General features: G+C 46.9%; 3 protein-coding genes across 9 annotated transcripts in view; 1 reads left to right on the plus strand and 2 right to left on the minus strand.

Annotated features, from left to right (window-relative positions):
- Positions 1-34,181: 34,181 nt before the first annotated feature.
- Positions 34,182-77,573, minus strand: LOC146202100 (uncharacterized). 2 transcript variants are annotated; one of them, XM_084583964.1, is made up of 3 exons: positions 77,227-77,573; positions 56,828-56,941; positions 34,182-34,736 (listed from the first exon to the last, which is right to left on the minus strand). In XM_084583964.1, exons 1-3 carry the CDS (start codon positions 77,250-77,252, stop codon positions 34,562-34,564), a joined length of 315 nt encoding a protein of 104 aa, XP_084440090.1. In that variant the 5' UTR covers positions 77,253-77,573; the 3' UTR covers positions 34,182-34,561. The 2 variants fall into 2 exon arrangements, 1 of the variants encoding a protein (XP_084440090.1); XR_014701969.1 differs by lacking the exon at positions 77,227-77,573 and adding an exon at positions 66,943-67,190 and having other exon boundaries at positions 34,708-34,736.
- A 9,303-nt stretch (positions 77,574-86,876) lies between these two features.
- Positions 86,877-95,638, plus strand: LOC146202101 (uncharacterized). The gene is made up of 9 exons (XM_084600165.1): positions 86,877-86,915; positions 90,419-90,551; positions 90,637-90,705; positions 90,924-90,956; positions 91,384-91,455; positions 91,528-91,569; positions 91,657-91,722; positions 91,797-91,862; positions 95,628-95,638. The coding sequence occupies exons 1-9, from the start codon at positions 86,877-86,879 to the stop codon at positions 95,636-95,638; spliced, it is 531 nt and encodes a 176-aa protein (XP_084456291.1).
- Positions 95,639-114,695: 19,057 nt separating this feature from the next.
- stumps (DBB domain-containing protein stumps) overlaps positions 114,696-144,179 on the minus strand; it is a 152,925-nt gene continuing 123,441 nt past the window's right edge. For 5 of the 6 annotated variants that reach the window (XM_084587946.1, XM_084587940.1, XM_084587942.1 and 2 more), the window contains exons 6-15: positions 142,495-142,685; positions 140,431-140,533; positions 139,198-139,380; positions 138,596-138,676; positions 136,687-136,832; positions 132,433-132,597; positions 129,918-129,990; positions 126,024-126,226; positions 123,314-123,404; positions 114,696-117,705 (exon numbers count right to left, since the gene is read on the minus strand). In XM_084587946.1, coding sequence (XP_084444072.1) covers positions 117,410-117,705; positions 123,314-123,404; positions 126,024-126,226; positions 129,918-129,990; positions 132,433-132,597; positions 136,687-136,832; positions 138,596-138,676; positions 139,198-139,380; positions 140,431-140,533; positions 142,495-142,685 — 1,532 coding nt within the window. In that variant the 3' untranslated portion in view covers positions 114,696-117,409. The remainder of the gene's footprint in view (positions 117,706-123,313; positions 123,405-126,023; positions 126,227-129,917; positions 129,991-132,432; positions 132,598-136,686; positions 136,833-138,595; positions 138,677-139,197; positions 139,381-140,430; positions 140,534-142,494; positions 142,686-144,179) is intronic. The other variant, XM_084587941.1, reaches the window with a different exon arrangement.

A 144,179-nucleotide genomic window follows, 5' to 3' on the forward strand; every position in this document is an offset into this window, starting at 1 on the left:
TTCTCATCGCCACCACTCCGTGACGAGTTCGGACGGAGAGCTGCGCGCAGCAGCCGTGGCTGTGTTTTCGTTTAGGCGTCTGCGCGGTCGGCGCTTGATTATTTTTAGATTTATGAGTGGCATTTCACACATTATGGCAATGCCACATGCAAGTTTGCTATTGATGAGATGATAGCGGCATGTCATAATCACTGGGCTTTTCCAAGTAAGTCGTGAACTTCCGTTTACAACGAGAATCGAGGTAGTCGTGCGCTTCGCTGAGTAGGCACCCATTTAGTTGAGTTTCAACCACTATAATAATGTATTACATATTACAATCTTGATCTCGGGACAAGGTTTGGGGCCATTTATTCAGTGTGCACTTTTGGAAACTTACAATTCAGGAGGTAGCGTTCAACATTATTGTTCAGCCTGTTTCTCAGTTTTCACTGGACATAATATTCAAGTGGGTATCACCACCTAAACATACTAGCTGACACAAACTGTTGCAAAAGGCACAACACAAGACAGCCAGTTCAACGACACGCCCACAGGCTCAGGCAATTTTTTTCGTTTTATTATAAAGCAGCGTGATGCACGGAAGATACGCAAGCCTATTTTACAAACGAAGAACTTTCTTCGAAAGAGGTTTATGTGCAAGTGTGATTTTTTCCACTGTCAGATTGATGTTGCCTGTCCAGTTGGCCAGCAGTGGTCGCATTAGTTTGGTTAGAAATGTTCTGCAGAGGTTCTTAGTGTGACTGCGGTCTTCTTTCTCGCAAATCAACTCCAGACATTGCACAAAATAGGGAAGAAATGATGAAACCAACATGTTGCATAGCTTGCTGCTGCTTCTGACCTCAGGGCACTTCATTACCTTGCTAACAAAGGTGCATGGAGGTAGTTGTACAAGGCAGCTACCTCCATTTTTAGATACCGTAGGCATCCATCATCAAGAATTTTGATAAGTCCAGGGTTTGCAGGAATCACAAGACACCTAGCTGAAAACTAGTACAAATTGTTAATAAAAGGATAGGGACTAATAAAATAAAATTAATGGCACTGTAAAGTAAGCACTCGATGATATTTAATCTTTTTTTATATACAAATAATGAAAACAAGGGCAGGCACTGAAAACAGCCAAAATAAATAAAAATGTTTCATGCGATTTTGTAAAAATATCCATACCTTCTCTTCACATGGACATGCAAGGTAACCAACCAAGAATACAATCGGCGCTATCTCTATGTCAGCTGCTGGTTCACACCACACATGAATGAATCCAAGCTGACTCGAAAACTCTCGCAGCAGACGTGATAGCAGCGGGCAAGGTACGACTTTCATAATCTCGAATGCCAAGTTTTGTAGCTGCCTAATTGCCTCAGAGTTGATAGGTGCATTTGCAGACTTTGATGCTTGCAAGATGCCAACATGCACAAAGCATGGCAAAATGTGTATAATCTCAGTTGATATTTTTTTTTTTTTTCGCTAGTGGTACCTTCAGTATTTTCTCTGAAGTGAAAGCTGTAGCCCTTTCATCGACTCTGTCGTTCCCGCCATTGAATTGCCTTAGGCTCCTTAAAAGCGATACTACAGGATTGTTGTTAAGGGCCTGCTTTAGGACGTATCGGAAGCTGAAAATAAGAGGTTCGGTTAAATGCAATGCACAAGTAAGGCACACAGAAGACATTGTTGTAAGATACTTGATGTGATTAAGAAGGTACTTAATTAGCGCCACTGTTGATCTGGTTGTCATGATTATTGCGTCGTACATTTCCTTGGTTAGCCTTTGCTTCGACTCCTTGGACCTGAATGTCTTCGATATGGCAAAGTCCAACTCTAACCAAGAGAGTCGCTCGTCATCTGACAAATAGAATAGCTCCTCTTGGTGTCTCCATGGCTTTACTGATGCGGTGTTGTGCAAGGCATACCATTTTGATATCACTCGCATAAAAGTGATCGTGGTGAAGCTATCTTGAAACTCTCATGCTTCAGGATGGCACTGGGGGTTGTCCTGGAGGAAATGAAGTGTAGCTATAACAAGTGGGAAAAATATATCTGTAGCCCTGCGCACCTTAATTTTTTAAAGGTTGTTTGGCTCAACATGAGCCCGGCCCGCATGAGGAACTTGTAACATGGGTAGTTCGGGAACACGGACAGAATGGGTGAAGGAAGCAGGATCTTCAGTTTTGTGTTCTTCATGTAGTCATCTGTGAAGTGCAGTAAACATACCAGTGACTTGTCACTCGGCTCCCTACCGGCTTCCTTTTCTGGCCGAGCCCTCCCGAGATATGTTTTTCAGTCATGCTACTCGACGTTGTGAATCGCATGGGAACTCATGGTAACCTATCTTCAGATCTTTTCTTGCTTTCGTGGTGCACAGCAGCACACAGCAGTTGACTGGCATGGTACTGCATACGCTTAGGACGCAGTTAACATAGGCACCGAAGACACTAACACAGAACTAGCAGAACCGCACAGTTATATTGAGCAGTCAAAACAAAAACGCGCCATCAGAGCCAGCGCACTCCTTCCACGTCGTCTGCTCGTCCGTGCCGGCGGCGCCTCGTCATGGAGGGGTGGCGCCGCGGAGAACGACGGCCGAAACTGTAACTTCTCCCAATACGCGCTTCCCCAGCCATTGCGACGCAACGCGACAGGCCGCACGAAGTGCGCCTCCATTGAGCAGCCGTGCCAACATTCTCGGTGAATTCACTGCTGTACAGCTGAGCTACATGTATGATACTGCTGGGCTCTGCGACTCCTCAGCCTATTCCCAAGCACTGCTTTGAATCGTGAACACTGTTGCGTCTGACAACTGTCTTTGAGCTGCATTCGTCCACCATTTTTGCTCTTTCTCTTAGATGCTCCTCCTGAAGTATTGAAACTTCCATTACATAATTACTTGGCCTGAACAACATTAAATACATTGTCATTACAGAACTGCCAAAAACACGATGCTATGTCTAAATGGGCAACACATTCTCCTGCTGAATGAAAGCTGCTTTATTATTGTCAAAGCCTTTGGGAAAGCACAGATTGTGTCTTCCTCTGACACATTTCCATTAATAGAGCAGAATATTGAGCTAGTTGGTGTAACATCTTCCACAGCGGCTCGAATTTGGCCACCCACTGGTTCAGTCGGCGAGCTTCCGTCGCAGTGGTGGCAATAAGGACAGCCAAGCAGGTCGGAACTGGTACACCAGACTCCATCGCACACTTCAGTGGTACTGTTGAAAAGGAATTAGATTTTTTACGCTTACCGGCAGGATGTTAAAGATAAAGAAGTTAACTGCAGAGGTAAAGTGAAGGGAGAAGAAGGTGTGCGGGTTCAGATCAATATAGTTGTCAGTGCAGCGTCCTTGTGTCTGTGTGTGCTTCTGTTTTGTTCCCTGCTCTGCTGCCTTCTTCCAAGGCATTTCCATTCTCCAATATTACAGTGGTTACAGCGTATGTACAGCTAACAGAATTGCTGGACTTGCAAATTGGTGAAGATTCATAATAAAATACCGCGCACACCAAAAATGGACACACTCACGCAAGGGAATGAAACAGCAACACACAAGCACAGTTACTAACAACTGAAGTTTATGGGGCAGATGGAATTCATACAAAACAACAATAGTTACAAAAGAAAGGGTGAAGGTGCAGAGCTCCAGTCTCAGAGGAGACAGAAAAAAAAAACATTTTTCTAGAAATCACTTTCTCATTACCTACAGAGTGAAACTGAAGACTGGGTGATACATTCTTCCTTTTATCATTTACGTATATGAGAGTGCTGTTATACAAATGAATTTGTGACATTTTCTCGGAGTGCTCTTTCATCTTCCGGAAAGTCTTAGCTGAAGGCCCCTTCCAATCTAAACCACAGCATCAGTGCATGGATCAAAAACAGAACTGTGCTTAATATGCTGAAATAAGCTATGGCAAGGCAGCTTCTCTGTATGGCGTTTTCCAGATGTGTATACTTTTGTAAGGGCCGTACCTCCAACTTGGCGGTCAAAAAGAGAAGTTGCATAGTGCAAGGCTGTAGAATAATTTCGACCACCTGGGGATCTTTAATGTGCACTGACATTACGCAGCACACGGACACCTTTCTATTTCTTCATCGAAGAATGCAATACAATAAGCATTGAAACTAGCACTGTGTCCTGTATCAACAGAGCTATCGCTCGACATTCGCTTCAGCAGCGATGTCAATACACATTAAAGATACCCAGCTGTGCGAAATTATTCCATAGCCCTCCTCCTCGGCACCTTTTTCTCTTTCTTCTACTCACTCCCGCCTTCTTCCCTTCCCTTACGACACTGTTCAGATCTCTGTCCAGAAATGTAAGAGATACTGTGTCCTTTCCTATAAATCCTATAAATCAATCTGCAGTGTTGGGAATAAAGTAGCAATGCCCAGGAATTTAGTAGCGCTACTGCCCGCACACTGGCTGGCGCATCAAATCTGACGGCAACTTGCGCCACTCCTATTTGAGTTGGGACCACCCTGAAAAAGTCATCTGTATCAATGCTCCCAGACTAACCTCTCCACAGCAGCATACATGATGAGAAACACATATGGCTCTTTAGGGGTCAAATTGCAGAGCCAGAGGTCATGTGCAGAACTTCGCTGGAGGGAAGGTCATGGTAGGAGTAGAGTTATCACTTTAAAATGCAGCAGGAAACAGTTTTATTTTCATGTGCGCACAATTTTGGCCATGTGGTTCGTTCTGCTGGGGGCAGTGTGGTAAAACAAAGTGCAAACGGCCTGGACGTTAACTGCTTGCGACATTTGGTATCACTAAGCATGGATGCCTCATCCTGCGCACCAGAACTGTGGACACACGGTTCCTCAGCGCTGTTGATTCATCTTGTGTGCTCAGCATTCACACCAAATAAAGAATAAAACATTATGCTTTGCAAACGCCAGAATGGATTGCATACGTGCAAGCGCACGTTTCCTTGCTGCGACACGCCGGGCTTGGGTGCAATTAGAATGCTTATCACAGCGGGGGCCATTCACCATGTGCCTATGTCACTAGGCTTAACATGCTTGGCATCAAAGCTGCATCGCAAGTGCTTTGAATCCATCACAGTTAAGTATAAAATATCTCACCTTGTTACCAGCTTACCATCAAACATTATTAAATGTATTAAATTTCCTGAAAACAAATGATTTCCGTGAGGCCTTTGTCAGTGGTGCACGTGGAGAAGCAGCCCAGGCGGCCATCCCACACAGACGACCACAGGTTGCTGCAGACCGCTGCTTCAAACCATCTGCCAAGCCTTCACAAGCATTGGATTTCAAGAAGATCTTACCAGCTTGGGATCATGTGTCATTTGCCAGTACTAAAGTAACACAGTCATCAAGTAACTGCTAGCAACTTGTTTTACTCCAGGTGGTTAACTTGTACCAAAAGTCATATCATTCTTACTTTTAATGCGTTACATATTTCAAACATTCACTAAGGCTGCGCTAATGTGTCATAGCAATGCGTGTCGCTGCATAAAAGAGGGACACATAATTGCTGTTGTACCATAATTGTAGAATTTTAATGGAGAAATGTCAGTTGTGTAAGGGCTGTACCACATCAGAACTACGGGGAAAAGTGCGGCCCTTGCATGCGTATCCACGGTACTCACTGCTGCCATGCTGGATGCTGCGCAGATATTGCATGGTCTTAAATAGCTTACTTGCTGCCATTCAGAGGCTGTGTGGTAAGCCAGTTCTTCTGTTTAGCTATTTTATTTGCACGGTTAGCTGATACCGCATATGTAAAACCCAAAGGGTTTGCTTCTAAGCTGTTTAGCTTGGCTCTCCAGCCCACCTGCTAGTCTAGTGTCTAGGAGCATGAGGCCCATTCAAGGGATTATAGTGCTGCGGTGGCTCAGTGGTTAAGGCGGCCGGCTACTGAATCAAATTATCTGGGTTCAAACCTGACCGCGGCGACCATGTTTAGATTGAAATGAAACGCAAAGGCGTCCACTGTGCATTGTCAGTGTGGTCAAAATTATCTCTCAGCCCTTCATTACATCACTTCCTTCTCTTTTTTTACTCTCATCATCCTCCCTTTCCTTTTGGGCTCAGTTTAGGTGTCCACCCAAACGTGTGACAGATGCTTCGCCTTCCCTTTCTTATAAGCTAACTTGAAATTTTTACTGCAAGTCATACAAGCATAGATATTGCTATAGCTGAGGAAGACTAAGCGGGTAGTGGCGCAGTCATTGCCGCCACTTCACCTTGTTGAGAAGACGGTTGTTGAAGCCGTTGCGACAGCTTGGACTTGTCATTTGGTGCCAGTATGCTTGGGTACAGCCAAAGGTCTGTTCTTACTGCCATGCAAAATTTTTTACTGGAAGCGATAATCTGTCTTGCTAAATTTTCTTATATTACTTGGCTACAAAAGGCACGGTGTCAATCTCCTGTTTCCGCTATGATTTTTCCTTATTTCATTTGCTTCACCTTGTGGGTTTCATTCTCTATTCTCCTCCAATCATTTTCTTTTTGGACACAAATATATAGCTAATGACTATCTCTGCTCCCCAAGTCTTGGCCGATCCACCTGTATTTGTACACGCCACCCTTTATTCTGTCAACAAAAGAGCAGTCCAGACGAGCTCAAGGTCACGGCGACATTGATGAATCACGTTTGGAGACTTAGCATAGTAGAGCCTAGGCCCTGAAAATGGAACACGCTTTGACATTGACATTGTTCTCAATACTTTTTACAGGGATCACAAATTCGCCTTGGTGGTGCTGCTTAGAAACGTTGCGCTTAGAAACATTTGAAACTCAATAAACGCGCGGCAACATTCCGAAGAATTGGAGGTGCGCTTTATCTCATATTTCTAACTTAGGTGCTCTTGAAGCATCTAGTTAGCTCAGTGGCGTCGCGAGGGGGGTGCGAGGGGTGCGGTCCACATCGGGTGCTGCTCTCGGGGGGGTGCAGCTGAACAGTTACAGGGAGGAAGGGGTGGGGAGCGAAATGAGTTATTGTGTAAAGACGCGAAAAGGCGCGCATTGGTGCCGCTGAGACAATAGAGACTTTAGTTTACCGCTGTCGCTTACCGCGGCCGTCTACCGCTACCGCGCCCCGTTAGCACAGCACGCGCTGATTGGTCTCTGCGTGCGGTGTCCGCCGGAATTTGACAGGAACGTGACGCCATCTGTCGCCCTCGAGGTGATCTGAGCATGCGTACTGACGCTCGCGCGGTAGCCGTAAGCGGTAGCGCTAAACTAAATGTAATAATAATAATAATAATAATAATAATAATCTACTGACTGGTAAGCGTGATCTCGGAACGGTTTTTTTTTTTTTTTTTTTTTTTTTTGAGGAGCGCTTTAAAACACAGTTTATGCCAGAGATCACGCCTTTTTAATGTTGGGCCGGGCCAGCGCCTCCTCTATACTATAGAGGAGGCGCTGGCCGGGCCTGTGTACGTGCGTGTACCCTGGAAATACCAGCATTAACCCGATATCCATCGGAAACGTACCCATGCGCGGGAGCGTACGTGTTAGACGACACCCGTCGACGACCGGGCTGCCTCATCGCCTCTTTTTGTGTATATATAGTTCACTCTCCTTTCCCAAGCGAGGACCGCTGGCAGTATCTCTCTGCGAGTCTATCTTCTTGTTCATTTATCTCCTGTGCCTTTCTCGCTCCTCGGCCCAGTCACACATCCGCCTCACACTTTCAAAACGCCCAAAGGCACGGAATGCCTGTTGCTCAGTGACATGGAAAGTCTTCGTCTGGTCACTATAAAGGAAGTAAAAGGGAAGTTGAGATCCGGAAGGGGGGGCGTGCCACGCCGCGCCTCCGCACCGGGTGGTGTTGACCGGGTGCGGGTGACCCTAGCGACACCACTTAGCTTGCCCACGTCACATGCGGCTTCGACAGAGCACGCAGGTAACGGGAAACGGGAGCGCCCCAAAAGTTCTCGCTGCTCTCGCTAGTCTGTGTGTTACGATGCTGCAATCGGCTCGGCAATCATTGCCTTCCGCTGCCTGGGAGAACGTGGTTGTGCAGCTCGGACCATGAGTTTCAGCAGGCAGCGATCCAACTTGGTCGAGGATGTTTTTGAGGAACAACGCGCCCCGGCCAGTATCCGAGGTGGAGCGTCACTCTAAACATCCCTCGGGCCTTGAGCTTAGGAGTGGAGGAGCCGCGCACCATTTCTTTTGGAAAGTAAAGGTTTATTCTTCTTCCTCACGTTGCCAGCAGCCGGAAGAGCAACATTTGCATATTTTGCGCAAGTCAGTCACAGAGTCGTTGGTCGTGAGTTCACAGCATTTTCAGAGACGGCCTCCAGGTAAATACATGGTTCACATAGCTTTTTTATTTTATTTGAACGACATGGTGTGATAATCGTGGCTAGTCGTTGCAATTGCGTGCTGCCACGGTGCAACCGCAACACTTGCAAAATTGTTGCTAGTCGAGCTGCAACAAAAAGTGCTGTCATTTTTTTCTTCGTTTTGTAGTTTTGCATTGGTTCTTGTCTATTCTAGACAGTCTTCACGGTCGGCAAAATAAAGTGAAGAGACGGGATCGCCGAAAGGCGAGCGCATTTAAAAAAGTTGGGACTGGCGGAGAAGAAAAAAATATATATAAAGCGGGGAGGCAGACCGAGTTAACTCGCCGCAAGGTCGTCCTGCTCTTGGACAGTGAGAGTAGGAACATATACGCCCACGTCTGCTTCGTGAGCAGTATATGAGTAGGCAGGCTTGTTTTGAAGCATGCACTCCAGTGGTTCTCTGTAAAATGAACGAAGCAGGGCTTTACAGCGGGTACTATAGTTTCGTAGCCAGTGCTCGAGGGGAAGGAAAGCTGCACGGAAAAAGAATGCAAGGATTGAGCACATTGCGTTGAAAACAGCATGTTGCGCGCTATTTGTTCCGCAGCACAGCGCGCCAGGGCTGTAAACAAATCTCACCACGAAAATGTGCGGTCTTCGTCAAAAATATATACAGCCGAAAAGGATTTGCTTCTAAGCCTTGCAACGCGGCTCGTTGCGCATCTACAGCGTTTGCAATCTCTCAGGTGAAGAGATATGGTTTCACCCATCACGAGCTTGGGTACCCAAGCTCCCAAGGTGTACGTGCTTCCACGGCTCCGTTACAAGGTTCATAATCATTTTTCGCTAAGACTGCACCCAAGGACATTGCTTCTCGACAGCAGTGGGGGGCTACACGTAAGTGGTACTGTGTTCAGCTTGATGAATTGATCTCCAGAAAGACGACGGTTCAAAGCGAAACCATTGCGAACCATTTTAGGATTCTCGTTCGCGCCTTCGCAGCGGACGAATGTGCCTCCCCGCGCTTCTGCGAAAGGGCCTCTACACTAGGCGCGACATATGTAGCGGCTGTCGGCCACGTGCGCACGCCGGGCCGCATCGACTTCACCTCGCGTCGCATCATGACGAGGAAAAAGGGAAAAGCAGGCCGACCGGAGGAGACCACTGCAGCCATGTGCCATACAGATGCGAGAAGGAGACCAGCCAGAAAAAGTTCCCACAGTAGCAGCTGCTACACGTGGCCTCCTAACGATTCCCCAAGAAGAAGCCGCAAGCCATGGAGCAGCGCAGCACCCGCCCCCAGCGGGAACTACGGGACCGCGCTGGCGAAACTCAAAGCCGAAATCGCCCAGCGAATTTCAGAGACCAATAAGCTACCAAGATCATTCCTGGGGAGTGTTCCCCTTTAGGTTGCAATATGTAGTGTTTTTATTTCTTAATACCACCAAAACCAGGCGTGAACAGAGCCACGAGGTGATTGCATGACAGTGGTATGTCGAGGGGTCATCAGTGAGGGCCCCACTGCCCGGAACCCGGACGCAGCAGTGGGCAACGACGCAGCAGAGAGAGAGAGAGAGAGAGTAAACTTTAATTGTTTTAACGGAATAGCGTGGGTGGTTTCCTCAGTCCAGGATAACATTGGCCTGGGCTGTCTCCCGGGCCCTGTTGAGCAGACTGCGCTGCTCAGAGAGACCCGTGTGGGCCAGCTCTGCCTCCCACTCCGCTTGGCTGAGCGCTCGCGCTTTATATTTCTCTAATTGCTCTTTGCAGTTCCATATCATGTGAAGGATGTCCGAGACTTCACCGCATGCAGTGCATGTGTTATTTTTAAATTTTTCGGGCCAGATTTTGTGGTACTTTGCTAGGTTTGGGAATGTCCTAGCCTGTATGTTCCTTCAGGTTACTGCCTCCTGTCTGCTGAGGTTTTTGTGCGGTTCTGCGTATCGTTTTCTTTCTGATTTGAAGTATTGTATTAGTCCCCCGTTGTGAGAGGGGTTGAAGGCTCTGGGGCAGCTGACGCAGGTGCCCGGAAAGTATGCCCTCGGGCTATCCTGTCGGCAGCCTCGTTGCCGTCGATTCCCTCGTGTGCCGGTATCCACATGATTGTGTGCTTCATGTTGCCCGTCTTTTTTTCCTGCTCCATTATTCGGTGTGCCTGTTTGCATACGCGCCCCAGGAGGAAGGCACGACAGGCCTTTTGGGAATCGCTCAGTATTATGTGTTTTCTACCTTGGTTGCTGGCGTGTTTAACTGCAAGGGCGATTGCAACTTCCTCTGCATCTTCTATGTAGTTATTGGTCTTGATCGATGAGCTGGTCGCCTCTCTTCCGGCGTGGTCAGCTGTGGTGGCTACCACCGCTTTTCTCCCCAGATATGGACTGGCGTCTACATAGAGTATGTCGCTATTATTTCTGACGACGTTGTTTTGTATGTGGCGAAGCAGGAGCGCAGGAAGGACCACGTGGCGCCCACTACCTCGGGTACGCAGGAGGCTTCACGGCAGCGCGGAGCGTGGTCCTACAGAGGACTCCGCCACTTACAGGGAAAGGGGAAGCGAAGGCCGCTGCCTACTACTACGGAGTCGCACTTCAGTCACCCGTAAGAAAGGGACCAAGCCGGTCCCTAAACCTTGGGTTGCAATGAATGTTTTTGGTTAGTGCTACACTTATTTTGGCAAACGCGACCTGAAGAGTGAGGCTCGACATGTGCAGAAATTTTTTGAAGCTGTCTGCAAGGGCCACCAAGAAAAGCCACCCCCAACTTCCGCATCACCTGCACTATGCTGCTACATTTGCGCGCGACCAGGGCACGTCGCGATGCATTGTAAGGAGAGCCGGGCAAGCCCCGAGCAGGGAAACAGTGCGCACCCGGAAGCGAATAACGTGTTGGCCTGTATTCAAAATGGCTATCTAGAGCTTAAAGACGGGTAGCTCGTGCCAGTGGTGGATGTAGGCATCCGTGGTCCTCCCCATCGTGAAAGCCTCATCGCGGGGCAGAAGATAAAAGTTTTGAGAGACGGGTTGTAATATTGTTATTGTCAACCGAGGCCTTGTCGCCGCGTCCCAATCTGCTGGCGAACACCGAACCGTTTAGTTCGTGGACCGCTCCGTCGAAACACTGCCTGAGGCAAGGACTCAAGTGGACACAACCTACTACACGAGAGAGGTGCTTGCTGGATCCATAGAGGCTCCGCTGTACGATGTCATCCTCGCGAATGTCGACAGCGCCAGGCATCGTCCGAACCAGACCTTTCTTGGAGGGGAACCGCCCTGAGCACCGAAGGGACTGATATGAGGGCATCGGATCCAGTACGTGAGCAGCCAAGCGCCCCGGAAGAGCCTGCGGCTGTCGTGACCACGTGACAACAGTCCAGACAGCAGTAGTCGGAGATGTTCCGTAAGTTACGCATACCAACCGCTATCTTGGAAGTTACACGGACGCAGGTGGGTCGAGACCAACAAGAGGACAACACTGTTTTTAGGTGGCTCTCAAAGGGGTTCTTACACATTTCTGCTAAAGGTGGACATGCTCTATCGCCAGTACATGCTAGAGACGGGCCCATGTACTTTACAGCTGATGGTACTTTTTCCGCTTCGAGACAAAGTTCTCCGCCTCGCGCGCTGCGGACTGATAGCAGTTCGCTTAGGACGCAAAAAGACAACTGACCGCATTCTAGCGGATTTCTTCTGACCAAGCTATAGTGAACTAGAATATAGACCAGGCGTACGCTCCAAGAAAAAAAAACAAAAATAAAACACGCAAGCACGCGCACGCACGCACGCACGCACATACACACGCGCACGCACGCACGCACGCACGCACGCACGCACGCACACACACACACACACACACACACACACACACACACACACACACACACACACACACACACACACACACACACACACACACACACACACACACACACACACACAAATTGCCGTTCCACGCGACCACTTTGCTCACTCTGGAGCGTTCACAGCCGGAATGCTCCTTTGTTGCACCACCCCATTCCGCCTTCAGTATTCCAGGCGTCGTTTACTGATCTCCACTACACTTCGCTCCGTCTCGCCGAAACCCAGGGCAGCAAGGAGGGCTGAGGCCTCCGAGATTGGTGTTATTCCGGGGCACTCTAGGACCACATGTCTTATCGTTTCCTAGCTCCGCCACTCCACAGGTGCCGCAAGTGGAGCCCAGGCTGCTTGCGAATTTCGCGCGCCATATGCGCGTGCGGAGCACTCCGCCAGCAAGCCGCTATCGCACGAATTGTCAAAATAGTGCTCACGGCCGATGGCTGTCTTCGCCGCTCGGTAGAGAGTCAAGGTGGGCTTCGCCCATCGCTCCACTTATCCACTCTCGCGTCTCCGTCTTCTGCACCTGGTCCCGGATTTTCGCGCTCGTTGCGTTGCTGGGCCTGGCAGTCGCCGACGCCATAGAGGGTGCCACCCCGAAACGGCGCCGTAAGTTAGGCGTCCGTCTGGTCCATCGCGTCGATATTCTATAGTATATGAGGTGCACCAACGTTTGGTGCGCCAGATTCGTGTCAGGCAACCGGAGGAGCCTAGCCTCATAACTCAACTTCGCTATAGCCTCACGAGCTGCAAACGAGGACCAGCCGAGATCCCCCTGTACACCCTCCACCGGTGTGCTCCTATGGACCCCCAGAGCCATTCGCCCTGCGTCCCTCTGCCGTCTTTCCAAGAACTCCCTTGTGTCGGCAGATAAACACAGTGCGGCGTTGGCGTACGCGAGCCCCGGCACAGCCACCATCTTCCATAGCGCACGTGCCACCTCATACTTGTACGCCCACAGCGCCTGTCGGCCCAAGATCCCACTATCTCGCGCCGCTTTGGCTTTGAGGACCCTTTCCTGTGCTGTCATGTAGTCAGGGCCACTACATAGGCACACTCCCAAGTATTTAGAGCTGAAGCGATGATCACCGCGCCTCCCGGAGAGTCCACGTCTGCGCCTGGTCGTGTTCTTCCGCACCCCATACCAGCACAGAGCACTTCGCAGGATTAAACTTCAGCTGAAGCCTCGACATCCCCGTGCCGCAGATGTCTAGCAAGCTCTGCAGTTCAGCGGGTGAGTCTGCCATGACTGCAAAATCATCAGCTACACCAGCGCAGGTATACGCTGGACAACTCGCAGGCCAGCCTCCTGATGTTCCATGCCGAAACCCAGTCCCGACACTTCCAACAGGCGCGTCACGTTTGCCACGTAAATCATAAGCAGGAGCGCTGAAAGGGGGCAACCCTGTCGGAGACCTCGCGGAACTCCTATCGCTGTCATACTCCCACCGTCCCATTCGACACGTGTCACTACTTCTGTGTACAGCTGTCGTAACAAGTCCATGTCCTGATCGGCCAGCCCATACTCCTGCAGCAGTTCCCATAGCACCTCGCGATTTACGCGGTCGTATGCTTTCGAGATGTCCAGGCAAGCCATATACAACGGGCTCCGCGTCTGCAGGGCTATCTCAATGCATTGAGTGAGGACAAATAAATTGTCCTAGATGCGTCTGCCGACTCGTAAACCCGTCGGCAGTTCCCCGAGAATCTTCTTCCTTTCTGCCCAGCTCTAGAGTCGGGTCCTGACAATTTGAATCGCCATCCGGTAAAGGACGGGCGTGACAGCATTGGGCCTGTAGTTGGTCAGGTCCCGTTTGTCACCACTCCCTTTGTAGAGTGGGCTGACTCTGCTCAACTTCCAATTTGCGGGATACGGGCTTCCGTCATCACCTCGGATAACATATCCCCCAGACGTCCATGTGCTCTCGGCCAGAGCGCCTTGATTAGACTCATGGGAATGTCATCGCAGCCCGCCGCCGTCCGAGCGTCCATTCTGCCAGCCGCTCGTTTCAGCTCTCCGTCTGACGGCGCTTGACGCAGATTGGCTCCAGCGTCGATGTCGTCCGTGGCAGAGGTCTCCGCCGTTTGCCACACGGCCTGCCCACCAAGAGCACTCCCAGAGCTCCCGTCATCGACCTCTATGAGCGCTTTCCATCGCGTCTCCAGCAGCTGCAGGCAGGCTGGACCCCACACTGCACCTGTATCTTGAGATGCGCGGATCTGTCTCGGGGGGGGGGGGGGCGTTCTTCTTCCCTTCTGTATGTAGCGCCAGAAACGTCGAGGGGCCTGCCAGCCCGCTCTTTGTAGGACCTCCATAAAATGTTGATCGAGGTTCCTGATCCTTATCTAGACCAGGGCAGCCGCTTCTCTTTTGCAGGCCAGGTACTGCTCCCAGGCTACCGTCACTGCTCCTAGATCACGGCTCTGGCAGAAATGGCGATGCCTCTGGTTGGCCGCCCGTCTCTGTTGGATGGCCGCTGCTACCTCCGCCATCCACCAGGCGTTCGCTCTGTGTCGGCCAACTTTCCGTGCGGGACGCTTATTGAGGATCTCCTGCATAGTTGCCACCATTCGCTCGTAGGTGTCAATCTCGTCCACCCGTTGCTCCAGAAACATTGCCATCCTTTGCAGTTCGTCCTCCGTAGGGTGCCGGGCTTCCTGTCCTTCCTGCCGTCAGCTGTGCGACTTTACCCGGCCAAACACCAGGCGTATCCGGTTGTAGCCACTGGTCAGGTTCCCACTCTCGTCTTCGTCGATGGTCATGCTGTCCAACGCCTTGTACGTCCATCTGACATGAGGCAGTAGTCCATGCAGGAGGCTCTGTCCCGGGCAGCCCATGTAACCATCCCCCGGCATTTTTCCGTGAGGTTGACGATAATCAAACTTTCTTTCCTCGCCCATCCAGAAAAAGTTTGCTATTAGCGTCCGTGCGACCATCAAGCTCCTCTATGTGCGCATTATATGCAACAGTTGCCAGCAGACAGCCCCATGGAGATCGGTCAAGAAAGTGCCCCTAGAGAAGGTGCTTCTCATTTACACGCCGTTTCGAAAGGTGGCCATCGATATTGTTGGACCCCTCAAGCCCACCACCCGGAATGGGAACCGATACATTCTGACGCTGGTAGACTACGTGACCCGATCCCAAGAGGTCGTCGCCCTGCCCAGTATCGAGACAGAGCGTTTGACCGAGGTCCTTTTGCAAATATTCGTCTGAATTGGAGTACCGGAAGAGACGCTAAGTGACCGAGGTGCGAATTTCACCTCGGAACTCATGCCTGAAGTGGGCCGTCTGCTGTCCCTTCGCCTGCAGTCCAGCTCTCCTTACCACCCGATGACCAACAGCCTCACTAAAAGGCTCAGCGGGGTGCTAAAAAAGATGCTCCGCCGCATGTGCACCGAACAGCCGAGAGACTGAGACCGTTTCATCGAGCCACTATTGTTTGCTTACAGGGAGGTTTCCCAGGCAAGCACGGGGCTCTCCCCGTTCGAGCTTTCGTACGGACGGAACATACGAGGCCCCTTAACCATACTGAAGAAGTTATGGACGGTAGATAAAGTGGAACAGGATACCAAGACGGTTTACCTGCAGTATGTGATTGATCTGCGGGAGAGGTTGAAAACAACTTGTCAAATGGCACATGAGGCTCAGAAGAAGCTGGCGAGCGGAGCGATACAAGAGCCATTATGACCACCACGGGACCAAACCTAGGACACTACAGGTGGGAGACTGGGTGCTTCTATGGCTGCCCACCTAGCACAATAAGCTGACCCTGAAATGGAAGGGCCTCTATGTGGCCAAGGAAAAGAAGGGCGAAGTCAACTTTGTGGTAGACGAGAGAAGCCCCAAAACATTCCATGTCAATATGCTAAAAAATTATTTCAGTCGGCTCTTGGAAACGGACTCGCACGTGCCGATGGTTGCGGTGCTTGCATCCAGTCCCGAGCAAGGGGTGTTGGCATGGCCTATTGGGGAACAAGCGGACTACCGGGACGTCGCAGGGTCCGATAAATTAACTCCCCAGCAGGCACAGGAGCTGCGGACCCTTATTTTCCGACATAAGAAGACGTTTTCCGATCGGCCCAGGTACACCACTTGGGCCGTATGCAGTTTGAACACCACCACAAACAAGCCCATTCAGGTCAAGCAGTACCCGCTTCCCTTCGCAGTGCGTCAGTAAGTAGAGAAGGAGGTTTCCTCGATGCTTCGGATGGGAGCGATCGAAAAGTCGCTCTTGCCGTACAACGCCCCAACCGTCTTGATAAAGAAGACTGACGGTTCGAGCAGCTTCTGTGAAAATTTTAGAAGACTAAACGCGGTACTGGTCGCCGACGCCGAACCGATCCCCCGCGCCGACTGCCCCCTTGCTGCAGTGGGAGGGAGATAGTTCTCTAAAATGAATCTCGCAAAGAGCTATTGGCAAGTCCCTCTGGATGACCGAAAAGACGGCGTATTCAGGAACATACATTTCGGCATTAAGACTGCACCAGCGGTTTTTGCTAAGTTAATGAGGAAGCTCTTGGACGGGATAGACAGACAACGTCTATCATTACTACGACGACCTTCTCGTGGCGACCGAATCGTGGGAGGACAATATGAAGGCGCTGGAAAAGGTTCTCACAAGAATCCGAAAGGCCGGGATGACAGTGAACGAAGTTATGCCTGCCCTGTTTCTTTTCTCACTTTTGCTCCAGCGAGGACCCCTGCGCGGTGGCACCGAGTACGACCCCCTGTCGGGAACGGGGCTCTCGTCGGGTTCTCTCTCCATTTTTGTGTTTTGATTTGAGCGCCTTAGTTTTGTGATGACGACTGGGCCTGGCCTTGAGGGAGGGAAACTCGGTCCCGGCCGCCCCGCGTCTCGAGCGCGGTCCGCGGCGACTGTCGGTCACAATGGGTTTGGAGAAATTGGTGCGTATGGACGGGTGTGAGGTCGTCCAGGGTGTGCGAGGGCGAGCCAGGGTCGGCCAGCGAGCTTAGGCGGGAGTCTGTCGCGGTGAGTGCGGTGACGGCGGCCCCGAAGACGCATGGCCCCATACCGCCTGAGTCCGCATCACTTCGGCCCCGCTGCGAGCATCCGCAGCCTGACGCTCCCTGCGACCGGGCCTTGCCAGACCACCGCAGCTAAGCCACCGTTTCCCGCCACTCTCTCGAACTCTCTTTTTATCTCTATCTCTCATCTAGCTTTCTGGTGTTGTAGTCCTCCCCGCATGTAAAGTTGTAGTGTCATCTCTGTTGTTTCCAGCTTCATGTTAGTTACCTGCATCATTTTTCTGTTCGATACTTATATCACGCTTTTGTTATCTTGCTGTTGTGCATATAACTTTTATTTGTTTTTTTTTATAGTGTGCATATGTAAGTGAATTTCATTGCCCCGATATTGAGTACGTTCATGCCTCCAGCCAACGATCAGGCGTGGCCCCCTATCGCCGCCCGAAGCTGTGATTTCGCACGCGGGAAGGGAAGAGGAGGGGGGCGAGGGGGGGGGGGGGGTAGTCGCTCTACCCCTTCCAACGTATGGAGAGTACAACGGTGGGCAGGTTGGCCCGAATAATCATAAATTCGGCGCCGGCCAACCGACCAGCCACCTACAAATATCCTGACACACAATGCGTGGCATACAGAAATCGCGGCATTTCTGACGGCGGAAAATGGAAAATGCCCTACACTCCGATGCCAAGAACATGTGAAAACGAAAGGAATGTGCACATCATAAAGGATCAAGGGATATGCATGTTACGAAAATCGACTAATATGTCACAATACTGTCAGCAAGAGATTTTGAAGCGAGTTTCCCACTATACGCAGCCGTGAAGACATAGGGAAGAACCGGCAAATGCTTTGAATCAGCCAGAATTCACAGCGTGAATGTTTTATTGCATTTCTCATTTTTTTTTAGACCATTCTGAACTTATATAGCAAAAAGATTGACGCCGCAGGTAAGCGAAAGAAAAGAACTGTGTTCATTTCTGTTTCATGGAGAGACTGGGGAGACTGGAGCTATGCAGGGATATCTCAAGAGAATAGGGACTTTCATGGAGCGCGGATAGAAGGATGGGGACATTTTCGATATGGCAGTCGCCGGGTCGCCGGGTGGCCGCTACAAGCGGCGCCATTGCTGACTTGCTGCGACGTCGAAGTTGGGGTGAGTTGCGGTCTGTTGGCTTGGTTCGCCGGGTCAGACAATTGCATTGTGCGATGTCAGTTCTGTCTCCTAATATTCAAGGAGATGTTTATTAAATGTTAGCGATTATCTGTGATTAAAGACGGAGCTTTCCTGTTATATCGAATTGGGCTTCAGTAGGCATGAAATAACTCAACATGGCGTCATCTTGAGTATAGCTGCTAATATTACTTGTTTTGAGGATGGGTTGGAACTCTGCACTTGCGATTGATTCGCACACTGGCAGATTTCTGCCAGAAGTATGGGGCCTTCAACGCTGTCGCGCTAAACATCTCGGTAATAATTCATACCTTGCAGAAGAAAGCTGAGTTTTCAAAACGCGGAGGCGAGTTGTCGATCATTCACAGCGCGGGCTTTTCTTGTATAGAGCCAGATATTTCTGCCAACCGTGCACGGACTGTTCATGAGCGCGCTTTGCGTGTTGGCTCATGTAAAGCCGAAGTAGGCATACATTGTTCGATTTGGCTCATGAATGCATTAAAATATTTCTCATGCCTATTTTACAGCGCTTGGAACCCAGAAGGGGGAGTTGGACAGCACCACTCTCCTCAAAGAAGTTTGTAAACAGGCTGGCGCCTTCTATGGGGGCAGCTATTAGGCGTAAAAGCGGTCGATCTGCCGTCGTGGCGCGAAGTAGCATTGACATGGCTATAGCCTATGATTTCTGGAAAGCTACACCAGTTTATTAATTAAGTCTGCTATTGTGCTTTTCCTGGAGCATTGGAAATAGGTGAACTTGGAGTAATGAGGTCACTTCTGCTTTGTGTATTATTCAGTCTGCACTTCGCGGTCACATGACTAGCGGGGGTTTGTCTGACCATGTTTACTGCCTTGGGAATTGCGCTTGTGTTTTTATGGGGTCCCTGTTATATGTGCGCACGTGCGTGCATTCGTGCAATAATTTTTGTTCGCTCTTCTTTTATGGCCTATTGTGGCATTCGGGGCATGTTTGCGGTGGTTCGGTACGATTTGGCGCCATACAGGTGCTAACTAGAAAAAAAAAAATAATGAAAGGGCGTAGATGTCTTTCGTACTGCTGATTATACCCCTCCCGAAATCCTTTTTCTGGTCTACTAATAACGCTTTCAATGACATGCTATGGTGTTCATTGCTGATTTGGTTTCATAGAAGTTAGCCGAGTTGATTCATTTTGATATTATGGTCTACATATTTAGCACAATACGAAATATTGTCGTTTCACTCAATCGCTCAGACAATCGTTCAGTGAATTCGCTTTCATTAGAACTAGTGTTTATTATTAAAGCTGGAAAAACTGCCGATGTGATATAATTTTTGGCATACACACATGAGACACAGACGCGCCCGCTAAGTTATCTTAAAAAGCGCTATAGGACACACTCTACGGAAATTACGGATAAGTAGAGAGTAATTTTTAGCATCGGTGTGTGTGGCAATGTGTTGGTGAATTCGCGCGCATGTTTCTCGTCGAGTGCTGTCAGAGGCCGGACACGTTGATTCGGCTAGAAATGCGTCGTTTGTTTCAGAAGACACCACCTCATCGCAACTTGGCCGGTCAAAAGGAGTTCGTACAAGGCGTAAGGAGCGTGCAGCCGTTGGGTTTGCTGGCAGGTGCAATCAGCTGTGAGCGGTGATCTCTCAAAGCGGGATGCGTTCCTGGAAACATACACTCACAAAAAAAGCGTAATTGCAGCGTCTTGCTCATACTGCACGGCTCCATGAAAAGTGTGTTGTGCTGCAGTGTTGTGCATCGGTCGCGTCAATTTGGTGGCTCCTAAAAAGAGCGTGAAGTAAATGGTGACGTGGCATTGCGCTGCTGCTGAAAAGAATGTGACGTGCTGCAGTGTGGTGAGTCAGGTCGTCGCACTGTTGTGTGACTCTTCAGAAAAGCGTGACCACGTGGACCGCAGTGGGGTGAATAAATTGCACAATTACGTGGCTGCTGCAAAATACGAGAGGCGCGCTTCAGTGTGTAGAATAAGTCGTCTCGCAGAAGTGCTGAGAAATTAGGTCATGTGAAGTGAACCGGTATGGTGATTTGTGAAAAACTGTGTGAAGTGTATAGTGATCATGCTCAGCTTCAGCGACGATCTGACGTGCGTGCACTGCAACGTTATTCGGCGTGTTTTTCAGTGAAAAGAGCATGGTGCCGCGTGAATTTGAAGATTTTTTTTTTTTACGTGCGTGCGTTCATCGATGTGAAAAAGTACTTGCTTATAGTGCCGCTTTTTGAAGAGCTTCACAAGAGTGAGTCGATGTCGTGAAGGCTTTGCATAAGTCGTCAAAAAATGTGCCTGTGTTGGTGCGGTGCATCAGCGTTATCACGTGACGAATGCAGTCGATTCCAGCATGTGACGGAAAACGCTTCTCACTGGGGAGGCGATGCCGTGTTTGTGAGTAGCTTTTGGTTCAGTGGTTATGGAAGTGGCCACGTCAGATTTTCAAGCGTTTCGACCTTCTGTCGCTGGAAGTCGAGCAGCTTTCATCACTGGTCCACTCTGCCGTTGTCAGCCTGATTCGGACGTCTATAGCTTGTGAAATCCACGTATGTGTGCGCGCGATTTGTGTGCATGTGAATCGCTTCATCGTTCATCACAGTCAGGGGAAGCATATCGAGCTGAGTCTGGCGAACGTTTCCAGAGAGGCTCCCTTCACTTCCTTTTGTCCAAATTGCCATTTGAAGGTTTCAATCCCAACGGAAACAACGCGTGGTAAAGTGCCGCAAGCGAAATCCTCGATGTGTCTGTGAAGGGGACAGGGGTGTGAGTGCAGGGAGGTGAGTGCTCAGTGCGGACGAAGGTGACAATAAAATTGTGGCCTGTATGGCGATAGCGTTCAGTGCGTGTAATGTGCGCCGTTTCGTTGTGACATCTGTGAATATTTGCACCAGAAGAAGAGTGGTTTGTGCAGAAAAGCGTGTTCCGTGAATTGAATCTTCAAGAAATCCACCCTGCAAAATTCAAAATGTAATGTTGCGTTTTGCAACCCACGGGAAGGTTGACAGTCGTGTCGACTATATCAAGTGCTTACCTGAAAGGTGAGTGGCGTCCCCAGGATAACGCCTGTGCTCGTGGGTGTTTGTGATAAATGTTAGCGGCATATGTGCTGCGAAAGCAACGTAAAAGTGGCGAAAGGTGCATTGAAAAGTGCGCTTTTGGCGTTTCCGTGAATGGAATTGCATTGCAGAGCCCAGTGGCAAATGTGCTGATTTTGCAGCCTTGCTTGGCGTAACTGATGTTTTGAACCAGTAGCAGCAATGGTGCGCAGATGCAGTGGCGACACGTTATAATACGTCATCACCATCGTCCGGCATACTTCAATGCATTGCATACGTGCAATTTCAGGTAGGTGAAGTTTGGTGTGTTAGTGCAAGTGTGCTATTCGGGTGGTGGTAAGTGCATTTCCTTTGTGGAAGCGCTTGTCACAGTACAGTGGTGTGTTCTGGTGGCTTCCAAGCGGTGCTGCTGCGACTTGTGTGATTACACTGATGACGTAGTTTGACCCGAAGTCGTAGGTCTGACGAAGCGACGGTGCCGACTTGCTAGAGCGTAAGACGGAGATTGCTGACAATATGGAACTTCTTTGGCGTGTTGCAAGCGGGAAAGACGTCGCAAGTACTGCCAAACGTTTTCCTCGGCAACAAATACCAAGGTAAGCAGTCAGGTAGGTGTAGGTGTGCGGGGGATCGGTTTCAAGCAGTGACAATAAAATGATTTCACAATTCAGTGTGGTACACTGTGTCGTTCTAACTTCGTTCCATGGATCAAAACAAAAGTTTGCCGTAAATCAAACGGTAAGTATCGGTAAGTGTTTGGAGTACAGTTTGAAATACGTAGACCCAGTGGAGAATCAGTATAATAAATTCCTTACAGCACGAGACATTGCATCAGGTGAAAACATTGCTTGTACAGTCGTGAGCAAAAGTGTTATACAACACAGCCGATAGCGGAGCTCGGGAAAACTGCATTGAAGCAATATATCTAGCAACAGCTGTAAAAGATCCAGACAATCGTGGCGGTGCCCCATATTATAGACATGCTTGTATCGTCGCTAAATCGCGTTTCGATGCAGTTTTTCTGAGCTGGGCTGCCAGCTGCTTGTAGACCATTTTTTTTGCTCACGACTACAGTCATGAGCTAAAGTGGTGTACAACACCCAGCCGGTGGCGGAGCTCGAGAAAACTGCATGTCAACAACTAGCAACAATCATTAAGATCGAAGCAATAGTGGCAGTGCCCCATTTTATCCACATGCATATGTCACTCTTCCTTACCCTGTCGCTCATATCAATGCAATTTTGCCGAGCTCTGTCGCAGGCTGAGTGTTATGTACCACTTTTGCTCAAGAACTGGTGGGCTAGTTGGTCTAACATATCTAGAGAAGCAGCGCAACGGCACAAGGTCAGAGGAAGAAAGGGACAAACACAGCACTGATGTTTGTAAATGTAATACTTAGGGAGCATGGAAACAACGTTAAGAACGCGGCCCGCCACATAGGTATTCACTGTCAGGATTGTTCATGTTTTGCAGTTTTCAAAAACAGCCAAGTAGTTACCAAGCACAAGGATAAACTTGCACGAGAGATTATCGAAGCATCTGAAATCATGAAGCTGGGTGATAATTGTATCAGCACTCCTTCCATAGCTATCTCGTTGAAAGAGCATAGCTCTTTGATATCGTATAATCGTTATACACGCGAAGCGGTTGCATGCGCACAGTGACTGGGTTGATTCTTTCCGCTCCTCTCTGTTTCTTTCTTTTTTTCTATTGTACTTCAGCGCTGCGTTTGTCCCTTTCTTCCTCTGGCCTTGTGCCGTTGCGCTGCTTCACTAGACACTTTAGCTCGACCATCATGGCTACGAAGGTTCAATTAAGGCATTTGTCATGCGCCCAGGAAGGGGTGCTGATACGGACGTGAAATTTGGTGGGGCCTGGTGATGTGGAACCTCCTCAGATAAAATGCAGTGCAGACGGATTGGTGGGAATGTTGCTCCATACAAGTACGTTTATTTATTTATTTTTTTTTTTTTTGAGGTTGTACTTTGTGAACTAGTGGCACATATTGAAATGAATTTTGGTGAAGGTTAGTTTCTTGTAACTGGGAACTTTGGTTTATAGGAAAGGAAAGGCGCAGTACTTGTCGCACTTTCTCCATGGACGCCTGAACCGTGCCGTAAGGCAAGGGAGGAGAGGTGCCGTAGTGGAGTTCTGCGGAGCAATTTCAATCACCTGGGGATATTCAGCATGCACTGACAGCACACAGCCTTCTCTTGTAGAAATTCGCTTCGTCCATGACCGTATATACAGCACTACGTGATGTGTGGAATTTATGAAACACGTGCGGTAGCTGAAACACAACGCTATAGGGGAGAAAACCTGGGCCAGGGGGCGCTGCGCCGCTCTGTGCGTCAGCGCCCTCCATGGAGACCCCGCCAAAATCTACGCGCAGCCCGGCCGCGTCGTCTGCTAGCCGCCGCATAGAAAAGCATGTTGCCGTCCGCTCCGCGCTGCTTTCTAGCACGTGTTTGCGCGCGCGCGCTCGGTTGTTTCTCTCCTCCTCCGGCCGCATTGTGGCCACCGTCGCGCTCTAACAATGAGGGGGGAAGAAGAAAGAAAGAAAAGAACTAGAAGGAAAGTAATGACGGCGCACTTTTTTCGCGAAGCTTGTGTGGAAACGGTAACGGGATGGTTGTGGGCCCTTCTTTTTTTTCTTTTTTTTTTTTTTTGGGGGGGGATATCTCGTACCGTTCGTGTGTCGTACTTCTCTAACTGGCGGTGCTGAAGCAGCCATCGTGGAACCGGGTCGGCCTCAAGAAACAGATATTCGTCATTAATGCGATCACTTTACGTCAATCATCCTATCCTCATACGCGATCCTGCTTCGGGAGCTCAAAACTGCGCGTTCGCTATAGGAGATAACTGAACTAGGAATTGCGCAGCGTAACAGTGGAATTAAGAAGACAAAGATTTCCGTGGAGAGATGTCCCCGTCTGCATGGAAAGTCGTCAGACATTTCCTCGCTGTTCGTCTCGTGGAGAGGAAACTGCCGCAAAAATGGCATGCCTCGGCTTCTGGGGAATGACCCAGGTCGTTAAGAAACCCCTCATCGTTAACGGTAGCTAGGTCATTGATTTCGGGTGGCAGCGCCGCAGCAGTGAACTTCCCCTGGCCGGTGTCGGCAGGAACCAAAGGGTAAGGCGGCATGCTTTGTGCCTTTGTAGGGAACGCATCCTAAACGCGCCGAAAACAGGCCCCACGGCGCCGGCAGCACTGCCTAAAACGTTTGTCCCCAAAGAGCTGAATAGGCCCCTTTCAAGTGACCAGTCACAAAGGGAAAGGAAGGAGCACTCGAAGGCTGGACCCTTCATTCTGTGAACATGGACAGAGGCATCAAGAGGTGCCGCCTCAAGTCCTTCAAGATACCTGTCGTTTGCCTCCCGCCTTCAAACAGCGAATTCGCGTTCATTTTTTTTTATGTATGCCTGAGCCTGCCAACAAGCGCTCTTTGAAAACAATGTCCGGTGATCAATTAATCATAATTTCTTGCTTTCAAAAGCACCGATAAAAAACATGCCTCCAGCCAGCCTCTATGTCAGCCGGGGCACAGAAAAAAAGCAAAATTAAGAAACCCCAATGGCAAAGAGCGCCGGCTTTGCGCGCGAGAACGCGCCACCAACCCCCCTCGTCCTCACTCTCCTTCTCCCGCTCCGCGTGCACGCGCGGCTGAACGTAGCACGCGCTCCCGAGCGAGCGGGCTGCGCAGACTCCGCAGACAGCCACGCGCAGCGCGGGCGCGGATGCGCGTAGGTTTTGTAGTTCCTCTCCGCTCCGCTGGAAACCGAGCGCTGGCGTCGCGGAGCAAACTCCAGCTTTGGTTCCCTATTGCTGTACACCTATTTTGAATGCAACGCTTGACTAACGCCTCTCAGAACTGCTTACAAACCTTAGTTGTAAAGCGCACTCACTAACTCAGCACAGCGCAGCATGATAAGAAAAAAATAAAAAGACAAAAGGTACGTCGACACGCTTTCCACCCCCCCCCCCCACACACTTCCCCTTGAAAAAAAAAAAAAGATGCGTATCCAGTAAGCTCTCAAGTAATTCTGCGCACAGTTCAAGGGCTTTTGCAGTGCACGCTGAGAACTACGAAAATTTCTTTAAATAGCGACGCCGCCGAACCAGAGCAAGTGCATTCGATTTGGATTAAACATTGTTGAGAGTGCTTGCATATATTACAAAAAGTGACGCTTCACTACATAGTTATACACTATTATGCATAACTGATTGCATCCAGAACAGGAGCACTCCAAGTGTGACGACGGATATTTCTCAATCAAGTAAACATTGGTTTGAAAAATTGTCGCTAGGAAGTAATTTGGCGCCCCGATAGCAATTGGATTTTCCCGAATGCTACGACAGCGCCGCGCTCAGTAACAACCTTGTGAACACCAGAGGATTGGTTTGAGGTTCGAGATGCATATATATGTGAACCTTTGCAGGAAAAGCGTGCAGCAGTTACAGACAACAGCAATATTTTGTAAAGGGAGCACCAACATTAAACCACTGCATTCGATCTGACACATCATTTTGTTAGGGTGCTTGCATTTGCTACAAAAAGTGACGTCTAGCTCACTTTCAGTCGCTGTTAGACGCAAATGACCGCACCCAGTGCAAGAGCACTCCGGTGTGAAATGGCTGTGCAAAACTTCTCGATTGGACACTTTACACTACAGTAGTAAAATAGCAAGGTAAGTAAATATTTTAAAAAGCAGTGAAACAATTTTTATCCACTGTGATGTCTGCCACCAGGCTTAAAGGCGTCTGAAATGGCAAAGTTAGTAGCACAGCGCACTTGGAGAATAATGCTGTTTAAAAAAAAAAAATTCGTGCAGAAAAGCAGCTTACAAGCACACATAGTCAGGAAATTTGGCACCGTTGTTTGCGTTTTTGCTAGTTTTCTGTGCTAGCCTAGTGCATTTTTGTTTTCCATACCCTAATAGAAGTGCTTGCAATTGCTACAAGGAAGGAAACTTAATCTGTATTTTGGACCCATTTAGGCATAACTGACCACACTCAGTGCGTGTGTAAAACTAGTGTTGTACCGGTGTAGCAAAAAGTGCATCAACCAAATATGAATGATTTTTTGTTCGAACAGTGCTCACCACAGTGGTTCTCACTGCCATCCTGCTTCTGTGCAAGTTGTCTACGCTAAAACGTACGCGCGATGCGTACCCTAGCGGCACGTGATGGAAACACGTGGAAAGCGGCCGTCGCCGCTGCTAGCTGCCTCGTATTTTCGTGAAGTTAGCATGAACCAACACGCGAGAGCCGATCAATTCTTCCCGAAGAGCTGAGTAAGCGGTGGTGGCACTGTAGCGGAAGATAGTTCTCGCTCCAGTTCTGTTCTGTTTGTCATCATATACTTGCACAAAACTTGCGTTCGTTAGCTGTCCTAGGCCCGTATTTCGAGTTTGCGTCGTTGTCGAACGTGTCGCTATCTCACGTGACCTCGGGTCATCTGATTGGTGAAAACGCCTAAACGTGATGTTGCCACCTCTTCCGGTTCCGTAGTGGCAACACCCGGTTCCGGCGTTTAGACCAATCAAATGACTCGAGGTCACGTGAGATAGCGACACTTCGATAACGACGCAAACTCGGAATACGGGCCCTCCATTCGTCTTTCACTAGGTATGTTCGATTTTCAGTCCCGGGCAGTCCCGGACTACTTGCTGACACATATTCGGCGTTCGATTTTCCCCGGGCAGCCCAGCCATTTTGAGTAAGACTCCGAGCGCATTCCGAGTAGTACTTTTCTTCGTCCTGCAGACGTTATCGTCCGCTAAATAATAACACAATTTCCGTAGCTGGTCTCTAAACAGCTGTAAAACGTTTGAATCTTGCATCTACGCTTTGTTGTCTTGATTTTTACCGCGCACGGAAGCTTCGAGAGCCCCGAGCAAGGATCGTTTGTTCGTACTGTTCAGAAGTTCACCTGTTTCGTGAACTTTTGAGCGCGGGCTTGAAAGCGTCGCAAGCGAACCGCCGTGTGTTGGAGCAGCTAGCGCTTGTTGTAAATACTTTGCAAATGCTTTCATGTACTTTCTAGCGCAGTGAGATGGACCCTTGGAGGAACTTCGCGAGCAGCAACTCAAACCCTGCATAACTTGTTTCTGTAAAACGCTTCACATTCAGGCATGTCACTCTCCGTCTGTGAAAAATACCACTTGGTTTCGCACCTCTGTTATCTATAACTTTAATATTACACTTACGCCAAAAAGATGAACGAACGCGCTCGCCAGCGCGAAAGAACTGAGTCGTGGGGGCTGATGGTTGGAATCGTCTGCTAAATGCAAACGATTGAGGGAGTGGAGGTGGCAGAGGAAGCTTGTAAGGTCATATAACCACATGCTACTTCCTATCAGAGTAGAAGCCGAGACCTGTCAGCAAGTAGTCCGGGATTGGAAAATTGAGGCACTGTACTTTTTATTTGCATCAGCCAGCAGTATACGATAGCATAGGAGCGATGCGCTCTGAGAGTCGTCTGCTTTGCCGTCGTCCTGTTCGTTTTCATGTGGCTATCGCGTGGCGGCGCACATCCTCGCATAAAGGACGGATTGCCGCAAACTGGTCTCAATGATGGCGCACATTCATTATACTTGCCTTTGGCGAAGGCCATAGTCTCATTGACAAAAGAAAGCGCACTCTTCATGTGTTTTGATCGCACTTGCATCAGTTCAATAGCTCTTGCTCTTCAATAACAATTCAAAATCCATGTTCACTCTGAGCTATTTCACGGCAAGAGCTTTCGTGACAAGATCCGCCAATGGCAGGTACTCTCAAATGGGAATGAATCGATTTTGACTCCTGCTTGAGTCAGTACATCTTTCGGGGAATATTATGGTTGTTCGCCGTTATACACGTCGCGCCTGAGATGTGTGCTGCTGAGGAGGTGGCCTGCTGCCAGCACGATGGATAGGCCTGAAATCGGCAAATACGCATGCAACATCTCTTACACTGTTTCAGAATGCAAGCTTACGCGTCATATATGCGCCGCTTGCGTGCCTCCTACCCATTTTCAAATCCGTGTGCCATACGCCGTCATTACGCCTCGGGATCCGCAAATCGGTCATCAATAAGTGCGGCAAGATAGTTTATGTATTCATTTGGGTAGGCATGAAGTATATTTTTCATCCCTACTTAGTGCATGGTGAGTCCCTCTTATAAAGTGGCCAGACATGAGATTTAAGCTGGACGCGACTACCGGCCATTGTATTGTACAGACTCAGGACTACCCTCAGCCTGGAGTAATCAGAATTCAAATGTCCAGGATCTCTGAAGCTTCGTTTCTTTTTAAGGTTCAAGAGGCATTAGGTAAGTTTGCCTAAAATGTTCACATCAAGACATTCCGGCGCTTGCACAAAGCGTCGTATCAGTTCCAGCTGAAGAAATCAACGACGAAGACTTTGTGGTCGTGGGGGCACTACAGTTCGAAGAGAGGTATGCATTTGGTGGATCCGGCACATTTCTCCACCGAGGTACCTTCGGCGAATTCCATCAATGTCTTCAAAGTCCGAAATACCCCACAAAAATATTTCTCGTGTACTTTTGTTATCCCGGGTGTGTTGGCGGACGTACAGGGCCGTCCAAAATATATGAGAACACGGTTCAGCGCGACCGCGTAGGGTGCCTCGATGCCTCCGCGCACGGGCGCACATCGAAACAAAGTGGCGCACAGGGGCCTGGAGGCGGTGCTTCGTGTCGTCTGCTGAGCGCTGAAACGCACCTTACTTGCGTAGTTAGTGTTTTAATCGCTGACGCGGCATAACAAATAACCGACAAGAAAACAGGGGCCCATGTACTTATAAAATTGGTATCGTGTGTACTGGACAAAAAAAAAAAATGTGTACTGGATTGAGCTTTCACAAATCACTCGAGAATCACTCACTAGGACAGATCACCTGCTTAGCTTGACACTCATTTACAGTATTGTCCGTCATTTGATAACCTTCCATAGGACTGAACAACATGAGGCAGTGAGCGAACTGCGACAACACCATATCGGCGCGTTTGGCCGCTGCACACAGTTGGGTGCGATTCTCAGTAAAGAAAGCACGGTGCTTCGCGCTAAAGCAGACGACACGAAGCACCGCCTCCAGGCCCCTGTGCGCCTGCGCCATTTTTCTTTATGCGCGGCCGCGCCCAACGTTACTAGAACAATTCTAGTAACGTTGGCCGCGCCGGATGCACTCACAGTACAGTTACGCGGAGCGCGGCCATGCTGAGCCGTGTTCGCACCACGGTGGTTCGCACATATTTTGGACGGCCCTGTACTATCCTGTACACACATTTCTTTGGCCGCCATCGTTTGTATACCTGATACGATCGCGGAGTACGACTCGCGCGGTAGCGTGTTTTTTAGAACCTAACTACCTGTTCTTGTCATTACTCTGATTCTTGCTAAACGTCCTCAACTCAGTCAATTACGTACCTGTTGTGCTCTTGTGAATACCGCCTACGACAGCAATTGCATCTTTAACCTTGTTTTGGCCCTGCCCGGAAAACAGTTCGGCTGGCCCATACTCGTGACTCAGTATCATGCCATTTGCAGCATGGAAAGTGCAAAACTACTTCTGGCTCTTACCCTACAAACTGCAAGCACGTGTGCTTTGCTGCCCTGTGTGGAAGCCCGTTTAGTGAGCTTGGAGGGTGATCTGGAGCAGTCAGAATAGCGCGCACTACATAACTGTGCTCCTAGGCTCGTTTCGCTCACACCAATTGTGGGATTCGGGCTTGCTGCGGCTGCCCTTTGCGCGGCCGCCGCCCGCTTCCCAGTTGTTCTCCTAGTTCCCTTTCTTCCGCCTGAGGCGGCGGAGAGAGGCTCGGACGACTTGTCATTGTCGTTCGGGCCACAGCTCCGCCCTGGTGTCCCAGTGGCTGTTCCCATTGGCGCCTTTTGGCGGGAACATGGCACCGCTTCGACGGCCGCGCTCGCGCGACCGTCCGAGCGGAGCTCAGAGAGAGACCCCTCCGAGACATCGCAAGGTGCGTACGCTACTGTTCCTGTCTGCTGGCCTTTGTCCGCGCAGACCAGTGTGTACTCGAGTTCGTCTGCTCCGGGTCGTACCTGAGAGCGAAGCTCGAGCCTGTCGATCGTGATCCAACGATCCGCGACAGGCGTACGACAGGCAGGTGTAATCGACTGTGATCGGTGATCTCTCACAACTGGAGGCGTTGCGTTAGTTGGACACATCCACTCACGAAAAAATGTCATTACAGTAAGTTGCTTGTGCTGCATGGCTTCATGAAAAATGCAGTGTGCCGCATTGTTGCGAATCAGTCGCGTCGGTATGCGTGGCTCCTGAAGAGCGTGGGGTGCCGTAGTATGATAAATGGAGGCGTGGCATTGCGCTGCTTGTGAAAATAATACGATGTGCTGCGGTGTGTGAGTCACGTCGTCGATTGCACTGTGTGGCTCACAAGAAAAGCGTGAGCTCGGGCTGCAGTGTGGAGAATCCATTGCTCAGCATTACGTGGCTGCTGGAAAATGCGAGAGGTGCTTCTCAGTTTTTTGAATAAGTCATCTCGCAGAGGTGCTGAGAAAATGAGCCAGGTGAGGTGAAGTGTGAACCGGTGGGGTAATTTATGACTCGTGTGAAGTGTCAAAATGTATGGTAATCGTATTTAGCTTTAGCGGCAATCCGATGTGCGAGTACTTGTCTTGAGACGTTACATGTCTTTCTGCGAAATATCATATAAGGGTTGTTTTTCTTTTACGTGCTTGCATCGACGTGAAAAAGCGCTTGTTCAGTGCGGCTTTTTGAAGAGCATCACAGGAAGTACATCGATGTCGTGAAAGTTTTGCATACGTCCTCAATATATGTGCGTGTTTTAGTGCGACGAATCAGTGTTGCCACGGCAGTCAACTCCATGCAGCATGGGACGGGGAAACGCTTCTGACTGGGGAGGCAATGTCGTGTTTGTGAATTTCTCGCGTGCAGTTGTTAAGGAAGTGAGCCACTTTAAATTTTAAAGCTTTTATCGTTTGGAGTATCATCACTCGAAGAAAAGCAGCTTTTAGTACATGTCCACATGCTTCTCTTAGTCTGTTTCGCAAGTTAAGCCTGTGAAGATTCGCGTGTTTGTGCACATGATATTTGTGCACGTGCATCGCTTCATCGTTCATCATCACTGTCAGGAGCATCGGGCCGAGTTTGGTGAACATCTTCAGAAAGGCTTCCTTCTCTGCTTTTTGTGCACATTCCATACGAAGGTTTGAAGCAAAACGGCAAAATCCGCAAGCAAAATATCCGATGTGTCCTCGAGGGGGGCAAGCGTGTGTGTTCCGAGTGCGACCTGTGAGACTGGCTTGCGCCCTTTTCGGCGTGCTGTATTCTGCTTCGCATCGCGTTTAAAATTGCTGCTTTTTTTTTCTTTTATGTGGATGGGGCTCCGCAACGTGTTCAAGCGAGCGGAGGTGATGCTATTCGCCCGCTCCGTTAATTACGATATCTTTTGTCTGCAAGAAACTAACTTGCTTGCTGACGTGTTGACATTGAAAACGCGCTTCGGTGCAGCTGCGTACTTTTCGTATGCCAGCTCGCGGTCAAGCGGTCGTTGGTGGGGGTCATTTTGAATCGTGTTCTTTTGCGCGACCACCACGTCTATACGATGCACTTGGACACGTTGGTGGCATACGACTGCATGTTCAGTTCTATTAATTTGAGAATTCTCTGTATCTACGCGTCCGCCCGTTTTAATCAGGTTAATGACTCTTTTAAAGGGTTCGAGAGTTGTTCTTTTTTTTTTGCGGGAGGGGGGGGGGGTGACAATATTGCGATGTTTGGCGGTTTTAGTTGCGTGCTGGATACGATTGCAGATTCAGGGCCCAGGAGGAGATAGGCAAGGAATTGAACGCATGAGAGCGGCGCCGCCTGGTTGGGCCGTTTACGCTGTAACTGGCGCTTTCGAGCTACTCCATGGGCGAGTCCTTGCGTGGACAGTCGCGTAGATATGGCGTATGTTCCACCTATGGGCTTGTGGGTAGGGTTTGGGCTGCTGATGTACTGTCACTTCCTCCGGTGTCGACGTACATAACGACTACCGTCCGTTTGCTTTGTCGTTCGTTATCCCCGTTTGGCTAGTGTCTTCTCGAAGATTATGGTGTCCACATGCTCGTATTTTGCATTACGCCGAAACGAGGGATGGGCATGACCGTACTTTGCGGATATTGATGGTTGGAGGGTGCCGGAGGATTGGGACAAACTGAAAGAAGAGTGGCGTCATCATCGCGCAGCCTCTGGCCGTGCCCTACGACCTAGGGTATCGGACAAGGGGCGCATACTGACTGCCAAACTTCGTATCGCGCAGTTCACCCCGTCCCAGTCGGCTCTGATATGTGCCTAAACGGAAGAGCTCTGAGAACGACTCCATAGCATCTCTTGCGTGCTAACGGTGATCGCGTGGCTTTGTCATGGCAGTCTGGCAGCCCATCCTGAGGTGCTTCTATTTGCACGTCGGGCTTTGGTGCGCCCTTCTGGATTCCCTGCTTTTCATACCTCCGCTATACTCGCGTGGGAAAAACTGCACTTTCTTTAGACAGGCTCGAACTACTGCGCGGACATGATCACCTGTATCTTATGCTTCCGTTTCAATGCACCATTTCTTAGCTGACTCCGAGTGTTGTGACAGCCTCATGGCTCTACCCTCCTCTAGAGAAATTAAGGATGTGTTGTATTCCATCAAAAGGGGTTCAGCACCTGGGTCAGATGGGTTCCTGACGGAACCTTACATTCAGTTCTGACACGCGGTAGCTATACCATTCTAATACAGATAATTAAGTTCTGTTTCACTCAGCAAGTATTTCCAGATTCCTGCAGAACTGCTCGCATTGTTCTCATACCTAATAATGAGGCCTCTTCGTCCCGTCCTGAGGATTGGCGACCGATTACTTTGTTAGACTCTGAGTACAAGGTACTGGCCAAAATAATTGTCTCGGAAAGCGGCTCCCTTCTCTTATTATTTTGCTACAATATAGTCTGTCTTCGGTACGCGCGATATCCGTCGCCCCTTTCAAAGGTTACTCATGTCGGTCGACCAAGAGAAGGCCTTCGATTTTCTAGAATATGTGTACATTTATGCTATCCTTGACGCTGTCAGCTTCCCGCCTTCATTTGCTCCTCTAATTAAAGAGATTTAAAAGGACACTTGAAGCCCATTGTTTCTTGATGGCCGTGAAAGTCAGCCGTATATTGCGATAGCGTTAAGGGCCCCGTATCGCAGGAAAGTCGGTGTCGGCGCTGTGGTTGCGGTTGTAACGCGAAAATGAGAAGAAAGTAAAAAAAAAATAAAAGTTCTACGCAAACCCGCGGAGTCGAGACGGTTCCTTCGCAGTGCGAGGCGAGCACGCAACCACTCCGCCACAGAACCTTTTTTTTTCTTTATTACCGTCTTGGCAGCACAAGCAAACACAAAATACATGTACATGGTAATAAAAGCAACAATCACTTTCTGGCTACTGCATGATGATAGAATGAATTAAATGATTTTAATTTGTCGAGGACTGGCAGCCACTCAGGTTGAGGATCTTGCTGCCCGATGATATGATCGGAGGACCGGGACCTATAGGGACTTCACCGCAAGGCGTTGAGGAAGGCAGAAGACGGCTGGAGTTGTTAGGAGAAGAGCAAACTGAAGGTTTATTTTACACATTTACACAACATAAACGTGCAAGCACGTGAAAGGAGCGAGGTAGCTCTTAATCAACTGAGGGCACCGGCGAGTCACACTGAAGCAGCCCTCGTAGGCTGCTTAAATCACCTTTCAGTCCCAGTGTGGAACCTTCAGCTTCCCAAACGTCCAATGGGCGCTGAGCCGCTTCTTTTGGCTCCACCCATGCTTCTTTGGCTCCGCCCAATTGTTCCACCAGCACCTCACGCACAAACGCGCACACATACACACACCTCCTCTCACTTGTGCAGGGAATACGGTATACCACTGCACAACAGCCAGGCTGTCCCCGTTGTTCTCTCTGAAGCGGCGATGTCCCACCTGGTTTCAGCCATCTTTGCAATGGCGCCGGTCAGGCGATGGTGCACACATCCTCAGCAGCACAATGCCTGGTCCTAATGGCCATCGAGAGGCACGTGCAGCAGCATCTTTGAGTCAACAGTAGCTGGGTCACAACACGACGGCGTGCCGCGGCTCCTGGTTCGCCCCGGGCCGTGGTCCATTGTTCAGAGGAGGGGTGCTGAAGATCAAGAGACGCCCGTTCCGGTTACCGACAAAAGCACTTGACTTCAATTAGCCTGTCGGGAAGATAAGGATCCATGCTCCTTTGTACTGACGTGTCCCGTCAGCACGCCTCGGCCCGCTGTCGCAAGGAAAAACCACATCTGGCCTTCCAGCGGCGTTCTCCATATGCGCGGACCTTCCGCGACGATTTGGGGCCCCGGGCATAACACCGAACACTTCCTGTGTGCAGATGATGCTTTCAATGAAATACTGATAAGCAGGATGCACAATAATGCGTTCATGTCTTACATTCATTGAAGGGCGCCAAACACTGTGCATGCAGAGCAACATTCACAGGTCGCAAGACACTTCACCTGGTTCTGCGCATGGTAGGAAATGTATTCGAAAAGGTGCCAAAGGTAACTCTTTTTTCAGGGTACGTTTCAAGACATCCCAAAGAAAAACAGCATCGTAACAGTCTATATAGATATGTTCAATTGTTTCCACTTTTTTACATACAATACAATCGACTGACCATAGTACAAAAAGACATTTGCTCTGCAACCACGGTTTCACCGGATGTGTGTCAGTGTGTAATTGAAAAAAGAACGAACGCACTAAGGGCTTCACAAGCATTCTTTTGTTTCTTTTCAGCACGTCGCGTTCTGGACCCAAAAGTTATCGACTGCGATAAACGGGCACTGGCAAAAACATGTCCAGCAGACCTTTGTACAACTTTTTCTTTGCGACAACAGCGAGATACTCATCCGAAAATCTCGACCTGAGGATGCGGACAGCTGAACAACCTTCTTGCAAAAAAAAAAAAAAAAAAAAAAAAACACTTAACCTATCCGGCCGGCAGACAAAGACGACACTACATAATCAGGCAATGATGTCGACAATTGTACTTGAACAACAGTTAGAAGAAAACCATTTTGTTGCCACAAGAAAAAGAATCTGGTCGCTATATGTCTCAGAAATAAATGCGACAATCCTAGACTCCCATTCCGCACTTTGTGGAACAGATTACATCGGCTAGAGAGCTCCCATGTTGACGCCCAATTATAAACGTTGCGAACACTCTATGCAACTTTTACATGCAAATCCTGGGTAAAGATAACACTTGAAGAACATAAAATATCTTCGCTATTAAAACATATTACAAACAGTCGCTCTTGCAAACATGGAAAAGTCATGACCTCCCCACTTGTTTGTTTTAGCCTTAATGCGCTCTGCTTCATCGGACCAATATTTTTTGCTCTCTTTGTAGTGGGCTAGTGGCACGCCAAGGTACTTTCGTGGCGTGTCAATCCACTTCATTCTGCAAAACAGTTCCGGCGTGGCATGCCAGATTCCATGCCAAAATCCAGAATACTTTGGCCAGCTTATTGCACAGCCGCTCACATCACAAACATTTACGGCCTCTTTCACCACTTCTTGCGCGCTTTCCTGGTCACTACAGAACACTGCTCTATCGTCTGCATATGCCAACACACGTACTTATTTATCATAAAAAGTTAACACTCTAATGTTTTGCCTTGTGAGCGGTCTTAACCAATCGGCCCCAGGTACAGTGCGAAAAGAAGTGGAGAAAGAGGACAACCTTGTCTCACCGACGACAAGACTGGAATACTATTACTCTGGTGTTTATTTATAATGAACCTGTATGTACAGCCACACCATTTTCACTCCGTCAGTGATGACACGTCCTACATTTACATACTCTAAAAGCACGAATAAGATTTCATGTGCAACTCTGTGCAGGTCTAGTTGCATTATGGCGACACGACCCTGCGATGCCCCCCCCCCCCCCCCCCCTATCGCAACACTCAAGAACACTTCTAGCTACGTGTACGCAAGCAAAAATCGTTTTTTATTTTATACCACAGGTCTGATGTGGACCAACAAGGCTTTTAATTACACTCTGTAGTCGTCCACCTAACATTTTCATATAGATTTTGTAATCCACATTAGCTAAACTTATTGGGCGGTAAGATTCCACTGACTCCGCCACAGGGCCACATTGTTTCTCCCCGAATAAGATGGACCTAATGTATGCATTGCCTTATGACTGTCAGCTAATGTTTACGTGCGTCACCAGAAAGAAACTAATTACGGAAGTAATAGTTAAGCAAGTACCAAAGAACATCACAACAGATGGCACGAGCCGCCGCCTGATTCAAAGCCTTATACATCCATCTTCGAAGCATTGGGGTTTAAACGTTATCGCGTTGAACTCAAAGGCGAAGCTTAAGCGTCCTCCAATTTGTTTTTGTTACCCATGATGTTCGTCAAGGTTGCCCGCTGGCTCTCATTTTGCTTGTACTGACATTTGAGCATTTTTGCTTGGCTGTACATGGCCACCCTCTATTAGAGGTCTGCCATTGCCAGGCAACTGCACAGTGCGTATCATAGCATGCGCTGGTGACGTCACGCTGTACCATGTAAATGAACGGAGCCTTCTCAAGGTCTTCTCTATTTTCAGATTTGTATGCTTATTTGCCGGGGGCTACTTTTAATTAGTCTAAAATCAACTACTTTGTCATGGAGTCCCTGCAAACGCGCATATCCTCAGTGATGCCCTTGTAGTGGTGCCATCGGATGCGCATTTTAAGTATCATCTTTGACTGTTTCGGTGTCTGGGAGAGAATGTGGACTTCGGTTGCTGAGGGCATCAAGACTAGCGCCCGGTTGGCCCAGTATTTTGATTCACATTTGCGTGAGCGACGTTATCTTGTCCACCCAGTGATGCTGGGTACCTTCTTGTACCTGTAGATGCCACATTCCCAAACCTCCGCTTCGTGTTATGAGAAGTGCGCAGTCCGCGGAGCTGTGCTGGTATAACTACGCGAGCGCGGGGTATTTGCATTTCCTAACCTCTCTCGCCGCATCGTTGTAAGCATTGACGAGTTCCATGCGCATCTTGCAGGCGGGCATGCCTGCTGCTTGAACCGTGGTAAGGTATTTTTGGGCTCCTTGGCACGGGAATTGGATGCTGTGATCCTTAACACTGGACTCAAAGGGAACAACCATCACCATTCTACAAATATACAGTTGCCTTCACAGGCATGCTAAGTCCATGTTCCCTGACGTCAATATTGTTGAAGACCGTTTGGTTGATATTATGGACGAGCTAGTGTTGCCTACTGTACCGGCAAATCGGCATCACCAATGCGTCTTATCCCATTGGCCCGCGTAGCATCGGTCCCGCTACCGGACCACCTACGAGACTTAGGCTACTCGGTTGGGCTTTGCTGCCCACACGCGACCGCCTGGAACGATGAGGCGTATTTCCCCGTTGTGCACGCCAGAACTGCCCTCTTACGCAGCCTAATTGCCAAGCAACCGTCACCTGAGTGGTGGCACGTGAGTGGTGGCACGTGTATTCTGGCGCGCGGTTCTCGAGATTCCGCGAACAGGGTCTTGCATCAATTGTTTCGCATGGTCGCTTTCCCAATGGCCTTTTCGTACGCCTGTTAACAGTGCCAGGATTGTTCAGTTTATGGCGAAGTCATTACGCACCTGTATCTGGTGGGTTTCGGCGCCGTGCCATGTGGCCAATACTTGTTTGCTTGCGTCGTGAACTTATAAGTTACTTGTCAGAAGAACTCTTCTCCGAGGAGGAACGGAGTTTCTAGAACAATGGTCTTGCCTTTTTATTTATGAGGTTAATTACCGTGTCAGCTAAGTGTTTAGACCAATTGATGACGCGTCTCTTTGAGGCCGTCCGTTCGTGCAATAACTACGTCATAATCTTGTTATGCCATTCCCAGTGCTCATGTACTTCTTTCCTTCTTTCGCTTCACGTGTGAATTTCCCATTACCCAGTGTGAATTTCTTGCGAATGTCGAGTGTGAATGTTTGTGTTGTGTAACCGATCAGTTGCACGTATGTAAATAAACTTTTCAAAACGTGCATGTAGACATATCCTCCATTTATAATTTCACTCGCTCGGGCGACTGATTAAAATCGGCTGTACACTCCGGTTTCCCGAGAGTGCAAATGGGGTTTTCCATGCCCCTAGAGTGCTCCATCGCACATAGGGGTGCAAACTACAGTGTGACTTATGAGTGACTTCAACATTTACGACCTTGTCATGCATGCATATATTCTGGATTGTATTTACCCCTTTATGTCAATAAAAAGTGCATCGAGCCCACCAGACAGCGGTGATTTTCATAAATGTACAAGAAAGCCCGACCATTCGAGCGCTCATAGACGGCGTGTAGACGACTGTACAAGAAAGGTGTGCAAACCTTGCAACCTCATGACGTCAATTAATAGTCTAGAGACTGTCGCTACAATGCAGCTTCAGTAGCATGACGTTTTGCAAGCCCGGAGCAAAACGTTAAGTCGACACGTTTTGCACCGCCCCCCAAAAATGCGCATCCAGTAAGCTCCGAAGTATTTCTGCATGCACTCAGAAGGATTGTGTGACGCACGCTGATAACTGCCAAGAAGGTTTCTCAAAATATCGCGGCTCAGCGAACCAGAGCAAGAACGTCTGATTTGGATTAAACATATGTGCGAGTGTTTGCCATAGGTCGGCGCACTCACTCATGATTGCACTCATATTTCTCTCAAACATTAGTCGTAGTAGCCCTGTTTACATGGACCCGACAGCGGGGGTCGAGCTGAGGAGTTGAGTGGACTCGACCATACCGGGTTTACATGAGAGTGGCGATTACGGCAGCGCCTCCGGTTTTCCCCCGATTTTTCCCCGTGCATCTCTATACACCTTTTCAAAATTGGCCAAAGGGGGCTGTCATATTGGAGATTGGGCTGTGCTCATATAACACAGGAAAAAGCTGCGGATTCTCCCCCCATGCCTGCTTCACAGCCGTGAAAAGGTCTATAGCAGCGTTTGAATGGACCAGCCAGGAGCGGGCTGAGTTGAGTTGTCGAGTCGAAAACCTGTTACAGAGTTCATGTAAATGCTGTCGGGTTGGGTCGAGAAGTCGGGGGGTCGAGTCGAGTTATTCCGGCGCAGGAGATGGGTTGACTGTATTCGACCCCGCAGCAGGAAGCATGTAAACATTGTCGGGTTGAGTCGGGGTACAGTGGGAGAGGAGAACAAAATATGGAAAACGCTAGAGATGCACTAGTGAAAATGGAATCGGGTGCCGTGTGCCAGTTATTCGCCGCGACGTGATGTACCGCAGTAATCGCCGCTGTCCAGAGCCGCTTCTGCGGTCGTCGGGTCGGGTTTATGTAAATCTGGTAGGGTCGAGTCCACTCAACTCAGCTCCCCAACTCGTACCTCCACTGTCAGGTCCATATAAACAGGGCTTATTGTCTTTTCCGTACACTGGCGACTCGGGAAGGTTGCGCGACTCGATTCATCATGGAGGGGAGACCCGAAACATTCCTCAGCAATAATTCGGATCTACCCTCCCCCCCCCCCCTGTGACAAATTGGTCGCGCGAAGTCTCGCCGTGCCCCGACTCAACTTGACTGCGTTTACATGCTTCCTGCAACGGGGTCGAGCCGAGTCAGCCCACCCACTGCGCCGGAGTTGACTCGACTCTAACCCTCGACTTATCGATCCAACCCGACAGTGTTTACATGAACCCTGTAACCGATTTTCGATCCAATAACTCAATCATCCGTCTTCTGTCGGGTTCATATAAACTCCACTTAAATGAACTCCGTAACCGGGTTTCGACACGATAAGTCAATTTAACCCGCTCCTGTCGGCTCCATGTAAACGCCGCTATATGGAGCTTTAGAAGGAGGGACATTATCGGTTAGGGGGAAATGGCAATTGCAGGGCGAAAATGCGCTCGCGGAATGCTGCGAAGAATCGGCGAGGGGTGCGTAAATTACTCTAAGCATGGCACTCGCGCCCCGCTATTACCCTATTCCGAAAACCGATGGGATCCCCCTATTCTAAATCTCTCCAGTGAGTGTGAGGAGTAGTTGTGAGTGGACATGAGCATGAGCCCGAGTGACTGGCTGTGAGTGCAAGCGAAAATGAGTGGATGTGAGTAGCTCTGCTTATATGAGCCCCGTTTATATAGACCCGATAGCAGGGGTCCAGTTGAGTTGAGTGGACTAGACCCTACTGAGTTTACATGACCCCGACCCGACGAGCACAGAACTGCCTCTGGATGACACCTAGCGTCGAGGCGAAGAACTAGCAGACGGCATCCGATTCCGGTTTTTCCCCCGCACACCTCCAGCGTTTTAAGTAGTGTTCTCTCCCAGTGTGCCTCGACTCAACTCGACAGCATTTACATGCTTCTTGAAGCGGGGTCGAGTCCAGTCAACCCACCCCCTGCGCCGGAGTTGACTCGACACCTCGACTTTTCGACCCAACCCTACAACAGTTACTTAGCCCTGTAACCGGTTTTCGACCCGATAACTCACTCAACCCGCTCCTGTCGGGTCCGTGTAAACGCCTCTATGGACCCTACAGCGGGGGCCGAGTTGAGTGGACTCGACCCTACCGGGTTAACATGAACCCGACTCGCTAGCATTTAACGAGCTGCGATTGCGGTGGCGCCTCGCGTTGTGGCGAACTAGCAGATGGCACCCGATTCCTTTTCATTTTCGTACACTGGGGTGACTCGCGGAGATCGCGAGACTTGATTCGTTACGGAGAGGGGGCCCGAACAATTTCCCCAGTAATTGATCGGGTCTCCCCCTCCGTGACTAATCGGTCGCGCGACGTCCCACCGTGTCCGCTCAACTCGACTGCGTTTACATGCGTTCTGCAGCGGGGTCGAGCCGAATCAACCAATCGCCTGCGCCGGAGTTGATTCGACTCGACCCCTTGACTTCTCGACCCGACCCGATAGCGTTTACGAGTTTTACCCTTGCCCTGTTTACATGGACCCGACAGCAGAGGGCCAAGTTGGGGAGTTGAGTGGATTCTACCATACCGGGTTTACATGAACCTGACCCGACGAGCGCAGAACAGGCTCTGGACGAGTGGCGATTACGGCGGCACCTCGCGTCGAAGCGAAGAACTAGCAGGCAGCACCCGATTCCAGTTTCCCCCGAGCATCTCTAGTGTTTTTTGTACTGTTCTTTCCCACTGTGCCCCGAATCCACCCGACAACGCTTACATGCTTCCTGCAGCGTGGTCGAGTCCAGTCAACCCATCCCCTGCACGGGAGTTGACTGGACGCGACCCGTCGTCTTCTCCAGCCGACCCGACGGGGTTTACATGAACCCGGTAACCGGTTTTCGACCCGATAACTCAACTCAACCCGCTCCTGTCGGGTCCATGTAAACGCCGCTCCTGTAACTGGTTTTCGTCCCGATAATTCCACTAGCCCACTCCTGTCTGGTCCATGTAAACGCCGCTAGTGTGAATGAGCCGTTCCTTATTTTGCCGACACTTGGTGCTTGCATATATTGCAAAAAGTAACGCTTCAGGACATAGTTATACGCTATTTTGCACAACTGATCGCAGCCAGAACAAGAGCACTCCAAGCTTTACAATGGTGCACAAAACGTTTTTAATGGCTTGAAAATGTGTTACTATACGTAACTGGGGGCTCCAATAGCGACCATATTTTCCCGAATTCTATGACAGCGCCGTGCGCAGGAACAACCTTGTCAATACGCGTTTGTAGGATTGTTTAAAAGAGACGCGGTATATGTGAACCCTTGAAAAAAGCGAGTATCAAGTGCAGCCTAAGAACAACAATATTTTGTAAAGGGGGCACCAGCATTTATCCACCTAGCTCATTCGATTGGGTGTGGCAATTCATCAAAGTGCCTGCATTCGCTACAAAAAACGACGGTTAGCATCAGTTTCAGGCGCTATAGGCGCAAATGGCCGCAACAAGTGCAAAAGCACTCCAGGTGTAAAAGTGATGGTGAAAAGGTCTCGATTGGACATGTTACATTGTAGTCACGTTGCAGTAGTAGTCGTAGTATTAGTAGTAGGTTAGTAATTAAATATTTTAAATATGAAGGATATGATTTTTGCCAACCGTGCCATCTGCCACCAAGATCGGAAGCACCTCAACTGACTGAAAAATAGTGTAGCGCCGCGCACTTGGACAAAATTTTCTTTCAGAAAAGTCCATGCAGAAAATCAAATGAAGAAGTATAACAAGTCAGGAAATTTGGTGCTGTTGTTTGTGACTGAAATAATTTTCTGTAAGTGGCAGCCTCTAGTGCGTTCTATCTGCTGTACTCTCTATCGAAGTGCTTGCAACTGCTACAAGAAGTGAAGCTTCACTTGTATTTTAGCTACTTTAGACATAATTGACTACATTCAATGCGTGTGCAATACTAGTGTAGTACCGGTGTCGAAAAAGTGCGTAACAAAATGTGGCTGATTTTTCGTTCGAATACATGACACCCCAATCCTGCTTCTGCGCGTGCGCAATGCGTAGCCTAGCAGCACGTCATAGAACCAAAATGCTCGAAGCTGCTCAGTGGCGCTTTCTTTGGAGACGCGTGTATGGATACTAGGTGACAATAGCATGGCGCCACTTGAGTTAATAAATATTTTTTTTTACGTGCGTGAATCTATGTAAAATATTACTTGTTCATTGCGGATTTTATATGAGCGCCACAGGAAGCGAATCGATGTCGCGAAGGATTTGCATAACTTGACAAAATATGTGCCTGCGGTAGATCAGCGTTGCTACTTGACGAAGGCAGTCGAATCCAGCATGTGAAGGGGAAACGCTGACGAGAAAAACGGCCGCCAAACAGACGGGGGGGGGGGGGGGGGGTTGTTTTGAACGGGTGTTTGTGATGAATGTGAGCGGCAGAGGCATTGAGAACTGAGCGTTTGGTGTTTATGGCGGGGCATTGCAGATCCCAGGGGGAAGCTTGATGGAGTGCGTGTCGATATTGCAGCCTTGGTTGGGATAACTGCTATGTAGAACCAAGTATCAGCAATGGTGTGCAGAGGCAGTGGCGACACGTTGTATCACCATCGACCAGAAGAACTGCGGCAGTCCGGCATACTTCAGTGCATTTTATCCGTGCAACTGCAGGCAGGTGAAGGATGCTGTGTTGGTTGCAGCCAGAAATGTGAAGAGTGAACGCCGGGCGGAATTTAGTGATTTCCTCGCTGAAAGTGCAAATTATGATGCTGTATTTTTTTCAGGCTTCTTTGCGGTGTTGCTGCGACTGGTGTCATTACACTAGTAAAATCGTTTCAAGCGGAAGTCGTGACTGAGGAAGCCATGGTACCAAGTGACATTATTGCGAGTGTATAAATCGGACATCGCTGACAATAAGAATTTTTTGGCGTGTGCTTGTGACCTGCAAAGACGTGGCGAATAGTGTCAAAAAGTTCTCGTCGACAAATATTCAGGCAAACAGTGACGTAAGTAACTAGCGAGAGATGTGTGTGTGTTAGAAGTACGGTCGATATACACCTGAAATACCTAGTCCCAGTGGAGGATTAAAAAGAAGCCCTTCAGCGATTTTGCAGGGGTTAGGGCGCTCGTCTGCTGTGCCCAGGAATGAAAGATTGGATCCCGGCCGCAGCGGCCGCTTTTCGATGGCGCCGAAAAGCGAGGCGTCTGTTTGCTGTGCGATGTCAGTGCGCTTTAAAGAACCCCAGTTCGAATTTTCCGGAGCCCTCTGCTACGATGCCTCTCACAGCCTGAGTCGCTTTGGGACATTATACACCGTATACTAAACCAGACCATTAGTGAACAATCCGAAGTTTCTTACAGCATGTTGGCAGCAGGGGAGATAATTGCCTGTAAATCATGCCTACGAAGACTACAGGAGTGTATTTCTCCCATGAGAAGTGCTTAAGTTGCAGGCGTCATATTTAATGTAGCCTGGTCATATGTAACTTATTCAGATTAATTGCGGTGCAGACGGTTTCAGAAGTTTGCTAGGTGGAAATCTTGCTCCATACAAACGCGTTATTTTCCATTCGTACGTTGTGACACGCGTAACGGCACATAGAAGAAAACATTTCGGCTAAGGTGTGTATTATTGCAATTTGGTAAATAGGCTTATAGGAAAGGAAAGGTGCTGTATCTTTCACAGTTTCTCTATCGACACCTGTACCATGCCATAAAGAAAGGAAGGAAGGTGAGAGTGAAAGTAGAAATAGAGTTTCTGTTGTGGAGGGCTACGGAGTTAATTTCGATCCAGGGAACTTCATCATACTCTGACATCGCACAGCACACAGACGCCTTTTGTAGAACCTCGCTTGGTCTATGCCCGTATTATAACGCTAATATGTGAACTCATACTGAGTAGCGGTATGAAATGAAAAGCCTACTTTTTATTGTGGGGATGGTCTTCCCGGAGCAACGCGAAACATGCAGTCGGTGCTGCTGTTTTGCAAACTAAAGAACAGACATGGTAGTAATAGAATTACCGTAATAAAATTGCTATAATTTAATTTGTTTTCCGTAATTTGTTATGTAACGAATTACTTTTTCGGTTTGGTAATTTAATAATGTACTGAATTACTTTTTGGCAGTGATTTCGCGGCAAAGATAATTAATTCCTTGCAAAATTACTTTTACCAAAGTGCACCACTACTCCTTCAATACACAACAAAGAAGAGTGCCTCGAAATCAGGAACGACTTGCGGCAAGCCGGACGTAATGGATCGGCAAAAGTAGGCAGAATTAAGCAAAAAAAGTGCGCCCGAGACCTTCTGTGTAGCAGGGTCACCTAGTGCGGCTATACCGTGGCAACCATTTTCCAAGCAGCAGCACACAACACGTCAAGGGAATGCAGAAGGGACAGATGGTGCAAGAAGGCTGGAGTTGAAAACTAGTTGGGAGCATGGCGCATTGGCACTCTCTGTTGCGTCGGCTAGGGCACAGTGGCGCCTGGTTACACTCGTCACAACGGGGAAAGGGAGGTAGAGGGTGGGAGGAGACAGGCGGAAGGGCCCATGGCGTGATCAACGGGCCGTTTCGTGTGTATTACTGCGCGCAAGGTGCCGAGGTCGATTCTTGGGACTACGGAAGCAATATATAACCTAGCTTCTTCCGGACCTTCAAAGGGCGAATCCAGCAAGACGCTGGATTTAGAACAACTTGTTCCGGAGAACAAGTTGTTGATTTGTTTACTAGCTTTATTATAGTGTTTGCATGGTTGAAACTAGAAAATAAAAAAGTAATTGAATTACTCCGTCGAAGTAATTGTGATGTAATTTCATTACTTTTTGTGAGGAGTAATGAGTAATATAATCAGTTTCTGCGATTTTCGGCCAAGTAATTAGTAATGTAGTTTAATTCCTTTCTTAAAAGTAATTTTTCCATGTATGTTAGAGACCCCCTTTGGGGTCCCTGCGAGAGGGTGGGGACGGCAGCCGCGCTGCTGACCCCTCCCAATGGGATCTCTTCTGGGAACTGTTGCCAAAACACCCGTTCCGTTCTTCCCGTGTCGGTCTGGCGTCTACACGCTCCTTACTTGCACCCCGATCAGGTCACCTCCTGGTGACGTAATAAGCAGGCCGCTCGCGGGAAGCGAACGGGGAGACCGCCATTGACTCGGGCAGGAACAGGTGCGCGTACGTACTTCCCTCCGGGTTTCTTGGCTTCGGCCGGGGTGCCGCGGTTTGCGAACGCACCCGTAACTTATATGCTTGTTCGACACCAAGCCCGAGATGAGTCCAGCGACCGCCTGTGCGGCGCCAGCGCTTGAGTCGGGAGGGCCTAGTTTGGCACGGTTCTCCGTCACCGTCGGCCAGCGCCGGTGGTGGTGCGCGTTGAGCTATCGACGTGCGACCTGTGTCGTGGAGATGTGCTCCGCGCATCCCTCATCTTCCCTCGTCATGTATCGCGTGCGTTTTGACCCGTCTGTTGGCCGTGCTGCCTACGAGCGCCCTTAGCTCCGATGCGGACGCGTGAGTAGCCTCTGCTCGTGTGCGCGGCGCCAAGAGGGCCCCGCTCATGGGTGCTGCTGCTGAGCTATGGGCTTGTACTGAGGTCTGAGGGATCAGTGCAGTGTATGTGATACAGCTTTCTGTGCATAAACATTTGTGCTTATAACTTGTGCTCTAGATTCCTTCGAAGCGGAAGCGCACACGCGCAATGCATGCTAGCTGCGCAGCAGAGCAGCACACTGTTTGGAAGGTAGTCCCATAATATGATAAAAGCTGCGCGTAGTAGCTGAAACATAAAGCGGTGGTAGCATAGCTCACTATCTCAAATGGAAAGTTTGACCAGACCCGATCACAACTTCTCACAAACCTTCTATATAAGGCGCGTTTTGCGCAATGGCATACAGGTCAAGAGATGTGTACACGCTGCTTCCGTAATCAACGACTTGTTTAGGACTCTTCTTCAGTGTGCTGTTAGTTTCAGCATGGTCATGTGGTGGGAGCTCTGCGTGAATCGGTATGCTCAGAGAGCAAGGCTCGACCGCTGCAGACTCCGCAACTCCCTTCTGCTGCCATTGTTTGTGGGAGGGACAGTGCTCCATGTTTAGCAGCAGAATTTCGCCTCAATTGCGTTAATATGTAACACGGCATTTAGGATAGGTCTCTGTCGTATGTTGTGTGATGGCATTGCATTATGCCCTAGTTTCGCCAGAACATTCTTGCGTATGTAGACTAATTGTGTGATGTTAATAAACTTCCCTTTGTGCAAAACTTTGGCGCATTTGCAACTTCACTGGCTTGTACGGCTGTGCACATCGGTGCCATGAAATTGAAGTCGTCCATGCAACTTTAGAGCGTTTGCACCCCCCCCCCCCCCCCATGCATCCGGGCTCAAAACTACTGTTTTGGGGCGGCAAGCCGATGAAGAAAGGAGACGAAACATGACCGATGGAGATGGTAGATAACGTGTGTAGATAACGTGCAATGAGATGGCGGACCTAACGCGAGCACGCCCGCCCGCTTCTCCTTGTTCGCCCGTAACACTATCATAAAAGGGCAGTCGTCCGCGCCCCTCTAGAGCGCTTGCATGGCGTATCAGGGGGCAAACTGCAGTGACTACATGTAAGTAGATTTTATTGGATTGTGTTCAATTCTTTATGGCAATAATATTGCCACGCCACTGACGACGAGGAAGGATTGTGCTGGTCTGGGAGAAGAAGAGGAGAAAGCGTTGGTGCCTGGGGGCTAGTAGGCTTCACCTTGTCCCACTGTCATATCACTGTAAATAAACACCCCTTTGCTATTTCACTGTAACAACTTGGTGGAAGGTGCTCCGTTCGATCCCTAGGTACGGCGCAGCAAGACCAACTGGAGTTTCGACGTAGTCGCCGCCTTGCTCGACTGCCACCGCTTTCAACCATATCATAGACCACGCTGAATCTAACCGTGCCAGCCGCGACGCTGCAAGCCAGGCTGGTGGCAGGCGTGCCCCCTCCAGCTCTATTCCCTGCCAGCCTTACCGGGAACCACGACCGTTTTCAGGAGAAGAAGGTGAGGACGTTGAGAAGTGGGTACTTCATTATGAACGAGTTAGTCGGTACAACCGGTGGGACCCTATCACCATGCTCACAAATGTCGTTTTATTTCTAACTCACACGGCTATGACCTGGTTCGAGAATAACGAGGACAATTTGACAACTTAGGAACGGTTTGCCGCCGAGATAAAACAGCGTTTTGGTGACTCTGTACCGAGCAAAAAGCGGGCTGAGCAGACCCTTGCTCAAAGAGCTCAATTGCCGGATGAAACTTGTACCACTTATACAGGAGAGATCCTCAGATTGTGCAAATGTGTGAATTCCAACATGCCTGAAGAAGGCAGAGTCGGTCACATTTTGAAGGGCATCGCGGCTGACGTGTACAACTTTTTAATCGCCAAAGACATCCTTGAAACCGTCTCCGATGTTATTAAACACATCCGCGCTTTTCAAGCTCTCAAAACGCGTCGTATTGCACCAAAATTTGGACTGCTGGCCAACGGGCCTACCGTGGCCCGCCTCGATGACCATGCCCAACTAGATCTTAATTCCGTCGACGATCCGGCAAATCGTGCGGGAAGAACTCCTGTGGCTCAACCCACTTCCCCTGCACGAATCTGCTGAGGTCTCTGTCCAGAGGGTATCTAGACGGCCGGCTTCACCACCACAAGCGATTACAGTGCAGCCTTTCGCGCAAGCTCCTGAAGTTGCAGCTTCTATTGACTATCCTCCTATGCATTTCGCCAACCGGAATGCGTCGATGCCTGACGCCCCAAGGTATGACGTCGCCTTAAGTGCACATAGATCTTCCATTCGATCTACCAGGATTCCTGAGCAGTATGAGCATTCAGCCAGACCTACGACGCGCCCAGCTGTTCCTTGCTCTTATCCACAACAGCATTTTCTACCTTCCCCGCCGATATGCTACCGCTGCGGCATCGAAGATCACATCGCCAGGTACTGCCGCAGTAGGTTCTCGCCTCGCTACAACCGTCCGGCGCCTCCAACAGTACCCAACAATCGGCGATACAGTCCCGTTTTTCAGCAATCAAATACTCAGCGTGGGTATTTGATTGCAACATCCATAACGAGAATCTCCGCGGCATCTGATAGAAGTGTTACTCCTCCACCCGCCTTCCGTGCGCGTCGTTCTCCATCACCGCGGCGGCGCTCCATGTCGCCTCAGCAGGAAAACTGACCAGCGCGACCAATGGGGGTGAGGCCGCTGGAAATGTGCTGTGTGCCAACATCCCTCCAACTACAATGCTCAAAAACAAAATTCGTGTGTTCATTGATGGTGTGTGTACGGTGTGTGCTTTGGTGGATAGGGGTGCGACTGCGTCTGTGATGAGTAATCAGTTTAGGCGCTTGTTGGGACGCAAAGTGATGTTTGAATATGACCGTGCTTCAACGTTCTGTGGTGTGAGTGGAGAGGCGTTGCGGCCACTCATGACCGCTCCCATTCGCGGCCACTCACACTCATGGCCGCTACCATTTGTGGCCACTCACTCGCACTCACACTCATGGCCGCTCCCATTCGTGGCTACTCACTAACACGCACGATCACTCTCAAACGCGTCCACTCACTCAAACTTATGCGCGCGAGGAGGATGTCCCTCTTCCTGGCTACACAGGATACAGTGGTGTGACCGAGTGTACCTCAACTATGTGCACCGCCGGGCCATGTCTCAATTCCTCCCACCACCTGGGAAACCGCGAGTGGATGTGTATGTTCGCTCCAACATCCTGCACACTCTCATCGATGTGTCAGGTTTTGTGAGTGGTCCTATGAAATGAGCCGCCATTACAGTGCGCGTGGGTGATACCGACACTTCAACTGCGAGTGTTTACGTTCGTCTCTACTCTTGCTGGGATGTCACTGCCATTTCCCGAATCATTCATCGCCTGTCTTCTGATGCAATCATTTGTGGGGACTAACTCTTATCATAATGTGTGGGGATGTGCCTCCACCACTCGCCGTGGTAGAGATCTACTTGACGCCACCCTCGCGGCAGGACTTCTTCATATCAATGAAGTACAAGTAACTTTTGTCAGTGCACGCGGAGCGTCCAATGGAATTGACCTCACTTTCGCTATTGAAGCCTGTGCGCGTGAAGTTCGGCGTAAACCCCTCCCTGACACAAATGGGTCGGATCATTAGCCCATCAATCTGTGTCCCCGTGCGTCTCGTACCAATGTGCACACCTATAGCGTAATTCGCTGATCACATTTCCGTGAGTTCTGCGCCGGTGACCGCAGAGAGGCAGACTTTCTCGCCCACATAAGCCAATGCGCCAGAACGGCTACAGCCAAGTGTACAGTGGGTGCGGGTGCCCCGGTGCAGGATTTTAAACTACTGAACCTTCGTGCTGCTAGCCGTGTTGTCCAGCATCGGGCTATCCGCGCTCGTCGTCGAGAACTGTGGACAAGCTATAACTGCCTTGATGCGGCTTGCCGTCGACATGCAAAGAGCCTGCGCCGACGAAGCTGGGCAAGCTTCTGCACAGCCCTCTCGTACGGAGCGTCACCAGTGTCGATTATGGCGCATATAATGCACTCCTTTTTACAATCTAGCATCCCACGGAATCCGGTTGTGGCGAGTGGCCATTCATCGGGGCTTCACAAACCTTGATTTTGCGGAGCAGCCGGCTATACAGTTCGCACCACCCCTGACAGCCACCAACACTACTGCTCTTCCCCCCTCTCCAGTTCGGATGAGGCCTGCTGATGCCCTCTATTTCACTCCTAATGTGGTAAGCTAAGTTTCTGCCTTATGCGATGCGGACTTCACCACATGCGATTTTCGTAGTGCCCTAGGCCGCCGCAAACAAATGCTCCGAAAATTGACAAACCGCAGCAACAGCAACTGCTCGATGCCTTTAACGAGGTCTGGCGCAACGGTGACATCCCGCATGCTTAGAGAGAGGCTATCGTCGTTCTTTCTTTTTTTTTTTTTAAGAAAGGTAAAGCCGGAAGCAAACTCACCTCGTACCGACTTGTGTCCCTCACTTCCGCACCAGGGAAAGTGCTAGAGACTTTGGTCCTTGCTCGGCTCAACTGGGTAGTAAAGGCTAACAACGCGATTGTCCCACAGCAGAGCGGATTCCGAAGCCTTCGTTCAACAGCGGACTCCATCGCAGATGTTGTTTCGACACTAGAGCAAGCCCTTCATTGACGTCACGCCGGGTTTCTCATCCTGCTTGATGTCAAAAGTGCATTTGATTCCCTTTCACACTGGGCCATTTTGGGTGCTCGTATGGCCATAGGAATAAATGGACACTTCTACAACTACGTGCATTGCTTCCTGAGTGACCGAACGGTGCGTGTACGTGTCCACTCAGAGCTCCGCTCTTCTCGCCCAGTGTCGTGCGGTGTACTTCAGGGCAGTGTTTTGAGCCATTTTTTTTTTAATCGGACTCCATTCACTACTCAGTTCGTGATGCTGTGCGTGTTGCTGTATACACCGACGACGTGGCCCTCTTCGCGTGCTCCCCAACAACAAAGTGCCACCGCACAGTTCGCTTCTTGCAGTGCGTTTTTTACTGTGTTGTGGATTTCCTTACGAACCTCTATCTAACCGTCTGGAGTAAAAAAATAAAAAATAAAAAAACCAAGGCACTCATGGTTCATCGCTGTGGCTAGAAAGCGCGTTGGGGCGTCACCGAACTCAGTCTTAGCAGCCAACTTTTTCCATGGAACAAGCAGGTCCGATATTTGGGCCTACAGATTGACTACTTTCTCAAGTGGTCACCCGCTGTCAAGGCTTTCCGAAGAAAAACTAGACAAGTCGCAGCTCAAGCACGTCGCCTCCTCGCACCAGGCGAAGTCTCCACCTGCCCTATGCCAGCGCCTCTACGACGCTATGGCTATTTCAAAGGTGATCTATGCCATTCCACTCGTGAACCTCGCGCAGTGCAAGTGGCACATGCTAGATGCCAACCACCGGGTAGCACTTCGACTTTTCTAAGGCCTTCCAAGTTCGTCCCCCATACCGGCCACATAAGCGGATACACGCTCTTGGTCCGTGCCCCTCAGAGCGCTCAAAACGCTCCTTAATCACATCGAGCGCATGCACCGAGCACCCGAGTGCGAGCCCTTGCTACATTATCTGCGCAGCAATATCCACTCACAAGTGGGAAGAGTAGTCACCCTCATCAATGAGCGCTTGGGAACACCTCTCAATTCAGTTTACCTCTTCAGGGCTCCCCCATGTTTACAAGCCGCTTCAAGTCTGCACCGAGCTCCCAGGTGTTACATGCAAACGTCGCACTCCACACTGCTCTACAGCAGGAAGTATCCAGCACGAAACATATGCCAACTACACCTTCATCTACACTGATGGCTCAGCCATTAATAATAGAAACTCCTCAGCAGCTGCTTGTGTTGCCCCTTCCCTGGGCTTGCAAAGGCAATGCAGACTCCCACGCCCACCTCCTTAACCGTCGTAGAGCTCGCCGCTCTAGGTCTCGCACTGGATCTCATCCTCGGCACGCCGCACCCCATCAACGCTGCAATCATGAACGATTCCCGCTCTGCTTTGCAGTCTCTCCTCCACCACGAGAGAGGCTATAACCTTCCACTTGTCATCACCGCCAAGCTCGATGAGTTGGAGCTATGCATCACGCATGTTTCTTTTCAAAGGACCCCGTCACACGCTGGCGTCCATGGCAACGAGACCACCAACCTGCTAGCTAAGTAGGCGCACAAACTCTCCGTGCCCCTCTCGCCATCAGCTTGGAGCTGACAGATAAAAATATTTTTCGAAAAATGTCATGTCTTTCTGTAACAGTTCCTTCTCATCGATTTTTGACTACTCGCTTTCTAATATATCCCTTCAAAGAGCATCCGAGTATAAGTACCTGAGAATTATTTTTATTCCCGACTTATCATGGTGCAGACATATGGATTTCATTTGTAATCGAGCTCTAAATGATTAGAATATCTCAGACGAACATTAACCGAGGCTCCGAAGGAAACTAGGTTACTAATGTATAAATTCATATTCCGTCCAATTCTTGATTTTGGTTGCTTTGTGCGGAATCCTTACAAGCTAACGTAATTAAGAAAATTGAGTCCATCCAAAAGAAAAGTTTCATATTTAATACATCTAGCCGTGATTTTTTCAGCCTCTTCTGCCCTCGAATAATCACAGTTATCTTCCCTCGCCACCCACCATCAACTGGAATCGTTCAAATTTTTGCCCTGCATTGTTCATTCGCACTACCGACTCTCAAGTGCTCTCACTAAAGTGTTTAAATAGTTTCTTTGCGCGTACCATTGAACATTGCAATACATTGTCCGGTCCAGTGCTTTCGATCCCAAGAGCCAGGTTTGTGTATGCTTCAAATAATTCATAATCTGTTCACTCTTCGCACGCACCCAATTTGTGTTGAGTTTTGTATGTTTTTAACTTTGGTGTTTAAATTTTTTCCTATCTCTTTATAGAATTGATTTTGCTGACGATGCTTTGTATACGTAAATGTCCACTCCTGCGATATCCAAAGGAGAAGTTGCAGTGCGTACGAATTAAAAATAAAACAAACATGTGGTTCCTTGAAGGACGTGTGGGAGGGCATGTTTTAGGACTTCAGAGGACTGTGCGTGAACTGTCTCGAAACGCAACAGGGGAAAGTGACGCCACGTATTTGTATTTAGGAATCGCCCGAAATATTCACTAAAATTTTCGTCGAGGAAGTCGAAAAGTATTCCACCGCTATGTGCAGCGTGCACCATATAACAGTGCAGGGTAATATATATATATATATATTTACATAGGCCTTCTCTTTGCTGCTTGCACTGCAATTGTTTTTGTGATGAAAAATATATTTTGTTGCGTCATTATTTTGTGTACTTCACACATCATAATTCTCGAAAATAAATTTCAGTTTTCTAGCAACGACGTGTATTCAGCACTTAAGAAGGGCCGCCCTTCTCGTGCCGCTGCACGCAGGCAGCTTAAGCTTTTCGGCCCTGGTGGCGTCAGTTGACACCACGACACAAAATGTGCCGCTACAGCGAATTAGGAACCGAAGAGGAACTATTGATAATTACTGTGGTAGTTCCTTCGAGATCATCGTTTCTATCGGTACTACTATAGCGGCATTTGTGCCAAGCTGGCCGGTTTGAGGAGGAAGAAGAAACAGGGAAGCTATGACTAAAGGAGCATTTACCAGTACAGCAAATTACTAAATTTATATCTCATTAATCAGCCATTACTTCTTTTACACTGATATTTTTTAAATTTTCCGAAACTTTCATCTAGCTTTTAAATATGACTGAATATATATAGGCCTCGCTAGTCCCTGTTTTTCATATCTGCGATATTGACACCATGAGGGCTAAACGGTTGTCAGGGAGGACAGTCGAGTGATGCTATAGAGAATATTTCTGAAGGGGCTTCTACTTCTTTTTTTTTTTTTTTGCTGATGCACCTATATGCACCATACACCTAGTGTTTGGCGCATGATCGTCTGAATTGCATATTTGTCATGAAACCATTTGACCAAGTCAAAATCTGCATTCTGACAGGCAGTCATGTAGTGGGGCTCTTCCCTGGATTAACTACTTGCTTACTTTCTCTGTGCTTGTATTGCGGTATGAGCTGGCTGCGCTTCTTCGATGTGCTATATTTGTATCACCATTGCAACTAGAAGTTTTGACTCCTGCCTCAAGTTTTAGTGGGTTTTCAAGCAAAGAGTAGGTGTTGGACATTGAGCATATAGGAAATATCAACCTCCGTTTTATGCAGTTATGTTGATCGCAGGAGCAGCTAAACATGCTAAAGATACATTGTACACTCTGTTCTGTTCTTTCCTTCTCTGTGGAATGCCTCCAGTAATCTCTGGGCTAGCATGGTTGCATGAGAAAGTAATGCAGTGCCAGAAGTTTCACCTCGCTGTCGGAATAAAGGTAGTGTCATGGTTGAGCCTTAAAGCAGACTCCTAAATGGGTCTCTGAAGTGCGATGGGCAGAAGACGGGACTTCCCAAAGAGGAAGGAGGGGGGGGGGGGGGGGGTAGTTTCTTTTCCTTTTCTCGATTCTTGCCTATATTGTAAGATGCTGCTGCATTTTTGCCTTATAGTTCTGAACAGTGTAAAGCAAAAATGAAGTGCTCTGAACAAAAGTGTTTAAAAAGTTATTTATCTCTGTCGACCTTTTTTGGCATACTACTAGTTTCTTTTTAGCTTAACGCACCACATGCTGTAATACTAAATTCTGTGGTGCAATACTGTGCACTGTATAACTAAATGAATCTTGAGCAGTGCAGTGTTTTCTTTTTTTTTTTTTTTTTATGCTGCTCACAGCTCGTGATAATAAAATCCCATGCAAGATTTCGGGGGAAATATCTTTCTAATCATGGTCACGCTCATGAAGGGATCATTCTTCATTCTTCAATTCCAAGTCTTCCCCATGTCAATCTTGTAAACTGGCGGTACGCCACGTAATGATATTTTTTGCAATGAAAAGAAGACAGACATTTGTGAAATAGCAATCTCTGGATTTACCATTATCCACTCTGTATTGGTTTGACTTAAATGTCTAGCATACTGCAAAAAGAGTACCACCACAAATCACCTCCATGCCTAAGTATGTTGATTTGTTTATAATGTTGTTTATTGCCTCAGGGCATAGAAGAATGTGTAAAAAGGAAAAAAAAAATGTACTAAATGCAAGAAAAAATGTTCGCCGCTCTAAGTTCTACACTAGATTTGCCATTAAACCCTGTTGATAGTGCTTCGTACATGTATGCAGTGATATTAAATGAATAAGCTGCGCAAGTGAAACCATTGAAATACTGTGCTTTTATACCATGCAGATATGGAAACGTCCGAATGTCCTTATGTATAGTATATTAATGGGCAAACCTGGTCTGCCAGCTTCATGGTGCATTGCACCCTTCTTATTTTTGAAGGACATGCGGTACGTTTTTAAAAGGCCTCATTGCAAAGAAGACGAAATGCGCTACGTACACAACGCGCGAGCCATCATTAATGCTTTTTTCAGAGGATTCAGCTTCGCAAATGCCTACTTGTGGATATCCATTTCAAGCTCCTGGCCCCTCTCGATGAGGTCATCATATGCGACTAGTAACACTTGGGCATTCAGGCAGAGTACAAAAAAAAAAAAAATTCTGGGGTGCATTTTAGACCATTAAAGTGCGATGAGGCGAAAGCGTCTGATACGCGGTGGTCCGAAGCCCTCCATACGGCACCTCTTTTTCTCTTTTTTTTTTTCTCACTCCCACCTTTATCCTTTTCCTTACGGCTCGGTTAATATGTCCGCGTAGAACTGTGACAGATACTGCACCTTTCCCTTCCCGTAAACCAATTTGAAACGCTGCTGATGCCTGCTATACTGCGTCTGATTCTGTATGCTGTGCGGCGTTCGAGGAATCGCCAAATGAAGGCGCAGCACGGATGCCTGGATCGAAAGCCTGGCGGGGTCAGTTTCGTTAAATGCGTAAATCGTCCGTCACCATGTGATGACGTCGTAGTCACAGTCATCTCTGTCGTTACTCAAGACTATTTACTTATTACTAGTGACTAATTAGCACTAGTTATTTAATACTTGGTCATTAGTTAGTACTGGTTAGGGACTAGTAAGCCATTAGTTAGAACTGGTTAGTGACCAGTCAAGGTTAGACATACAATACTATACTAATGACGTCATCATTAATTTCAAGGTGCGGCGTACACCACTGCTAACGTCATCAGAATAAGCAGCAGTTTCGTAATGTTATTGGTGTGGTGTTCTTTCCACTCGCGTTGACATCCGAGGTTAAAAATGAACGCAATATCAGTGCCTATGTTAGCTCTATCACAACGTTTCGGATCGCTAACGGACAAGGCACATTCCGTCAATCGCACGTACGTTTTTAGAACTTCGCGAGGCATGCATACCTACCGAGGACAGCTTGGCAGAATAAATCTAATCGAGCCACTGCATTCTACAAGCATTCATTTCAGTCCCAAGAAAGGATGAAAAAAAAAAAAAAAGATGCTGCGATTCATATTTACCATTTCACATCGTCAGCTTGGTGGTGATCTTCTGGCGGCGTGGCTGGGCGATCGTCGTCGTCAACACCACCCGGTGTGCTTGATGGCTGCTGGTCGTCCTCTCTCGGTGGACACCTGTACGGAATAACCCGCAGATTGTATCAATATCTCGCGTTCGAGTTCCTACAAGTAGGGAAATCTCTTAAGCCCTCCTAAGGTGCTAGCAGTGCTGACCAGACCGTGAAGCTTCCCTGACCATCCACGTGTTCATCACCACGGAAGCGACGCTGTCAACTTACGCCCATGGATTCCATGTAACCATAGAAACGACGCTGCCAGCCTAGGCAGGTACGAATTAAATCAAACAGGCAACCATGGAGTGCTAACTTCCGCGACGTCACTGGTTTGCCTCTTTTGATTGGTGCCGCACTATCACATAAATGGGAAAGCGAATTGGAAATGGGAAGCCCCGCAAATATTGAGTTGAGGGCAGCATTTTCTTTGCTTGTATTTTTAACTTTCTTCATTGAATCACTCCTGTTCCTGTGCACCGATTCGTCTAATTCTTTTTGAGTTAGTATCCTTGTGACAAAGAATTCACCTAGCTGAAGCATAACCGACATCACACCATGAAGTGTTTCGCAGCTCCTTTAAAGAAACTTAGAGCAAAACGAAAAACAAATACCGACCAAATAGCTTGACCGAACTGGACCGAACTGAACCGCACTTTCGCACGTCTAACTTGGTTTAACCTTAGTTGAAACCTTGCTAATTTTTTTATCAAATCAAGCGTAAGCGTTTTATTTTGTACCGATAATCCGTATAATTTCACATATTAGCGCTATAGTACGGTCATCAACCAAGTGTGTTTCTACTAGAGGCGTCCGTGTCCTGTGCAATGCCAGTGCACGTTGAAGTGAATAACCGCCGAGATGGGGCCTATACAAGAGTACAGTCAATGGGGACCAACAGAAGAGAATACGAAGGCACGTCGTGTGACTTATCATTCTATTCGAGGTTTTGAAAGTGCATCTGCTACACGGACATTTGAAGCAGACCTTGTGAACAATCCGTTTGGACACGTGTAGTGCGTACTAGAGACTGGCACCAAATGTACTTGCCACCAGTGAGGAATAAAATGTATGAGACTTTGCGCTTGGAGACTCCACCAAATCGAAATACAGTATAGACCAAATTGACACTGCTGCATGCTGCTTCATCGATCATCGGACACTCTTCGTCTCTGTCGAGCAAAACGAATAAAAGATGTGTATACCCAATGTCCCTCATAGTTAAACATAAATGACCACAGCAAGCTCAACAAAGGAAGCGTATACCTCTCGCTATCTATGTTGCCGCATACCAATCAAATCTGTATTTGTTCTTTTTTTTTTCGACAGCCACTGGCATGCGGCCTTATCACTATGATTCTAGCACACCGGTTGGTTCTTTATTCTTTGTTTGTTCATGCTTGTCGCGAGATCCAGCATTTGTCGCGCAAGATGCGCCGAGATGTGTCTCGAAGATTCCGGGCCCTCGCGTATGTTTCTGTAATGTTCTAGGTTGTGCTAGTTAGCGTCTGCGGCTTTATCTCGATGTTTCTTGACCCCCTTTGAATTTAGTGTTGACGGGTGCGACGGGCATTCCTTGCTCGACGACCGCCGATCACGATTGTTGCTGTCACCGCCGCCGATTGCTGAATTCTTTTGCGGCTAAGCCAAATAAAATTAGATTTCAGTGTGATTTCGCCCGTCTTCTCTTTTGCTGCCTAGGACCTTGTCACCACCACGCGACATCTGGTGAGGTGCTGTCCTTTGAGATCCGGTCTATCCCTTCGAGCGAAGACCTCAGTATCGTTCCTGTCGCCCTGGGGAACCATCCTGCAGGTCACCGAGCCAGCCGTCGACTTCAAGGGCTCTAACCGGAGTACGATTTGCCGCCGGATCCCGTTCGACCCCGGAAGAAGGCCCCAGCATTGACAATGGCCTAGTCTAGAGTACCGGTCGTTTTCTTCCAGCGCAGTGAGCCCCCCTTCCTCCAAGGACGACCGGATGAGGATGCGGAAGACTGGCTCGACCTGTTTGAACGCGTGTCAACATACAACGCCTGGAATGAGGAAATGAGGCTAATGCAAGTCGACTTTGCTCTACAAGATTCTACCTGAATTTCGCTCGAAAATCGCGAGACTTTGTTGAAGGATTGGGAAACATTTGAGATCGAGTTTTCGACCGATTTTGCGAATGTCGTCCGAAAAGAGTGAGCCTAAGCCCACCTTCGATCCCGAATTCAACTCCTGAATGAGTCGGTCCTGTCTTATTTGAAGAAATGAATCACCTTTTTCGTCTGGTCGACCCTGAGATGATCGAGGAGAAAAGGGGAAAAGTTTCTGATTTGAAGCGTAAAGGGGTCGCTCTTTGCTAGCCTCGTAGGAACCCGCCGAAAACCGTTGAAGAATTCGCATGGAAGCCTCCAACATCGAAGGAACCCTCGACGTCGACTCAGTGCAAGCCTGCGCTGTCTTTCCGAACACTGTGTCCACTGCTAACAACGACTGGCAGGAACTTATCCGTGAAGCAGTCTGGGAAAAGCTGCGCAGACTCCTTCCATCGCTCATGCAACCACAATTAGCGTCGCTTGAGGACGTCGTCCGTGAAGAAGTTCAGCAAGCAGTAGGTGTTCCTCAAGCAGCATCTCTAACCATACCGCAATTCCTATTATGTCAAAAGGTGAAAATACGGCCAGCAAAAACAAAGATGATAGCAAGGTTGAGTATTTCCCAATCTTCATACAAAGAACATATCTGTACTAAAGCGGGGGGAAAAATGGTAGCACATCTGTGGCGCACATTGCAAAAATAAAGGAATAAAATAAAATGCCGCATGCAATAGCAGCAACTAGTGAAAACAAGGTCTGTGCGTGTGTCTTCCTGCTTTTTCCTCACATCCAACTTCATAAAACCTTTCTTGCCATTTGTGCGTTAATTGCAGCGCGAATGTTACTGCAATTCACGCCAATCGCAGCCCAAATGCTTTGTGAACACAAACACGACCCAAGGACGAAAGTTTGTGCTGATCACCGGTCGTTTACAGTACGGAGACAGTAAAATGGAGGCATGTAGAGAGCACAGCATTGCATTAAAGCCACCGACGACCACAGGCGTGACACAGGCGTGATCACGCGCACAACTCATCACTTCGCCACGAGACGTATGCACACGGTGCACAGCGCGCACACATAAGCGCGCACACACACATACGTCGAATAAAATTACACATCACAGCATGCGCGTTGGACGCGGAAGCTCTTCGGCCACCATCGGAGACGCACTTAGTCACAAGGACGATTTTATCGCACATTCTATTTTTTTCTTTCTTTTCACTGAACGCTCACTGATTAACGATGTGCTTGGCTGCCTTACTGCGCCGCGAAAGGAGCCCAAATGCTTTGTACGCTTGCAGCCGGATGCCGAAACGCAGAACCAGTGATTTCAACAGTTGCAGAGAAATAAACTGCTGGAGAACGAATGCTGACAGAGGAAAAAACGAACTAGTGAGCGCACAGGCCAAACAGCAAAACACCCGACTGCAATCTTCGTTGCTCACTTCAGCTAGGCCCGTGTTCACCAGAGTGGCTTCCATGAACACCCTCAGCAACCACGTTAGTCATTTTACCTTATGACACAATCTTAAGCCGCAAAAAAAGCAACGGCACGGATCTAGCACAACGCAAGAATGACAATGTTTACATCTCAAAGCTGGGACGGGGCCAGCACATCCCTGCTTTCCCCTGTTTCGCTACTTAGGTACTTACCTGCCGTCCTTGTGTCTTAGCTAAGACGGCACTAGAGTCGTAATCTTGCAAGCGACTTGAATAAGTCAAGACTGAAGCCCAGTCTTGGCTCCAGTCTTAAGCAGCCATGCTAGCGGCCTATCCTTAAGACTGCAGTTAAGTCTGGACTTAGCTAAGACAGTCTTAAGGTCGTTTGTGCAAGCGGGCCCAGGTTTTAATGCATTGAAGCTCCTTATTAAACACGTTTTCTGCATCTTATACAGGTTTGACGGTAACTACCGTAGCCGTGTCGTCCGCATACATAATGGCATGTGATTCCTGTGCATATACAGGAAGGGTTCACATAAAGGGGGGAAAAAAAAGGTCCCAGAACCGATTCATTTCACTCACAGCGCGCTAAGACAGGACTAAACGGAGAATGAAACACAAACAAGCGCTGACTATCAACTGAGGTTTAATAAAGAATGAAACACATGAATACTCCAGTGATGAAGTATTTATGTGTTTCGTTTTTTATTAAACCTCAGTTGATAGTCGGCGCTTGTTTGTGTTTCATTCTCCGTTTAGTCCGGTCTTAGCGCGCTGTGAATGAAGTGAATATGTACCAACTCGCCCAAATTTCCGCTTTGTCCCAGAACCGAGCCTTGCAGAATGCCCACGAACACCGTTGCACATCTGGGACATTGTCATTATTTGGACCCTTTGGGAACGATCGCGTAAATAACTTCTCAGAAACTGCGAGAGAAAACCTGTAAAACCAAGTTGATAGAATTTCATGGTCGACAGTGTCGAAACCTTTTTTTTTATGTCTATGAAGACGCCTATTGCTACAAAGCTTCTGTGAAGGGCATCATTAAGGACTTCGGATAGTGACAAGGTTGAAAAAGTAGATCTTGACTCCTGAAATCTATGTTGGTCAGTGCTTAGAATTGCGTATTTTGTCAAAAAGTTATTAATACGTGTGTCAAGCAGCTTCTCGGAAAGTGTGTTAAAACAGCTTAAGACAGAAATTGGTCGCTAACTGCTAAGATTATCGGGATTTCCATTTTTGTATACTGTTCCAGTCCACAAACGTTTTGCTGCCTTCACTGCAATCGGGAATGTGGCACTATAAAAGGACTTGTTAAATAAGGAAACCAAAGTAGGTGCTAGAATTTAAATATTGCTTTTCAGTAACGACACAGGAATTCCATCCAGTCCGCGCGCTTTCCTCGGCTCTAGCTGCCTATTCACTGATATAAGTTCATGACAAATTATGATATATCTGAAGCTGGATTCCTGCCATGGAGGAAGAAGAGGGGATTTTGTGCCTTGGGGATCCCATTCCAAGCTATGGAGCGAAAATGCCTCTTGAATTCATCTTCCATGTCAGATGCGCTCGGGGACAAGTCTTTTGATGCTAATACCCTTTTTGCTCCTGCTGGCTGAATGATAGAATTTAAACTTTCCCACAATTTCTTCGTATTGCTACATTAGTATTAATTTTTAAGTGATAATAACACCTTTTTTTGCCGACTATCAACGAAAGGGCTTTATTCCTGTTCGTTCTCTATATAGCTGCTCTCTCTTTCTCTGGTGTGGCGTCGTGCGTGCCATGGTTGCCAGTAGAGATGCAATGACGTCACGTGAATAAGCTCTGTACTGCAAGAGAACCTTGTGTGAATCTGTATGCTCAGCAAGCAAAACTCGCCCTCGTCACCTTCCGCAACCCCCTCCTGCTGCCATTGTTAATGGGAGTGACAAAGCTGCATGTTTAACCCAGGAATTTCGCCTTGATTGCGTTAATATGTAGCGAGGCATTTGTGATTGGACTCTGGCATATGTTGTATGACTGCATTGTCTTATGTCCTTCTTAGTTTCGCCAGAACATTTCTGTGTGCGTGTAGACTAACTGTGTGGTGTTAATAAACTTCCCTTTGTGTAAATCTCACATTTGTACTTTCACTCGCTTGTGCCCCGGTGTAAATTTGTGTCATGACAGTACAGTCGAACGTTCACGCCCCTCTAGAGGGCTTGCATGGAGCATCGGGGTGCAAACTACAGTGTGATTTACGAGTGGCGTATAGTTTTACGACTTTACCATGTATGTATGTGCATTTTCATTAATTGTGTTTACCTCTTTATGAAAATAAAAGATTACCGCCACGGAGGTGCAGTGGTTAGGGTGCTCGACTGCTGTGTCCAAGGATATGGGATCGAGTCACGGCTACTTTTCGATGGAGGCTAAAAGCAAGGCGCCGGTGTGCTGTGCGATGTCACTGCCTGTTCAAGAACCCTAGGTGGTCGATATTTCCGGAGGCCTCCACTACTGCGTCTCTCATAGCCTGAGTCGCTTTGGGAAATTAACCGCATAAATCGAACCAAAGGCAATAAAAGCTGCAACGAGGCATCATTGATTTTTGTACATGTACTAAAGAAGCCCACCGTTTCAGCATGTGGATGACTGTGAAAGCCAATTCAGCAAACCTTGCAACTCCACGACATTAATCAACATCCAGAAATTGCCGCTGCCAATCAATTTGCGTAGAGTGATGCTTTGCATACACGGAGCACAGGGCAGAACGTTATAAAAAGGATATGTCGACACGCTATGCCCCGCCCCACAAAAAAGCGCGTCTAGTAAGCTCTGAAGTATTTTGAAGCGAAAGCTTCACCACGCGAAGTAGTTCAAGCCGTCGGGTATGCACGGTTTTCACCATCAAGTGTCCCTGACATCTGTGCTTTTGCTTTCAAACGCAGCTTTTTTTATTGCCTGGTTTTGGCACATTATATTCCACCAAAACAAAGTCAACAACTATCACACAAAACGCTATTGAAACGCAATGACACGTCTTGATAAGGCAGCACCGAACGGGCTTCATCACACTAAAATTAATACATACACAACAAAGGCTCTAGTCTTAACAGCCACTCGGGAGATTCCACAGCAGTAGGCTGAATTACCAAAAACTTGCCCACGCTTCCCTGAAAATAGATTTGGGCATGCCGTGCGCCTTTGCCACAATGGTAACGTTTAGGTCTTCGCGTGACACTAATTTTGGCCTTCAAATGACTTGACCTAACTAAGTGTGGGCATCCACGATTTCGTGGTGTTCACCCAACTGCGTACTGCGCCTTTCCTTCCTCAAAACCCAACTTAAATGGAGAGGCAGCCCTGGGTTGTCCGATGTCACCTTGAAAAACCTTCAAGGTCAAAGACAGATACTGCGCATTTCCTTTTTATAAACCAACATACAACGTACAAAGAAAAGAAAACATGAAAACATGACTTTGACGTGGTTAGGTATAGGTGTCCACTATTCCGCGGAGTCTACTCTAAAGTATATATATAAGGCTCCTTCCTATCAAAGACAGATACTGCAGCTTTTCCTTTCTTATAAACCACTGTACAATATACAAGAAAAAATGGGAAAACATGATCTTGACCGGGTAGGTGTACGTGTCCACAATTTCGCGTCATCCGCTCAAAAGTATAAGGCTCCTTCCTTTCCCCAAAACCTATTTTGAATAAAAATTTGTGGGATCCGCTCTCAGAGCAAACAACGCTCCGCTAGCTCAGACCACAGTGGTGGCCCCAAGAACAACACGAACCCCGAGGACCAAAGGGTTAACCGGTTTAATGGCTTCCTCGGCCGCGCGCGATCAAGCAACGCTGTTCACCTGAGCAAGTCCGTCTCTCTTCCTGGACGCGTCCGTTCAGCTGGGTAGGGTAATTTTGCAGGTCGTGAACGCGCAATCACGTGATACAAAAGTTACGTGGAGCTACTACGTCACTTCTGCGTGTCCTGTCGACGTTTAGTTGTTTTTTTCTTTTTATTCTATTGGGGCAGTGAGAAAAGCGCTTGGCCGTCGGAGCGCGGCTAAAGTGAGCTAGCGCGGCTTCGAGCTGGCGGAGGGAGAGCATCTAGCCGTCCACACTTAACAGCACGCACGCTTTCTTCTGCATTTTTTCCCTATTAGTGGGGAGAGGTTGAAAGGAGGGGCGGGTAAAACGCCCCTCAGTAAAGGGGCTTTAGGGGCGGGCAGGCTAGCCAACGTAGACAGCGTGATTTCAAACGAGTGACGGCTTGGAGCTGCCCTCGGTAAAGCAGTATGCACGCTTGCTTCCTTTCTTCTTTTTCCCTATCTGTGAGGTATGGGCTGGTTTGGCTTGAGAGGCAGCGGAGGCAGTGCTGAAGATTTGCTATGTCGTTTACTTGGCTCAATCAGCCGCTTTTGCACCTTAAAAGTTACGCCTCAATTATGTACATGCAACAACTATATATATATATATATATATATATATAAAGGAAAGAAGCCAACAGTCGGCGAGGCCAAGGAAAGCGTTGGGGGTGTTACTTTGTGTTTTTTTTTTTTTTTTTTTTTTTTTAATGTTTACTTGGATAATCACAGAAATTAATAATGTAATCTTGTATATATATATATATATATATATATATATATATATATATATATATATATATATATATATATAGTTGTTGCATGTACATAATTGAGGCGTAACTTTTAAGGTGCAAAAGCGGCTGATTGAGCCAATATATATATATATATATATATATATATATATATATATATATATATATATATATATATATATATATATATATATGAGGCCAAGGAAAGCATTGGGGATTGTACTTTGTCTTTTTTTAATTTTTACTTCGATAATCACATGAATTAGTAATGTAATCTGTTCAGGGGAAAGATAATATATATGTATGTATGTAGTGAGGTATCCGTAAGCTAAGTAACATCTTGTATAATTTCACAGCTTAATTCCAAACATCAACGTTTACGCGCAAGATGCTGTAAAGTTATTTGCTTTTTGCCACTAAAAAACTGCATGTGTGTGGGCGCGCGTGTGTGCAAATAACTCACGCGCAGGTGCTCAAAATATTTGAGGCCCCGCATAAGGTCAGTACTCTTGCACGTTTTCATTGTAGTGAGGAAGCAAACTCACAATCTGCAGCGCGCTGCGAAGAAGCAGACTCGTGACAGGAAGTGCGTCACTTCGAATACCAGCTCTAACGCTCTAACCCCGCCAGACCACCGGAAGAAAGAGAACGAAAGCAAAAGACTGCGAACGCACAAAATCTGCGCTCACTCATTCCCCGGGGGAGGAAAATTCTGTTTATTGCTTGAAGCAATGGAGGAGGGGAGAAGACCGTGTTGGAGGATGAGCCATGGTGTGGATAAAACTAACTGCCGCGAACGCTTCCTCTTAGAGGGAAAAAAAAGAAAGACTCCGCGAGATACGCGTACGTGATGTGTACGCTACGTCACCCATGTATCACGTGATTGCGAATCGACGATCTGCAAAAACATTCTCCCGTTCAGTTGGCCCGTCCGGTCCGCACTCTGCTCTCGAGCACTGTCGAGCTCATTGCACACCACCTCACGCACTCACTCTCCCCGAAACAACACCCAGCCAACACACACACAGCGCACGCTTCCCTTGCCACATCAGCCGAGGGAGAGAGGGGGAAGGAGGCTGCCACGTAATCTGGAGAGGAGAGGCCTCACCTCACCCTCGCCGCCGCGTCGTAGCCAGGAGGGGAAGGAGCCGTAATATGTGCCTTCCCACAAATTATGAAAAAACCGCCGATTGAATAGCGGGTGCTAAACAGGCTATCGCTGCAACACTCACAGATTTCGCTCTATCACTAGGTTCATGCCATGCTTAAACCGCCACAATTTTTTTTTTTTTACTCAGTTCAAGGATTTTGATGGGCACGACTGCCGAAACGGTTCCTCAATATATCGGCGCTCAGGGAGCCGGAGTAAGTGCATTCGATTTGGATTAAACCTTTCAGCCAGTGCTTCCATGTCGGCGCACTCACACTAATATTTGTGAAACTATGTGTGAGTGAGTGGTTGTGAATGGACATGAGCGTCAGCCCGCGAGAATGGTTGAGAGTGCGAATTGTTGGTAGTGCGAGTGTATGTTTGGTTTGGTTTGTGGGGTTTAACGTCCCAACGCGACTCAGGCTGAGAGACGCCGTAGTGGAGGACTCCGGAAGTTTCGACCACCTGGCGTTCTTTACCGTGCACTGACATCGCACAGCACACGGGCGCTGTGCGATGCATTAAGCATTGATAAAGCATTGAGCAGTAAAACAGTCCAGAAAAAACTTTCCGCGTTCACAGCACGAAGGGCATAGCGAAAACGCTTTTCCGTTCAGCGCGTGCGATATATGCTATAAATGAACGCGACAAGGAATCGATCTTCGGTGAACCAGTACTCAGCGATTCCGTTCGATCAATCTGTAGGTCGTCACTTAAAAGTAGATCAGAGTGGCAATATTTATAGGCAAGCTACATGAACAGCCACACCGCAAATCACTCACCTTTCCGAGAACGACTCGTCGGCAATCGGCAAGCATCCTGACGCATGGTTCTTGCACCGACCCGCTCGTCAGAAAATTGTGTGCTTCCATAGATTTATAAGCTTTTAACTGGTGTCGAATCGCAAAACTTGTTCTGTGCACAAACTAGTATTTTGTGTCGGTAAATTCAACTCGCGGCAGCAGTCCCGCACCGAGTCGGAATCAGCGTATTCGCAAGGGTCGATGTCGCCGCACAGCCGAACCTTTTCAAAATACCGCTGATTCTCTGCTCCACGTAGATCACGCGAGTATCAATTGAGCCGCATATTTAAGCCGACGTGTGCAAAACAGTCGCGCCTCGTATCACGGTCGCGCTACCACGCGGCAACTAGGGCGTCTGCTACGACGACCATGGTAATGGCGGGCTGCAGCATGGGTCACGTGATGCGCCGCGGCCCGCTTTCGCCATCAATCTTCCAAACAGTCACAGCTGGGACGCCTTTCACAGCAGTGCGTATGGTGAGATTGCTGTATTTCGCGCCTGGTTTTGTTCCTCGGTTTTTTGTTTTCTTGTAAGAAGTACTTAGCGGCAGAATTTCGGACTACGCGCTTTCGGCTGCAGCAACCTGCATGACTCTGCAAAATGTTTAAAGCGAAAGTCTTTCTAGACTTTCTAGGCAAATCTCCCAGCAACTAGACCATGTACTGCCTTTTTCAAAACCATTGAAGCTCACCGCACTTATCTTATCTTGCAGTTCACCCCTGCTTCAAGACCGTGCACATGCCCCTCACATTCACCTTTCAATTCCTGGCATAAAGAAGAAAGCTGGGGCACCAATGCTTGCCTTGCAACAAATGATGCTGGATCACCTTCACTCTAAGCACAATCGCCGAATACATGCGTACACGGACGACTCCGTTAGGTCAGCCAGCTGCACAGGGTCAGTGGTAGTACCGGCAAGGTCCGTCTTGACAAAGCTAAAGACTACACATCTCACCTCTTCAACTGGCGCGGAACTAGCTGCCCTACGGACTGCAGTCGAATACATCAGCCAGGAACTCCCACAAGAATGGTCAGTTTTCACTGACTCCAAAGCAGCGCTCCAAGGCATGCAAGCGGCACTATACGCCACGGCTCAAATGAACAACTGATTGCAGAGATCAGCACGCTGCAAAACGCCGCAATATTCAAAAGCCACGATATCATCTACAAGTGGTTGCCAGGACACTGTGGCATAACCAGGCGGACGACGCTGCCCGTTCTGCCCACAGCGACGGACTTACAGTCCAAATTCCGTGAACGAGAGCCGACGCAGCGAGCGGGCTGCGCTGGCAATAGAGAAAAGCTCTATGGTTTGGTTGTGGAGCTGACACATTCAGCGTGGAACACCGGAGAGTTCTCCTACCGTCGCCTCAAGGCATTGGACCCCGGACTGCGCCTGCGTCTTCCCCACCACACAACACGTCGTGAAACAACGTTGCTCTGCCGCCTATGGCTTGGCGTTGTTTTCGCAAAAAATGTGCCTTCCTGATCGGGATGGCTGAAAACCCTGCTTGTGAACAATGTGGCATTGACGAAACGATTGAGCACCTCCTTTGCGGGCGCCCTGTTTTTGCAACAAAAAGATATACGCTGCGTATACTGCATTGGATCGTCTGGACGCTCACCCATTAATGAAAGGGAAGATCTTGTGATCATGGCCACAAAAGTCATCTGCGCTCAAAGCCTACAAGGTACTTCTTCGCTTTTCAAGACTAGCTTGATTGACAGACTGTAACTTTCTCACCTCCTCTTCTACCCTCCTCCTTTAATCCCCTATTCCCTTTTCTCAGTGCAGGGTAGCCAACCAGAATTCTTTCTGGTTAACGTTCCTGCCTTCCACCCTCCTTTTCTCCTCCTCCTCCTGTGCGTGTGATTTGTGCGTCGCATCTGTGCGCTAAGTGTCGCTGGCAATTAGAGGATATGTTTGAGGAGGGAGATCAAGAATGAGAACGATTGACGGTTATAGGTAATGAATAAACGTTGTATAAAGACATCGATAGCTATAGAGTTAATGGCTAATGCTAATGACTAATGATAATTAATAATGACTTGTAAATACCAGTGTCAAACTACGACTTGTATAATGACCTCAACTGATTGGAAATGAGTAAAATGCTTAGCGATGAGTGATAATGATTGGCTACAATGGCTATGCATGACTCAGTATGTCTGGTAATGACTACACAATGACCAATATGTCATACGATGATTTCTAATGACCACAGCTAATTGGAAATGAGTAAAATGCTTCGCTATGAGTGGTAATGACTACAATGAGTAGGTATGACTCATCATGACTAGGAAACAACGAATATGTCAACTTACGACTTGAAATGATTGGAAACGAACAAAATTATAGGCATGACTCATCATGACTGCTAATGACTACGAAGCATCCAATATGACAAATGATGACTTGTAATGGCTGTAACTGATTGGAAATTACTAAAAATGCTTAACTATGAGTGGTAACAACTACAATGATTACGATTGACTCATCATGACTACAAAATGACCAATATGTAAAACGACTTGAAATGACCTCAACTGATTGGAAATGAATAAAAATGCTCAGCTATGAATGGTAACGACTTCAATGATAAGGCAATATGACTTATCATGACTAGAAAGGACCAGTATGTCTAACAAGCTGAATGGCCACAACTGACTGGAAACGAGTAAAACTTATCAATGCGTGAAATGATTACAATGACTAGACATGACTCATCATGACGACATGAACAATACGTAAAACGGCGTCATACGTCTCCTATACGGCCTTGAACCATCTTGTACTCTGGACAGAATTTTGCCATACCACCTAGATGCCTCTGAGTACAGTGCTTTGTCAGATATTGTACAGAATGCCAAGGAAGGCCGTCAGCTAGCTCGCACGTTTACCTCCAACACTCAAGGCTATCGCAAAGATCAGCTTGATAGCGATACCCCTGCTCCGACGTCCCTGGCCGACAGCTTCGTTTGGCTATGCGTTCCTGCCACCAACAAACTAGGTTGGTTGGTTGGTTTGTGGGGTTTAACGTCCCAAAGCGACTAACGCTATGAGAGACGCCGTAGTAGAGGACTCCGGAAATTTCGACCATATCTGGGGTTTTTTAACGTGCACTGACATCGCACAGCACACGGACGCCTTGCTTTTCGCCTCCATCGAAAAGCGGCCGCCGAGGCCGGGATTCGATCCCGCGTCCTTGGGAACAGTAGTCGAGCGCCGTAACCACTGCGCCACCCCGGCGGGGTACCAGCAAACTAGAAACCAAATACCACGGACCTTATGCGTCTTGGAACGCACATCCCCTGTAAACTACGTAACCGAGCCAGTCACCCCTTCTTCCGACCACCGCCGTCGCGGCCGCGAGGTTGTTCATGTTAGCTGCCTCAAGCCATATTACAACCCTCTGGCCGTCTCTTCCCCGTGAGTCGCCAGGATGGCGACTTCTTCACGCGGGGGAAATGTAAAGAAGACAAAGAGCAGACAACGCTGCGGCATCGCCATCACCATCGCTTGTCTCCGGCTGGCAATTTGATCCTGCTGTGCCCGAACTACTGGCAGCGCTAGACGTTCGACCAAACTATTAAATCCACATCTCACTTTTAATTTCATAATGTATTCTTGCTTCCTAAAATAAAATGCGAAATAGATGATCAGTTACTTACCGTTCATCAATTATTCAGTTATTAATTTCTAGCTGTTCCGTGCGTATTGATGTCCGACTTTTGCTGCCCAATTCACGAGCACAGGCGCACCAACGTATCTCTGCGCTTTTGAAATAAATATGTGCAAACGTTAAAAAAGTGCATTTTAGGAAACATAGCGCAAAGAAGACAAGGACAAAATGAGGCATACACACACGAGCGCTTACTCTCAACTGATTTTTTATTAGAAATCCTAATAGAATATATAGGGTACAAAAAAAAAATATCAAAGACATGAAATTTTTTTTGTACCCTTTATATTCCGTTAGCATTTTTAATAAAAAATCAGTTGTGAGTAAGCGCTCGTGTGTGTATACCTCATTTTGTCCTTGTCTTCCTTGTGCTACATTTCGTAAAATGCAAATGCACCAACTCACCCAATACAAAAAAATACCCATGCCGAACAAAGGTACACCGCAGGGTTCAATAATCTCTCCAATGCTATTTAACATAGCAATGATAAATTTAGCAAAAAAACTGTTGACCCGCACTGATATTGGCTTCACTTTATACGCGGACGACATCACCATCTGGGCTACTCAGGGATCCTTGGCGCAAAAAGAAGAAGCTCTGCAAGCCGCTATAGACCTAGTCGAGGAATTTGCCGGGGAGAGTGGTCTTCAATGCTCCCCAGAAAAATCCGAACTTATCAGGCTACACAAAAGAAATTACAAGTCCCCAGGAGAAATTCAGCTCACTCTAGGAGACCAGATAATTCAAGAGAAGGACAAGATCAGAGTTTTGGGGCTGTGGTTGCAAAGCAATTTGAGAGTGGATTATACAATCAAAACACTCAAAACCACAATCAACCAAATTTCCAGAATGATTAGAAGGGTGACCTGCCACCGGTAAGGGATGAGGGAGGAGGACACCCTACGCCTTGTACAGGCCCTAGTCGTTAGCAGAATTACCTACGGGCTCCCATATCACGAAATTAGATTCACTGATAAAAGGGCCATTGACACTATCATAAGAGGAGCCTATAAAACGGCCCTAAACCTCCCGCCAACAACATCAACGGAACGTCTTTGGGCACTCGGAGTGCACAACAACTTCGAGGAGCTCAAGGAGGCGGTTCTAGAGAGTCAGAAACAACGCCTAACAACAACGCAGGCGGGTAGGGAAATCCTGTCAAAACTAGGGCTATGGCAGGCACTAAGAACTTCTGAGATCAAATCACAAATTCCGACATCCACAAGAAACAACATCTATGTGAACCCGATACCCAGGCACATGCACCATGAGTTACAGAAGGGTCGAAGGAAAGCCAGAGTCAAATCATTGGAAAAACAATTGTCTAAAGACGCGGAAGTTGTCTACGTGGACATAGGGGCTTACGGCGAACCTGGCAAGTTCACAATAGCTGCAGTTGACCACAAGAAGAGGCCAATTATTCAGGCTTCGATCTATGCCAAGGATCCTGCGGAAGCGGAATCACTGGCAATAGCCATCACCATAAAAACACAAGACAACCAAAATAAGTCATCACACGTAGTGACGGACTCCCAACCAGCCTGCAGGGACTACCTGGCCGGAAAGCCTCACAAAAGAGCGTGTGCAATATTACGTTCCATCTCCCAGACGCACACAATTACATGGACACCTGGACACGAAGGCCTAGAAGGAAATGAGGTAGCGAATGATGTAGCCCGAGCTCTTAAAAACCGGGCGGATCCCCATCCCTACCTCACCCCTCTCCTAGGACCCTACGGCGACAGGCTGGAACACCTACGGTTAGAAAGAAGAATATTCTCACCACCACACAAACACCTTCCTTCCTCGGACGCTATAGACTGGAGAAAAATACAAACAAACACATTCCCTAATTTTCAAATTTTAAATAAGATAAGCCCAACAAAATACACGAGTTACAGTCCTTGGTGCGGTGCAAGCCCCACACTCTTTCACATCTCTTGGGAATTCCAGGACAAACCTGACCCAACGTTAATAGTGCCATGCCCGACACACGAGCAGTGGGAGGTGGCCCTGACCAGCGACAACCTGGACCAGCAAGCCTGGATTATCCAGCTAGTCCGCAAGTCAGCTGCTGCCAGCGGAGCCCTGGACTAGGGGCACCGACCACCCAGCTCCTGCGAATATTTACTGATTATATGCTCATTAAAAGTTTTCTCTCTCTCTCTCTCACTCAATACAGCACTCTTGTGGAGTTCCTTAAAAAAAATGCCCTGAATATTGTTCACATAAAATCTTCTCCAATTTAATTTGTTTCTTGAAGAGGGGAACAAATATCAATAAATCAAACATACATGTGGAAATATCAGAAAATAAACAAGCAGCTATATATCTGCGCTAAGAATAAAACAGACTCGAAAGTAATATTCTCGTGTCCCTTTAATACGACCGTCTTTAATATGGCCTACTGGTAATATTTGTGGAGAAAAAATCCTTTCTTTTTACTTTAGTCTCGTTAATATGTATGAGAACTCACAGTCTACACACACAATGGACAGGGTAAGGGTGCACGTAGATTGGGACCATGTATTTGTCGTGTTAATATGGACAGAGGCTTGAAGAAACCATCGGTGCAGTCTGAACGCAAGTTACCGCAAGCTAAAGAAGGGCGTGCCACTAGCGAACCTGCCCACGCGCGATACGGCCAGATGCCTGAACCGAGTCCTGTGTGGTTGAAACGAACCGAAGCGGGCGTGTCGCTTTTTCCGTGCGGGAAAAAATGCGCAGGAATGGAGAGGAAGTACACACAAAGCTAAGGGTCAAAAAGCCCCAAAGGAAGGAAACCGGGCGACTTATTCTGGGTGGAGAACGGGCGCCGCAGCGAGAGGACGCAGTACGGAAAATTTTCAATGTGCGGTTGCAATACATTCTCCTGAACTTGAGCAGAGAACTGACCGGGAAACAGACGCGCACAAAAACGGCGGCTAGAAGAGATGTTTCTGTTCAACCCAAAAGCACTATACCAATTGTGTTCCGTGAGGCCGTTAACGCCTCTTTGGTCAGGTCTAAAACACACACAAACTAGACCGACAACAGAAAGGCTTCGAGCACGCTCCGTCCTGGACGCTGGTTTCGTGTAACTGCTGCGCTGTCGAACTGCCACGTTTTCCCCAGTGCTCCACGAAACGTACGAAGCGGGGTTCAAGTAGTCGCTTCGACATGCCTGTCACAACGGCCTCGAAGAAGCTCAAAGAACGGATTTTTCTCCAAGAGAAGCTCCTTCTCAGGCGACAAGACCGGCTGGTAATGAATTGTTTTTCGGTGCCAACGGCTCCATTTTCAATGACCCTACTTACTTCGTCTCCACACCCTTCTTCCTCCGCCTCCCGAAACACAATGCGCCCGCACGCACGCACAACGCGAGATACCGCACCCAACTCTACAATCGAAAGCTGTCGATAGTTCACTCATGAGACAGTGAGGCCCGCTCTCTGTGATCAAGAGAGTCTTTCTGCTTCAGGAAGCACATTCTCATATATGACCCACTCAAAAAATTTAGTTGATGCTTCGCTCGCCTAATAAAATTCGCAGAAACGATCTCGGAGATGGAAACGATCTCGACCTACTTAACCTTCTGCTCACCGATGCCTGTGTCGAATATCAATATAAGTATTCATCATTCTTATGAAGTGTCAGTTTATGCAACCGAAGGCATGCCAGACTAAACACTGCTCTTTATGCCATGAAATTGCACTCTAATGTTTTTTTTATGGTGTTCAAAGTTCACACTATCAGTTCTGAGCCATGTGATAGCATGCTGAATCGTTTGCTGTCGAGAGTATGGGTTTGGAGATTCTTACTTTATTATGCCTCACTATGCGAGTTCTGGTTTTTCTCTCCTTTTAGTGCGAATATCATATGAGGCCTGCCCTCCAAAAAGTGCAGAAAAATTTCCATCCTTGTATGCTTGTTTCAATATATATATTTTTTTCATTCTGTATCATAAAGCTGCCCAGTCTGTTTCACTAGCCTTATTAACTTTACAGACCAGACGTTCCTGGCTTCCCAAGCCATTTCTACGGTGATCATTCTATTTAATAAAACCTGAATGTAAAGGTTATTATTTGATTTTTTTTTTTTTTTTTTTTTTTGCGCAGCACTAAATCGTGGCAACAATTGAGAAACTGTGGTTAACAGATCAATATGAAATTTAATTTCAGATGTGTCGGCATACTTTTTCATTCTGTATCATAAAACTACTCAATCTGTTTCACTGGCTTTATTAATATTACAGACCTTTCTGGCTTCCTCATCCGCCGTTTCTACAGTGATCCTTCCATTTAACCGAAAATAAATTTAACGTTTTTTTTTCCTCCCCACTAAAAATTCGCAACAATCCCCCGGTGATATGTGCAACCAGCGCCTCCTTAAGTTATCCAGGAGGCACTGGTGCAGCTCCCACGGCTATACAGAGGCCAAGAACATAACAAACCCGTCGGCGACCGGTTGTAATAAGAGCTCTCATAACACGATTAATTAATTCCAATAAAGCGCATCAGACAAGCTACCATCGCAAGCCACAGACTGGTGTTGTTGTTGCGACTAAGGAAGAAGGAAAAGAAAATGTACGGGCCTGCTACTGGCTCTGTAGCTGAACCACCTCCTCTGCCTCGTGCGAACAGAAGAGAAAGTAGAAAAGAAAGACAAAAAAATAGAGAGAGAAAGACGCGCGTCGCAAAAGCCGTTGTCCACCACCGAAGCCAGCCGAAGCGGTGGCGGGTGCAATGACCTACAACAGATAAAAATACGGTGGGATGCTAGCCCCCGCCGCAAGCGGCGATGGCCTACCAATCCCCGCCCCATGGGGCCTGGAGCAGCCCCACAGACTGGTGACGACGCTTCTCCGTGTAGGTAGAATCGTTTCACGCACGCAAACAGAAATGTCGTGTCGCACTCTCGCACAACACACACACAGGAAACACAATCTGTCATCAATACGTAACTGGATACGCTCGGATCGTTTTAAGCATTAAGAACGATGCACAGCTCAAAATTCATTTCGGCGTTTGGAAAGCAAGGAGTGCGCATTGAACTTTCACTCGTAATACATACACATATGGGGCGGTTTCACCAGCTTGACGAAAAAGCAGTCGTTTCGAACGTGATCGCGTTCACTACATTAGCATTTGTCACTGCTATCGCTTCACGTAAGGAGCTTCTAGCTGCTGTCCATAAGAATCTCGCTGAAATCAGGACCATTTGCGACACGGCTCCAAAAAACACTCGAGGCACCACCGCATCTTGGATAGGTTTGAGGCCCACTTTTCAACTCGGACACTATCCTCGATGCCCTGACAAACAAACTCGAATTACTAAAAATGAAAAAAAAAAAAAAATGTTGAACGGTCCATGCTTAATTGTGCGTGTTAGAACGATTCACACACCTGCGTGTCAGTCTGCCCAGAAACGCAAAGTCAACTTATCCAACTGTTCAAACAGTATATGTACTTCACGAGTACAGCTACGTGCCTTGCGTTCTTCTATTTATAGTGCGACCCTACGGCTAGCATTTGAGTACAGTGAGCCGCGCTGACATTCCGCAATTGCGTTTGAATTGCATAAATATTCTTATCTTTACTAAGACAGTTATAGATCTGTTAGATCTTTGTGTATTCTTTTTAATGAACTTTCTTATTTTCTTGCACGGTATATTAAAAAGCTCGTTCGAATTGCAAGAAGTGGCATCCCCGCGATGGATAGGATGGATGGAATGGATGGATAGATGGAATGGATGTGTGGATGGAATATAGGAGCGTCCCCTTTGAAACGGGGTGGTAGCAGTAGCTACCATGATCATTTTTCTACCTATATCTTTATTATTGATTTAGATTGGTTAACTAAACCATCCTTCTATTTATTAAATTTTTGTTTCTACATTACTGGGGTGGTCTATGATCTATGGTCATTACTTGGTCTATGATCTGCCCTCTCGAAGAGGTTATTGCAACTATCAAACCACGCGCGTAAATTCAAAATTACTTATTGCACTATGTCAAAAAGATCACTGGAGGATTCCCCAGTCGGTACTTCATTGTTTTTCGCGCTGCTTTACATTGGATGGGAAAATTGTGCCTTTATAGTGAACTAAAATTCCGGTTCACTATGGCGTCGTCACTACTGAATCCGAATTGTTCTGTCTCATGCACCTTAACTGCACCATAGCTGCGGTGCAGTTTCATGTGCCAGAACCTAGCTGTAATGGTTGGGTTCAAGGGCGTCCGCCGAACCTTTTGAGGGAGAGGGGAGGGGGGGGGGGAGGGGGAGGGGGAGGGGAAGTACGTTAGCATATGCACTTGAAAGAATAATACGCTGCCCAGGTCGGCTTTTTTTTTTTTTTTTTCACATTCCCAAAGCTGTTACCAGCTCCGCGTTCACAGCGCGAAGGGCATAGCGAAAACGCTTTTCCATTCTGCGCGTGCGATATAATGATATAAATGAACGCGACAAGAAATCGATCTTCGGTGAACCAGTACTCAGCGATCCCGTTCGATCAATCTGTAGGTCGTCACTTAAAAGTAGATCACAGTGGCAATATTTATAGGCAAGCTACATGAACAGCCACGCCGCAAATCACTCACCTTTCCGAGAATGACTCGTCGGCCATCGGCAAGCATCCTAACGCATGGTTCTTGCACCGACCCGCCCGTCAGAAAATTGTGTGCTTCCATATATTTATAAGCTTTTAACTGGTCTTGCATCGCAAAACTTGTTCCGTTCACAAACTAGTCTTTTGTGTCGGTGAATTCAACTCGCGGCAGCAGTCCCGCACCGAGTCGGAATCAGCGTATTCGCAAGGGTCGATGTCGCCGCACAGCCGAACCATTTCAAAATACCGCTGCTTCTCTGCTCCACGTAGATCACGCGAGTATCAACTGAGCCGCATACTTAAGCCGACGTGTGCAAAACAGTCGCGCCTCGTATCACGGTCGCGCTACCACGCGGCAACTAGGGCGTCTGCTACGACGACCATGGCAATGGCGGGCTGCAGCATGGGTCACGTGGTGCGCCGCGGCCCGCTTTCGCCATCAATCTTCCAAACAGTCACAGCGGGGACGCCTTTCACAGCAGTGCGTATGGTGAAATTGCTGTATTTTGCACCTAGTTTTGTTCCTCGGTTTTTGTTTTTTCTTGTAAGAAGTACTTAGCGGCAGAATGTCGGACTACGCGCTTTCTGCTGCAGCAACCTGCATGAGTCTGCAAAAATCTTTAAAGCTAAAGCCTTTCTGGGGTTTCTAGGCAAATCTCCCAGCAACTAGACCATGTACTGCCTTTTTCAAAACCATGGAAGTTCACCGCACTTATCTTATCTTGCAGTTCACCCCTGCTTCAAGACCATGCACACACATAAAGCCTACATGAACCTCACGTTCACCTTTCAATTCCTGGCATAAAAAAGAAAGCTGAGGTACCAATGTTTGCTTTGCAACAAATGACGTTGGATCACCTTCACTCTAAGCACAATCGCCGAATACATGCGTACACGGACGACTCCGTTAGGTCAGCCAGCTGCACAGGGTCAGTGGTAGTACCGGCAAGGACGGTCTTGACAAAACTAAAGACTACACATCTCACCTCTTCAACTGGCGCGGATCTAGCTGCCCTACGGACTGCAGTCGAATACATCAGCCAGGAACTCTCACAAGAATGGTCAGTTTTCACTGACTCCAAAGCAGCGCTCCAAGGCATGCATGCGGCACTACGCCACGGCTCAAATGAACAACTGATTGCAGAGATCCGCACCGCAACACCACGCCGCAATATTCAAAAGCCACGATATCATCTACCAGTGATTGCCAGGACACTGTGGCATAACCAGGCGGGCACGCTACCCGTTCTGCCCACAGCGACGGACTTACAGTCCAAATTCCGTGAACGAGAGCCGACGCAGCGAGCGGGCTGCACTGACCATAGAGAAAAGCTCTATGGTTTGGTTGTGGAGCTGACACATTCAGCGTGGAACACCGGAGAGTTCTCCAAACGTCGCCTCAAGGCATTGGACCACGGACTGCGATTGCGTCTTCCCCCCCCCCCCCCCCACACAACACGTCGTGAAACCACGTTACTCTGCCGCTTATGGCTTGGCGTTGCTTCCGCAAAAAATATGCCTTCCTGATCGGGATGGCTGAAAACCCTGCTTGTGAACAATGTGGCATTGACGAAACGATTGAGCACCTCCTTTGCGGGCGCCCTGTTTCTGCAACAAAAAGATATACGCTGCGTATACTGCATTGGATCGTCTGGACGCTCACCCATTAATGAAAGGGAAGATCTCGTGATCATGGCCACAAAAGTCATCTGCGCTCAAAGCCTACAAGGCAGTTCTTCCCTACACAATACAGGAACACATGTCCGTGGTGCGGGGCAACCCCCACACTATACCACATCACATGGGAATGCGAACGAAACAGAGCCTTCCACAAACTAAATAACCCGAGTGCGGAACAATAGGAGGGTCTGCTGACCAGCAGCGAGCTCACGGCCCAAAGGGCACTGGTGCGACACGCCTGCGAAGCAGCAAGACTCAGCGGTGCCCTGGAATAGGGGCGCCGACCTTGTGAAGAGGCCGAAGATATGAAGACATCGGCCCTCCGCTAAAACCAGAAACTTTTTAGAGCAATAAATGTTTTCTCTCTCTCTCGCTTTTTAAAACTAGCTTGATTGACAGATTGTGACTTTCTCCCCTCCTCTTCTACCCTCCGCCTTTAATCCCCTATTCCCTTTTCTCAGTGCAGGGTAGCCAACCAGAATTTTTTTGGTTAACGTCCCTGCCTTCCGCCCTCCTTTTCTCCTCCTCCTCCTGTGCATGTGATTTGTGCGTCGCATCTGTGCGCTAAGTGTCGCTGGAAATTAGCGGATATGTTTGAGGAGGGAGATCAAGAATGAGAACGATTGACGGTTATAGGTAATGAATAAACGTTGTATATAGACATCGATAGCTATAGAGTTAATGGCTAATGCTAATGACTAATGATGATTAATAATGACTTGTAAATACCAGTGTCAATCTACGACTTGTATAATGACCTCAACTGATTGGAAGTGAGTAAAATGCTTAGCGATGAGTGGTAATGATTGACTACAATGGCTATGCATGACTCAATATGACTGGTAATGATTACACAATGACCAATATGTCATACGATGATTTCTAATGACGACAGCTAATTGGAAACGAGTAAAATGCTTCGCTATGAGTGTTAATGACTACAATGAGTAGGTATGACTCATCATGACTAGGAAACAACGAATATGTCAAATTACGACTTGAAATGATTGGAAACGAACAAAATGATAGGCATGACTCATCATGACTGCTAATGACTACGAAGCATCCAATATGACAAATGATGACTTGTATGGCTGTAACTGATTGGAAATTACTAAAAATGCTTAACTATGAGTGGTAACAACTACAATGATTACGATTGACTCATCATGACTATGAAATGACCAATATGTAAAACGACTTGAAATGACCGCAACTGATTGGAAATGAATAAAAATGCTCAGCTATGAATAGTAACGACTTCAATGATTAGGCAATATGACTTATCATGACTACGAAAGGACCAGTATGTCAAACAAGTTGAATGGCCACAACTGACTGGAAACAAGTAAAACTTAACAATGAGTGAAATGATTACAATGACTAGACATGACTCATCATGACGACATGAACAATACGTCAAACAGCAACTTGATGACCTCAACTGACTGGAAACGAGTAACAGTGCTTACGATGAGTTAATGATAATGATTTTGATTGCGTCAATAAAGATTTTTAACAAGAAAGCGCGAGTGGGCGCGTCAAAGTGTGCGCGTGCAAATATGCGACGACATACAGTTAGTTGGCATCTGCATCGCTATAGAGAATCATTCAAGGTTATCCTTTACGGTGGTAATCGAAGAAGGCAAGAAAGTGTGAGTGATCACAATACCACTAAAATCACAACAGAATAGCCATGTCGAATCAATCGATAGAGCTCTTTGGCAGGGCTGGAATTATCCGTATGTAGACCGCCACTCAGCCTTTCATACAAGCTTACCGTTCACGGTTCGCAAATTCTGCTGTTTCTAAAGAAGCTGTGGTGCTCTTCAAGGCAGTGCACAGACAAATTTCCATGCTGCTTTCAAAATGTTCTCTGCATTTGACTTCAATGTAGCCGCGATAGAGGCCCGCCTCGAGCAGTTGGAAGCTTCATGGCCGCGCCCAGCACACGATGGTACCTTCGCGGTATTCTGAAAATTATCAAGTGACTCTACTGGCCAGTAGCCGCCAGCGCCCCTTGCGGATGACGTCAAGTGAAACCCCCGGGTTTTTCTGGTAAACTTGCGTGATGACCCGGGAGATGAAGTCAGTCTTGTTCTTCATCGCACTTTCTTTGTGTACACTCATCATAAAAAGGCCATCCAGCCTGCCGTTTGTCATTGTTGAGCGTAGCCAGGTTTTTTTTCTCGTCGTTGTGCTAAACAGTGCAGGAGGTGAATGGCAAGGCCAGAGCCGGCTTTTGCCACAACGGAGAAAAATGTCTTGGCCTGAAGCAGATGTTCAGAGTAAGTTACATATCTGACGAGTTCCCTGTTTTGTTGCGCCACGTATTGTACCATAATATATACCCCCTTCCTTGAAGTTTTCGAAGCAGTAAAAGCCTTAACTTCTAGTGCTTCAACGAGGGCAAAAAGGCAGTTCAAATGCTTTGCTGGATGCAACTGGAGAAGCTTGAAACGCTTCGCGTTGCTTTGAGAAAAACGGAGGGCCAAAAAAGCAGTGAGATTCCATGAATCGTCACGAGATCGACCTTGAGGTGGCGCCACCGTCGCTCCGGCGCTCGCAGAAAAGCACGCGGCGTACGTAGGTCTGCTTCCAAGTTTATGGCTCGTTTGTTGGCGAAGAAATCGTGCCTTCTGCATTTAGTGATTTACCGTTTAGAATGCTCCATATTGCAGAAAAAAAAAAATCTGTGGACTGGGCCAATGTTGCGCGCGTGCGTAAAAGAAGCGTGGGTTTAAGGAAAACAAGGCACGCAACAAACGGGTCTAGCTTTTTGATTTTACTGGCGTCGTTTTGCACGCTTTTTGCATTGTACCGCGCACGTGGGCCTGATATTTTTGTTGTGTACCACTTGCCTATGACAGCTTTGTTCTTCGTATTGCCTTTTCAACAGTGTCTGCATGTCTTATACGAGTGTCAGGAAGGCAAATTTAGTGTCAATTAAGCCTACGCAGATGAAAATTCCGTCCTCTTACCTGCAGTTCTTTAGAATGTATCGAGACACAGCCTGGTTCATTATACCGTATACTTGACTAAAGGATTAAGCTGGTTAAATGTATCACTTACAGCGCACTTCCCGGCGGCTTGCCATAGACTGAGGGCACACCAACACTTGGACAACCAGGCACAAGTATTTCCCAAAAAATGAGATTATGCCGACACTGTACAGAAAATGTCGCCGCACAGGACAGGTACTGTTCACGTGTGGAGCGCTGAGTGGATTGAGTTTACCAAGCTCAGAATGAGACGAATGCTTCTTGCGGCCAATGCCAGAGAATCTGATAGTGTAGCACTATGCCAATGATCAGGTTTCCTGAAACCGAGGAAAATATAATGATTTCTGATGTGTGTAGTCTTGATAAATGGTAAATTAGTAGTGTAATGATTTGGATGCAACGCCAATGAATTTCACTGTTTGAGAGAAGTTTTACACACTTGCCAAATTTTAAAACTATCGGCAATTAATTTCCAATAACTTTAAAACAATTAGCTTCGCGAATCAGTCGCTGCGAAGACATTGTAAAAACACTGCTTATGAGCGCGCTGTCATGTTTTTGCAAGGAATTTTGAGAGGATGAAGATTTCTTTATCACTGTAATTATTGAGCAGTGACTCAACCTTAAGTGGAGCAAAATATTCGGGTTTCTTGCAAAACAGGTGCCGGATATATAAAACTGACCTGAAAGAAATGGAGTCGACTTTATCATGCGACTGTAAAGACGTATTTATTCCTGAAATAAACACTGATAGTTAAGACCCTATGAAGCTACTTTTTATTCCAGTTGTCAGGAACGACGCTTTTGCGCGGGAGACAGCAGTACCACTAATACAAAAAGGAATTATAATAGGCTACCTGTGAATTATATTAATCTAGGTGTATTGTGTAATGTTTAGTGTAGCAATTAGGCTATGAAAAGACATGTTTCTGAAACGTTGAGCATTCTTTTAAAGTTCAATTTGCTCACAGTTCGAGCTATGGACCGCAAAAAAAGCAAAAAAAAAAAAAAGTAAGCATATAGGTTTAGCGCAATTAAGAAAGCGACATCGGCTATGATTGTTGATGTAGCGACTGGCTTCGATGTCGTTGAATACCTAGGGTAGTCTAACATGCATTCCAATCCCACAGCAGAGGAGTGCCTTGTGAAACAGCCGCAATCGATTGATTGATTGAAAATACTGCCACCGATATAGGATCGTTCCCCTATTCCCACACTTCGTACGCAGTACCAATAGCATTGTCACAAAACATTTACAATAAATAGCATGTATCATTTTGCTCCACACTAAGCGCAACTTACATAACGTCACAAAATATTAAAGCCAAGACACAGGCAACAAGAAGAATACGATTGGGATGGAGCGCATTTGGCAAGCACTCGTAGATTATGACTAGCAGCTTACCGGTATCGCTCAAGAGGAAAGTATACAACAGTTGCATCTTGCCTGTACTCACCTATGGGGCTGAAACTTGGAGGCTAACCAAGAGAGTTCTACTTAAGTTGAGGACAACCCAGAGGGCTATGGAACGAAAAATGGTAGGGGTAACATTAAGAGATAGAAAGCGTGCAGAGTGGGTCAGAGAAATAACTCAAGTTACCGACATTCTAGTAGAAATTAAGACGAAGAAATGGACATGGGCAGGACATGTAGTGCGAAGAGAGGATAACCGATGGTCGCTAAGGGTAACAAACTGGATTCCAAGGGAAGGAAAGCGTAGCAGGGGGCGACAGAAAGTTAGGTGGGCGGATGAGATTAAGAAGTTCGCAGGGGTCAAGTGGATGCAGCTAGCACAGAACCGGGTTAAGTGGAGAAATATGGGAGAAGCCTTCGCCCTGCAGTGGGTATAATCAGGCTGATGATGATGATGATGACAGGCAAATTAAAAAAATACAGTCGCACTCTTCATAACTTTTTTTTCAGTGAACTGCCTCAACGGTCGGGCTGACGCATTGCCGCACTCTTGCCATTAACGTGGCGCCATGCCCGGCACATAGTGAGCCCGCGAAGTCGGGTCGAAGCCCGCTGTGAATTACTTGCAGAATTGGCTGGTGGCCACCTCCGGGCCGACCACTTGCCATGGTTCACCAGCCGATTTACTCGCCTACCGACCATTTTCCGAACGTCGGCCACACTTCGATAGTCGGCCAAGGATGCTTGGGATTTTAAAGTCTGGTTCACCTTTGCTGAAGCCATCGATATACTGTTTCCTATAGGATATTGGGCACAGCACTTCTTGCATGCACAATGTAAGGAATGGGCCAACAGTGATGAGGGTCCTTTTAAAATAAACTCAAGGCCCTCTACACTCCACCCCTCCCCCATCTGCCTTTATGTCAATCTAGACTTAACGTGCTTTAAAATTTCCTAATGCTTAACATGCATATTTACTTGAAGAGTCAGCAGACTTTTATAAACATCACCTGTGCATATACTTTTCTGTAGAGCTCACAGACTTGCATTGAAATTGAACTATTCTAGAAAAGTATAGAACACACTTATCATTATCTCTCAAATATCAGATTGCACATTCATGAAAAAAATCAATTCCTGGAGTTGTTATTTGCTTGGCTAATTCGATACAGTGCAGGAATGTTTGGTGCATGTGAGCACAGCCACGGCAGAGATGGGTCTTGTTCATAACCTTTTCGCAAATTCTTACCATAAATAAGCTGCCAACCATATAACAGCTTTGTGAATTCATCCAGCAAGATGAATTTAAACTCTCCTAAAGCCATTTTTTCGTAAAGGCTGCAATAATCTATGTGCGAACTTTAGGTATAGCAAATATTGTTTGCTTCTTCAAACATTTTTTATAATGTGAGGAGCTAAATATTTTCAAAAAGGTGGTGCCTATAGAAAATCAGACTATTGCTGAACTCACAGAAAAATAATGTTTTATTAACATGCTCCCCAAGTAGAATAAGATGTTGAGCCAGTTTATCTAAACTGATTGATGATTGATGACCTAGACAGAAAACGTAGAAAGGTGGGCTTGAAAATCAATATGCAGAAGACTAAGGTAATGTTCAACAGCCTCGGGAAGGAACAGCAGTTTACATTAGGTAGCGAAATAGTGGAAGTAGTAGGCGAGTATGTCTACTTAGGACAGGTAGTAACCACTGATCCGGACCATGAAAAGGAAATAACAAGAAGAATAAGATTGGGATGGAGCGCATTTGGCAAGCACTCGCAGATTATGACTAGCAGCTTACCGGTATCGCTCAAGAGGAAAGTATACAAAAGTTGCATCTTGCCTGTACTCACCTATGGGGCTAAAACGTGGAGGCTAACCAAGAGAGTTCTACTTAAGTTGAGGACAACCCAGAGGGCTATGGAACGAAAAATGGTAGGGGCAACATTAAGAGATGGAAAGCGTGTAGAGTGGGTCAGAGAAATAACTCAAGTTACCGACATTCTAGTGGAAATTAAGAAGAAGAAATGGACATGGGCAGGACATGTAGTGCGAAGAGAGGATAACCGATGGTCGCTAAGGGTAACAAACTGGATTCCAAGGGAAGGAAAGCGTAGCAGGGGGCGACAGAAAGTTAGGTGGGCGGATGAGATTAAGAAGTTCGCAGGGGTCAAGTGGATGCAGCTAGCTCAGAACCGGGTTAAGTGGAGAAATATGGGAGAGGCCTTCGCCCTGCAGTGGGTATAATCAGGCTGATGATGATGATGATGATCTAAACTGCATGAAATGTTGCCCACTAATGTTATCTATAAGGCGTGAATGGCCTCATTACTTGTGAGACGTTACAAAAAGGCTTGGTTCACATAACCCAACATTACAGGGAACATTCATGCAACGTGTGTATATTTCAGAAGTGTTTAATAAGTGCTTAGTGTTACTTATTACTTATAACTGACACAATACAGTGATGTTAGATGTTTGTTTGTCAAATACTATTTCAGTGATCTTAATGTCCTGTTATATAACATTTTGGCAATGTTAAAGATGTATACTTAAGACCATACAGTAGACTCCCGTTAAGACGAACTCGCTTAAGATGAACCCTCGGTTAAGATGAACAGTGGAGGTCGTTTGTTTGGTTCCCCATAGAGTCAATGCAAAAAAAATCGCTAATCGGTTAAGATGGTTTGCAATCGGTTTGCAATCGCTAATCGGTTAAGATGAATTTTCACGGTCGGCCGCACCCCACCCGCGCAGCTTACTCGACCGTCCGAGCAGCGCTTCAGCGGAAAGAAAAAAAAAAGCTTTTCAGTGCCTCGACCATCCGTGCCGCCGACGCACGCAGACCCAAGCACGTCGGCGCCGGAAATGCGATTCTATGAAGGCGGAAGAGTGCCGCTGCTCGTCCTCTCCCACCGTTCCCCCGCTCACTCCTTTTGTCCCCGCAGTAGGAGTAGGTAAAGTGAGCTGGTGGTGGTGGTGGTGGTGACTATGGTTTATTTTTGGGGAGGGGATATTGGTCACGTCTTATGTTGGCCATCTTTGTGGCATCACTCTTGGTGACCAGGGGGAAGGGGAAGTTGGAATTAGGGGAAGGTTGGGGAGGGGAAGGTTGATGACGCCGCATATGTCGCCGCCATTTCCGCACGAAGCACTATAGGCCCATGCAGGCCTACAGAACAGAGCTGAGGCCAGACTCCTCCAGATAAGTCAGGAGGAGCCGGTGAGCAGAAAGTTGGTTCCGAGCTGGGAAGAGCAATAGAGGGTATACAAAAGTACGTCTGGCAACCGTGAGCGGCACGCTGATCCCGCGCTGGCCGCCATATTTTGCTCGCTCCATCCGTTCGCTTCGTGTCCGTCCGTCAGCGCTCGCCGTTCTGTTCGCGCTTTTCACGTTTTAACCTAGTGTGCTGTGCTTGGACCTCTCTTCGGTCCCTGGCGGTTTCTGTTAGCGACGCCTAGAAGCGTATTTTGACAGCCGAGACCTGGCGGGGCCCACCAGCCGCGCTGCCGAGTGCAGTTACAAATTGCTCTACGAGTCGTGCATGCGCCCCTCAGCAATCCGCAGCGTCATCCCTATCCAGGTACAGTATCTAGAGTTCTGTAACATGGATTTTTTTCTGTCTGTGCGCCTCTGCTGTTTACTTAAACGCCTATGAGAGATCATCGCGAGTTTGTTTGCTTGGTTTGCGCAATCACCGTCGCTCATCCCACTGGAAGATACTTGGTTGGTGAAATGAGCGAGGATGCATTTTATTTTATGATAAAAGCATCGCGTAATTTGACGTAAGTTGGACTGGCGCTTAGCACTTTCCTTCCCATGCCGTCGACGCAGTAGTTGGCATTAGTCTCGGAAATAATCGGGGGCTGCGTAAAAAAAAAAAAAGAAGTGCCATGGTAATTTGTGCTTCCAGTGATTGAATATTGATTGGTGTGCGATAGGCAATGACGAGCTAAATCTTTGTAATTAATTGATCAATTGATGAAATAAAGAAACGAAAGAAAAAGAAAAAATTGGAAAGTAAGGGTTTAAAGGTATCAGAATAAAAAACCAGTGCTTGGTGATGCTAAGGAAGAAAATTTAGAATGTGTAATTGATTAATTGAAATAATTGGAGAATGTGTTCAAAAGCCGATTGTTGCTGACGCATGCGTATTGGTGTATAAAAATATAAAACGTCAAAAAATAAATAAATAAAGAAATGATAGAAATATAACATAACATACTTAACAGAAATATAACATACTACACTTGTGTGTAGTATGTTACTTTTGATGAATTCATATTTCACTGCATTGTATTATTTTCGCCCCTCCTGCTAGGGCCAGTTAGGGCTTGCAGTAATTGGTTAAAAAAATAAATAAATAAATAAAAGAGCTAAAATATAACACGTGAAGAAAGTAAACATCGTGCGTGTGTGTGTATGAGAGAGAGACACTATCGCGTTATACCTTTAACGGCGGAGCTTAAGTGACCCCCTAATTTTTCTATAACGATATGACATAATATAAATCTGATTTTATGAACACAGCAAGTTGCACAAAGCACGAACACTTCGCTGTGATGTGAGTTGACTTTTCAAATTTCTTTTCGTTTCAGCCGAGTTCCTCCTCCTCCGAGTTCCTCGAAGCTTCCAATGTCAGCGCTTTCATATGAGATTACGCTTCAAATGTTTACTTTCTGACAAAGGGAATAAACAAGAAATCGACATATTTAAAAATTCCAGTGAATTTCAGGTAGCTCTGAATTAGTGAACCATCGGGTGACTCGAAAAAACACAAAAGTGAAGCGCACGCTTCGTTATTTTATCAGCCGCGCTGGCAGGTATAAAACCTGAGCTGCGCGCTCTGGACGTGGACCGGTCGAAACGGGCTGCACGTGAGCATGTTACAACACACTAGTGGGATGTCCTCTTTTCCTGCTTTTCTAGACGCCGCGGGTTTGGCAGCCGCTTTCTTTTGCAGCGTGAAACACGCACCTCGGGCGCACTAGACAACCGTATTGCTCTCTGCACCAAGCACTACCATTTCGTACGACTGTGAAAAGTATTTTCGGTAATCATGCCCGTGTCTTAAATCCAATGCACAACGGTAAATGCCACCTACGTACAAAATGTTTCAAAGAACGTATTTGCACAATAGCGTTCATTATACATGGATTGCTCCTTCTCCCGTGTCTTCCATCGCAGCATAAGCTTATCCTTCAAGTTCACAAGGCTCCATAGCGCGCAAAACAACCTTGCTGTTTTAGGTGATAGCACATTCTGTGAGCTAGCTCCCAGTCAGAGGGACGTGCAGCAATGCTTTACATGATGCAAGTGACCCTTGTAAAGCCGATTAGGACTGCAAACGAACGGTCGCATACACGTGTATACCTTGATTCCGTGCGCGTCTCTACGACGGTGCGCTGCCTGCAGAAGGGCACGCAACAACATGCTGGCATCATTCCGAATAGAGCTTGGAGCTAACAGCGACTGCTGTGATGTTAAAAAATGAAACAATCGCTTGTGAGCATTCCAATGCACCTTTCGGTGCATGCACGGGTTCTACGAAGGCGCACGTTGACAGCGTACTCAATGGGAGGCGCGGGCGGACTGAGCAAAGCATGGCCGCCGCGAACAGTTTCTGTTTCTTTCACTAAATGGCGCTAGCTTTTGTAAAGCCTCTATTGCCCTTCCCACGGTGTAAGAATAATTTAGGTGCTGACACTCGCCGCTCCACGTAGAGAGAAGGCGCGGGCAGATTGTGTTCGCAGATGACCTTGAATCAGCGGTAGTTTTCGCCGCAAGGGTACAGATGGCGCTGTAGTATGGGAGCCCATAAAGCCCCTCTATCCTTCCAAAGTACCGCCATTATTAGATCTTGCCGCCTCCGCGCTCCCCCTCAAAATTTCCTCCTCGCCACCTCTGTCTCCCCAGCCTCCTCCGCTCACCCATTCGCCGATGCGTGTCACGTGGAATCGCGTGTTGCGCTTTTGTGTATTTTTTCTTCCCGGCGCGCGCCGGCTGCCATTTTCGGACCAGCACGGCGAAGCAGCTGCACGATAGAGGGGCTTTAGCTGCACGTGGGCGCTTTAGCTGCACGTGGGGCTTTATCCGCACGCGCAAGCTTCATCGTGATGCCGTGTTGCTGTGCCTTCGGTTGCCGGAACCGACAAGGCGAAGGCAAAAGGCTTTTTTGTTTGCCATCTGGCCCGCGCAACGCGAAAAGAAGAAGAGTTTGGATGAACAGGATCGGGCGGGCTGACTTCAAAGAAGTTGCAAAAAACGCACGGCTTTGTGAAGTGCTACGGTTCATTGCCTTTTTTTAACCTTGCCGACTTCTGTCTTTTTAGGAAAGTGCATTTGTGTCAGTTGTGCGCGGTTTAAGCGTGTGTAAGCTGGCCTTTTTTTTAACACGAGCTGTGCATAAAAACGAATTTATCCAGGCCATGATTTCAACTCCGCTAGAAATTAGCACATCTCGACACTTTTGCAGGGCCTTGAATACAACCGGCTAGCTTCCTTCCGCGTACGCTCGCACGTATTCATTTAGTTTGCGGTATTAATTTTTTAACCTACCGAAGTAACTTTGCTATGAGGAAGGTCGTAATGTATAGCAGCGGGTAACTTAATTTAGGGCAAATGGGGTGCTTCACGGGCATTTCAATCCCACAGTACACTGGTATCTTGCATTCTGCTTCCATCTTGGCTACTGCCAGACGCGACCTTGAATTGAAGGGATGACAAGCAGCTACTTGCAAATTTTGTGTGTGTTAGCAGACAAAGGCTGTAAAGTACCATAGGCCCCTGGAAATTGATAGCGTTGCTTTAATCTAAAGCTTCTACATGATTCCTTTCATTTTGTTGTTTTTCTTAGAAAGAGTATTACTTTAGAATGGGACCAATTAAGCAAACGGGAGCCGTATTGCGCAATATGTTGCCTTGAATTTGGGGTGAAGTCCTTCCCTCACTGTGATAGCCTAATTGCCACAGTAAATGTAGCGTTTTATTATGGTGTGCTAGCGGATTGCCTATGGAAGCGCACGCACAGCAGTTATAGTCTTTTCTCGGTGCAGTATTCAATCGTATTGTTTTCTGCTTTCTTAGGACCATTTCACTGCAGACCAATTTGAACCTCTAATCCTGAAAAACAGCGGCATTAAAAAGCTGAAGCCAGATGCAGTACCGAGCCTGTTTGTACATAGGAAGCCAACAAAATTAAGGAAGCCACCAGCCCACCGTATGTTATTTTTTTTTTATGCATCACAGGCAAATTATGTTTTTGCATTATGTCAAACATTACTTTCTTACATGTGCGATACTAGGTGCAGGAATTCATACAACGCTGCAGAAGCTTAGTGCCACGCACCTCGAAGATAATGGGTGTTCAAAACGTAAGTGCTGCTTATGTTATATGTCATGGTTCATTCGCATCTCAAATATCAACTTGCTTCTTGCACAGCTGACACTCTTTTGTCTGACAACACTTGTCATGAACCATTAGGCCTTGCATCCAGTAATCGCTGTGACTGCTCCTTGTGAAGTATACTGAACTATAATGCTTTTACCCGATTGTACCTCTCAGTATCTTTGTTTACCTTGTATTTTATAGTTGCAACAAATGACTGCAACAGCTCTGCGCAAGGTGAGTTCACGCGTTTCTATGTAACTAGTTGAAGCGCAACTTTAATTCCTGGGTGTCATAAAGGGAGCCTCACATCAGCGAGTCATGTTACGTCACGTAGGTCACACGACAAGTTTAAGTCGATTTGTCACGCTTGTGACTAATCAGCCGAAATTGGTCACGCGACGTCTGCAAATTTACAGTGTGAATGTGCCCTTGCCCAGTGTGTGAAGGATAGAGGGGCTTTATATGCTCTTACTCATCACGGCATGCTCTGTGCAGGGACGAATGTCATGGATATCAATGTACCAGTGTCAGATATGAAATTGTTAGACGGGCTTTAGTTAGATGAAGAAGCTGAGGAAATGGAATGTAAGCGTCTTGTCGCCATATGTACAATACATTCACTACACTGAACCCCTCAACTTTACTCATATGTTTTGTGCAGATGAGGCGGCCGTCTACACACCTATTTCTCCGGAAGCGCCTGTAAATGACACCCCCTCTGCCTCTGAAGGCTGTGAGTGTATTTTCACAGAAGACTTGTCCTTTCCGCCAAACGCCTAACCACACTTGCTCTTTTATTTCACAGTTGATACGCATGGCAGCAACCTGCCTGGTTGCTCGTGGGAAGGTGAGGTTGGCATTAGCCTCGATGGCGAGTTAATAACACTTTTTTCTATCCTTGTGGTCATATGCCCTCACGTTGTGCTCTGTACAGGGACGGAAGTCAGTTTAGAAGCGTCCGGCTTGGACATGCTAATTGAAGCGGCTGAGCAACTGGACAGTAAGTGGTGTTTGGTGAAGTGCACAGAACAATATTGGATTACACTCCCTAACATTGACTGATATTTTGTGCAGATGAAGTTTTTATCAGCAGCCCAATTCCTCCTGAAGATCCTCTAAATACCACATCTTCTGATGGCTGTAAGTATGGTTTTCAAAAGACTTATGGTTTTTTACTAAACGTCTCGTATAACATTTCCTGTTCACATTTCTTCCTGTTCCTGTTCACATTGTCCACATTGTCATGCAAATGAACATTCCTGTTCACATTGTCATGCAAATGGTACTTTGTTTTTGTAAATGTAAAAATGTAAATTTCTTTATAGGAAAAAAAAGTTTCAGCATCTGTCACATATCTTTGTGTACACCTGAATTGCGGGCTGTAAGCGAAGGTAGAAAGTGAAAGGAGAAAGAAAAATATGCTTTAGTGGTGGGCTCTGAATTAATTTGGCCACTGGTGATCTTTAACATGTGCTCTGGCATCATACAGTGATACACCCCGCAGGAGGTTTTTAAGGAAATTAAACTGAACAGCACATGAACACATTTGCATTTCGCCTCCATCGAAACGCAGCCGCCATGATCGGGTTCGAACATGTATAATGGAAAAAAGTGATCTCCAATACCACGTGCACTTGCTTGTGTTTACCACGTTTGCATAACATTGCCAAGATATAACATTAATGTATTTGTTGCAATACACTTAACAATACTTCCTTTTGGTTCGGGTTTCATTGCTTGTGGAAGCCTGACAGTTCCGTGGATGACGTATACCTGTACTGTGAACTTTCTTTGTGTGTGAGACTGATAAGAATATTTATTAAAGCTATTTGAGAACTGTTTGGTTGTAGAGCCCTCTTATTGCTTTGCCTTAAAGTTGTTTCTAGCCTTGTATTCCTTCATGCATTCCTTTTGTGTTGTATGATGTTATGTGACACATTTTAGTTATACAAATAAATAAAGTATTATTTTAAATGCAGTGCACTGCTGTCCACATGTCCAATTTTCCTTTCGTCACAATTTTCCCTCTGACAGTTGGCTTAGCACTTTAAAGAAAGCGTCACTTGTGCTAATAGGGGAATAGTTTTTTTTTTTCGGAATCTATGCCCAGTATTGCCAGTTCAGGTTAGACGAATAAAATCTCGCTTCAAAAATTCCGCGCGGCTCGATCATTGCTTTCCGCGTTTTTCCTTCGTAGCGCGCCAGCCGTCGTCTGCTACGGCAGGTCCGTCATAGTCGGCGCCACCGTCGAGGCAGCGCGCGGCCTCGCCGAGTGGGAGAGTGGAACGGAGGAGGAGATGAATGGTTGGCGCTACTTTCCTTGGAGGGGCTTTAGGAGCCCAGGGGCCCGCGCTGCCCGCTCGCGTTAGTTCGGAAATTTTCACGCCACGCGCGGGGTGTCGCGCGCGCGTGTGTGTGTGCGTGTGCATGTGTGTGCGTGTGCGTGTGCATGTGCGTGTGCGTGTGCGTGTGCGTGCGTGCGTGCGTGTGCGTGCGTGCGTGCGTGCGTGTGTGTGTGTGTGTGTGTGTGTGTGTGTGTGTGTGTGTGTGTGTGTGTGTGTGTGTGTGTGTGTGTGTGTGTGTGTGTGTGTGTGTGTGTGTGTGTGTGTGTGTGTGTGTGTGTGTGTGTGTGTGTGTGTGTGTGTGTGTGTGTGTGTGTGTGTGTGTGTGTGTGTGTGTGTGTGTGTGTGTGTGTGTGTGTGTGTGAAGGCTTCTCCGGGTTCTCGAAAAGTATTTGGTTGTACCTGTGAGTCCAGTGAGTGCATTGTTCGGCTGATTGGTATTCTGCTGGGATTCACTCAACGTATACCACGCCGCGGCATGTGACGCCGAGTGCAATTAGTTGCGCTCAGCCTTGTTGCGCTTCAAAATGGGCAAGAAGTGCTTTGTACCGAATTGCAAGTCGGGGTATCGGACTGGTACGGTGCGTGTGTCGCTTTTCAAGGCTCCGCGCGAACCCGAACGTTTAGAAAAGTGCAGACGGGCGATTCCGAGAGCAGATAGAGTTTTGCAGCCTACCGACCACGTGTGCGCAAAGCACTTCGGGAATGAAGTGATCTCTGCAACATGTCACGCGGAATACAAGGAGAACGTCCTTCTACACGCACAAAAAAAAAAAAAACGGTGCTCTCACCCGACGCTGTGCCTAGCACTTTCCCGAACTGCCCAGGATACTTGACTGTGCAGCAAAAAACGAGAAAACCTCCGCGGAAACGGCAGGCTCTGCCGCCGACTTCTCACAAGCCTAAGAAGCAAGGACAGCCAGAAGCGTCGAATGCTTCTGAAGAGCTACACTTGGCCGTTGAAAATACACCAAGTTTATTGCTGGTTGACACAACGAGTTCAAAACATTCTGATGCCGAATCAACAGACGCGCCTTGTAAGAGGCCACGCTTGGATTTCAACAGCGTCGCGCCCCCTCCACGTGAAGAAGAGGATACTTTTCAATGCGATACTGACACATTGAGTGGCACATGCACTGCCGACGCACCTAGTCATACAGCTGAAAAGGTAATTTCCTGTTTTAAATTCAGGTGGCATTCCTCCAGCCGCCTCATCTAAGCTCACTATGCGCAACAAATCATGATATTGTTCTACAATAACTACTGAGCGGGAATTATCGTAAATACGATACGATTCTTCCCTTCAGTATATTTATTTGATTATAATTAATTAGCCAGCATCTCATTGGACATCTAATAGCACAGTATGCTAGCAATCGCATAAGCTTTGCTCACTATTAGGTGGCATCCAGAAAGTGAACATTTATTTATTTAATTTCAGCGCCGTTCAGGCGTTAAAGAAGAGGTTGGTAACAGGAAAATTTTAGATTAATAAGAAATAATAAAATAGCAAGAAACATATAACACCGACTTGTTTAAGAGAAGTAATGACATAATATAGGTGACGTAAACGAAACTTTGGCTTAGTTGGAACGGCAGAAACATTCCTGATGTTATCATATCTTTTCATTCAGCAACAAGTTTCTTCCTCGTCTGAAAAAACTACGCAGCAAGAGAGAAGTCATGGACCAACGCAAGAGCAGCGACCCACCGAGTCCCTGTTCCTCCAGGACGGAGGACAGCAAATGACAATTTCCGCTCTGTAATGCGCTGTGCATCCAGCCTTAAACTCCCAAGTGAAGCCTGGGCAGTCCAAGTTTCTGACAGATTCGGAGTTAAATCTGTTGTTTTCAGTGAGCTAGAATTGCCGAAAGTAACCAGGCGCCTTTTCATAGAAAAGTAGTAGAAGTAACCACATCACATAATGACTCCTTGTCAGTGAAATGTTTTGTTTATGGTCGTGTATTGTTAACGTACAGACCATAAGTTCTGGTTTGCCCATGAATTCCCTAGCTGCTATAGAGTGTGAAGTGCGGGTCTTTCATGAAATGCATGTGTGTGCAGGTGGTCCCAGGGGTGAAATGTACAATAATATACGCCCCGAGTGCGCATATATTGACAAATGTGGAACCTGGCGGCACAACAGTTGCCTACTAGTTACAGAGAGTACAAGTTGCAATGCATGTGCTAAGTTAATAGATGTACTTCGTATTCATGCTGCACGAAAGAAAAAGAATTCTCAACTGAAACACATTCGCATTCTGGCCAGTCCATCGAAAAAAACACGCATTGAAATGTTGCGGCGCGCCAGTATTGCCTGCTACAAGTCAAAAGTGCGGCTTCAAAAACAAAAACATAATCTTGAAGAAGGATTGGCTAACTGCAAATCAAAACTACTAGAAATCAGTAATGAAACACTCGAACGCCTATCCAGAGAAGCAAACCTTCCTGAAGCGCAAAAGCCGGTGTTGAAAGAGTGTGTAGCTGCAGGCAAAGCTCGCTCAAAAAACGGTAGAAGATACTCAGATGAATGGATTTTGCTCTGCCTTCTCCTCCATATTAGGTCACCTGTAGGAAGGATACAGATTCTTGATGGAGAGTGGAATTCTCGCCTTGCCTTCAGTACGAACAATATACCGCTACATCTCATTGGTGGGCTTTAAAACAGGCTTTGATAGTAAGTTCTTCATAGCCTTTAAAGTTTGTAACCGAGTACATGTGTAAGCTAGAGGTGCAATGGTTCAAGGTGCTTTGAGGACGTTTATTTTGCAAAGAGGAAGATGAGCAGCGGCGGCAACCGCACCGCAAGCGCACAGCGCGAGATCACTGGGTTGACGACCGAAGCTCGGAATGGCATTTTGGCTAGCTGTCCTTAGGCTATTTCCCCGAAATTCCTGCTACAATTTATTTATTTTTGCTTTAATTAGCTAACATTGGCGGGCGCAACTAGAAAATACGATTGATATACTAGCTTCAACGTATGCTAGCTATCAGAGCTATTACAAAAACACCGTCGAGAAATCAGTTGCACATTCATTTAGATAATCAGTCTCGTTACTGCAGAATCCCGGTGTATTTATGCCTGTGCATACTTTTCTATATACCCCGATATCGAGCGCGACAAACGAGCAACGCTTTTAGCATCGATAACCTACGCAGCGCGAATCAGAGAGCCTCCACCTACTAGCGCCACCTGTCGCCGGAAAACGGAAACAGCGCCGGCGGCGAACACAACCAGGACGGCACGCCGGCTGCAGTGTCATCACCTAAATTATTCTTACACCGTGTGCCCTTCCGTATCAGCAGGGAGACCAAGATTCCGATAGCCATTCAGAAGTTTCTGGCGATGGCCAGCGGAGGCTGGACACACGAGGAGCAAGTGTCCCAGTGTGCCAGTATTGCCGCAAGAGGGACAGGCTGGGCTGGGAGCTCGGCCACAGGCATACATGCGGGACGGAGTCCACGTGCAGCCTATTCCAAGTCGTAGGAGGAGGGATTTGTCCTTCCGTGAAAGTTTGTCAGAGAGCCGTTGGAGATGTTAACCAGCGGCAATACGGCGGTCAGGATGGAAAGACCTTATCGACCTTCTCAAGAGGGGTCTTGAAAAGTCAAAAGGTGTGACAGCCTCAGTGACTGGGGCGCCGTTGTCGTGCGCCGCTTAGGCCAGGGCATCCGCCTCTTCATTGCCCTGGACTCCAGTATGTCCTGGAACCCAATGTAGGGCCAGTTGATACCCCGAGTCCTGAAGGGCTAGGAGACGGGCTCGGAGAATGTTCACCGAGAGGTTGGTGCCGTGGTAGATGGTCAGGAGCTGCAGAGCAGATCTGGAGTCGCACAGAACATTCACAGGTCCAGGAGGGACACTGGAAGCGATCAACTGTGCGGCTAGATGTAGACCGGCCAGCTCAGCAGCTGTTGAACTGGCAGGGAATGACAGGCGGCAGGACCTAGACTGGTCTAGCAGCGGTGCTGTCATAGCAGCAGCTGCTTGCAAGGTAGCGGGTCGAACCGAGCCATCCGTAAAGAGGAGTGTAGATCCTCTACACTCCTCAAGGAGGGCTGCAGTTGTCTGCTGGAAGGCAGCTGCAGGGGTGTGACGTTTGGTGTGACCATCCGTATCCAAAAAGACAGGAATTGGGGGTCGATTGGGTGGAGGGGGTAGGACTGAGAAACCTGGGACAGGACCGATGATTTCTCTGTACACTGTATACAGCTTACCCATACGAGAATGGGATTTGCTGTGCAGCCGTGCTAGGAGTGAGGCACCATCTGGAGCATGGCTGAGACGATCAATGTGGGTCAGTCCCCTCTGGGCGAGAAGAAGATCCAGAGGGTAGATACCAGCTTCCGCAAGGGTAGCGGGAATCTGTGAGGATTGAGGGACTCCGAGGAATCTTCTAATCCAGCGCCTTCGAATCGTGTCGAGACGAATGACTCAAGTCGACCGAAGGGAGACGAAGGGAAGGGCATATAGGACGACCGATGTCGCCGCTGCCTCGAAGAGCTTGATTGCCCAAGTGGATGAGCAACCATTGCCATTTGCAAGGAGATGCTGGACTGCTCTTCCCACACGATCAAGATGGGGAATGAGGGCTTTGTCAGCTGGGATCCAGGTGAGACGGTCGTCAATTGTGAGACCTAGGTATCTCACCTGGCGTTTCCGTGGAAGAGGGGTTCCTTCGATATGCAAAGTTGCAAGACGGCGGGAACTCCGGGCTCCTCTGGGATGGTAGACGAGGGCCTCAGACTTAGTAGCCGAGAGGGTCAATCCCTTGGATGATAGGAAGTACTGGACGCCGTCCAGTGCCTGTTGCATAGCCTTCCTAGCGGAGACAATACGTCTCTTTGGAGTTCGGATCCAGAGGGCTATGTCATCTGCATAGATGGAGCAGGAAAGTTTGTGGATTCTGATCTGCTGAACGAAGTTCGGTAGGCCAGCTAGGACGAGGTTGAACAGCCAAGGACTGAGGACTGATCCTTGGGGAACCCCAGATGTAACAGGACGAGGAGAGCTAAGTGTTTGCCCAACTCGAACTTGGAAGGAGCGATTGGAGAGGAATGCCGAGACAAAGCGACGGAGTTTCCCAGTCACTCCAAGGGCATCCAGAGCCTGCTCAATGATGGTATGGGGCAAGTTGTCAAAAGCGGACTGGACATCCAGAAGAACCAGGAAGACAACGTCGCCCGCATATTTGGCTTCCTCAAGGGTGGAGACCACATCCGCTATAGAGTCTGCAGTACAGCGGTGCTTCCGAAATCCTGTCTGCATCTCTGGAAGGAACGATGGCATTTCTCCAGTTGTCCGGTAGTATGCTGCTGTCCCATGTGTCGTTGAAGACTGCGAGGAGGCGCTTCTTCTCCGGGGCATCCAGATTACGGAGCATCTGGAGTGTAAGTCCGTCAGCGCCAGGAGCTGATTTCTTCTTCGAGCGGTTGAGGGCACGGTGAAGCTCATGAGGGGCAATGGGTTCATTGCAGAGGGCAGAGATGGTCTGTGCCAAAGCTCCTGGTGGTGAAGGGGTAGCCCGAAGGGGCGAAGAGGGATTCGCCACTGGAAGTCCAGCGGATGGAGGGGGCGTGACTGACTTGGAAAGGAAGTCGGCAAGTTGCTCTGCCAAGTCTTGAAAGAAAATTCCTCTTGCGATGGCTGCTCCCAGGACAGGTTGTCGATTGGAGGCAACCTGCAAAAGGGATTTGAGGATGCGCCAGGCAGCAGAGGACTGTCTGGCTGACTGTATGGACAGGCAAATGCTGGCCCAGCTTTCCCGGGAACGACGATTGGCCTGACGACGGCAGCAAGCATCGATCCTGCGGAAGGCCTTCCAATGTTCGGGATGGTGGGTGCGCTCGGCCACTCGCTCAGCCCTTCGTCTGGAGGCCCTAAGTCCGAGTAGACGTAGGTCCGGGACTGGTGCATGTAGTGGGACTGCGCAGGTGATTGTGGAGTTCTTGGCGCAACGTCCAAGAAAATCCAGGAAGTCACCTGCAAGTGGGATGTCTTTCACTCGTTCTCTGAACTCGGCCCATTTGGTAATGGGGTACAGCTTTTCCCTTCTCCTACCCCTCACAGAGGGGTTAAGGAAGATGGGAAAATGATCCGAGCCCAAAGAGTCAGGTGTTCTGGTCCACGAATAGTGGCAGGCATCAGAGATGAGAGCCAGGTCGATGAAAGAAGATCGTCCTGGTCGAATGAAGGTTGGGGAGGTAGGCTGTAGGAAACGAAGGCCTGCCGCGTTGATGGCGTCCAAGAGATTTTTGCCTCGGGTGGTGCTGGACTGGTTGCCCCATGCCCTGTGGTGGGAATTGAAATCCCCGCAGATAAGGACATCCTTACCTAGACGGGAATGAAGGGCAATGAGGCAGGAGGGGTCCCAAGGAACTCCTGGAGGGACATTACTGAAGCAACTGTAGTGTCCGTGTCACCCACACGGACGCGCACGGCACAGATCTCCAGTTGTCCTAGGTCAGGTTGGCCAACATCCATCAGTGTGTGGGGTATGTCACTCCTCACATAGATGGCTGTGCGGGGCCTGTGTTGTGGATGCGAAGGATCCAGGCAGGGGGCATCATTGCAGTCCTGGTTGGAGCAGCATGAGCGGCCAGAGTACCCGGTGAATCCTGGTAGTCGGAGGTTCTCCGCTGGGACTCGGGTCTCCTGTAAAGCAAAGACATCAAATTCCAGAGATTTCTGGAGGATTAGATCTTTGAGGTCCGCGTGTCGTACTCGCAGGGAGTTGGTATTCCACTGCAAGACACGCGGTCTCCTGGGAACAGGGTTGCGTCTGTTCCTACGTCTGCCCATGATGGCGAGTGGTAGGGCTCCCAGTAATGAGAGCAGCAGCTTCTCCCCATCGGCGAGCGCCAGAGTTGGGTGGGAGCTGGGTCATGAGGGCTTGGACAGCAAGTCGTAGCGCTTCGATTACCGAAGTGAGTGTGGCTTGGATATCCACCGCCACAGGTTGCTGAGGGGGCTCCCGAGCTGGTTCGCTGCGGAGGTCGGCACCGGGCTGCTGATCCCTCGTGTCCCAAGTGGCGACACCAATAGCAGCTAACCACGGCTCTCCGCAGGACAACAACACCAGAAGATCGGCGGCAAGTGCTCAACGAGCTCCGCCCTCTTCAGCCCACTGGGTCTGGGTCTACCCAGTTTGAATCCTACTCAAAGGCCCTCCAGTCACGGAGTCCCAAGCACCCCAGCGAAAGTGAGCTGAGTAGGTTCGCGTTTCGCGTCGCGCCGGCTGTCTTGGTACGACCTCGGGCAAGGACGAAACAGAGCGCAGAGAGGAAGAAAGAGGGAGAGAGAAAAAAAAAGCATGCGCGGCCCGGCCAGCAAGACTAGCGAAACGCGGGGGAAAAAAACGGTGAGAAGAAAAAGCAGTCAATGACGTTTCCCAATGGTGATCACGTGATAGTGTCGTCATGCCAGTGCTACCGAGCTCCGCGCCTTTGCTGACCGCCAACGACGCCTACTATGCAGTGCACAGATCCATTGTCCGTGGCGGGTGTGCGCGTCGTGTCCCGCAATTTTCTACCAGGCTGTACGCTGTCATAAGACTCCCAGATAGGCAGGTTCCCGTTACCGCCAGGCTCCCCGCCTGTCCCCATGTTTGCCTATGCAGACGACCTGAATATCGTCGTTCCGAACGAAGCATCTGTGTGCTCCGTCCTGAACGTCATAGAAGGGTAGTGCAGGGCTAGTGGGGCTAGGCTGAATAAATCCAAGGTGCCACCCTGTATATCAGGCAAGCACCATCCAGTCCAAACCCCTCTCATGGCCTTCCTGTGAGGGATGAAGTTCGCGTATTAGGATTTCACTTCCGTTCCGACGGGTTATCAGAGACCAACTGGCCTCTTGCTGAAGAGAAGCTTGAGAAGAGAGAGAATATGGGACGTTGGCGTGCCCTCTCACGGCCCGGACTACTGTCGTTCGGTCAATTCTGTTCTCGTTCCTGACGTACGTTACCTGCATAACACCTAGCTCTGCCGGCACGTACCAAGCTGCAGCTTGAGAGAATCCTCTTCCGTTTCCTGTGGAACGGAATGATAGATCAAATCGGGAGGCCTGTGGTGAAACAGCCTCGGGACAAGGGAGGCCTTGGCCTCCCCGACCTGGGCATAGTAACCGCTGTGCTACACATCAGATGGACCCAGACAGCCCTGAATTCAGACATATCCCTGACTCGAAGCTTGACCTCGTTCTTCCTGAGCACCCACCTTCGTCTTTTTTCGCAAAGCACGTTTTCCCACTGTGTTCCCCGTTCTGGCTCTCCTTCGCCCTTTTATGCACAAGCAGCTAACTGCTTGGAGCAACTCAGAGGCCTCCAGGCCGACATAAATATTCTGGCCGTACCGTTAAAGGATCTAGCCAATCTTTTGACGCCGAAGCTCCCCCCTAGGTATATTCAAACAGATCTGTGTAATATGCGTCCAAGCTGGAATCTGATACTGGCAAACTTTTTGGATGCAAGCAGAGCAACGTTCATGCATCGCTTTGCACACGGACGGCTCCCCATCCGTAGCAAGGCGTTCACACGAGCGAGCTTGCATCCAGTTTGCCCGTTTTGTGGTGGTCGTGAAGACATGGTGCACATCTTTACACAATGTCTCCTCCCAGCAGCCCTCCTTCGACGAGTGGCTACCTTGTTTAGTGTTCCAGGAGTGCCATATCAAACTGTCAGGTACCTCAACCCGTTACCCAGGCATGCTGTGAAACAGTTTGTGCTCTTGCTCGTTGAGTGCATGTACCAAGTCTGGTCTGCCAGGTGCGCCGCTGAGTTTGCGCGCAGTGTGCCGGGCCTTCATGAGGTGCTCGCACGAGTCCGCAGGGAGGTCTGGTTTCACGTACCTAAGCCGTGAGCAGCGTCACCTCAGCAAGCAAGAGTTCATCGACACGTGGAGCAGGCCACCGATTATTTGCGAGGTTTCTGGGCATACCATAACAGTGTCAATATGAAGCACTTTAAGATTACAGTTGTCTTTCAGGACATCCGAGGTCCAAAGAAGGTCCGGTCTCCCTGTGTTCGGCCTGCTATCACAGCGGGGACCTTAAACACAGTTGGCATTGTTTGGTGACTGCTGTGTGCATGTCACCACACGACTGCCCCCTTGCCAGGGTACGGCCGTCATCCCGAAACAAATACCTCCGCCTTCCGGACATCCGGGAGGGGGGGGGGCAGTGCCGGGGATGACGTATGAATGATGACGGGCAGATAGGTTATGTGAGACCTTGAGGTGCGGCGCCGAATTCTGGTGCCAAACCTCCTCCCATCTGACAACGGCACCTCGTGGTGTGCTCTATTTGTTTTCGTGCGCGCCGTGTTACTATGGCTAGTTGGCCAACAACTCGAAAAAAGCCGCTTGAGCTTCGTGAGAAGGCCGACGTTTTGACCGAAGTTCGCGCCGGCCGGCTTTCAAAGACTGAAATAGCGCGCAAGTTCGGCATCGCGAAAAGTACCTTGAGCAGTATCGTGAAGGACGAAGTGCGGATTACCAGTGCTTTGGAAGATGGTGAGTTTGCGCCGAAGCGGAAGAGGATGCGCACAGCTATGCACGAAGACCTTGAAGACGTTCTGCTTGCCTGGGTGAAGAGAGCGCGCAGTGCGAATTTGCCAGTGAATGGAGTGCTACTGAAAGCTAAGGCGGAAGAAATTGCCCTGCGACTGAATGTCGAGTTTGCGTGCAGCGATGGGTGGCTCGACCGTTTTCGGAAAAGGCATGGACTGGCCTTTCGTTGTGTTGTCGGCGAGGCCGCATGCAGTGGATGAAGCGGTCTGCAGCGATTGGAGGCAGAAGAAGATGAATGAACTCATGGACGAATATGACCCTCAAGACATATACAATGTGAACGAAACTGCGCTTTTCTACCAGCTATATACTCCCAAATAAAACACTCGCATTTGCTGGTGATGACTGCGTGGCGGACAACGGAGAAATTCTTCGAGTAACGGTCCTCGTAGGCGCAAATATGACTGAGACTGACAAACTAAAGTTGCTGGTGATTGGCAAATCTAAAGCACGCTGCTTTAAAAACATAAAAACGCTGCCGGTCACGTACATGGCTAATTCAAAAGCGTGGATGACGCAGGCACTTTTCGAGCAGTGGCTTCAAGAGATGGATCGCCACTTCCAGAGACAGAAGAGAACAGTTCTCATTGTTGTTGACAACTGTCCCGGACACGGCCACGTCGCCGGACTTCATGCCATCCGACTGGAGTTTCTACCAGCGAATACAACGGCGAAGCTGCAGCCTATGGACCAGGGAGTAATAATAGTAGCTTGAAGAGGCACTATAGTCGCTCTCTGCTGCAAAATATGCTGATTTGCATGGAGAGCAGTAAGGAGTACACACGGTACACAGTTAACCTGTTAAGTGATGTCCACTTACTGACGAGCGCCTGGGAGCAGGTTGCTCAAGCCACTATTGCCAACGCCTTCCGCCATGCAGGATTTGTGGCGCTTAGTAATTGCTCAGTGCAGAATGACTGCGATACTACGAATGAGGACCACACTGCGAACTTGGAGGATAGAAGCATTGTTTCTGCGCTGGGCAGTAAGGGTGTGTTCATTGACATCAGTGCGTATGTCAGCATTGGCGAAAGTGTGGAAACATTTGGGCTGACACACTGGACGCTCTGATTGAAGAAGTGCTTGACCTACCATCGGAAACTGCTGCTGAAGATGACAGCTTGAATGTTATGCCTGAATCTGCACTAGTTACCTGTGATGCAGCTGATGCCTGCCTGGACACTTTAGTACAGTTTTTTGAACAGTGTGAGGGCACTGAAGGGTATCTTCAGAAGTTAAGCGAGATGTCTGCTTTTGTAGCAGGCCGTCGATTTTCACGACAGACACACACAAAAAAAATAACAGACTGGGTAACAGTCAACAATGCCTGATGCCTTACTACTGCAAAGTGTAGTAGACAATCATTAGTCCAATAAATGCTTGTATTGCAGTTTATTTTCCTGAAAGGCCATTTTATTAATTTGTTCTCATATACGAGGTATTTGGACACACTCTGCATGCTCAAACATCATTTTTGGAAGCACTCCTGATTAGACGAACTTCTGATAAGATGAACAATTTTCATGGTCCCTTGGAGTTCGTCTTAAAGGCAGTCTACTGTAGTTCAATTAGTATACAAATAAAAAAAGTTTAACAGGTATGCAACGTAAATACATCCCTGAAAATAATGCCCACCGCTTGTGAGGGTACACAACTTGAATGCCTTGCAAAGACCAGTGTTATTGAGGGTGGCACTTGAGCTCCTTAATACAGCACAACTCATACACCCACCTCTGAACAGATAGCATATCCATCACTGAGGGGTGTCCCATGTGTGATAGTGGCCAACGAATAATAATTGAATCTTCCCAACAAATTAATTAGGGCAGTGCATGCACTCTATGGCAGGCAGATCTATGGCAGATTTAGTTTAAAGGAAATGTTATTTAAAAAACATATTTACTAGAAGAATAACTGTAAAAGTTCTGGGACTCGGTGCTTGAAATTGATCTGCTATATTGTTTTATAATTCAGATTTAAACATTTTGTTAACGTGTAAAAGGTTATATTAAAACATTCCATAACATTTAAGTGATGCTTAAATACAATTTAAGTTCTTTTAAATGTATAACATTGTATAACAGTATAATAGCATTTGTAAATACATAAAAAGTTAACATACGTATAATGTTTATTTTGAATGGTATACTAAATTTCTTTGCCAAACCGACATTAGGCAATATACAGCATAACACTTCTATAATGTTATTCTAATGTTTGGTGCTATCTCTCACACTATTTTTGCAACATTGTTAGATGGTTATCTTAATGTACTAAAACATAGTGCAGTGTGTATGGCGTCCCAGTTATGATGGACCAAGATTTTAAGAAGAGACCAAAGCGTTTTTCCTAATTGATATTAAAAGAATCTTAATTAGGAGTCATGTGAAGAACACACTTGTATTTTGTTTTACTTCACCTACTTCAATATTTAGTGGACATTAATTGATAAGCTTTTAAATATCGCTCTAAATGCTCAGGTGTGAATAAAGAGCACCAAGAAATGTTATAACCCAGATGCTTCTGATTAACCTTCATTTAGCCCTTTTTGCTCACCCCGCTGTAGTGGTACAATGGTTACGGCACTCGAATGCCGAGCTCAAGGATGCGGGATCAAATCCCAGCCGCAGCGGCTGCTTTTTAGTGGATGCAAGAAGCAAGGTGCCCATGTTTCGTGCGATATCAATGAACACTGGAGAACCCCGGGCGGTCGAAAACAATAAAGCAAACCAAACCAAACCTCTTCTATTTGGCAATGTGCCACAACTGCAGTGCCTTCATCACTGAGCACATGATGGTTCCTGTCAACAAATTAAGAGAGAAATATGAATTCTAGGCTTTCAGAGCACTTTCAATAAGAAAAATGAGTAATTTCATACTCAAGTTGAGAGAACACTGTGCATCTTTGGTGTCCATGGTGCACAACTTCCCTGCCACTGAATCAATAATGGGTGCATGCTGCTTTTACATTACATTTTTACAAACGCTTCTTACTTTTACACAAATAAAATACATATTTATAAACATTTTGTAGAGATTCAAATAAATGGAGTACATACACGTGTAACAAGTACAGTTGTGCCTCGTTAATATGGACACTTTGGTTCCTGTGCATTTATTCATAATGCAAGCCATACGCAGTGAAGAATCACGAAGAAAAATTATTTTTAAAAAATGTCACGTCACAATTAGTTTCTGCTTCTGTGCAGTGGCGGTCAGTGAAGTTGAAAGTAGACAAAACCTATGCAGACACAATATTGTTATCATGGTTGCCATTATATGGTTGAAATAACATGGTACAGTATTGTCACGTGCTTGGTTATCAACCTATGATACGCTTGATGGCATCTCATGGCTAGATAACCAGTTATTACATGGCTGTTTACATCACACGACCTAGTTGCCTGAGCTGCTGGATCAGGCTTTCTATGAAGCACAACTCCAGAGAGAGTTTTCTCCAGGGCCATTGATGAAATGCTGCAATTTGGCAGAGGGCGTCGTGTTGGCAACTTTTCAATAGAAAACTTTAAACCACCAAAAGTCAGGGCCGTCGTGCACTTTTTCACTGCATTCCTGCACTCGAAATGCCCATTCATTTTGGCACAACTTTGTGATTTCAATCAGGATGGTGCCGTAAGTTTTGCTCGATGCAGGAGTGATAGCACTGCGCCAAGCAAGCACATAAGTCCCTCAAGTCCCTCCTTGGTCTCCTCGTGGTAGTGTTATTTGTCAAACAAGTATACACAGCACTCATTCCCACCCCCCTGCCCTGCTCGATGAGAAACCTTGAGCCCTTTACAAAAATTTCTGGCTACACGCATGCTTGGCTCATATGTAGTATGTGCAAACCTCGGCATGACTTTACTGCCTTTGGTGTGCATATCGGGTGTCTCAGCTAAGTGTAACTAAGGTTTTAAAAACATAAGTATGCCCTAGCCCAATGAAACCCGCCGAGAGCTGTAGAGAGTTGCCTGTCCTAGCTAGTAGTATTGTCAAAGTTAATTAGTGAAAACTAGCTAACTTTTTGTTTATTGGCTTGAATTACGAAGTGATGGCCTCGTAAAAGAGCATCCGCGCCTCACTTTTGGAAGGTACCAGGCTCGATCCCCGGTGCCGCTGGGTCCCCACCGGTTTTCAATGGGTACAAGATTTCCCCCGGCCGCGTATTGACAAACCATATCCTGTAGGAGCACTCGAGCAGACGACGCTCTGACGCGCAAGCACGTGACACAACGTCACTTCCGTGAGTAGCAGCGACGTTGTTTTCCCCTAGCGCCTTGTGATGAGACTCCTCATGGTTTCAGTTTCGTTTCGCGCAGGGCTCGCATTTACGTTTTTTCCCCACTGGTGTTTGTCAAAGGTACGCATGTTTCGGTCTCGTTTTCGCGCAGGGCTCGTATTTCCGCACGGCTGTCAGCTGAAGTTCACGTAAAAGTCACGCAAATTGCCGTCGGCTAAAAGTTCGGTCACGCGATCACGTTAATTTCGGTCCAGTGACCACTGTGCGGGCATTTTCCTCTGGTGTTCTGTAAACGTCGGTCGGTTACCGGTTACGTGTCACGTAAATTTCAGTCCAGTGGTCACTTGCGAGGCTGTTCTTGTTCTGGTAGGTTCTGGAATCGTCGCTCGGCTCGGCTACACCACGAAGTTTGCACTTCTCCCCATCCGCATAGCTCTGCGCAGTTCGTCCGGTGCTTCTGGGTTGTACACCCGTGCACATGGCTCATCCGTTGCGCGCTGCGCTAGCCGGGGTGATTTTGTGCTTGGCGAACTTGTGTGTCAATTGCGGATAACTAGAGATGATGGAAGAGCTCCCAGAGCCGCTCGAGCTCGCAAAAGATGAGCTCGCGTCAAAAGGGCACGAATCGGTGTATCGCGCGAACCTGGCAAACGAGGCAGCCGTCAACGAATGGCTGGAAGCCTACAGCGTTGAAACCAACAAGTCTTGGAACGTGGAAAAGGTTCAAAAGGATGGAGAAAGGTACGTACATTGCCGATCAGCCCGTATTGCTCTTAGCAGTATATTTCAATCATTGTCAAATAATTTATACTCGGCTAGTGCTATATGTGGGTTGGATTTTAGTCAGTTTAATAAAAAGCGGAGCTACGCTTCTCGCTTATACTGGAGTCGAAAGTACACAAACGCAATATATTAGGCGATAGTTTCCATGCAGACCTATGCAGTTAGCTGGCAAGCTCAAGAGAAGAGACTTTTGAAGGAAGTCATCACCTCGAAGCTAAATGACTAATTGTAGAAATGATGACACAAAGTGCTAGTCACATGCCATCAATCTGAAAACTTTCCCTTGTAAACGTTCGTAAAATCAGTTTACAAAAAAAAAAAAATCTTAGCCAAAGAACTTATACTCAGTGAACATCCAGTGAATATCTACCGCAAATGTTAATAATATATCATTATAGTATACATTATAATGTCCACGTTGAAAAGAGTAGAAAGTGGACATGTACCGAATACCCACATATGCCCACACATCTCTTGATGAGATATTAAATGATATTCTGTAGATATGTAGCCAACATCTTTTTAGGGGTTGTGAGCTGTGTAGTAAGAGTACAGCACTTTATAAGAGCAATCAGAGCAATTGCTGAAAAATGCCAAAGAACATAATTGTTTATCCAAGGTAAAAATTTCCTACTGGTTTCTTGCTAGGATCCTACTAGTTCCAGTAGTACTGGTTTATTAACACATTCCTCATAGCCACTGGAATCTGTAGTGGCTGGGTTTCCCTGCAGAAGGTCGGTTGGGTGCATTGGTTCTGGTGGGCCTGTTGACCTATGAAAATCTTGGTGCAGCAGCTGCCTAGGGCCGCACTGTCAAAAAGAAGACAAGGGCAAAGGTTTCATAAGTATGAATCATACTTTATTATTTTCCATGTCTACAAAAGTTCTGCAATCTGCATGGACACTTTTGTCTTGCTGTCTGGTACTGCTGCAGGTGTTCCAGCTTCGATCAGATGTTGCAATGAAGTTAGCTGCACAGAAAGATTTTTTCAGAAAACCATGCTAGCAACACCACACTACTTTAACAGTCAAACCATTCCATATGTGACACACCACAAATTGTTAGTGCTGTGCTTCGCATGTCTATACAGCTGCTTACAGTGCAATCCATTGTGTTTCTGTCTAGTTTGAGCTTTTTCAGAATCAGTGCGTGGCGAGCCTGTGTATGCATTTGGACCAGAATATGAGAGTGAAAGTGTGTAGCTGCGCGGGGTATGTGTGCAATGACAACTGGCCCATGTGAAGAACATGCACTTCATGATGCGAGACGAGTGCAATCCACTGTGTGCGTGGTCTCCTCTGTAACTCAAACCAATTCACTGCACTACAACATTGTCATCAACCATTTGTATCATCATTCTCCTTTTATTTCCCTTTTCTCCCTTATCTAGTGTTGAGCAGCACGCTAGGGTCATATTGCTGCTGGCCGAACTCTCCACCTTTCTTTTCACTGAATTATTTTCATCGCTATCTTGCTTATTCACTGTGCTTTGGGCCTCCTTACAAACACAAATGTGGCTATTTGCAATTCAAAGTAGTTTCTTTGATGGCTTCATGGCTGCCCAGTGTCATTTGTAGAACTGAAGTCACATCTGCCACTTTTTCCTGCCAAATGTTGAAGGCATTTGCCAGTAAAACAAACTGCTTCTGCATAAATGGTTTACAATGTATTGCTTGCCGTGCATTTACTAAACAGCAAAGGCATTGTTTCACCTCAATTTAGAAGCAGTGCATTTCAGTTTTGTTTAGTATAGTGTCCTAATTTGGCTTAGGCTCTGCAGGATTCTGTAGTGTAGGTCTCCAGCTCATTTCTGACCAATGATTTTTTTTTTTTTTAACATGCACTGACATCACACAGTAAATGGGTGCCTTACATTTTCCTCTATCAAAACATGGTCGCTATGGCTTGGATCGAACTCGGGTTCCTCAAATTTAAATGCCTAAATCTGGTTGTTTCATACTATTTCCTAGACGACTTTCATCGGGGTAGCCTTGTAGTACCTAATTTTCTATAAACACACTTGTGACACATGATTATGACATTAACCAGCATTTCTTGAAAAGTTGGATTGCTAGCTGACCAGTGTGCAAACCATAAGGGACTGATGTCAAAATACTCTGGTTCTCCCCTCTTCATGTGTTGATATAATTTGTGAGCTTAATCCTTTATTTTGTAGCAATGCTTCCTTCTTCAAAAAAATTAGTAGGCATAATGGTGCAAGTACAATATGTCACCTAATTCAGAAGCTTTTGAAGCGGCTGTAAGATAGTTTGGAATTCAAGTTAGCCAAGGTCACTTTGAGATGTATACAAGGAATAAACAGTTGTTGTGAAAGCCAGCACTTATTTATTTGACTCAATATTGAGCTGCACCATCCTGCGTAAGCATGTTATGAGGTGCCCACGACTGCAAAAATAAACACTCTTGTTTCTTGCCATGACAATTGAGCAGAATACCGATCATATACATAAAGAGTTACAAAAAACAAATTACGCAGCATGCTATGCCACTGCCTCTGCTTAACAGGTGCAGTTAAGTTGGCTACTGCGCTCAACAAATGCCTATTCAACGCAGTGCTCTCAAACAAGCGTGAGTACTTTAAGAGGGTGGAAATTCTGGCTGGTTGGTGCATGATCTGTGGCTAAAAACAGCGCTAACACGAGACGAAGCAGACGAAACAGCATCGTGTCCCCTCTGCTTCGTCTCTTGTCAGCGCTGTTTTTAGCCACAGAAGCGTGAGTACTTGGTTATCGAATTCACCTAATATCCCACTACTTTCAGAATCAATAGTTTGACGTCGCCAGATTATGGGCTTCAGAAAAGGGCGGTTGCCGCTATGTACAAGACGCCGTAATCATGCGTGCGTTCACAAAACGAGAACATGTTTTCATTTCAAGGATTATTACCGCTAATTTCAGAAAACTGGCTCCGCTGTCCCAGCATGCTGCCATATAGAAACATTTCCGTATTTAAATGCCGGAAACTGAAAAAAAAAAAAAGAAAAATCCCGAGTGCAGACAGCTGCTCACAAGGTAGCATAAAATGAGAGACGGCCTTTGAGATGTAATTTAGCATCGGTAGTAGTCTACATACGTCCTTGGGTAGGCCAGTAGCTTTAGCATCCCTAGCGAAGACCCCCTCGAGCAGCGATGCAGCATCACAGCAAATGTTTCACAAATACACCACGTAACCACGTTTTTTTCTCTTCCCCCCCCCCCCCTCCCCCCCTTTAACCCCCTATTCCAGCGGTGCTTATCCAAACATTGCAGTGCTACTAACCAAGGCGGCACTTTCAGCGACTAGTGGCTCCAAGGCGAGCATCCAACGGCGCTGGGCAGCTTTCTTGGAATCGACGCACTTGCACATCCAGCACTAGCACAGTCGGCATCCAGCATGCTTAGGCAGCAAAAGAGCAGCAGTTGTGGCTTCACAAAATCGCTTGCTGTCAGAGTCAAACATGACGGCCAACACTTGTTTCGAACTGCAAGCATCACAGTATATCCAGCATCCAAATGACACGGCTTGGGCCACTGCGTTTATAAAGCCTCAAAATGCGGCCGCAGCACCCCTTAATCCACAGGCACATGCCACTAGGCCATGGTAGAAGGATACGCGCTTGGCTGGCTAACCAACGCCCGCGTCGGCGAAGCGTTTAACCAGTTTAACGGCGCGCGCGTGTGCGCCGCTATCTGGCCATCTTTCTTTGGCGTAAAAAAAAAATAGAAACAAGCAAAAAAAAACTTAAAAGAAGTGACGTCGTGTCACGTGCTTGCGCGTCAGAGCGTCGTCTGCTCGAGTGTTCCTACGGGATATGGTTTGTCAATACGCCCCCCGCGCCTGGTGCTCGGCTCTTCTTGGGTGAAATAATTGGGAAAATAAGGAGCCATGGACCAAACATGTTGGTTCCAAAAAAAAAAAAAAAAAGGAGGGGTGGACTTATTGTTATCCGATGGCGGAACGGATCATCACCTCATGCAAAATTGCTGCCACCCATCGGCCGCCGCGCGCGTTTCCGCCATGTTCAAGGGTAGCTGCATTGAGGAGCGGGAAGCGGCATGGGGGGTTGCGCAGCCGGCTGCGTTAATACCCATTGTTGCATTAACGCAGCCGGCAGCCGATATTATCGGCCCCTATTGTTGCCGATAATATTGACATACTGTTGTGCCCCTTGTGCGCAAAATTAGAATAAGGGTGTAGAAGAAAAGAAGCAGCAAGTTACATATCCCTTGAGCTTTTTTTTTTTTTTTTTTTTTTTTTTTTGTCTTGAGGTTTGTGTTAATCTGTTCTCGCGTGGTTGTCGCGCTAGGCGCACTTTCGATCAACGGCGCCCCTGAATTGTAAAATATCCTATTTAGGGTGCATTGGAAGATTGCAAATCAGTACCCGGTGCTAAGGCAGACGAAATATATCGCCCATGCATGGTGTGTTAAATTTGCCTAAAGAATGCGCAACGCCTCTTCGCATAAAAGATATGCAAGAGTGTTGTTGCTGATTTCCTTGTTGCGCCAATTAATCTCAGCTTTTAAGGTTTCATGCATACAAGCTGTCAACAGATTTCGCCCATATGTATACGTCCAGGTATCCAGATAGAACAGGTTTCGGCACTTCAAAGGCGCCAGACTGCTCTCTTAAATTCCAGCGCGATGTTCTAACGCCTTTACGCATTCGATTAATCGATGAAATGAATATAGTAGACTACGTCCAGGCTTCATGCAGTTGCTGAGATGCTTTTCCAGAACACGACTTGCGTATATACGTGGCAGCAACTGCCCCTACCGTTTAGCTGCTCTCGTCTACCGTGAGTTCGCATGATTGTTGTTGCTATAGTGATGGCAATAACCACGCTGTTTGCTTTTTCTTTTTATTAGTGAGAGATTTTTTTTCTGCGAGTTGTGTGAGGTGCATTGAAAATGAGTTACGCCTTAATTTGGACCACGCCAGTTTTCTTTTCTCCCATTCATATCACTAAATAATGCCGTTTGTTCGTTTAACCTTCATGGCGCGCCATGAAAATACAGTGTAATGAGGTAGGGATTGAAAGTGTCAACCCAGCTTGTCACAATCCACAGAGCAATATCGTTTGTAGCGAGCCTTACCGCGCTTAGCAGTGAGGTTTGCTGCTGCGGCTATCGCAGTAGAAGCAAGAATGAGCGCACATATGTCTTCCAATTTTATTTTGTCTAAAAGTACCCAGCCCTATACATGTATGCATCATATATTCTGTATGCCCATTGCTTGGTACATTCTACTACTTCCCTGAATTGCTGCTGGCAAATAATGTTTGTTGTTCTGCAATATGGCAAAAAAAAAAATTCACATGCATCACGCTCCACACTGAAAAAATTTGTGTTCTTTCAGGTGTCAACTGACTGGACGCCCCATAAATTCGGACTTTGCAAAGTATGCTCGGCAGCTATAGAAAGAAAACCGCCATTTAACATTAGACAGCCCGTATACGCTCGCTACTTTTTCGCAAAACGATTTCGTGAAGAATGTCGCTAGTGTCGAATATTGCATGAGAGTGCAGTGCAATTAGTTTTTTTTATTCAATATCTTCCCAAACAAAAAAAGCCATTACACCGCGTTTGTTTCCCCCCCCCCTCCCCCCCCCCCGTCTCACTACTGAGCTCATCCCTGACATAGACAACGAAAAACAATTGAAGTATTTCAATTCTGTCAAGAATTACAGAAAGAAAAAATGCTGCATTGGAGAGGAGAAAGGCTTTGCTGCAAAAACTGTGCATTGCATAAAGCACTCCTCGAATACGCGTCCACGAAGGAGCTTGACATTGCGTCTGGGTATAAGGCAGACCTCTGATATGTGACTTCGCAGGCAGCAGTATCTGCAATATATTGATTTTCACGTGACGGCAACAGGAGCTACATATCTGAGGAGGATCAGAGCGCACAGAATCACGTCGTTGACCTGTCGCGTTTCGCCGGCAAATTCACGTGGTTGGGGGTTTTAGCCAGAAACATAGAATATGGGATCTGCTATATGGTTGATTACATGCTAACGAGATACATCAGCTGCTAAGCGTTCAGACAGAGGATGGGAACAGTAGTGCGCGCGCTTCACTGAGAACTGTGAAGGTGCATCAGAGTGCAGTGTTTATTAAGCATTAGTCTTATATTAAAAAAAAAAACTAGAAACAACATTAAGCTCCTTCATGTACGCGTAATGACATCGCAGACGTGTTTTACACCCGGAAGCAATATCAATATGTTTTGCACTTTCATGGACGCGTATTTGAGTAGCGTATCAAGGTATGCCCCAAAGCAACAATGAAGGTTTTGCCATTTGTAGCCACGCTGTTACTACCGTTCGCAAGAAGTTTTGGCAGTGCAGTATCGCTTCACGAAGTAAAATTGGAATGTAGGCAGCGTGGACAAGTCAATCGTCTATTATTCCGTCATTTTTTGCTTTGAATGCGAACAAATACACAGAAATCACAGCACAAAACAGACGCAGCTAACGCGACGGCAGCAGCCGTAAGCGCAGCTGGCGCACTCAACCCTTGAACATGGCGTCGTGTAGTGCAGTTCGCTGAAGGTCCGATACATGGCAGCAATTTTGCATAAGGTCTATTGGCAGAACTATTTGGGACCTATGACCCCTTTCCCAGGCATTTCACCCCAAAGATCCGAGCACCAGACGGGGGAAACGGTTGAACCCACTGAAAACCGGCGAGTACCCAGTAGCACCAGGGATCAAACCTGGTACCTCCTGAATGCGAGGCGGATGCTCTTTCACAAGACCACTGCTTCAGTGGAAAAGCTTTATATCACCTCAAAAAATGGCTAGCTATGTTGTTTTTATCAAGCTATGATTTATGCTGTTATATTTACTGGCCTTCAAAGAAAGCTGCCACGTGGCCAGCTGCTAGCTTAAATCACTTGCCCAATGCACACAGAAAAGTTCATCAGAGAGCACTGCATGGAAAAAGGGATTCTGTTACCTGCACCATGTCTTATATTACATACGACATGTCATGTTATATGGTGTTCATGTTTTTTCATAGCAGATGCAATGCAAAACATATATACAGGTTGGCTAGTAATGTTTATTCATATGCTTAGGAAACATCATAAGGCATACAGTCATCTTCCAGGATTTGCATCATAATTAACACGTGCAACTATATAAAAATATAAACTGCAAAGTATAAATGTCGAAAGACCACATGCCAGAATAAAGGAGAAATGCAAGGACACTTTCATACACACAACGGAAGCCAGCATAAACAGACCAGCTGCACACTTACGCCTGCTTAACTTTGTGAAATGGCAACTTCTGGCAGCAATGTCCTTTCACACTTTGGCAATAACGCTGACAAGTTTCACACCTTCAAACAACAAGCCTGTGTTCTCCTTAAACGTGCATGCATAGTGAAAGCCTGCTTTTGCACATTAAGTGCAAAATCAGTGCTCACACAAGCAGAAAAACAAGTTCTACAGATCAAATCATAAGATGACACAGCACATATGCTATCCCACACATTTTCTCTCGTTTCCCTAAATACTCTGAAAGTTATGCAAGCTCTGAAATATCTGCTCAGGTGGTACACAGATGCAAAAGAATGTGCACCATGCAGCATTTATGACTGGCCAAACGTATGCTACCTTCTTTGGCTAGAGCTTCTGGACATTTTATAAACAAAGGACAGAACTGACTTTGAAGGACATCTAATATCTTTGCTGTTGTTCTGTGGCAAGCTACCTGTTTGCTAGACCAACTTGACTACAGTTGTAACCACACGTTTGAACTAGTAGACATGTCCTCTCTATGCTTAGTCTCTTTGTTTGGGCACCGGCAGCCCATGTAAACATCAGGTTCTCAAAAAGCTTGACTCACTGAAGGCACAGTAGCAAAGACAAGAAATGGCACACCTTTAAAAAAAAAGAAAATCACTACGAAGGACTGCAGATGTGAAACCACAACTTGCCGGCCTGAGCTATAAATGTGAACAGGAACAGCATATGAAATAGACATCACAATAACTTACTCCTCCTGCTCGCAGTCATTCAGCCACTTTAATAGAGCACGAGATTCACAGCATTTTGGTTTTTCTGTGGACTAGACATTTTTCGAGGTATTCAGCCATGGCAGAGCAACAAGAAAACTGCTTACTGACAAGAAAACACGTACGGGTAACACATGTATTACAGATTTAACAATAACAATTCTTCCAAGAACATGAGTGCTCTTGTGGTGGCTGCTATGTATCAGATGCATTTCTTTCCCCAGCTGCTAGTGACTGATAAGGCGAGTTCCAACAGTTGGATTCAAGTCTATCTAACCCTATTAACATGGTGCATAAATTAAGAGCAGTAATTTTTTTTTCCAACAGATGTTGGCATGAAAGCTCATTGTAAAGCGTGACATGAGGGCCATGTTATCATTCATTCAAATGCTTGAGACTGGAGAACTTGTGTACGGTAGGTCACAATCCAAAGCATCATAAAGCACTCTGAAATAAGTGCAGCTTTAAATATTTCACATATATACAGGTGTTTTGTGAAAATTTGCACCCAAAACGAATGTTTCTAAACATCTGCCAAAATAGCATTATGATTAAGAATTTGATTTGGCACATTAATGACACAGTATAAGTTTAAAGTGATCATTACAGGAATGGTCTCATTGCAATTCATGCTCAAACACAAATTCTTCTGCAAACTGTATGCATCTGTACAAGTATTTAGCTTGAAAATCTCAACAGGCATCAAAAAGACGAAAAATTTGAAGTTCATATAAATCATGAGTATAAGTAACCATAGGATGCAGCATAGTTTCTTCCAGTAACAACACATTATTATGTTACATTGTGTTTACCATTAAAGATGAAAAAGCCATTTTTTAAGGCCTGGAAACAGTGTATGCGCATGAGAAAGTTAAGTTTGTTGATCTAGTTAGAGCATGTACACAAAAGCCCAGAGCTTAAACGTGCTGACATTTTCACCCCCGAGAAGGTGCTGAAGCCTGGGTAGTTTCAGTTTCAACCGGCAATTAAGCTGACCACATGGAAAAATATGCAGAGGGCAGGTGGACACCGTGATGACAGTGCAGCTTACTGACAAGTGCGAAGACTGCGCACAGCTGTGCAATAATTAAATAAAAACTGAAAGTAAACAATCTAAAGGTTTAGCGAATGATATGGTACATTAACGATGAAAGCCATTCATAAGAATTTTTTTCTGAACAGAAAGCACGTCCGACTGGAACCTGTAGCTTTAGATGAAAATCAATAATTACAGTCTAATAATTATGGAGAGTGTTTCACTTCACAGGGAAATTGGATGACAAAATGTTTCATTAATTTCTAGGTGCAAACACTTTTCCTTCATCTGGAGCAGCTTTTCATAAGGAAAGCTCCAAAGAATGCTCACATACACCATTTGGTAGTCAATTTTTTTTTTTCAGGGATTGATATGTGAGACACTAGATTAATTGAGGTTACAATAGGGTGACTATTTTTTTCCCTGCTCGTGGAAACCATAAATTTGGGCCACTGAGATGGGGCTCGATCTTGCAAAATATTTTCATAAATGTTGCAGCAGTATGCAGACTCAAGAAGGCTCAATGCCACAACTCCAGCTTGAACTCTAACATTAGTGATGCTGACCGCTGAAAGTTTTAAAGAAATAATGCTCATATTTCAGCGCCTTGGGTGGTCCCCACTAAAGCTGCCCAATACAGCAACAACCTGCATCTCCAGCCAAGCCAGGCCCCCCCCCCCCAGAAGAGCACGAAATGCTCAGTCATCTGGCACAGGTGGCGCGGGCATGTCGGGGATGCTGAGCCGCACCTGCTGCTTGTTAGGTGGCACTGGGGGCAATACACCAACTGCCCCCCACCTTGGGATGTCGTAGTAGTGCTTGTTGTCATCGGGATCCGGACAACACACCACCGGTGGTGGTGGTGGTGCAATGCGTCGCAGAGCGGCCACTGGGAAGTCGTAGTCGAGAAGAGGGTTGTGCCGCTGGTCAACAGGACGAGGCACTTGAGGAATGTCGTAGTATATGCCTGCCGACGGGTTTGCCACTGGCTTAGCTGAAGGAGCACGAGAGAAAAAAAAACATGGCAGCAATCACTGTTAATGCTGCCACCACTTTTCAATACTGGACAAGTTAGAACATGTCGGTGGCAAACAACAGAGTGGTGGATGACATGGACTTGAAGGAAAGGAGTGGGCTGGGACAAGCACTGTTTTAGGGGAACATAATGTACTCTGTGCTAATCCTGGCCTTACACACGAAGAGGGTGAAAACTGGTGTGATGAATGCCGGATCCTTGAGGTTAAAATCTGAGAAAAGAGGAAAGCCCAATGTATCTGAAATAGTGTTGACTAGGGAAGAAAGCTGGGCAAGTTGGCATAGATTCATAGTAGACAACAGTATGGTGGAAAATATGCAAGTTTGAAAGGAAGAAATACGACGTCAGGACAAGTGCTGTCCTGTCCCATTCCTTTTTTTCAAGTCTGTATTGTCCACAGCGCTACTGTCTACAACATAAAATGCGGTAAAAAGTGACATTCTGCTGGTGCCTAGATGCCTCCCTATTTACTCAAGTAAACTATTGTGTCAAACACCGGCACCTGTCAAAAGCAATATTGCCTTATCTGCACAAATATAAAGCATATTTTTCTTGAATAACCTGCTTCTGAAAGCTCCTCATCTTATATACAAACCCTAATTGCACAAACAGAATACCTTTCTTTTCTTTTCATTATTCTTCGAGATACCCCCAGCAAGCTCACCCAGTAGGCTAACAAGCTGTGAGGAACAGCCAACTTCTCAATGACTCTGGGTCATGGACGAGGTTCCACGCAGCTGCTGCTGTGCAAAAGGCCATCTGCATTATTGTACAGGATGCTTCCGATCGAATACTGCAAACCATATTGCGTAATGAACCCACTCATATAATAACCCCCCCCACTCTTGTAGTTGAGAATTGATTTTTTTTTTTTTAAGACACCTAAATAAAGCGCAACCACCCTGGAATTCATGCGTTACGTGTGCATGTTCAAGTTATTTCAGCACAAATGACCGGTGCTACCGACGATCATAAAATTGTCAGATCGCACCGTGATAAAGTAACACCTTTTGAAGCGAATGATGCTAAGCAACGGTGACGCGAACAACGCGAGCATCGACTGTTTGCGTTTGTAGATCGTTTATTGACCTTGCGTGCATCGTTGATGGATGTGCAAGGGATTTACTGGAGCGTCGTCATTGAAATGGGGTGGAGGCAGTTTCCATTACGCTCGCCTATTTTTTCTTTGTATTGCAAGAACCAGTTTGTCAAACTTGTCTAATTCATCGTTTTGTTATAAAAATGACAATGACAATGCAAGGTGCCGAGTGCCATCTATGAAGTGCAAAACAAAATGTCTGCTTATAGCGCCATGCATGCATGGCGGCGGCAGAGCGAAGTAGACAATCCACTTTCTTCGAGCTTCGACGCCGTCAGTTGTCATTTTACTAGCGCTTTACTTTGTTGCCGTTTGGGCGAAGCGCACGCTACGGCTTTGGCGTTATTTCGTGGGTGCTGTGCATTGTGCGATGGGGCGTTATGCCAGCTACATGGCAGCTTTCAAACTCAATGTTGTGGAGCATGCATTAGAGCATGGAAACCGCACAGCTGGACGGCATTTCAGTGTAGACCTCGTGTGCACTACGAAATCAACAGGACGAACTGAGAGCGATGAAGAAAGATCATCGCGCCTTTTGAGGACCGAATCAGGGCACGTTTCCTCGCGTGGAAGAAGAAGCTTTCCGTTATGTCAAGAGGCTCCGCAATGAAGGATGTACAGTGTCCCTGAGCTGATACAGAACCACACGAGGGCCACTGCAAGAGGTCACAGCATATCCGCAAGTGAATTTAAAGCCAGTTCTGGTTGGACAATGCGTTTCATGCGACAGAACGAGCTGTGCGTCAGAAGGCGTACAATGTTTTACCAATGGCTGCCAGAGGATTGCAAATAACCACTTTGTTATTCGTGTTCGTGAAGAGAAAAGATTCCTGCTCTCGCAAATCAAGGATGCAGACCAGATGCCTATAAACTTCGACATGCCAAGAAACAGCACTGTCAACACAAAAGGTGTGAAAAATGTGCAGGTGAAGATGACGGGTGCTGAGAACCAGCGATGTACCGTGATGCTGGCTATAACAGCGAACGACAGGAAACTGCCTCCGTTATTAATTTTCAAATGAAAGACTCTGTCAAAGGAAGCTCTTCCTGCTGGTATCTACGTTCGAGCACATGAGAAGGGGATGGATTTTGGCTGAACTGATGTCCGACTGGCTAAAAACAGTCTGGGGACAGTGCTCTTCCTGCCATCGCTGCTTGTTTTTGAAAGCTTCTGCGACCATCTGGAACAAAATGTTCACTGCTGGATGCCCGAGTTACACACGGACCTCGCTGTCATCCCAGGTGGCCTTACATCAGTTCTGCAGCCCCTTGACGTCGCGGTTAATAAACCCTTCAAGGACAATAAGTGGCGGCTTTACGCAAAGTGGATGGCTGCGGGAAACCACGACCTGACTCCCGCAGGCAAGATTAGGAGGCCCGCCATCGACATGCTGTGCCGATGGGTCCTAGAAGCATAGTGCATGATATCCAGTGAGGTGATCATCTGCAGCTTCAAAAAGACCAGCATCTCCAACAGCCTTGACGGCACTGATGACGACATGCTATGGGCCGGCACCAATGCTGACCAAGTGGCAAGCGACGTGAGTGGAAGTGACTCAGATAGCAAAACCGGGTAAGACCATAAGTAACCAGCGGCATTGATCAAAATGTATTTTTATTCACATTCATCATGTATGTATTAGTACTATAAAGGTAAGGTTGTGACCGCAATTTTCATCAATGTGACATGAAATCTCGACCTTCTCAAATATTTCGAAAATATGGCATTCATTTTTTAACTTTTTGCGGAATATTAAATTTTCGGCTGCACCAAAATAGAGTCCTTAGGGTCCTTTTCAGTGTTTCAGCTTGACCCTGTTCATGTCATCATAAGGTATGTATATACATAAAAAGCGAAAAAAAAAAACAAGGAGAGACACTTAAGCTCCACTTTTAAGGTATGATGCAGCAGTGGGCTCTGGTCCTCTCTAATTACATGAATGCTAATTAGCATGCAGTCGTAAAATGGTACTTTATGTGAAAGACCACACAACTAGGGCTTGTAGATTTTGGTTTAATACGATAGACATACGTCAAATTAAGTTGTTGAAATTTGCTTTTAGCTGAAAAACGTCAGTATCCTAGCTTGCCAAACACAGCCAGCTGCTTGTAGAGCATATGTTACCCTTGGCCAAAGCTGGAAATGAACTAGATAAGGAAGCATGAAGTGGTGGCAGTATTTTAGGATAAGTAGTGCAGTAGTAAAGAGGCTATATGTTTCCACAAGCTGGGAAGAAACATCTCTTTGCCACCTGAAAGCTGAGCACTATTCATTCCCTATCAGTGCCCACGTAGAGAAGTTGGTCAGTAAGATATAATTTTATCAACTCTAGGTATAACACTGACACTGAACTGTGCGTAAGTGTCATGATAAAGTGTCATTCATGCAACGACGGTGAATGAATGTTTGCTCCATGGCTGCCATCAAAACGCAGTTCACATGATCCCTCGCCCTCTCACTCAGCCAAGGGCGACAACTGATTGATAACACAGTTCACAGAAGGCAACTTCTGCTAGAGCTTTGTCTGTTGACTATTTAATTTACTTGTTACTTTCTAATAAAATCAGAAATTCCTAATACAGGTAAACCTCAGTATAACAAAGTCAGTAAAATCTGTCGTTAACGAAACTCAAATTTCACAACATCGAAATTAGTCATCTTGCATGCAGAGAACCCTTCAGAACATCTCACAGACTATTCAAAGGGAAAGCCTTGAACTGTGGTGAAACTGGGAGTTATGCTTGTGATGGGGACAACGCGGATGTATACTTTAGGTTCCACCTTCATCGCCGCCCAACTGAACTTGTGTTCTCTATCACGTCGCTGATTCGACGCCGCATTCGGCCACCGCCCCCGCTGCAGCCATGCAGGAGCCAGGAAAATGAAGACTGTTGGCTTTTTCGCACTGCTTTCTCCAAGTCAGCGACAGCAAAAAGTGCCCTTTATCACACTTGATGAACTGCAACCCTTTCCAGGATGAACGTTGATTTGTGCTGCAAGCGCGAGCATGCGTGTCTTTGTTTGTGTGCGCACACAGCATCTGAGTGAATAATGAAGTCAGGCAGATGCATATGCCTACCCTTCCAGCTTTTCTACAGAGTTTCATGGCTAAACACAATAATCGCAGCGCAAGTCTTTTTGAGTACAGGCACCGCACTGCATTTGGCACCCAGTTCGGGCAGGATTGTGACTGAATGCGACATTCTGCCTGAACTGCACCAGATGCTCGCGCCGCCTAGCGGCCTCCCCCAATACTACGTTAGCGAACCTTATCTATGCTAATCCAGATGGCAGCAGCAAGCAGTGCGCTCTGCCACCACGTGCTCATCTGTATTCCGGGCGGCGCACCTTCACGCATGTGCTCCAATGCTCACTTCGGTGCACGCTCTGCTCAACCTTTCACGCTCAAAGCACAATTTTCCGCTGGTTTGTTTCAGGGCAGCAGTGACATTTCGCTGCAATGAAAGTGTGATAAAATATACTTTGTTATACTGAGGCTAATAATACATGATGTTCTATGGACATGAAGTTGTGAAAACCAAAAACTTTGTTACATCGAGGACCTTGTTGCACTGAAGTTCGTTACATCGAGGTTTAACTGTACAAGCACAGCTTGCACATTCATTACCTGCTGACAGAAACGCCTGAACACACTTTTGACAGCACACGAATGCCAGATTATGTCCCAAAAAGAAGTCAGTAATTAGTTTGCAGAAAATAACCACCAGAAAAAAAAGAAACTCATTTTTAAAATAAGGGACGAGAAAAGTGCGCAGGATTTCCAAGCAATAAAAACCAAGTCCAACCCCTACACAAACACATGCATAAACCCCAGCTTGTTCCCTGGCAGTACAAGCATGCCTTGCATGGCTTGTCTGGCCTGCAAACCAAAGGGCATGAGTTTGAACACCACATAAAACACAAAACCTAAAAGAAAATCAGTTACTTTAAGTTAAATTATTTGAAACATGCAGTGACCTTTAATTTGCATTACACATCATGTTTAAAGCATTTCCATTCTACCCGTGACATCTTGTTTAACATAAGCATTATGCGGTGTCTGAAATTCCCACATGACATCCCGTGGCTATGATGTCATGACCATGTCGACCAATGAAGATTTCTTGTTCACAGTAAACTATGCCGTCACCAACTTTTCTATAACATGGGACCCTTATACTATCGCACAAAAAAAGTAGGCAAAAGAATAATTCGCCACAAGTGTTGCTGAAGGAGGAGAGAATTGGTTGAATCCAGTGTAGCCAGTAGCAGCTAAGTATTGTTTGCCGCCAATAGTGAAAAAAACTGACAAAGAGGCAACAGAAAAAAAAAAGCCTGCTCATTTGTCATGCAAAAGAATGCTAGGCAGGTACAGAGAACATGAGCAGCAAAAATAATTAATCTAAATGGTGCAGAAAGCGAGATCATAACAGGAGAGATTTTCAATTTTGTTTTTTTTTACATACCTCCTGTGCTCAAATTTCCATGTAGCGGACAGCTGGATGGTATACTATTCATGCTGACTTCTGGGATAGTGGGCCCAGCAAGGTCACCAGCCTGAAAAAAAGAAAGAAAGAGCCAGATATATAATACCGTTACAGTGCCGTTACATTAAGTACATCCCCGTAACAATATGTATGCAGCAGAGAAAGACCCACTTAAACTAGCCTATAATATTTTTTCTCTTCCACTTTTATTCATTCAAATCCCCACAAAATGTTTATCATATGCAGACATTGAGAGCTCTGCCCATGTAAAGCTAAAAGTCAAATTAAAATCATCATCTCCAAATTCGCTCAGAAAATGCACAGAAACAGACCAATGAAAACAATGAACAATATAATGACACTCACGCATTTTACAGTAAAATCTTACTAGTTTAGCCTTCAAGCACCAGCCAGACAAACGGTTTGAATTATTGCATGTCCCTAAAGAACTGCCAAAAGCTATATGAATGACATTAATTTTGTCTATTTTGAACCAAAAATATTTTGAGATGAGATGTGCCGAAAAGTTTTTGCCGTACCCTAAATTCTCAAAACGCGCAAGAAAAATATGCATGTAATTTTGTATCAAAATTAATTCAGTCTGAACTATTTAATGTCCCAAAAAAACTGCCAAAAACTGTATAAATTATGCTAATTTGCAGTTTGCACTCTGTCACTCTGCGGAGATGAACTGTTTGGATAGGGTGGTTGGTTTCACATGTGCAGCAGCCACAAGAAATACCAGTTTCATAGAATTTTCATAAACAAGTCCTGTCAGCATATCAAATATGCTATATATTCGATTGTTTACAGAGCGCACAATAACGGTACTGTTTGCTGGGAGTGTCAAGTGCTGGTGGTGGTAGAAAACATTTATATAGGACAAATACAGGAGGTTATGCGTGAGCTGACCCTGAAGGGGCCAACCCTCACAAACACTAGGTGGAGGTCCCTAGTTCGGGACCCCAGTGGCGTCTGCCGCCGCTCGGGCTCGCCCGACTAAGGCCCGTTGGGCCTTCAGGTCGGAGCAGCCGAGCAGGGTCGCCTCCCAGTCCTCCCGGGTTGGGTTGGGGTGAGGGGGGTAGCCGGATTTGAGGGGCAGGCCCACACCATGTGGTAGATGTCCGAAGACACCACCCCACAGTGCGGGCAGCTGCCAGAGAAAGCAGGGTCGAAGTGTTTTAGAGCTGCCGGGCACAGCAGTGTGTTTGTATAGAGGCGGAGTAAGAGCCGCTCATCCGCCTTTGAAAGGCCTTTACATGGGCGGGGGTAAAGGCTGTGGCTAGATTGGTAGTAATTTACGATATCTTTGAATGTATAAGCCGGATTAGGATCAGCGTCCTGGTCGGAGGGGGAGGAGGAGGAAACTTCCCAGAGAGAGAGCGCGCGGGCGGCGGCGTCGGCAGCCTCGTTTCCAGCCAGCCCCTGATGAGCAGGAGCCCAAATAATATATCGGGTAGCGGGGTCCCCAATGTAGGAGCTATTTTGAAGTATTCGGTAGGCTAGATAAGGGGTCCAGCCCTGTTCGACATTCCGACAGGCCCCTCGCGAGTCGGAAATTATATATTTCGAGTCAGAGTGGGAAGCAGCCAATGCTATGGCGACCTCCTCCGCATGAGTTATGTTGTGGGCCCTGAAGCTAAGACCGTTGACTGTTTTCGCCTCGTGGACGACTGCGGCCGTGTACCACCCCCCATGGTGCGGGCCAGAGGCGTCCACATAAAAAACGCAGGGTTTAGAACCATAATGGCGTGCCAGGGCTTCCGCCCGCGCCAGGCGTCTGCCATCATAGTCTTCGCGTGCCATTTTGGCGGGAAGAGGGCATACGCGGAGGGCGCATCTCCACGGCGCTGGAATGCGTGCCCGTTCTTCCATAGGTGTCGTATGTTTGATGTGGAGCCGGGCAAGAAGGCGGCGGCCCGACTGCGTCTGCGACAAACGCGTATATTGATTTGTGAGGTGCGCTTCCCTCAATTCCCTGAAGGTGTTCACCATTCCCAGTGCCATGAGGCGCTGGTTTGAGGTAGTCACCGGAATATCGAGGGCCCGCTTATAGATTTTGCGGAGAATGACCTCGAGGGCATCCTCATCTTGCTTCCGCAGGTGGAGATATGGAGTCGAATAAAGGATTCGACTGGTTACGAAGGCGTTTGCCAGCCGCAAGGCATCCTTGCTTCGTAACCCCCCGCGTTTATTGGAAACCCGGCGGACCATGCGGCCCACCTGGTCCCCCACCTTGCGGAGTTTAGCCAATGTGGTGTCTGGCTTGCGGTGTTGGTGAATGAAGAGTCCCAGTACTTGGACTTCTTGTGTTTCTGGAATTGGACCTGATTGAAGAGTAAGTTGAATTTTAGTAGTGCATTTTGGAGAGGGGCGGATGTGCACAAATTCCGATTTCTGTGGGGAGCATTGAAGGCCGCAGCGGCTAGCATAGCGGTCTACTATAGTCGCCGCCTGCTGCAGGCTGGCCTCAATGTCTCCAAGTGAGCCCTGTGTAGCCCACAGGGTGATGTCGTCGGCGTACAGAGCATGCTGCACGCTCTCGACAGCACCCAGCTGGGCCGGCAGGCGCATCATGGCCAAATTGAATAGCAGAGGAGAAAGCACTGCGCCTTGCGGCGTTCCCCTGGTACCTAGGGGGAAGGGGCCGTGTTCGTTTCAAGTGCTGAAGGTGGCATGCAGTACTCACTGGATGGGGCGCATTGCGATCAGCAGGACCGGTGCCTGGCGGAAAGACATAGTACTGGTGCGTTGCTGCCTTCGGGTTGCGTGGTGTTGGCAGGCGTGGTGGTCTCGGCGGTGGCCGGCCCTCCTCGCACGAGTCTGAGTGTGCGCCACTGTCATATGCACTCACCGAGCTAAGTGTGCTTAGCCGGTCACTTGAGCTGGAGCCTGTCAGAGGGAGCAAGAAAAATGCCTTAGTGACAAAAAGCTTGCACATCAGCCCAGTTACTGAATTTCTGGCTCACTACTAAACTTTGGGAAAGGCACGAAAAATGAAAGAAACGGGAGAGTAACAGTCACAACAGACGCAAATTTTTTGCGCACTTCAATTTAAACGGCTTCTCGGCCAGTCCTCCTCCCTACACTGAAGTTCAACAAGTTGTAAAATAAATAATATTAACTTAAACCAAAAAGTATTTCACACATTGCATTTTTTGTTCTCTATACTATCTAGCCACGTTAATATGAGTAATCTTTCCACTAGTTTTGCGAAAAAAAATGTTATATTAGAAAAGTGACTACATATTTGCAATCAGCATAAATAACTTATTAGGAGTGTGCATTTCCATAGCATTTAGTCAAAAAATAAAGAAAAGTTCCAGGAGTCCGGTCTCCTCTTAAGCAACTGGCGTTCGTCTCTACAACTGTTTGAATCCAAGATAAGATGACCAGTCTCCCACTGCCTTGTGAGAAAGATGAAAAACATGTAAACAAAAACAACAAAAATTCTGTTCTCTCTTATCCTGTAACTAACATTGTTTCTGGATTAAAACACAATCGGCTCTAAAAAGGATGACCTCTTCATTCTTCCACCTAATATGGCAGCACATGTTCAAAAAGATATTGTACAACTGTTTAATAGGAGCAGCTCATCCAGACAGAGGGTACTGCAATTTCCCCCCCAACTTGGCATCTTCACACACAAAGTATGACAATACGGGCAGTGTTCAAGCAGGCACATAAAGCCAGAATATCATTCAAACTGAGGCCACTGCTATGGGCACCGTGCAGGAACCCAGGGGGCAGCACTCACAATGAACAAGCAATGCCACGAATGGGTGCTGGAGGAGATTTTTTAGGAAAGTCGCGGCCTCCTGGGCAGGGCATGCGCTTGAATGAAGCGACTGTGAGAAAGTAATCGAGGTCTGTGCAGGGAAATGATGAAGATTCGGGCTAGCTAGAGCGATGTAGTGAAGGGTAAACGATGCAGGAACCACAAGACATAAAACGGAGAGACACGGGCGAGCCCTGGCTGTCTACTGGCCACTTATTTCAAGGCTGCAAGCACAAGAAACACACAGACAACCGCTAAGAAAAGGGCACGCTAGGAGGCAGAGCAAAAAAAAAAGAGGGGGAGGCGATATAAAATACAGTAAAAGAAAGAAGTAGAAAATACACATTTGTGGGGAACACACAGGTCCCCTCCACACATGCAGTACAACTTCACACAAAGCCAACCTTGAATGCTTCGACCGAAACGAATCCTGCTGAGGAAGCATTCCTTGGCAAAAGAAAAAGCAAAGCTGCGGGGGAGTTGGTGGCGGAGAAGGAAAGAATAGGCATGGAAGAAGAGTCGGAGGGAGCGAGAGCTGAAAAGGATAAAAGGCAGAAAAAACGTGAAAGAGGTACGAAAAGCCTGATAACTCACGATGACCGCAGCTTGACATTGGTGAGGCAACTGTGACACAGTATATAGAATAGGAAAGGAGCAAAGGCTGGTGGAAAGAAGGAACGAGCTGAGGGAGACAATATAGTGAAAGAAAGCACTACATGAACCTATACGATGCAAGAAAAAAAAATACTAGTAAATACGCAATTAGAAGTGCTACATGCCCATTGATAACTGAATTGTACTGATGCTCATGCATGCTGTTGTGGACAGTGACCCATTTGGAAATATAAAACACAGCACAGGTTAAATAAAGGTTATATAATAATCAAATGCATCCACGAGTGCGCCACTGGGTGCGCTATGGTCGTAGTGCAAGCGTTTTCATTCTGGAGGGCAGGCCAGTTAATTGGTACTCTATATTATACAGGGGCCAATGAGCTGCTCCATTTTTTTTTTCTTTTTCACGGCTGGATAACAATTACGCATTGAGTGGAATTTAGTGTGTCCTCGTTTTGAGAAGAACGCCTCCTAGCAAATTCGGATACGATTGCCGGCTCACTGCTAGTCAAGACGGCAGTGACCCAACGCTCGTGTCACTTTGCTTCATAAACCCCATTTGGGGACGTGAAAAGCATTGTACATGGCGAATAACAGCTTGTGCGATTGCTGACTGCAACCCAGTAAATCATTTGTGACCACAGAATACCGCAAATACAACTAACGAACGAGGAATGCGACCCCCGTCCAGGCCGCTTCGTAGCGTCTCTCTCCAGCGCGGCTCAGCACGCGCTTCCCATTCGGTCCGCCCTTTCCGCCACGAGGGGAGCACATATTGCGGCTCGAGTTACTCCTGCATGGTGCCGATAGTATTTTAGCACTGTCACCAGCAAAAAACATGTGAGCCATGTTGGTACCTTTACTGAAATAAATAAATATACATAAATTGCCACACAAGAAAGGCCAGACCGAGAGCAAGGCACTGCGTCAAGTCCTCACCCTTTTTGTGCTGTTTTTCCAGTTTTTGCAGCCAACCAGCCCCACATTCTACACTTTTTTTCAGAATAGCTCAATAATGCAGCAAGAAAATTATTAGCACAGCAAGGACTGTCTCCTGACACAGAAAACTCGAACTGCAATACCAAGTTTCAGAGAACACTTTAAATCTGCTCCTATAGCAATGTATATATTTTTCTGTTATATTAGTACAAATTGACACGTGAAATGAACATTAATGAAACTAGACCAAAAGAAAATTACGAATGCAAACCAGGCAGTACTGGCGGGCACAACTACATTTCATACTCATTCCAGCATTTCTACATTTCAAAAGCTTGTTTCTTTTGTGCATTTAAAGTTTATTTGACAGTCTTTTTGTTCCGCATGTATGTCTGCAATAAGTGGTGCTTTGGTGCTTAGTGCCAATATGTACCCTCAAACAAATTTGGATGCAACCACATCCACAAAATTTTAATGAATTCTTTGCCAACTTGTTTCAGCAGACAGTTTAATAGGATTTAAAAACGACAACAACCATCCATGAATAAAACATTCGTTGATGTTCATATTTTATTACAGGAATTGCCTCAAAAAATAGGTTGCTTTACTTTCAACATATGGTTGGCAATATCGGAGAAGTCAAATGGCATGATGAACGGCTCCATAGATGGATCTTGTAGTCATCTGCCTTCAAACAATGTTAGCAGTCTACATTGAAACAAAGGCTTTACTCTCAACACCCAAAATCCATAAAATGTTTTCTGGTTCCATACAGCGTCATGAGCAATACAAGCCCCAGTCTACAAAGCACTGTTCAATCGGTAACTAACTAGATCACAGTGAACCACTGGCTCCGCACGACATCCACAAGTAACTGTGTAATGAAATTTCTGTGGCTTTCCGTTGAAGAAAGCAGCAACAAAATGCTGCGATTGCTTGACTATATCTCGTGACGATATTGCAAGCTAGTAAGAAGCCTACCACAATCAACCAAACACTGATAAACTGATGTGAAACACTGATGTAAAGGGGATATTAGCAGACAGCACCATAGCAGCGTACAAACTAAGTAACAACTAAAACAAGAAAAACTAATCCTTAAGTGCAGCTGCTGACGAGCAGGTCGCTCTCTAAAGCTGGTCACGGACTAAGACAGCAACATATGAAACAGAGCGAAACCAAAACGAATTAGCAAGAAAACTAAAGAAACAGCTGCGTTGATGCTGCTAAAAATTGCAGCAGTGTTCTTACTTCCACTGCTGGATGTGGAGACGGCACTAAGCGTGCTGACACGGCGACAGCCATCTGCAGAATCTTCTTGTTTCTGGAAGAAATAAAGAATTGAACATGAGAAAAAGACTCACAGGGTGCCATACTGAAGATGAGCTTTCGTAAAAAGCGCCCAAAGTTGGAAAAGAAGCAACAGTAGCTGCTACTGGCGGCAACACTATGCAGATGGGTTCTTTCAAGGCTACCAGCTTTGACAGGGTGTCTTCCCTATGTCAAGCATTGCCATAAGGTTTATGATTTAGGATGTGCCATAAGAGTTAATACGCACTTAGCAATGCTTGAAAAGAATTGTCGGTTTTGCTCCTGTTGTTTCTGCCAAAGCAGCTAAGGAAGAGCAACATACACAACTTAAATAATAAAATTTCCATGCAATTAAAAATATGCATCAAGACAAATAAATACCGTATATTGCCGATTATAAGTTGACCCCCCAACTCGCGACCCCCTTTGGGCAAAAAAAAGTTATACTCCGAATTTAGGTCGACGCTGCCGCACCCTGCAGTCCTAGCTCGCTCAAAATGTATTTCGGAAGGCCGAGTCATAAAGAAACATTTATTCATTCATGAGACATCTGTCGTCGCTTGTGAGGACACAGTCGTGATCACCATCTTATGAGCCACTGCTGCCGCTGGTCGTCGGAAGAGGTGCTGAGATGCCGCAAGTGGAGAATGCCGCAGAGACCATGTCTATTGGTAGTCCATACCAGGCATCGTTGACCCATAGAGCCATTTCGCCCAAAGAAGCTCACTTCAGCCGCCCTTTTGGTGGTGTCTTTGGGTTTTCTTGCTGGAGCCACTCATTGTAGAATGCACCGATGCGGTGTTTGAATGGCTTGTTCAGTGCCACATCTAGAGGCTGAAGAATAGGTGTCAATCCGCCCAGAATGATGACCAGGTTGCATCCCGCGTCCGCTATCACTTTTTCACACGGTCGGTTATGTGGCCGGGGAAGGAGTCCAGGATGAGCATGCTGCGGGGATTCAGCAATGCCCCCGGACGCCTGCACCACACGAGAGGAAACCATTCGAGGACCATTTAATCATTAAAAAATCTCTATTGTTCAATATCTTTTAATTTATATGCAACCTACATTTCCTACATTTAGGCAAAAAACTATTTTTGAAACTTTCGTCGGCTTCGACGGCCTCGGAATCCTATTGGCTGATGGCTGGCTCCGTCGCAGAGGTCGCACCGGCCGTGCGGCAATGCGACCAACTCGTTGGATGTTCGTCGCTCTGCGACGAAAGCGGCAAGCATTTCTGTCGCTGTGTGGCTGAAATCGCATTCTGCTGCGGCAAGAATCGCATCATGTGAAACGGTATTTAGGCTTAGGCCATTACTCTTCATGAATTCGTCACCTATTTCTTTGACACTTTAAACTCGGTACGCGGGATGCACATCTCCTCCGCGACAGCGCGTTGCTTTGTTTCAATGTCAATGTAGCAAATACTCAGGCTTTTGCTTCTCTGGTCGTGAACCCAATCTCGAACCGCCTCCTCAACGGCAGGGTATTGTCTGGACTTCGGCCCGCGAAAGGAACGACGTGTAGCAGCACACGCAAAAAGCTTACTTCTTTGTTTTCTCCAGCCTCTCACGCACTTTTCTGAGACGTCAAACTTCCGCCCTGCTTCGACGTTGTTTTCCGACTCGGCATAGAGGATGACTTGCCGCTTGAAAGCAGAGCTGTACTGTTGCCGAGGTTGTGGCGGCATCTTGCAAGGCGTCCATCGAGTGACACAAACCACATACACCACTGTTAGCTATCACGTCGGCTAGAGTCCAGGCGGTGCGACGAGAAGAAATGGCAAAATGCACACAACGTTGCACAACACGCGAAAATGCTTCTTGGCTCATGTGACTGGTCGCGTGTGGTCGTTTTGGATTGGACTGGACTTGTAGCTGTCCCATTTGTATCAAAACATTGCCAGCCCGCCCGTCTTTGGCCGGTTTTTCGTGGAACACCCACGGTTTGTCGATAACAAGTTGTTATCGCATTAAAACAAACCTTTGGTGCAAATCGCAATTAAAATTATTATTTTTTTTTTTTAAAGCAGGTCCACTTTCGCATTGTGTCTGACAACTTTTATGGAATTACGAGTGCACGGGGCGTGATATTATCCGCGACTCGGTCGAAATTACTTTTGACCCCGCATATAGGCCAACTTTTAAGACTCCACATATACGTCGACCCCGATTATAAGTCGACCCCCCAACTTTTGGAAGGACATTTAAAAAAAAAAGGTCGACTTATACGCGGCAATATACGGTACTTTTCACACATTGAGCCTAAAGAGCTCCCCATTCTTGATTACTGAGCTAATACCTAGTAAACAAAGTGCAAGTAAAAGCCAAAAAACTCCATAAGGAAAGAATAAGAACTGCATGATGATGGTGACATCTTTTGCAAGTCATGTTTCAAACAAGAAAACCAACAGCAGCAAGAAGGAAGCTGAGCAAAAATATTTTGTAGGACTCGCCATGTTAGGAAGTGTGGTGTGCTGGATATCCCGGCCCCGGCTTCCACGTCTGTTCCCTTTACCCGTTATAATTTGCCTCAGGTCGCTAAGGCTGAAAGACTGCTTCCCTGTCTGTGCTGCACGTTGCTTTTGCTTGTAAAGCTCACGCAAGGCCTGCAGATGGCTCTAGGGAAAGGAAGTAGAAACGTGAAATTAATGGCTATACAACAATCAGTACTCGCAGAAGCTCTTTTGAAACTTGTTTGAAGGAAAAACTTTGAGCTTTGATGATACTATAATGTTTGCGATCTTTCAATAGACCCACCATTACTTTGAAAAGATATGTATGCTCATTAAGACAGATGTACCGCATCACTGTGTCATATAGGATTATTAGTAAAGATCATGATAATCACTTTGGTCAAGAGTGGCCGGAGCTTAGAGCAGCTATGTATGGCCCATACTGAAATGCCTGATAATTTTGAGTGTCCTTAGCCATCAGAAGTGTCCATAGCTGATGGCATTTACTGTAACATCAAAACATAACCCCCCAAAATTGACATTTGTGTGCAGAAATCATCTAAATAGCTTTATTCTCCAACCTCACTTATACAAATGGTAGAAGTCTCTGGTTTAAAATGAGAAACGCTGATAAATGCAGGTTGAATTCATTTTTAGCACCACCTTATTAAGTTAGGGTATTTTCTCAGGATGTACGGACACTTTTGTAAACCATTTGCTGTTTCCACAGTCAGTTCCATGACTGATGAAGAGAGATGTGTCATAAACAACAACTATGCTTGGATCTATTACAATCAGATAGACTTAATTATTCCGACATACACACTTATACACAAATTGACAGACAGACCTAGTTCCATTTCACTAACAAGGCAAGGGTTGCTCTCAAGTTTCGTTTATTATTTTTTTTTTTTTCGCTGCCCTGTTAATAGGAATAATTTTCTATTCATGTTTTTTTTTTCTTATGACAAAATCACTTATGGGCAATGCAGCTTTCAGCAAAATAATTTTTATTTCTTGTTCGACATATTACAAACCTTTCTGAGCTTACTTTAAATATTATGACTACTCTTGCTAAATTTCAAGCACACTTTTCTTCTGATATATTTCTCTGACTTTCGTGAAAAGCCCGAGCAACTTACAGAGGAAGCTGATACCACATTTGTCGTATTTCTACCGAAACGCTACAGGTCAAGATATTCTCAGATTTTTTTTTTCTCACAGGACATAAACTTTCAGTTCAAAATTTTTGCAATGCAGCTCATAGACACGTGTAAACAGAAAAAAAAAAACTTCACACAAGAAATTTGCATCTAGAAAATTTGGAAAACAAATAATGCCTTGACCAACCGCATTCTTTTAGGAGTCGAGTAACACAAATGGGGTATGAAAAGATAAGAAAAAAGTCATGAAGAAATCTGCTTCACAAGTTCATCATTTAGTCAGAAAACCGAAATGGAGAAGAAATGATTGTTCGAGCATTTCCCTAACAAGTAGAGCAAATGCGGGCCATGAAACAGTTTATTTAGTGCACTATACCAGTAGATCTCATGAAACTTTGGTATAGCACAAAAAACGTGGCATAGAAATGGATACAAAAATTTTGAAAAAATTAATTTCTAGCCATTTTTCATGATTTCGAAGCAGTATTCCCCCTTAAGCACTTAATCAAGTATATTTTTTTTCCTGGTGATAGAATTCCACATTGCAACTATTTCTCTGTACCTTTTGCGCATTACTCAAGGTACACCACTTGCTTTTGCTAACAAGCAAGTAAGATAAACTATACGGGAATTTTGACAGCACAGGGATGCTATATATATCCTACAAAAACAATGGCAATATAGGAAGTAACATTCACTGCAGTAAAGAAAGCTGCATGCTAACTCAAATGCTTAAACTAAACCTGCCAAATGTAAAAAAAAATTTAAATTGAGAAGTCCAATCCCCAATGGCACTGCTGTCTCAAAAAAACCATGATGACACACCACAAAAAACAAGAAAAAATAATGAAAACACAAGCAGTGATGAAAGCAGGTGGTATATTAAATGCCCTTGCTAGGAAAGCACTGACAGCAGTCGCAACATAGCGGACTCAATTAAATTGCTGTAACTGGGTCATGTTCTGAATTTGACAAATTGATTTGAAAATGTACAAAAGCAGCTGGTCTCAACTTTGATGACTGCGAATATTTTATTATGATCAGTTTTTTTTTTCTTCTAAACATTTCACAAGAAAAGTTTTACTTAAGAAGCAGCGATTGGCCATGTGCTGACGATGAGGTACGCGGTGCAGGCAGGCCATCGTCGTCGGTGCCATTTGTGTTGGTTGTTTCGTGCATTCAGCTTACGTTTGTTCATACTTGCGATTCTTTTGGTGACGCGTTTCTCCCGTGCGTTTCACCATGCCTAGGAAGCGGAAGGCATTGTCGCTAAAAAAAAGAACTTGACATCCTTTCAAAAGTCAACAAAAATCTGCACAAGAAATGTGTGGACCTGGCACACAAGCTTTGTTTGCCCGTCTCCACACTGAACACGATCATTGGGAAGCGAGAGGAAATTCGGAAGAACACCCAAGTCTTCGGAGCCAGTGTGAAACGAACAAGGAGTGCACAGCATGGCGAAATGGAAGACGTCCTCCTGGCATGGTTCAAGGAAGTAAGGGCAGCGGATGTAAACGTTGATGGTACTGTTGTTCACAAGGAAGCAGATGAGACTGCGCTCTCTTTGAGTATCGATGATTACAAGGCATCAGGCAGGTGGCTCCACCATTTCAAAACAGGGCATGACCTGTCGTACAAGATCATTTCAGGCGAAGCAAAGTCTGCCGACAAAGCAACTAATTGGCTTTCAGCTCTCCCGATGGTAATTTTGCAGTACCAATAAAAGGACATCTTCAATGCAGATGAAACTGGATTTTTCGTCAATCTTCAGCCCAAGAAAAGTCTCAGCATGAAAGACATGTCATCATCATGTAAGACAGACATATCATCACCATCATGGTGATGATGATAATGATACATCTGTCTCACCTTTCATGCTGAGATTTTCTCAGGCTGAAGGTTGATGAACAATCCAGTTCCATCTGCATTGAAGATGTTCTTTGGTTGGTACTGTCAAGGAGGCAAAAAAAAAAGCAGAGAGCGGCTGTATTGTACAATACAGCCACAATACAGCCACAATACAGCCACTCTCATAAGCCTACAGTCACTGGCAAGTTTTCGAAGCCATGCTGCATCTCCCATAACCTGTGCCTTCCTCTCATTTACAAGGTGAATAAGAAGGCATGGATGACCAAAGCCTTTTTCAAGAGTTCCTCACCCTTCTGGATGCCCGGATGCGTGCTGAGAACCGTAATAAAATTCTTCTGTTTGGACAATGAATTTTGTGCTGCGCGCTCTGTTAATACTTCATGGCTGCAGAATGTGAAAGTTATCTGCACCACTCACTTGCAACCCCTTAATGCAGGTATAAAAAAAAAATCAACTTTAACTTTAAAAGCTTATTAGTGTAACATGTCTAGGCAAAAATCGACCGGAAAGATGCAAGCTTTTTAAAGGTGGATCTTCTTGATGCCATTCATTTTCTGGCTATGTCATGGGATCATGTCAAACTGGAAACAATTGCCAACTGCCTCAAGAAGTGTGGCTTTTTTGTGCATGTGGTGATGCAGTGGAGAATGAAGACAACAGCACCGAGATTGGCATCCCAAACTGGCATGATCTCAACGTAAACATGTCTTCGAAGAATTTGTATCGGCGGACGACCAACTGGCAACATGTGAATTACAAGTGTTCAAGATATCATAGCCGATGTTACCGCTGAAGAGGAGAGCGATGAGAATGATGACGACCAAAACGCGGGAGATTGTAGCAGTGATCGTCAGCCATTGTCTACTGACGGTGCACTCGCAGCTTTGGACACGTTTCATAGCTTTGTCGTGTGTGCTGGCCTAAGTCATGAAACTGCTACTTGCTTCTACGTGTTTCAAAAAAACTTGCTGCAGGACATCGAAAAACAAAAAGTCCAGCACAAAGTGACGGATTATATTAAAGCGCTTTAATAAAAGCAATTTTTTTGCCAAGTATGTGTGTACTTGCAGTCTTTTGGAGCCTGTTTCAATAATACGTTCTTACTTTGAATGCTCACGAGAATGGTGTCAATGAGATACCACTGTGCTGCCTGTAACCAAGTCTATTTTGTTTTATATAAGAAGTAATGTTGTTGGCAAAAAATATGGGTTTGCACACTTACATCTTCAGTGCTCTTTGCACTTTCATTGCTCTTTTTCCAGTTGTCAAACAGCGCTTCAATCTGTGGAAAAGGCACGCCTTTCTTGTACATTTCTATGATGCGGACGAGGTCCTCTTGTGTGTTTGAGAACACCATGTCTGGGGCACCTAGATGAAAACAAACAACACATTTTGAGCTTGAGCCATTTCTTTCTCAGGTGTTTTAGGCTTAAAGTTGCCATAAGGATTCCTAGGGGAATTCTACATAATCAGAGCGTCGAATTCACATCTGCAGCATGAAATGCAACGTAGCAGCAGACACAGAAGATAGTTATATATCATTCCTAACTTATTTTTTAAGAATTATGATGCATCCTTGGGATAAAACAAACTACAGTAAAAGCTCGTTAATTCGAACTTCACGGGACCGGGAAAAAAGTTTGAATTATCTGATGTTCGAATTATTGAATGGCCTCGAAAAAACTGACCAAAACCGTTCGTACTACGGTAAATGTACCGTATTTAGTCGCGTAACGAACTCGCTCGCATAATGAACCCACCCAGCCCCGATTTGTGCCTACAAATCTGAAAAAAAAAAAAATAATAATAATAATAAAGACGTCAGTCGGTAGCGCGTCCCTCTGTTTCGCGCCTTCACGGTCCACAACGCGGCGATAACGGCGTGTTTATCTTTTGACTTTAGCTCGGGCAGGGGGGAGGAAAGCGAACTTGGCAAAGTGTCAGCGCTTATCCGGTTGTGCAAGTCTCCTTTTCAGTAGGTTCGCTTTATCATGCTATGAGCGACTTGGGCGGGGCGGGCGGCACCGTCTACTGCCACTCCAATCATCGAAGCGAACCGAACGGTGCTAAAAGCCGGCGTCATGATCGCGGCTGACTTGCGTGCTTCCATTGACGACTGATGGGTGGAAGGATGGATGGCTATCGCAAAAAAAAAAAAAAAAAAAAAAAAAAGTTTAACCCATAGTGCCCATCCGAGATCATAGCTTTTTATGGGCATTGGCTGGGACCGCGCCGACAGTACTTATCCCTATTTCAAAATTAACAGGGTTGGAATTAATGAGTATTTAGTTGCGAGCTACGGAGGTTGTGCAGAAGAGAGAGCAGGCAGTCGCCGCCGCGCGGCCATGCACTGACCTTGCTGCGGCCGCGTCCCCTCCCTTCAACGCCGCCGGCCGCCACGCCGGTCATGGTGCCATTTAAGTTTTACACCCACTCTTCCATGGTTTTACTTGGTTCCTTATTCTGTCCCCGTTTTGGACGTGCGCAGCCTCTAATTATGCCTACCGATCGCGGAGGTGTTTCTTTACCTGTCCCCGTTTTGGACGTGCGCAGCCTAATTATGCCTACCGATCGCGGAGGTGTTTCTTTACCTTTTTTTTTTTTTTTTTTTTTTGCCGCGTGATGTGCGCCAAGCCGCCCAGACGCGGCAGCGCATAGTTCTAATTATCCGTAGCGGAACCGACTCGCGTTCGAATTAACGGGCTTTTTTATACACAGATCTCTATGGAGCTTGGCCGGACCAAGTAGTGTAGTTCGAATTATCCGAAAATTCGAATTATCGAGGTTCGAATTAACGAGCTTTCACTGTATTTTTCCTCTACACTGTGAGCATTATTGGCTTACAGTAAGTGTAAGGTGAGGTATCAAAGCAAAGTATTAAACGAATGTTGGCTTGCATGAATCGGCGAATACAAGGCATCCGAGCATGCAAAGACCAAAGAATTAATTAATGCAATGCTCGTAAGAACCTAAGCATGAAAGAATTTAGAATAAAATTCTGCTTCTTGTGGTGGAACATATGACTCTTTATAGTCAGACAGGCTATGTGTAAAGTGTTACTGTGCGAGGTTCACTGCACTGCTATCCTGTGTTAGCAGCATGCACTTGCTAAAGAAGAAAACAAGACATACCTATATTATTTTGTCCAATTATAGGCTTCACATCTTTTTTCTCTTCCTCCTGCTCACCCTGACTTGTTGCTGAGCTTCCTCCTGGTAGCCATAATGAGTAAAAATAAACATCATTTTAACATGCATGTTTAAGTAAGAAAATAATACCTGGTTTTCATAAAACAACAATAAACTGAAGGCATGGGGCCGCCTTAGTTTTCTAACTTTCTTTGCTAAAACAGCCAACCTAACGTACAGTCAGGCTCCGACAGCACTTTTCAGACTAAAAAAAACCACACAAAAAATAAATAGCTGCCTGCTATCACGGACTGACACGGAATGCAGCGCAGGTCACAGATGGCAGTGCAAAGCACACCCTTCAGTTTTGTAGCTGCACGCTTGCTTTTGTTGAGCTTTTTTTTCTTTTCTTTGTTGAGAAAACTTTTGTTGTGGGCACCCATACTCACTGTTCCTACCTTCAGGCAAAGTGGACAAAAAAAAAATAACTGCAGCTTCTGAACTTATGACTAATTTTGCTGTCTGCAAACAAAGAAACACACTTTGAAACACACAATTGCAGTCACACAGCAGAATTAGAGACATGACGGGCACCAGGGCTGCACCTTTGAGGGAAGCATCAACCTGGGGAAGCATGCTCAGGTACTCGGCCTCCTGGTCATCAGCGGTCGGCGGCTCTGGCGCCGCGGGTGGCGGCAGCGGTGGAGCAAGCCCGTACGAAGGGTTGCAGACTGGTGCAGAGCGGGCTGCACCAGGGCTTGCATAATGGCCGCCCACGGTAACATTTTCTGTGCAAAGGAAACAAAACACACTTATACAGTGCACTGCCATCAGGACTTCATTCTGAGAGTCTAATACTAATACAGACTTTTATGTGTTTTTAAGTAACAATTTATTTTATACGTATTTAGACCAAAGCACCAACCTTGTTAAATAAATGTTTTTATCATGATCATTATATATGTTGAATCATCAGCCTTAGTTTAACATTCTGCATCAACACTAGTTTAATATCATTAGTATAATGTTTGAATTTCAACTAAAAAAAACATTACCCACATATATTTTAAATGCTGGGTAATAGATCTTTGCTCATTCTTCTGACATTAAAGGCATTTTTCAACAAGCAATACTTTGCAATTGTATCTCTTAGCATCTCTTAGCCTGAACCTGCCATGTACAAACATGCACATATACCCAATTATTGGTTAAAAGATTTGCTTATTACTCGTCCTCAGCCAGCACGGCCCTGTCTTAGTCAGGTGAACCCTCAAACTGGCCTGGAATTGGCCAGCGGTGATTGGCCGTGCTTGGATTTAACAAGTATCAAGAGCAGCCTTATATAATGGTCCAAGTCGTTTCCTACAACTGTACATACTTGGCCTTCCTTAGCATTTCCAATGGTTACCTTGTCGCTACATCCAAAAACAAACTGATAGATGATGGAAGGCTGATGGTTTTTCCATGCTTGGGCCAATAAAATTGGGATGATTTGGATATGCCTGGCCTCGCAGTGCCATCACGCAGTAAACAGCCATGCTTTTAAAATGTGTACATAAAGGCCGACCTGATGGTTAAAGAAAAGGGCGAGGGGCAGAGAGCAAAAAGATGCATACCAAGTTGCACTTAGTATTCATTAGAACTTAGAAAATAAAGAAACCAGTTCAGCACACATATATTAACTTTCATTTGGACCTGACATTTACAAAATATTTCAGCAGAGTAGACCAAAAATGTGTTACAGCCATTGCTAAATCTCACTGGGAGAGGTTTATGCTTATATATGCATTTGAAAGCATCAAAGTAAACTTTCATCATTCCAAGCAGTGAAACCTTACCATAGTGCATACGAGGCGGGCTGCCTCTACCCAGGTTGGATTGGACTCGTGCAGGGGGAGGAACAGGTGCCTCTTCTTCCGTCACAGCAGAAGTAGCTCTTGCCTGCGTGATTTTTCAATGGCCACTCAGTCATGGGAAAAGTGTACATGATACAGTCAAACCTCGATATAACGAGCACGCATATAACGAATTATTGAATATATCAAACTCTTCCAAAATATTTTTGTCAAACACATGTATTTTTAACTTCTCATAGCGAACGCGGTTCGGCATAAAACGGATATTACGAACTTCGCGACGCCAAGCACTACCTCACTTTAATAGCAGGAGGTAGGCTTCGTTGCACTACACATGCGTTGTGCGGCGCAGCAAACATTCAGGACTACCTCGCAGGCGCTGACAGCGCCACAGATGCCACGACGCCATTGGGAGTTGACAGCCAAAGAAATTCATGGTCTCCGAGATCACCTCCGCGCACCTGTTTGTGCGCGCGGAGGTAATCTCGGAGGCCATGAAAACTTGTCCGCATCTCACAATCGCTGACAGCGCCGCTTCAGCAGCGACGGCAGCGGCGCAATCGAATGCTGCTTTTGCCTTTTTGGTTTTTGCGTCTTTCGCGTTTTTTTTTCGTTTTAGTGTTAGCAGCGGCGTCACGGCGTGGTCGTCATAGCGTTCCGGAGGCTGCCGTCGGTCGTCGTGTCGAGAGTGGTGCGCGGGTGTGTGTAGTGCTGTAATGGCGGTGAACATGAAAAAAAAAAAGACCAGCACTGACGCCAAAGACCAAGCTCAAGATAAAATCAGGGCCTTCAAGGCAGTTTACAAGAGGAGGCTGATTGACACTCTTCTCGTGGAGCTTCTTATGAAGCAGGACTTGAAGATCGACTTGCTGGGAGCATTAAAGCGGCATGGGGCAGCGTGAAAGGCGAAACAATTGCCAACTGCTTTCGACACGCAGGTTTTGTTCCAGCAGAGGCCCGTGCGTCAAGTGACGATGGGGACGATTCCGACGAAGCAGAGCTCCGCAAGTTCGATGAGGCCTGGAACGATTTTTCGTGTTTTGTTGGTGACATGCCCGCAACAATGACTGTAGAGGACTTTGTAGGCGACGACGACATCGCGGCGACCACGGCTGTACTGACGGGTGCCAAAATCGCTGTGGAAGTTTCTGATCATCCCGCAGACGAAGCTCAGGCTGACCCTGGAGACGATGAGAACATTCCGACTTCACAAGCAGCGCTTGCTGCATTGGATTTACTGCGCCGCCACTGCAGTGCTATTGAGAGCAGTGGGTTTGCCCTTGTTGAGTGTTTGAAAACTGTGGCAGGGCATGATACAGAACGCAATCAACACAAAAAAGCAGGCCGCGATAACGCAGTTTTTTGCGCGTAATAAATGGACGTGACCCAAGTAGGCACCCTCCGAGTTACTGTGCCTTCTCTGATTGAATTTTGCTGCTCTTGCATGTATTTTCTACGAATAGATAGAGCGAACTAATTTCCGATTTTTTAACTGTTCGTTATAACAAGGTTTCACTGTATTAAAACTGTGATGCTGGGATATAGAACAGTACTACTCAATGGTGCAACAATGCACAAAGGTGGTAATGTCAGTCATCTTCTTGTGGCCAGATAGGTAAGCAATTAACTTTTCTAGCAGTTGGCTTGTACGACTACAGGTACTGTGAACGCCCTGTGTGGCCATGCACAACAATTTTGAAACAACTGCCCGGGAATAAAGACTTTCTTTTTCTGAGGCAGGAAGAAAACGTTCAAAATTGGAACCCACCATAAAATGAGCATTCATATAAGTTGCAACCTTGTAGCAGCGACCTGCAGTAGATGGTCACTACGCCTGGGCACAGTTTGTGACAGCTATTAGTCAGCGACTCGTACAGTAAATTTTGCGGAGCTTCTGACTTGACTCCCATGCACACATCTTTTTATTCTGGCTGCACATCCACTAATTCAATGTTTTTGACTATTTGGTGCTTTTATCTAATCTTATCATCAGATTGAACGGCCTCAGAAAATAGCACCTGCACTTTGACTGAGTACATCACTTACCTGAAACTCGTTGATCGCAGTGGCTAAGCGGTGATGGCCCGCATTGCTTGCGAGCTGAGCGGGTGAGTGACCTTTACAGTTGAGTATTTGGCAACATGAGCTGGCACCTGGGCACTGCAGGAGGGCAACGCTTAGCTCCTGGAGGCCATAGTGGGCAGCAAAGTGGAGCAGAGTAGGCAGCAATTCTTCGCCTGCATCGGAGTGCACATAAGCCGTTCACGCCCATGTGTTGCAAAGCACGTGTGGTTGCAGAAAGAATAAACATAGGTATCTGGAGCTGCCGCCTCGAAGCCCATTGTAGATCACCCGGCTGCAGTGGTTAGGGCTCTAGAATGCTGAACTCAAGAATGCACGTTCAATTTTGGCAGCAATGGCCACTTTTCGATGGAGGCGAAAAAGCAAGGCATCTGAGTGCTATGTGGTGTCAGTGCACATTAAGTTGAAATTTTTCGAAGCCCTCCACTAGGGCGTCTCAATGCCTGGGCCCCCTTTGGGATGTTAAAGCAATTAGCCAAAGTGGACAGGTGCATCCCATCGCTCATCACTTCATCGCAAGAATTTTCCAGGTAGTTTCATTAACACTGGAGATATTGGCAACTAAAAAACATGCTCCTCCTCTCCTCTCCTCCCTCAACTCCTACACTCAGAGACCCTAGAAACAACCTTGGATAAAATTCCTAATTGAGAATTTTCTCTTTATACTGATTACTATTGTCCCCAACAGGAACCTTACAGGCTTTCTATGGGGCCAGTTGATTCCAGCAGCAGACCTTGCTGGTTTTCAACCATAAAAACTGGCTGGTTTTTGGTATCAGAAGCAGCAGTTGCTGGTTTTGAACTGGGATTTAGTGGTTCCAGCTAAGAACTTTTTGCTGTTAAGTTTGGAGAACTTTTTCCCATTCTTTGAATTTCGGTGGTGTTCTTCAACTAATATACATTTTTACCGAAACCACTTAAATTCGACCTTCTATAAGTTGCATAAAAAGTACAAAAGCTTGATAAGAAAACTTTGCTCATTAACTACTCCTCACTGAAACCTCTGGTACACCCTTGACAGTGGGCACATATAGGTTGAGCCCATAGTTTTGTTTTGAATGTGAGTGTACAAGTTCAACAATGAAGTTGTATGTATTTAGTACTTCGTTGCTGCTCTTGTAGCTGCTTGCTGAGCGAGGTTTGAGGCTGTGCTTGTGCTCTCACAGACATGCATGGTACTGTAGAGCAACATTTTAGCATCAGTGTCTTTCTCAAATCTTTGTGTGCACTTAACAATAAGAAACCGTTACATCACCACTCGAATGCAGTATATCAGAAAGTTAGAAAACGAAAGGTCATTGTACCAATTGCTTGTAAAAAAAAAAGTCTATTTTAATGTTCTGATGCTGCCAGGGAATTTAACCAGTGGCTCCAGCAGCTGCTGTGAATGCACTAAAAAACTACTACTGCTGGGAATAACAATGTTAGAAGCAGCAGAAATTTTCACCCAGAAAACAGCTCGAGGACTGTAGCCCTCCATCATTGGCTTCATCATTGATTGATCTTTGATCTGCCGACTTCAGTTTATCGTGCCTTTTTCCTGATCGTGCATTTTATCCGGCCTGCACATTCCTCAATCAATCACTGCCATTCTCTTACTTTTTATCTGCATTGTACTATGAAGCGCATTTTCAGAACTCAGTAAACGG

The sequence above is a fragment of the Amblyomma maculatum genome, chromosome 1, assembly GCF_055883805.1.
Source record: "Amblyomma maculatum isolate TAMU_Amacu chromosome 1, ASM5588380v1, whole genome shotgun sequence".
NCBI classification, from domain to species: Eukaryota; Metazoa; Arthropoda; class Arachnida; order Ixodida; family Ixodidae; genus Amblyomma; species Amblyomma maculatum.

Coding starts and splice junctions, on each gene's coding strand:
- LOC146202100 (XM_084583964.1), bottom strand. CDS start 77,252: ATGGCCGACGAGTCATTCTCGGAAAG. Junction 56,942..77,226: donor GACGAGTCATTCTCGGAAAG/GTGAGTGATTTG, acceptor TATTCCGTACAG/GTGTCCACCGAGAGAGGACG. Junction 34,737..56,827: donor CAAGCTGACGATGTGAAATG/GTAAATATGAAT, acceptor ATCTGCACACAG/GAAGTGTTCGGTGTTATGCC.
- LOC146202101 (XM_084600165.1), top strand. CDS start 86,877: ATGCGCCCCTCAGCAATCCGCAGCGTCATCCCTATCCAG. Junction 90,706..90,923: donor AGATAATGGGTGTTCAAAAC/GTAAGTGCTGCT, acceptor TGTATTTTATAG/TTGCAACAAATGACTGCAAC. Junction 91,570..91,656: donor GCCTGGTTGCTCGTGGGAAG/GTGAGGTTGGCA, acceptor TGCTCTGTACAG/GGACGGAAGTCAGTTTAGAA.